The sequence below is a fragment of the Malus domestica genome, chromosome 08, assembly GCF_042453785.1.
Source record: "Malus domestica chromosome 08, GDT2T_hap1".
NCBI lineage: Eukaryota > Viridiplantae > Streptophyta > Magnoliopsida > Rosales > Rosaceae > Malus > Malus domestica.
Window position 1 is genome coordinate 14,589,338 of NC_091668.1, and position 144,179 is coordinate 14,733,516.

Genomic DNA, 144,179 nt, shown 5'->3' on the forward strand with positions numbered 1-144,179 from the left:
CCTATGTTCTTTGTTAATCCACACTATCCTTACCTAGCCTAGTTTTAGGACCATCCATACCCTTGTTCTCGAAGCATAGTAAAGCATGACTTAAAATGAACTCTTTTTTTATCAATGTATTGTAGAAAGTAAGTGTGGGGGAAGTGATACTTATGTATGTGTGTGTGTGCCAAAGTCCTTAATAAGGCACGGGTAGAAAAGAAAAAAAAAAGAGTGAAAAGAAAAAAGTTTGTTAAAAAAGGGTCCAAAACATTGAATTCAGCCCTAAGTGTTGCATGAATCTTCCCTTTGTATTTAAAAGTTGATTCTACATTCTAAAGTGAATTCCAAGTGTCTATTTCATTGCTTTACTTGTTATCGCTTTAAGAACGTTTGTTATTCCTATCCTTTCTTTATTAGCCATTACCCCCAAGCCCTGTTACAACCTGTGACTTCAATCTTGAGTGTTGTGTGTTTCAATTTGTGGAGTTCGAAATTGATATGAGCATATGGTGTCACTCGTTCTCGCATCTAAGTAGTAGCATGCCACTCATGAGATCATATCTAAACATGTTTAATAACTCCAGAAAATTGCTTTCTTTGTTATAACATATGTGAGTCCTAGTCTTTCGTGTTTACATTAATCTTCTCACATATACCAGTGTAGGGTGTGTAGTCAGAAAATGTGTGTGAAAATAAACAGTATCTTGTAAGAAATTGAGCTAATTCTCTAAGGCATGTTACTACATTCAAAACATCGTTTTAATTGGTTAATTGTGAACTAGTAAGTGGTGAATGTGATTAAGTATGTGCTCAAGTGTAAAGATGACCAAAATCTGTGGGAATGATGATTTTTAACATGTCATGTTTCATTAAAAATCCCTGAGGCAAATGTTGGAAGGTCTAGGTTGTGTTTTGTTTGTTTCGTTTGTTTTGTTTTGCTCGAGGACTAGCAAAAGCTAAGTGTGGGGGAATTTGATAGGAGCATATTTATGCGACTGAGTTAGCTTGTTCTCATGCATTTATGTTGTTATTTCTTAGTTAATTATGTATTTTAAGCTATTTTCGTGTCTTTGTAGGTCCATAGGCCTTATGAAACAATAAGATGCATTTTGGTGCATTTTGGAGCAATTTTGGGCTTGGAATGAATAGCACATGCATGGAGCAAGGTGGATGGACGAAATTGAAAACTAAAGAGGCTTGGAATGTGTTAAAGAGAAAGAAGAATTAATGTAAAAATGACAAAGAGCTCAGCCACAAAGGGGTGTCACTTCACCATTCACCTTTCCATCATTGCCGTGCACCACCATTGCACTCCCTTTGGATTCCTATGCCGTGCATCATCATCCATGTTCCCTCCATTGACTCATTTGTTGCATCATTCCACTTCATTTCCTTTGTCCACCATGTGCACAATATCCTTTCACCTCCTTGCACTCATTGATTCACCACTTACTCACCTTTCCACCCATGCCACGCATAATCACCCTTGTCCCCTCCATCATTTCAGATTTCATGCATCATTACATTGAATCATTGCATTCAATTACTACACCATTCCTTGTTCCCTCCATCATTTCAGATTTCATGCATCATTACATTGCATCATTGCACTCAATTGCTACACCACTCCATGTTCCCCTCCATTGCCATGCACTTCCTCTATAAAAGGAAGTGTGTGTAACAAAAATTTAGTTCATACTTGGCTAGATCATTCACTCCCATTTCAACACAACCTTCATCCAAACACATCCATTCATCTTCACATCCATTCCTCCATACAAACAAACCTTCAAACACTCACCAACACCTTGTGTCGTAGCAAAGGAAGGGAAGGAAAGTGCTTGGATGTGCTTGCTATCCAACTTGGATCGTTGGAGCGTTAAGGTGTTTTCTTTCTTTTGTTTCTAATGTTTAAATTTATTTCCTTTCATTTTGTTGTAAATATGAGTGGCTAAACCCCTCTTGGCTAGGGGTGATTTCAAAGCCATGATTATGTGTACAATATAATTTGATAAATTCCAGTTATGAACTCTTGAATCGTGAATGCAATTGACTTAACTATTTCATTGATAACTTATTTGTATTTGTTAATTAAGGGTCGACACTTAATTGGCATGCATAAATCTGTTGCTAGAATATAAGGAAGTTTCACATAATCGTTACAAACTTATATTCACATGTAGTGAAGGTCGCTTATAAACGATCGCGTTAAGTTCAATTCCTAGCATGAGTGACATGATGTCATAGCTGCAAGTGATTTGTCAATGCTTATGATTTTCATTAAACGTGATGATCTTTCATTGTATCTCTATTATGATGTCATGTAGGGAACTTTTGAAGAATGTTTTGGGTTGTCGAATGATGTCATCCAATCCAATAAAACAAGGAAAATCTGAGAGTTAACTAGTGATGTCACGATTAATTTGGAGCATTGTCGTTCATAATTCAATGAAATAGTAACTGGAAATCGAGTTATTTGCATACATGTCATATGTGGAGAAAAAGCCTCTAGCTATCCCATCCATCGTCTTATTTCTCAAATATGTTTTACAATCTGTCTAGTTTTTCATACTTGTTTGTTTGTTTCAACTTCGTCCAAAACTCAATCCCCCTTTACTTTAGTGTGTCTAATTAGTTAGAATCTGTTTTAATTTGTGTTTTTAAATGTTTTGATTCAAGTAAAAGTCAATTTTTGTCCAAAGTCTTTCCTAGTGTCTAGTTTAAGTTTATTTAGTTGTTTTAAGCTATTTTGAGTATTTTAAGTTTGCTTTGAGTCTTGTGAGTCTTGTTAAGTATTTTTAAGTTTAGTTTTATGTTTTTGAGTCAGTTTAGAGGTTATTAGCAAGCCCTCCTAATCCCCGGTCCAGAACGATCCCTACTTATATTTATACTACAGTTGTCAAAAAGGGGTTAAATTTGTGTGTTAAGTTAATTTTCGCATCATCAGGCGGCAGGCTAGGCAGATTTAATTAAATTTTACTATATATTATATAGATAAACATTAAACAATACTTATATTTTTTTTAAAAAGAAATAACACAATATTTATAGATAATGTGAGAGTTTACAGTGAATATGGTGGAGTCTTAAAATAGAAAGAAAAAGAAGAAAAAAAGAAAATAAAAGTTACAAGGATAAATAAAACCATCTATAAAACAAGATAAATGGATAAATAAAACAATTTTTGAAAAGGAAGAAAAATGGGTAATCAAACGACAAACGAAAGGTGGGTTTAGATAGATTTAAAAACAGTAAAATGGTGGGTCTGGACTCTGTACAGTCAGTTTAGAAAACCAAGGTATACAAACGAAGAGTTAGCAAACTAAATTGACATGTTTGCAAACGACGCTGTCTAGGTAAGGAAAATATCAAGAAGATGAAGGATTCATCTTCTTCAGCGAGTTGCTACAACGCGTAGAGAATAAGGAAAAATATTAATTAAATACATATATAAATAGACATGTGGATGAGGATTTGCCATATACTAGGGGGTGTATTCAATTGAAATTTTGAGAGAGTTTTATAGAATATAATTCCATGGAATTTGAGAGAATTTGAGAGAAAAAAAGAATCAATTTCCAAGAATTTTGAGTTAAGTTTCATAGAATTCACATGAATTATGAGAGAATTTCAAAGAGTTTGTTCATGAATATCAGGAGATTTGTTTGAATTCCTATGAAATCGCAGTGATTATTATTTCAAGAAAAGCCAAATTGATTGGTACAATTGGGTTGTCCCAGAAGGCAAAATGAAGAAGCAAAATAACAACCCAATCACAACACATAAGTACGCATCAAACGTCTGCTTAATATATTTTAACTGGGGTTATCACCAGTCACAAAAATGTTGGTGCCACTGCTGGCCTTGAATGTGAGCGCATTATAAACAAACTAACTGTTGCAGCCATTGTTTACGGGCTTGACAAAAATGTAACAAATTGACTTACATGTAAGAAATAGAGACCAACTTGCAAATTTTGCTCAACTCAATCAATTAAATCACTAGCCAAATGGAATATACCAAATAGTCTTTTGAACAAGAAAAAAAAAAAATTTCAAACTCAACATATGCCAATGGTCCTCAAACCTTTTATTCTACCACCATCCTAAAACCCGAGAGATCAAGAACAGAAATTTAAAAAAAACCCCGTAAAATCAAATAATCCCCTCTATATCTCATCTTTGAATCCTATCATTCACAGCATTTGTCCACATATTTGTAGCTATACCAGCTTTCCATGCCTTATCTGTCAATGATGCATAGGATGGTGTTTGGAATAATGGATCAAGTTGCTCGAAGCTTTCATCAGGTGGAGGGAATTTGTTTACTCTAATTGGCCTACTTTCTTCGACTCTATATGTTGTGCCATCAGTATCATTGCCCAATCCAATTGAGTTAGTTCCTTTAGTTGTTCCATCACCAAATACAGTCATCAAATCTTCATAGTCCGCAAATGTCTCTTTGCGAACACCTTGACTCTTTGGGTGGGACTAGCAAAAAAGAAAAACATATTAAAATTGTTCAAATATAAAATCTATAAAAGTGAAAGATTATCATGTAAATAATATATTCTATAAGAAAAAGAACTCACTCTAAGAAAGCCTACCCATACTTCATCACTAGTCGTGAACTTTTTTGTGATGGAGTCCCAACCAAATCCAGAACTATGCCTAAAAAGCTAACATATTGATTGATATCGACCCCTCACATTTTCACATGGTTCTTAACATGATCTTTAGTTTTTTGACACCCAAGTTTTTCATTCAGCACGAGAACAATTTTGGCTTCTATAGTCTGCTTGCTTATTATACCATTAGCATAACGTCATCCATTTTTTATGGCCTCAACAAGTAGTTGCAACAACATGTTGCTCTCTTCCACGGACCATTGATTATAGTTTCCATTTCCCTTTTCTTGTTGTGAATCTCCCATTTATAATCTTAGATGATACATTATATTCCTAGTGACTTTTAAAAAATACTTAGAATTCTCAATTGAATACACCTAAACTTTTATGAAGTCTTTTAAATTCCTAATTGAATACTCCTGAAATTATTAATTCTCGAAACTCTCTCAAAATTCAAATTGAATACACCCCCCAGGTCTATAACTTACTAGACTAATATGTTGGCTTACATAGATTTGTGCCACAACTACAACTAATCTCCAAGAGTCCACATCCAGGTCCTGTAGGGTGCTTAGTAAGCACCAGGGCCGGCCCAGGCCCTGTGCGGGCTCGGCTATCGTCCGGGACCCAAAAAAATTGGGGGCACCAAAATTACTAGGTCATATATTAATATATGTTTCATAAGAGTATAAGTTTATAAAATTTGGTTAAATGACAAAGAAATTTAACTATAATTGGTGGCTTTGTTGTTTGAAATTAATGAGGAGGTCTTGAGTTCAAAACACCATGTGTATTCATTTAATTTCCAATTTTTACAAATTTCTTTTCATAAGAGTACAAATTTATAAAATTTGGCCAAATGATCAAGAAATTTAATTAGAAGCAATGATTTTTGTTGTTTAAAATTAACGAGGGGTCCTAAGTTCAAAATGCTATGTGCATGTTTATTCTTTTCACTTTTTTAAAATTTATGTTTGGTTGTTAATTCTTTTTAATTATTGGCTAGTAGCTATGTGGGTTGTGGTTTTTAAACATTCATTCCAATTCAAAGCTAACATTCAATAAAGAGTAATGTGTATACCAAATTTGCAAATCGTATGACGTGTCATTAAAAGGTTTGATTTAGTGCTCATTCATTACTTATACATACTAATTAAAGACTCGAAAACATCATTATTTTTTCAGTCTCATATTGACAAGGTTAGTAAATAAGAAAAAACACCCCACGATTTATATAAAAATATTTTAAAAGTTCATATAAAAGGAGAATAAAACTCATCATCTATCTACTTGTAAGCTCAGAGTTTTTTGGTTTCCTTCTCTCAATACAAAATAAATTAACTTTTCCATGTTTATAAATTATTTTGAGTTTAAAGTGCTTTTCTATGTATAATTTTATTGAAGTCTTAATTACGTGTAAAAACAAATAATTTTCTTATATAAAATTAAAGTGCATTTTTTAGCATCGTCCTGGTCCCTAAAAATCTCAGGACCTGATAAGCACTTTACTCTATTGACAAATATGAAAGTAGATAAGAGCGCTCAAAAAGATGCCACCTCTTAATACTAAGACCTTTGCTCAATATGTTTAACACTTCCTGTTTGTATGCAACACCATCACCAAATAGTGATAACTAGCCAATGGATAAAGGTGTTAAAAACTAAAATCTATTTTAAAAGAGAGTTTTAACAAAACACTCCCGGTACTGTTCACTTTTAATGAAAAACCAAGGTTTTAAATATCGATATTATCGGCGATATTTCGCCGATAATATCGTTTTTGTTGGAGGACGATATTTTCCTACTCATCCACTTCATTATCGTCAATATATCGACATTTTTGTCGATATTATCGCGATAATATCGAAAAACGATATTATCAGCATTTTAATGCATTATTTGGGCAATATATCCCAATATTATCGATAATATCGCGAGATAAAACCAAAAAATACTTGAAAATGCTGAGAAGTCTCAACACATACAACACTTGATCATAGCCCAAAGGCCGAGCAAGACATGCTTTTCTCAGCTTGGGAATGTGGCTTTTATAGGCCTTCTTGCTTGCTCACTGCCCTCGCGTGGGCGATGTGGGACTCTAGCAATAACAGAAACCAAAACGTTTTGCTGCAAGGGCTGGTACATGTGAACTTGTGACTCCAACTAGGTATGAGCCAGATCTAATTTGGGGTCTTCTATCCTATATTTGTGGACAACCATCAAATGCTAAAGATTAAACAAATATAATATGTTCTACTGCTTAGCAAAAAAAGCTACAAACCCTTTGCTTATCAACAAAAAAAGACAAGTCATTGCACTAGATATACTTTCAAATTACGTTGAGTAGCAACCTGATATATGTATTCGGACGAATTATAAAACAATTGACACACTCCTGGCTTCCAAAATTCAATTCTTTTACTTTATATAAACTTGAAAAAACATAATCGGCATCCAAATTAAAGTTTAGTCTTATTCAACGTATTGATTTTCAATCGTTAATTGATATACTATAATTTGGAACTTCAACGCCTAGACGCATGCTTATGCGTAAGAAATTTAAAGTGTCAAATTCGGCACAATTTTCTTCATCATTTTATTCACTTCCTTTTTTTTTTAATATCCTAAATAAAACCTCCCAATATTATACTAATTCATTGTATATAAATGATTATGGTGTGTTTAAACTTCTTTCATTAATTACTACATATTTTCTACACTCACAATGTTTGCCAGCTCGCTATATAATCAACTTAAATCAGTTAAATCCATCATGCAATGCATTTCCTTCCAATTTTTTGTGATAAACTAATAGATAATTGACTAAATAAACATGCTGCAAAGTTTCAATAAAAATTTCCAAGTTTTTCTTACAATTTTCGCGGTTTCCATATTATTTTTATCGATATCGATAATATCCTGATATTTCCATCGATATTTCCGTGTTTCTGGACTACCGATATTTCCGATATTACCGATATTTAATACCTTGCGAAAAACCATATTTATAAATTTCTCTGGTACTATTCACTATACCTTTAAAAATGACTTTTCATTAAAAGAGAAGGTTTTTATGACTTTTCATTAGTTTTCCTATTTTAAAAAGCCCAGAATAATCCAACGGGTACAAAGTACTGACATAGCTATTACAAAAATATGAGTGGAGTACCCAAAAACCTATACATATAAGAAATATAGATATATGTATATATAAAGGAAAACCCAATAAAAGAATATATTTGGTTTTGAAAATAAATAGTATAAATCATATTTGTAAAAAAATATGGGTTCTTACAAAATTTATCCTTGGGGCAAGCTTCATTAAGGTCTGTATAGTCGGTACACTTTTTCATTTGACCGGGCGTTCAATGATCGATGTCTTTTTCTACATGCCGACGTTGGCCAATCACTTTGAGTAGTCTACTGTCCTGATGAACTCAATGTCAAGAGACTTGTCCACCTCCACTTTCATGACCTTATAAAGCTAGGCATCGTAAGATCTATGATTCTGTCTACTGTTCTAAAAACTCCAGCCTAGCGGCGTCTAGGCTCCGCATAAGCGCTAGGCAACTGGCCATTATCCCGATTAATGCCTAGGCGTTCGAAAATTAAGAAAGGGCGCCTAGACCTACTAAAGCGTTCTCCTAGCCCGCCTAGACCCACTTAGGTCACAACTCACTTGGCATAGCATGGCATTTAAATCACATTTCCTTTAAATACGTTTTCAGGGAAAAACGTCAAGTATGTGTATATATATATATATTTATACTGAAAATAACTGCCCACTCACAGATATGTCGATGTGTCGTAGCCCCCGAGCCTCGATTGATTACGCACGTCCTGAGAATAGGTCTCACCTATAGGCGTAATAACCGAATAAACGTTATTTAACGCACATAATCAACAATAGTTAATAACTTCTCATATATTGCTCAATTTGGGTATATGAATATACCACAGTGACCTACACAACCTCAGGATCATCCCCAAATTTTTAGAATATTTTTCCTAGCTCCCATGCGCCGTCACGCGCCGGCCAAGGCATGGCCAGACGCGCCCCCCATGCGCAGCCATGTGCCAGGCACACTGACGGTGTCAACTGACACCGTTAGGTATATTCCAGAATATTCCGTTTATTCCAACAAAACTTAACTGCGTGACCTAACGCCATTAGAATATTTTGTTAAACTTAACGGAATATCCTCTCGTCTTCTACCTTCAGCTCTGGCAACCGTCGCCGTTGCCGAAAAACTGGGTAATTTTCAAAACTCTATAACTCACTCGTTTTTCATCCATTTTCTACGAAATTACGACCAAAATGAAGCTTAGGACATAAGGAAGAGAAATATACCACTTTAAAACCCCAAAGTTGACTGAATCACGCTGGAGAAATTCCACAAAAACCAGCCAACCCTTGAACTCGTGATTCCGACGTCCAAAACACTCCAACGATACACCCCGAGCTTCATGACAACCTTCTAAAGCTCCATGTGAGCTTGAAATCCCCTAAAAACCTCACAATAATTAGTGCCTGAACAGTACCTCATTCGGGGTTAAGGTTTTCATGTGATTTCGAAGTATTTCTTACCTAAAAATGGTATAGATGAACTCAGGAGGTTACAAGGATTCCAAATCTCCCCTTTTTACCTTCGATCTGTGCTTGAAAGTTTGGTTTCTAGATCGTCCGTACGTTTTGTACGGAAAAGAAACAAAAATTCAAGAGGGAGGAGAGAGAGAAGACACGAGAAAGAGAAAGAGAGAGAGAGAGAGAGAGAGAGAGCTGATGTGTGTGTGTGTGGTCCAAAAGTCACTAACCAAAACTAAGAAAATCTTAGTTCTAATTGGGTCACCAATCCCAAATAATTAAACCAATACATATCACACACATATTATTCAACGTCCGAAGGTATTTCTGTCTTTTCACAATTTCAAAAATAACTTCCCGGGACGAGTTATGACAATCTACCCACCTTATACAATTTCGTCCTCAAAATTACACAATCTTAACAATCCGCTAATAATGATTTAACAACTTTAGATACATCTCTCTTATCCGATCCTCAGTCTCCCACGTAGCTTCTTCCACTTAATGGTTTTTCCACAAAACTTTTACCACGTATACTGTCTTATTCCTCCAGACTTTCTCCTTCCACTCCAAAATAATCATTGGTTCCTCATCATAAGTCAAGTCCAGATTAATCTCCAAGGTTGAACTAGAATCACAAGCGACGAATCTGCTACATAGCAACAAAGCATCGAAACATGAAATACATCATGCACTTCTGACAACTCTAAAGGAAACTCAAGCTTGTAAGCAACTTCACCGACTCTTTCGGTGTTCACATAAGGTCCGATTTACCTAGGATTTAACTTACCTTTCTTTTCGAACCGAACCACACCTTTCTAAGGTGATAACTTCAAAAACACTCAATCATCAACATTATATGCCCTGTCCGTAGCATGTCAGACACTAAGCTCTTATGTCGATCCTGGCCCACTTTCAGGTTAAACTTAAGTACTTGAATATTCTGAGTAGTCTCCTCCACTAACTCAGGGCCTTAAATTTTTAGACCTTTTGTGGTTGAACCTTTTGCTCTCCAAAATACCATATGTCCACAAGTCCAAAAATTTTGAAACATATGACACAGCTTTCCTGGGCCTTATAGCGTTACTTTCGGGAATCTGACATGACCAACATGCCTAAGAAGTTCAACAGATCCGTCAGCCCAAATCTCTTTTCCATAAAACAGATAAATAACTATTGCACTTCTGGAAAGGTTACTACTCCTTCATTGAAGAATAATGCGTTGATTTAGTAAACTTGATTCATCCAACATTGGGATATATGATACCAAGGTAGCAGCGGTGGAGGATTTGGAGCAGCCGCGTTGAGTGGAGGATTTGGAGCAACCGCGTTGAGTGGATATCATATATCCCAAAAGTCACTTGATTCATCCAACATTGGTATTTACTAAACTTGGCATACAACCGATGTTCTCTTAATTTCTTTAATACCAAGTTAAAACGTCGAACATGGTCCGCTTTTGACTTAGAATATACTCGAATATCATCAACGAAAACAATAACAACCTGTCTAGGTATTGCTGGAATACTTGATTCATTAAACCCATGAAAGCAGCAAGCACATTCGTCATTCCGAATGGCGTCACCAAAAACTCATAAAGACCACAATGAGTCCTGAAATCAATCTTAGGAACGTCCTCACAGCCAGTCTTCAACTGATAATAACCAGACCTTAAATCAATCTTTGAAAACACACAGGCACTTCTAAGCTATTCCAACAATCATCAAAGCACGACCATGGATAACAGTTCCCAATCGTTACCCGATTCAATAGCCCATTATCAATGCATAGCCTTAATGTCCCGTCTTTCTTTTTCACAACAAAGCTAGGGCTCCCCAAGATGTTGTATCAATTTAAATGGAATCTTTATCAACCAATTCCTGCAACTGAATTTTCAATTCCCTTAATTTAGCAGGAGCCATTCGATAATATAAAATTTGTACTTGGAAACAAATCAATGGTGAACTCCACATCTCTGCCTGGCAGCAACCCAGGTAACTCATCCGGAATTACAACAGGAAAATGTCTAACCAACTTTTACATTTTCCACACCACTCAGTGTAACATCATTTAGCACTATATGAGCTAAGTATCTTTGGCAGCTTTTCGATAATAATCTCTTGCTCTTACAACAGAATAATGGCATACCTCATTTCACTTTGCTCACCCACAAAAGTAATCTCTGGTGAGTCAGGACGATGGAAAGTAATTGATTTCCCGTAGCACTTTATATTGGCATGATCATAATACAGCCAATATGTGCCTAGAATAGCATCGAAATCCACCATATCTAAAGGGATAAGATTCACTGGCATAACTATATCTTCCACCATCACCAGACACCCTGAAAGCACAATACTATCATATAATGACTTACCTGCTTACTTATTTAACGAATCCAACGAATAAGTCATTAATATTACGGTCTGCAGCCCGCAATACTGATAACTCACTGTTGTCTCGATAAGTAAGTAACAATTCATGAGGGTGCAATATTATCATCTTGTTCTTCATTGGGAAATACATATGCAGCTACGCTCGTGCTCATTCACTACTTCCTTTGGTAACATCGTCCATAACCTAAGATTTCTGCATCACAACCAATGAACTCTAGCAAAGTGACCAAAATGATTAACGTATCCATAATCAAGTCCGAATGATTCTGAGCATCTTGTAGTGACATGTGATTAACACGTCCTTAGTTTGTTGTCGTCCCTTACAACCTCTATTAGCTTGATTACTTCACCCATGCACATCACAGCTTAACTGACCATAACTACTAGATCCAGGAACCTGCTAGATCAACACTAGTGATGGCAAAGAAGACTATTGGGCATCTACTGATTCTAGGGACAATTTGCAGTTCTATGTCCCATTGTTCACATGTAAAACATCCACTGCTTCTTCGTCTACACTCTCCAAAATGTCTATTATTTTACCTAAGGCACAAAGTACATTTCCTTTACCAATATATCCCTGCTTCGGGGATCTGGGACCTCCAGTGAATCTACCACCTCTTCTCAGACCAGTAGCACTAAAACTCCCACTAGAAGAACTAGAATTAGCTCCACTTCTTTTGAAGCTCTGAGTTTTACGAAGTCCTTGAGATGACTGACCTTAACTTTTATCATTTTTCCTCTGATTCCCATTCTTTTCCTCTTCTTCATCACTATTGCTGAACATATTCTCAGAGTCTTCAACAAAATCTCGTAAAACTCCGGGTAATAAACACAATGGGTAGTGGTCACCAAAGAACGCCACTTCTTTTTATTACTCAGCTTAAAATGACGTATCATCTCAACCGGATTAACAGCAACATCTGAATGGTAACAAGACAAGTCAATAAACCTTCTATAGTGCTCGCTCGTTGACATCTTTCCTTGTCTCAAATTTGTAAACTCTTGCTTCTTACCATTCATATATGCCAGAGGAATAAATCTTTTCTTAAACAATTCCTTAAACAACTCTCAATCAACAATTTCCTCTGGCGTCAATTGAAAAGCCTCCTATCTCCACCAGGATGCAGATTCAATACTCAGAAACCAAGTAGTTGCCTCGATCCACCTTTCCCAAAAGAAGATTCACTAGACTTTGCATAACGCAAAACGTCTTTTCCAAATGATTAAGCCATCGCTCTGCTCCCTCAAGTCCTTCATTTTCCATAAAGTAATTCAGCTTCAGCTTATAACAAGTCTCAAGAGGATTCCTTAATAATAGCTTCCCATAACTAAGCTATATCAGAAAAACTAGGCTCACTGAATGACGTGGCTCTCTACAAGGCGGTATAGTTCTGACACAAGACACTAGTAAAGTCTAAAGATATACAGGACTGCAACCTAGGCTCTGATATCAAACTGACACACCCCGACCAGAGTCGAGACGTGCTAGCCGTCACGTGAGAGTGACGTAGCCATGAGCGCAAAGTGGAAGCGATAAAGAGTAAGAGAAACACTAACAATTTAAAACCAAGTGATTAACAATCCCGGTTAAGAAAGGGTACAAGTTGCAGTCAAGTAGGACAATTACTAAGATACAACACCAGAGGGTGAATCCTACATTTTCGGGGTCTGTCAGAACACCATTGAATTCCTAGTGGCCACCAAACTCTGCTAACTAGAACCTGGAGAGGCGAAAAACAAAGTTGAGTGGGTCAGTAAAACACATTTACATGAAAACCTTATTTTCCCTTAAATATACTAACCCTTCGCCGTAAAACAAGTATAATTTTTCCCATAATTAATATATAAGAATATACATAAATATATATGTGTAATTATATCACTCCATTCATTCTTCACATAATCATAAACATATGTATGCCATGCCAAAATATAACAAAGTAAACAATCCAGGTAAGAATGATTTCATAAAAATATGATATGTTAGCCGGAACCCCTGTGGTAGTCTGTACGGCTGAATTCATAGCTCAAAAGTCAATATAGCCGGAGTCACTACAATGATCTATACGGCAATATAGCACACAAGTCGGAACCACTAAAAAGGGGTTTGTACAACAATAATTGGTGTAATATAATTATGCTCAATACTCCTCTCACATAATAGTCGGGCGATAAATCGCTAGTCAACTACGAGTCGGAATCATAAATAAGGTCTGTACGGAAAGATTGTGCACCTAAATTGGATCCAATGTGAGCATATGGTGCGGGAGGTGACATAATAAACAGGCCTGTATCATATCTCTGGCTAAATCACAATCACTCTAGGTGCAGTTTTATGAGCTCAACATTTTTCAATCACATATCACATATCACATCATTGACAATTCACATAATCAAAACATATCTCACCTGAGCTTACTTGGGCCTCCACAACATCATGCGACAATATGCATAATTATGATAATGCATATACTAAAATAAAATATAGGCATTGGCATAGCATGGCATTTAAATCACATTTCCTTTAAATACGTTTTCTGGGAAAAACGTCAAGTGTGTGTATATATATACTGAAAATAACTGCCCACTCACAGATATGTCGATGGGTCGTAGCCCCCTAGCCTCGATTGATTACGCACGTCCTGAGAATAGGTCTCACCTATAGGCGTAATAACCGAATAAACGTTATGTAATGCACATAATCAACAATAGTTAATAACTTCTCATATATTGCTCAATTTGGGTATATGAATATACCATAGTGACCTACACAACCTCAGGATCATCCCCAAATTTTTAGAATATTTTTCCTAGCTCCCATACGCCGTCACGCGCCAGGCAAGGCATGGCCAAACGCGCCCCCCACGCGCAGCCATGTGCCAAGCACACTGATGGTGTCAACTGACGCCGTCAGGTATATTCCGGAATATTCCGTTTATTCCTTAACAAAACTTAACGGCTTGAACTAATGCCGTTAGAATATTCCGTTAAACTTAACGGAATATCCTCTCGTTTTCTACCTTCAGCTCCGGCGACAGTCGTCGTCGTCGGAAAACTAGGTAATTTGCAAAACTCTATAACTCACTCGTTTTTCATCCATTTTCTACGAAATTACCACCAAAATGAAGCTTGGGACATAAGGAAGAGAAATATACCACTTTAAAGCCCCAAAGTCGACTGAATCACACTGGAGAAATTCCACAAAAATTGGCCAACCCTTAAACTTGTGATCTCGACGTCCAAAACACTCCAACGATACACACAGAGCTTCATGACAACCTTCTAAAGCTCCCTATGAGCTTGAAATCCCCTAAAAACCTCACAATAATTAGTGTATGAACAGTACCTCATTCGGGGTTAAGGTTTTCACGTGATTTCGAAGTATTTCTTACCTGAAAATGATATAGATGAACTCAGGAGGTTACAAGGATTCCAAATCTCCCCTTTTTACCTTCGATCCGTGCTTGAAAGTTTGGTTTCTAGATCGTCTGTACGTTTTATACGGAAAAGAAACAGAAAATCGAGAGGGATGAGAAAGAGAGAAGACACAAGGAAGAGAGAGAGCTGATGTGTGTGTGTGTGGTCCTAAAGTCACTAACCAAAACTAAGAAAATCTTAGTTCTAATTAGGTCACCAATCCCAAATAATTAAACCAATACATATCACACACACATTATTCAACGTCCAAGGGTATTTCTGTCTTTTCATAATTTCAAAAATAACTTCCCAGGACGAGTTGTGACACCTCCCCACCAGCACCTAGCGTCTTTTATAACCTTGATTCTGCTAGACAAGCCGATAATGGGGGTTGATACTTAGGCGGTGGGAGGTGATACTTGGGTTAATTCCTAGCATGTCCACGTACGACCAGATGAATACACTAGAGTAGGCTCTCGAGAAAGCTACAACTCTTCCCGAACTTTTTCCTTCAACTTGGTACCAATTTTTACAGCCCTCGTCGAGTGTTCCTCCAATAGGATAACAATTTCCAACTTTTTGATAAGTTCAGGATGTTCCCGTCTTTCATCGTCTCTAGAGTCGGGGGCCGTTGATCGACAAAGTAGAAACACGCGACCAAGTTGTATGCGTATTCCCAAAAATAATGCCAAACTGTTAATGCTAAAAAATGGTGAATCTAATAAAGATTGAATGGATCAAGTGTTGATTTTTAATGGACTTGGGCTTTGCAACTAATGAAAATGAATGCAAGGCCTAAGTGGTTCTGTCACATCCTGGCCCGGGCCCCCATCACATCCCGGGCTTGACTCCACCGTAGCACGATATTGTCCGCTTTGGGCCCCGACCACGCCCTCACAGTTTTGTTTCTCGGAACTCACATGAGCATAACTTCCCAGTGGGTCACCCATCTTGGGAATGCTCTGGCCCCTTTCTCGTTTAACTTTGAAGTTCTTACAAAACCCGAAGCCAGTGAGCTCCCAAAAGGCCTCGTGCTAGGTAGAGATGAGAATATACACATAAGGCTTATAGGATCCACTCCCCTAGGGCGATGTGGGATGTCACAATCCACCCCCTTAGGGGCCCGACGTCCTCATCGACACACTTCCGGCTAGGGATTAGCTCTGATACCAAATTGTCAGACAACCGTGTGACCACCCCAGTCGGTTGTTACAACGGTTGAGAACGATCATCTACTGCTTAAATGATCCAAGGATCACAAAGCTGTTAATCACGCTTTAATTGCACGGTCATGGTTCATCCACCAGACTGGGGTTCCTGTCTCCTTAGAAATCAAGGATACAAAGGTATAACCTATAGAACAGATCCTGTTCAAGTAAGGTCGTACGGTGGAGTCAAGCCCGGGCCCCCACAAATTGTCACATCCCAGCCCGGGCCCCCACCACATTACAGGCTCGACTTCGTCGTAATACGATATTGTCCGCTTTGGGCCCCGACCACGCCCTCACAGTTCTGTTTCTGAGAACTCACAAGCAACTTCCCAGTGGATCACCCATCATGGGAATGCTCTAGCCTCTTTCTCGCTTAACTTCGGAGTTCCTATAGAATCCAAAACCAGTGAGCTCCCAAAAATCCTCGTGCTAGGTAGAGATGAGAATATACATATAAGGCTTACAGGATCCACTCCCCTGGGCGATGTAGGATGTCACAATCCACCCTACTTAGGGGCCCGACGGTCCTCGTTAGCACACTTTCGACCAGAGATTGGCTTTGATACCAAATTGTCACATCCCGACCCAAGCCCTCATCACATCCCGAGCTCGACTCCATCGTAGCATGATATTGTCCGCTTCCACGCCCTTACGGTTTTGTTTCTGAGAACTCACGAGCAACTTCCCAGTGGGTCACCCATCCTGGGAATGCTCTAGCCCCTTTCTCGCTTAACTTTGGAGTTCCTACAGAATCCGAAGCCAGTGACCTCCCAAAAGGCCTCGTGCTAGATAGAGATGAGAATATACATATAAGGCTTACATGATCCATTCTCCTGAGCGATGTGGGATATCACAGGTTCGCCCTCAAAATTGGGTTATATCCACTGAGTTTCCTTTTATTTATGATAAATTATATTCCAAGTGGTTGTCGGCTAGAACAATATGTTTCTCCCTCAATTCGTCCGACCCTTTTCTAAAGGATTCTTGGCCTTCTTATATAGGCAATTTCTTGAGTCCATTTTCCCTATAACCTTGTCACTTTCTAGTCTTTCCTTGCATTTAATGCTCATAATGTACTAACTTTGTCACGCCCCGACCCACGAATAAAGACTATTCACAAGTTAGGGTGTGAGCCATATCTTAGCTATAGAAATAAATTCTACAACCAAGATATGGTGGAAAATAAAATTAAAATTATTTGGAACTGATTACACAATACATCATGTAACAAAATCTTACATAAAATTTATCAAATACGCAACGAAATAACTATGGTGCACAAATTAATTCACAACAAGAACTACCAATTAAATAATAATTAAATTGTAACAATTCTTTCAAATACATGAAATATACGCAAATAGATGGATTAATGTACTCACTCCCTTCTAACCCAGCTAACACACACCTAAGGCATCAAAGTCTGCAAGTCCCATATCATGCTTATACCACTTGGCTCCAAATATCTTAGAATATGAGTTAACTCCCGTTCGTCCCTTAAACCCAATTTTTGTAATTAAATTCTCAGTTTCCACTTTATTATACAGGCACTTCCCCCGATGCCCAATTGTATATTCAAGCTCTTCCCCCAGTGCCTGACATATACAAGATTTCATTATTTTATAATCAACCAATTTGTATACTCAAGCCCTTCACCCGACGCCTGACATAGACAAAGCTCATTATTTTATATTCAAGACAAACTTCAGCCATTGAATATCCTCACAACTTAAACACAATTTAACTATTTTTCTTACTTTACAAGAATGCTTATGTATATGCCATGTAACAAGGATATCAATAATCACATGCTCTATAACATCTACAACACTAATCAAACTGTTAGTAGCCAAAATTGTATTATATCTACAACACTAATCAAATTGTTAGTGCCCAAAATCGTATTATATTATCAATAATATATGGTATGGATAACACACAACAATCTAATTGAGAATTATTACTTTACCATTTTACTCCATCTCTCTCTAGGTGATGTTGATGCATAAACTCATTTAAGTTCCATAGAGCAATTCTGTTAGGTAAGTTCTCATGCATTTTATGGGATTTGTCCCCCTTATTTTATAGCATTCTCAAGGGAAGCAAATGGATATTTTTGATGGTTTGGTGCGAGTGCTCTCATAACAATGATCTCAAAATGTAAATGCATAAACAACACAAGATTTAAGTGGTTCGCCAAATCAACTACATCCACTGGGGTTTTCTTTCATTGTATTTCACTATATTTGAGGGACTTACAAAATGAAAGATGGCTTAAAGCCTTTACATAATGTAAAGTAAATGGGAAAATGAGAAAAGTGATATGGGAAGGAGATGAGGTTTTTTTATTCTTATTTCCCCGTGTGTTGTTGTTGGTGGTGAGGTGGTGTTTCCCTTAGCTCTTCTCTTTTATTTATAGAGAATGAATCATATCAAGGCTGCTACTTATGGATGTTAAAGATCTTCAAACATGTCTACACTTGCATTTCAAATCCACCCGTTCTCACCTCATTGGAAGATTTGGAACAAAATTGAATAGAGAATATTGTAACCAAATGATTAAGATTCCTCTTAGCCTTGTGAATCAACACTCTAAAACCACAAAAATTGCCAACTCATGCACTTAGGCACACGTACATAGTCTATGACCCTATATAGACTCACACCTCTCCAAGTTTGGGGGATGAATTATCAACAATCATTAACTCTTACATTCTTAATGATTATAAACTTGCCAATTCACCATTAAATAGTCTTCCACCTCGTATTCTAGGGTGGGGAATGATACCTACTCTTTACTCTCTAATGATTGTCAAAATAACACCTTACCTTCATGAGAAAAATCAAGCCAAACTCATCATAATCCCCTTCTCCAATTCAAACTAAAAATATCTCTAATTACATATGAACATGAAATAAATACTAGCTAGTTTTTTGAACTAATTTTGTAGCAAAAAGGGTTTTACATTGAGACTATTTTACATATTGAAAGTAGGTTCTTGCATAAAAGAAATCTAATAAAATCATTACGTAAAAATAATTACCCACATACACACACACACACACACATATATATATATAACTTTTTTTTTAATACGGGGTATTACAAACTTGGCCTACGAGTTGTCCTCCTCTTCTTTGGCCGACACATGGCAGCAAAATGGCTTCTGCATAGATCCACTTGCATCCCGTTTTGGAACGAGGTGAGGGAGCACCTTGCTCGGCCCAATAGTTAGTGGGAGTCCGTACATGAAAGTCAAACTTGTCAACCTTTATGTCCTTTCATAGGCTTTCTGTCTTTTGTTTAACTATCATTTGGCTCAAAGTAAACATTTAAGTAGGTTTGTCTCCTCTGCCCCTGGGTCTTATGCCTAAAAGTTGTCAGAGGCGACTTCACCCCTCAATGCTCGGAAAGGGCTTCCTGGAGGAACTCAGAGGCCTGAGCCTTTCGAAGCGCTTGGCCTCACTTTTCCCATGTTCTCTAGGCCTTGACTTTCCTTTGAGCCCGTGTTCCTTTGGCCTTATCGGGGTTGAAAAGAATCTTGCGTTATCAACCAATAAGATGAAAACTAAAAACAATTGTAATAATATTTTAATCGATAATGTAACTATAGGGCTTAAATGTTAATAAAATAAATATTTGAAACATCTATTGGAAAAAAAGAAGATTTACCATTTATATTCAATTGGCCACAAACTGCTCTAAAATTTGAATTATGTCACATAATAAACATAATAAATTAGTATTGAAATTATCATCAACAAAAATCAATTCAAAAACATCTTGTTTATAAAAGAAATATCGTTATCAAAATTACTAAATATTGACTTTTCCAGCGAGACAAACATTTTTATTATAACGACACCATGGTGAGTCTCGTGACAACTGCAAGAAACTACCCAAGATAATTGAATTATATTTAGTCGTTGTAGAAAACACCATTTGCCAAGTCAACGTCATCAAATCGGCAAAATTGACTCGTGTCCAAGCCCAATTCAGCAAATCTCACTAACTAATCTTATATAACCCAGTTGACCAGTTGGGTCGGGGCCCATTTACCTGGCCAATTCGAACCCGCCCCAGACAAGGTCGGACTCCCAATCGAACTGAATTCATTCTTCCATTCAATTCCCCAACTTTGAACTCTCTCTGAACGTATAGAGAGACTCCGAGGGAGATTAGAGATGTTGGGTTCGGGCAAGAATTCGATATTGCCGGTGTCGGATCCTCCGAGTGACCAGGAGAGAGAGAGACTCATTGGAGCTGACGACGATGAGAAGTTCTTCAGAGGATCCGCCATGACCAGACGTGGAGCCTACGCTGCAATCTCTTACATGGCTTGCGCAGGTAAATTACACGTCGCTCTAATTTTTCGTTTGCTGCAATTTTGGAAACTTTTGATTCCCAGAAATTAAAGTTTCAAACTTTAAAGAAATTGAAATTATTAAAAATCTTGAAGAAAATTAAAAGCTTAAATGGGCTTGATTGTGTTGATATGAATTTGGGTTTTTTCATTCCTAGCGCGTATTCTGGTAGCTAAAAGCGTTTATGACTAAGTTTGGTAGAAAACCTTAGAAGTGTGACTCGTAGAAGCGTTTTCTGGAGAAGCACATGTCAGATGCTTCTTCAGGAAGCACTTGGATACTTTATAAAAAATTCAATGTGTTTATAAGAAAAAACACTTTTGGCAGAAGCGCTTACGAGTAGCTGTATCCGAAAAGTTGCGAAAGGGGTAATAGGAGACTCCAAGGGTTTTGCTACACATCAAAAGGAATTTTGGTGGTGGAAAGAGGGGTACAGGATAAAGGTCAAAGCTAAGAAGGAATGTTGTAAAGCCAGAAACAAGGATAGAACCGATGAAATCTGTGAAAATTATAAAATAGTGATGAAGGAGGCGAAAAAAGCAGTGAGAGAAGCAAAGCTAGTGGCTTTTGACAATACATATAAGCGTTTAGATACCAAAGAAGGAGAGTTGGAAATCTTTAAACTAGCTAGAGCAAGGGAAAGGAAGACAAGTGACTTGAACCAAATAAAGTGCATCAGAATTGAGAATTGGAAATGTTTCTAGCTACGAAGGATGCGGTTAAAGACAGATGGAGATCTTATTTTAATAATCTTTTCAATGAAGAACACGAGGGGAGTATTTCTTTAGAGGAGTTGAGTAACTTAGGTAGAAATCAATGTTTTAAAAGACGCGCCCCGAGGCGCGCCTAGACGGCTTTGGAGGCGGGGCGGGAGTGATAACGCCTCTGCCTAGTGGGAGTTTTTTTTTTGGTTTTTTAAAGACCTAATCCAAAACGACGTCGTTTTGGCCAAGTCTTTAATTTTTTTTAAATGACTTGGCCCAAAACGACGTCGTTTTGGCCAAGTCTGTTACTCTTATATCTAAAACCATGCTGTTTCCTCTGTTTTTCTCACCTCTTTCCTCTGTTTTTCTCAGCAATTCCCTATTATTTAAGGTCCCATAAGGCTTCGCCTCACGCCTAGGCTGGGCTATCCCTCGGACGCCTCGCCCACGCCTCACGCTTTTAATACATTGGTAGAAATTACTTGTTATGCCGCCCAATCAGGAAGGAAGAAGTGGTTGTAGCTTTGAAAATGATAAAGCATAGAAAAACAATGGCCCTTGATGATGTACCGATCGAAGTGTGGAAGGTCTTGGGAGAGACGGACACGGCTCACAAACCTTTTCAATAAGATTTGGAAAACGAAGAAGATGCCAAATGAGGGGCGAAAAAGTACTTTGGTGCCTATCTACAAGAATAAAGGCGACATACAAAATTGCATGAACTGTATGGGTATTAAGTTTATGAGTCATACAATGAAGCTTTGGGAGAGAGTAATTGATTATAGACTAAGGCAAGAGTCACGGGTCTTAAACAATAAATTCGGGTTTATGCTAGGGCACTCAACCGTGGAGGCAATTTATTGCTCTCGAAGATTGATGAAACGATATAGAGATATGCAAAAGGATTTTCACATGATCTTTATAGATTTGGAAAAATCGTATGATAGGGTCGCAAGAGAAATTCTTTAGAGTATCCCAGAGAAGAAAGGAGTACGAGTAGCATATATCCAAGTACTCCTTTGTATGATGGAGCAAGAACTACTATAAAAACTCATGAACAACAGACCGAAAGCTTTCCCATATAGGATTACTCAACGCTCAAACTTAAGTCCTTACCTTTTTACATTGGTAATGGATGAGTTAATGGGACATATTCAAGATAATATCTCTTGGTGTATGCTTTTCACAGACAACATAGTGTTGATGGATGAAACTTAGGAGAGAGCAAATGCTAAGCTTAACCTTTGGTGGGAAGTGTTGGAATCTAAAAGTCTGCACCTAAGTAGGTCAAAGACAGAGTATATGAAGTGCAAGTTTAGTGTGAGGGGGGTCCAAATGAGATAGGGGTTACGATTGGAGATAAAGAAGTACCAAAGAGCGGACACTTTTGCTATCTTGGATATATCTTGCAGAAGACTGGAGAATTGGATGGAGATCTCAACTATAGAATACAAGCTGGATGGATAAAGTGGAAGAGTGCATCGAGTGTGTTGTGCAACCATCGCATTCCACTAAAGCTCAAGGGAAAACTTTATAGGATGACAATAAGGCCAACAATGCTTTATGGTGCAGAATGTTAGGCTGTCAAGCATCAACACATGCAAAACATGAGTGCAGCGGAGATGAGAATGCTTCGTTAGATGTGTGGGCACACGAGAAATGACACGATTAAGAATGAGGATATCCGAGACAAAGTAGAAGTAGTTGTCATTGAAGATAAGATGAGAGAACGGTGAAGGTGGTTTGAACATGTGAACTAAAGACCGACAGATGCTTCAGTTAGAAGATACGATTATGAGACAGAGGCTCAAGGAAAAAAAGGTAGAGAAGACCTAGGAAGACTTTGAAAGAGAATCTAAGAAAAGACATGGAGTACTTGGAGTTAACAGAAGACTTGGCGCAAACTAAGCGCAATTGCGTTCTAGGATTCATACAACCGACCACACTTAGTGGGATAAGGCTTTGTTGTTGTTGTTGCTGCTGCTGTTTACGGGTAGAAGTGCTTTCTAGAGAAGCAATCCCAAACGAGTGTGAAAATTTTGAAGACTGTTGACTTGTTAGTTAATTGTTCCCGTTTTGTTTTGTAGTGCTGTTGGTGATGTTCAACAAGGCAGCTCTGTCTTCTTATAAATTTCCAAGTGCAAACGTTATCACACTCTTTCAGGTATTTTCCCAAACGCATCTTACATTAATCTTTCGTCTTTTGGTCGGAATTTATGTCTGCTGCCAGCTTTCTTGTGCTGTTCTAGTGCAAAATTCGTTTCTTTCAGTAAAATTAAGGCACTGTCTAACCTCATATTGTTGTGGGCTTTGTTTTGAATGCTTTTCGTGCGTAACTTCATGGTTTGCCCTGCATATTGAATAGCCAATGATAAATAAATAAGACATTTTCCTTTTTTATGGTTGCTACTGCAGATGATATGTTCGTGTGGTTTTCTCTACACCTTGAGACGGTGGAACATGATTTCTTTCACATTAGGTGAATCTTCTATCATTTATGACATCAACGCCACTACACTTTTACCATTAAAGACATTGAAGAAAACCCTTCCTCTTGCAGGAGCCTATTTGATGTACATGGTATGCATCTTGTAATCTAGTATTGATGGGTAACTATTAATCAGTAGCTTTCTTGTATTTATGATTAATGTTTGCCCATTCATTTATTTCTCCTTGAAAGCTAGCCTCCATGGAGTCTGTCCGCGGGGTAAATGTTCCCATGTACACCACCCTCAGGAGGACTACTGTGGTATTTACAATGGTTATGGAGTATATTTTGGCTGGGCAGAGATATACATCTCCTATTGTTCAAAGGTAAGTAGCCCTTTGTATGTAATTTATTTTGTATATGCTGATGATAATATGTATAGATCATTTGCTCTTCTAAATATAGGTAAAGAATTGTATAGTTTCATTTTGATTCGATGAAAGTTCTGAACGTTGATCTGTTGGCACTTTTGTTTGTGCTCGTGAATTGGTCCAGTGAGAGAGTTCAATATTAACCCATGAGCGAATGTGATGAAAAATGGTTCTACATTATGTGTTTACTTTATGGCCATCTACCTGATTTTCTCATTTAACTGAATATATTAAGGTTGTTATCAGTGTCGGCGTGATTGTTCTTGGTGCATTTGTTGCCGGATCTCGGGATTTGTCATTTGATGCCTATGGCTATGGTGTAGTTTTCTTATCCAACATCACGACAGCAGTATATCTTGCAACCATCGCCCGTATTGGTAATACTTCAACATTTTATCTTCGGAGAAATCCAATGCATTCCACTTTGCTAGGTTGACAGGTTTCTATGCTATTGACTGTTAGTTTAATTTTCTCAGGGAAATCCAGTGGCCTTAATAGTTTTGGCCTCATGTGGTGTAATGGTAGTAGAAAACATCCTGACTCAACCTGTGCCCTTTTGGGTTTTTTTTAACTTTTGTGCATTATTTGAATTTCATTTAATTGAATCAAGCTGTGACACAAATGGTATTGTTTCTCTATGGTAGGATTCATATGCGGACCAGTTTTGCTGTTTTTGACTTTTATTCGTGGTGACTTGAAGGCAACAATCGACTTTCCTTATCTCCTTTCACCTGGTTTTATGGTACATTCTTTACCAATGCCAATCTTCTCTGCTAATGCATGCACACTCAATAGTTCATAATGGTATTTACTGAAAGAAAAGAAAAAAGAACTATTTGTAAGCAGCATTTTACATCTTCCCTATGGGTTTCCGGCATTTCACGAATTCAGTCGACATCAATTACTCGAGTACAACATGCTTATTCGTCTTGCAGTACTTAAATACAACTTCCAAGTAACTCCCGTGGTTTTGATTGAGGTCCACTGTTGTTTTCTGTTTTTCTCCCGCCCTTTGGCAGGCGGTCTTGCTTTGTTCCTGCATACTGGCATTCTTCTTGAACTACAGCATATTCCTTAACACAACTCTAAATTCAGCTCTTACGCAGACAATTTGCGGTAACTTGAAGGTTTTTGTAGCCTATATTCCCATCTCTTAGATATATTACAACATAACTTAGCAGCCGCTGTATGAATTTCTTCCGGTGGTGTGACCATACTTTTCTGGTCACTAAACTGTTACAGGATTTTTTTACCATTGGACTTGGTTGGATGCTATTCGGTGGCCTTCCATTTGATATCGTAAGTGCAAACTACTCTCCGCTCTAACAAAATAACTTTTTCACTATTTATTTAGAGATTTGAGTATTTTTACCGTTTCGTTTTTGGCAGTTGAATGTCATCGGTCAATTTCTCGGTTTCCTTGGCTCTGGGTTGTATGCCTACTACAAGCTCATAGGGAAGTAACATATTCAACAAATGTCTACTTCTCTCACCTGAAGACGATTAGTTGCTGCCCTTGTTTGCCCCACCAATTTTGGTTTTGCGATTGTTGGGCTCTCGGAGTGAGATGTGCAGCGTTAGGACCGGAGACATCCGCTCGGTGGTGGATTTAACTGTTAACTGGAAATGAAGCCTGCTTCTTTTCCGTGTATGTATTCTTCTATACCGATCGGTAAGTGTTAGAAACCACGGCTGCACAATTTGGCATTGCCGGCTGCTTGGCGATGTAATTTGTTTGAGCTTTGACATTGTATACGATGAATCTTCTCCGTTTTTCTCATATTTTCAGTCACATACGCTCAAATTTTGAAGCGGCGTCGCGAAAAAATTTATGAAACACAAAATGTAGTTTCGTATATACTCTTAATCATAGTTTTTTTTTTTTGGGAACTTTAACGAAAAGCTCCTGGTACTGTTTATTTTAACGAAAAATCACATTTTTACACTAAAAAGTCAATCCTAGTACTATTCATTTTATCCTTTATTTTGTCCTTATCGTTAAAACTCAAAGTTTTCAAGTTCTTTTCATTAGTTTTCCTTTTTTTTCTTGTGCATGTGCCTGCATGTTTCTGTTAAGACAACGAATTCTCTTGTCCTTTGGAGGTTGGAAAACCAAAAAAAAATAAAAAATTGGTTTTTCCATGTCCCTCTTGCATTTAACAGAAGCTGTTACAAGAACCAAACTCGTGTGCCTGAAACTTTGCTGTTGGCCTGCCATGTTTAAATCTGAAAAATATGAACGTTGAATTATTTTTTAATTTTTTTGTTATTAGAAAAATATTATTCTATACAACCTATAATTGGGACATTTTGATATAGACGCCTCGTTTTTAAATGTCACAGACTAAACATCTATTCCTTTTGCAAATTGATTCAACATTTTTCCTACAATTTTGGTGCTTCATTTTATTTTATTAGAAGTCTATTCACGTTAGCATTCCCTTTTTTCCTCCTATTTTTATGCATCTCTTATTATGATGATTTAAGATTTTTTTTATTTTTTATTAAAATATTTATTTTAGTAAATTAAATAGAATGCAACAAAACTCATTGTTAGGTAAGTTTGGTTATATCGGTAGGTTTGATTATAATGGTCCATTTGGTTACTTGGTACATTTGAATTTTTGGTACATTTAGTTTCTTGGTACATTTTTGGTATGTTTGTTTTCAAAACATAACTTTTATTACTTTTTGTCCTAATGATGAGGAATTACTTTAATTAATTTTTTTTTTTTATAGGAGTCATCAACAATGTAAAAGTTTAAATTACTTTAATTAATTTTTTTTTTATAGAAAGAGTCATTAAAAAGTAGGAGTTTAAAGGACCAGGAAAATAAAATTTTCTAAATTGTTGGCAATTAAGGTGAAGTGAAAATGCCTTTAAATAAATTATATGTAATTTAAAAAATAGAAAATGTTGATGTGGCAATTAGTCAAAGCCTCTTAATCAAATCTTAGAAATGAACCAATGTTGGATCTAAAACGTATTGAAAAATGCAGGGGATTCTAATTTATTGGTGTGATTCCATGTAAGGAGCAAGTATTTTGGGTATTTATTTTAATCGAATATAAAACTCATAATAATTTTTAAATGGTTATATCATCCTCTCTCACATCATCCTCTCGCACCACTTGAGCTGCCCCCAAGATCTTAATGGAGATAATTATTTGAAAATGTACTAATGCAACAATCTTTTTGTTAATAATATGGTTTTTTTAACAAATGATATTATCTACACTAAAGAAGCGGAGACCGTTAATAATATGCTTTTGTATCCCAACTTTCAACAAAGGAAAAAAAAACTATTTTTTGTAGAATAATTATCAATCAATTAGTTAAACTACTATCTTCTTGCCACATGTGTGAGCGTGTGTGGTGATTTGCTTTTTACATCTTAGTTCTTTTAATTTTTTTTTTTAAGGTATTTATGAATGATTCACTTTTTTTGCGTTCTAGCTTTATATATCCTGCCTTTGTGTATTTTTATTTTATTTTTTATTTGAACAAAAAAAAGTGATTTACAATTTGTTTAATTAAATAAGCCAAAAAAAAGAAACTAAGTCTGGAGTAACTGCTTCTATGTGTTGTTTCAAGGATCGAATGTGAGAATGGGCATTTTAGAAATGAGAAATTTTATTTAAACCCATATAACATCTTTTTATACCAAACTTAAACTTTAAATATGGATTGTCTTTCTTATTCTATTACATAATTACTATCAAGTACAAAATGAAATGAACAATAAAACTAAAATTTATCAATAAACTCATATATACCCAATAATCAATCTACTTCTTGCTGCCATGTGGGAACGTGTCGCGCTTTCATCGCATACCAATGGCTGAAACCTGGCATTTTAAACTGGGAGAACCTATTACGGTAGTGGAGTTGGGTGAAGATGAAAAAGTCAAGTTAACCTGCCTCCAAATGCGTGGTTAATTTGGTTCCTTTCCAACAAAGGACTACAACATTTCACTAGATGGGGCATTGCTCAAAGCTGCTCCAAGGGATGCCGAGACTCTCACTACTCACTTGTGGGATGTACTTGTGCACTTGCATTTCAGTTCCAGGACTTTGAGTTTGCAAAAACGCTCCGACCTTGTTTCTCTCTATGCTAGTTACGAGACTCTCATTACGTTGCTTATCTTCCCTGAAAATGCATAAGCTTTTAGTGCAGTAATATTATGATTGTACTAGCTCAATGTTACTTCAGAGTTTTTAGATGCTTATGTTATTGTTTATGGATTCAAAGCAACCAAGGGTTCTTCAAACTTCAGATCACATTAATGAAAAGGTGATCCAACAGACCATGTGAAACTTCTGGATTTTGTACTAAATATTGGAGGGATTTGATGATCCAATTTTGATCATTTGCAAAAAATTGCATACTGATTGAACAAAAAATAAAATAAAAACATATGGGATTTCAAATTTTAATTTTTTTTAATCATCTATATGGGATTAAGCAAAATCAACTGATGAAAGATTAATTAAAACAGATATGGGATTGAGCAAAATCAGCAAAAAAGAAGGATTAAGAATGATTTTAAAACACTGATTTTGATTTTTTGTTTTTCTAAATGGGTGTAAAGATAAATTTATATATTGAATTGTGTTTGTGAGGGTAGTTTAGGTAGTAAGTTTGGGTTTAAAGAGATATTAATAGTTTACTTAAAATAATATGGGTGTAGAGAGTAAGTTGGGTGTAAAAAGAAGTTGTATGGGTTCAAATAAAATTTCCTTTTAGAAATTTTAAAAAGCTTCACCATTTTAGGGTGTTGGCTTTATATATAGAGATATACTAACTTCTTGCCACACACTTACACGTGTGCCAATTGACTCTTTTTTATTGTTTTACATTTTTGTTTTTTGATTTTATTTTACTTATCTTAGAGATTTTTTTTTTATTACAACATATTTTGAAAAAGGTTAATTAATTGAAATGCTCCTAAAACTGCCATTTAGGCTAATTAATTGGTTTTGTCTCACTTTGCCCCCTGAAAATGACATTTTCAACTCATTTGGTCTCACTTCACCCCATTCCGTAAAAGAACTGTTAAATTCAAGGGTATTTTAGACTTTTTACACATTGTATTTAACTCTAGCCGACACACTAAACCAACCTCAATTTCATTTTTGACAACTCTAATTCAAACCCCATGAGTTAGGGCTTTTTAAAAATAAATTATTCAATCAAAAGAAAATTTTCGAATAAACTTTTGGTTGCAAATTGTGCACAATTGTTTTAGATGATTTGTTTGGGATATTGTGGATATGATAGCTTAATTGACACGCCCCGACCCAGAATGTCCACTAGGACTCCGAATCGAGCTGTGCTGGCCGACACCTGGAAGGTGACGAAGCCATAAAGTGTGATGATGTGGGAAAATGTGAATAAATTTAAACCTAAGAGTGCCTAAATACTAGATTGCGCTGGTGAGCGGGAATGAACCCCCTTCACACGTGACGTTAGAGAATATGTAAGTACAGTAGAATGAATTAAGAATCGTACCATCAAAGGTAATCTCCAATACCAAGACTTGCCATAAATCCACAATGATAAGAAAACTCAGTGAATAAAACCTGAAGGGTGAAAACCAAACAAGGGTGAGTGGCCCTGGAAGTAAAATTTTAATAGAAACGATATAAAACATTATAACCCCTCGTTGTAACACATGTATAGTTTCCAGGAAAATCATACCACGTATCAATGTGAAATTGAAAATATATCAACAGTAAGTCCATAAATATACTACAACACAGCATCTCATCAGTAATATCAATAATCATGTGCTTAATAACCCATATTAGCACGCCATTCAGAGTCACCTATGGTGACCTATGCGACTACAACCATATCTCATCAATCAATGTTAGCGCATAAGTCAAAGTCACCTCTTGTAACTTGTACGACTTATCCATATCTCATCACATATGCTAGCTCATAAGTTAGAGTCACCTCTTGTGACCTGTACGACTTATCCATATCTCATCACATAGGCTAGCTCTCATCACATATGCTAGCTCATCAGACATCTCATCACATATGCTAGCTCATCAGACATCTCATCACATATGCTAGCTCATCAGACATCTCATCACATATGCTAGCTCATCATATATCTCATCACATATGCTAGCTCATCATATATCTCATCACATATGCTAGCTCATCATTACTTACGTTTTCTTACTTCAAATTCTCGATCCTTCACACCATGATTTATGACCAACATCCAATCACTAATTCCTAAGGTTAAATCTCACATTTTCAAATCACATCTCAGAGTTCTAACCGATAAAATACATAATTTACATAAAACGCATCCTTACATAATTCAATTCGGAAGATCAGAAACTCGGATTTCTGATCCGTTGCTTCCAAAAATTCACATTATACTTCTAGAACAACATCCTAAGGTTTCATTACGATCCAACGGTAGGATCTCCGCCAATTGCCAAAACTAAATGGCGGTCAACATTTTAATTTATAAACTTACAAATCCAATTCGGGAAAATCCATACTTCAGATTTCTTATCCGTAAGTTTCTATGGTCCTCAAATATTATGTACTATAACATATTAAAGTTTGGTAACGATCCAACGGTCGGATCGTCGATTCATATCTTTACCAAGTAACGTATCCTAATGAGTTTAGGTCCAAACGATCAACCTACGATATACGATTGCCAAAAATGAACTCAAGACATCTAATTTAGCCTAAGGATAATATCGACGGTCCCCTGGCCACGTGCCGCCACAGGTGGCGGTCGGCCGCCCTACTCGCCGGAAAATCCAACTATTTCAAAAAATTATCAAAATTTACAAGAATGAAGATCTCAATGAGTAGAGTAAACTTTATACATGTGGCCAAGTCCAATTTGGACGGGAAAAGCTCCAATTTTTCTCAAACCTGCCGAAACCCTAGAAAATGGTGTGCTTCAATTCGACCTCCATACTTACTCTGACACCTCAACAACTGCCTGGGATTTGTTCTTAGGTTCTAGAGGAGTGTTCTAGTGGTGGTAATTCAAGGAGATAGTTTCACGATTAATGGATTTCGAGCATGGGTCTCACGGCACCCCCATGGTTTATTTCAATGATTTACACCCAAATCCTTTCCAAATTTGGGTGGAAATGGATGAAGGGAGGTCAATGGATGATTTCCAGGTGAAGAATGGGTGACTTTCATCGGAAAAGTGATTGAATCTAACTGGAAATAGAACCGGATCGAAACCGATTTTTGTTCTGAGTGTACGGGTCAGCTAGGTTGGGTGCTCCACACCTCCTTCATTTCCCTCCTGGTTCTTCTCTCTCGTTCATCACTCTCACTCTCCTCCTTTCTTGATTGGGCAATGCCCATCTTCTTTCTCTCCCTCTCCACTTCCCTGCCATCAGGCAGCCTTCCTCCTTATTTTTCTCTTCTTTCTTTTCCTCTTTTTCCCCTTAATTTTTCTAACCCCCTCAATTAATAAAAATAACAATAACTATAAGAAAAGAATAGAATAAATAACAACCCTTACCAACGTATTTTTTAAATACGGTAAGGTAATAGTTCATATGCGTCATGAACTAGCGATCAACAAAAGTCAATACCCTCGCCTATAGGGTATTCTCGTGAATTCACGTTTTAAAATTTATAAAATCGTAAAATTTGGGACAGGGTGTCACATTAATGTCTTTATTTTAGATTATATTTTGTACAATTGATCTGAGATTATTTTTTTGATGGGTGAAACTTGGTTAGGTCAATTTCGAATAGAAAGAAATTGTGAAATGGGTTTATCATGTTTCCTTTATGTTGTAATGAGAATTTTCAAGTGCAAAATTTCGAGCCAATACATGGATGCCTTGTGAGTGAAACGACTCTAAAACAAACATGTAACCCTTATTTTTGTTGATATAATGATTTTGTTGCTCGAAAGTTTTCTATTGATTGAATAATTTATTTTTAAAAAAAACCTCAACTGACACACCCCGACCCGGAATGTCCACTAGGACTCCGAATCGAGCTGTGTTGGCCGACACCTGGAATGTGACGAAGCCATAAAGTGTGATGATGTGGAAAAATGTGAATAAATTTAAACCTGAGAGTGCATAAATACTAGAGTGCACCGGTGAACGGGAATGACCCCACTTCACACATGACGTTAGAGCATAAGCAAGTACAGAAGTGTGAATTAAAAGTCGTACCCTCGAAATAATCTCCAATACCAAGAATCGCCACGAATCTTCGAGGATAAAATAGCTCAGCTAATAAAACCTGGAGAGTTAAGACAAGACAAAGGTGACTGCCCTGTAAATAAAATTTTAATAGAAACCATATAAAACATTATAACCCCTCACTACAACACCTGTATAATTTCCAGAAAATATCATAAATATACCACAAGACGGCATTTCGTCAGCAATATCAAATAATCATGTGATTAATAACTCATACTAGTACGCAAGTCAGAGTCACCTATGGTGACCTGTACGACTTACCCATATCCCATCACATATACTAGTTCATCACATATTTCATCGCATATGCTAGCTTATCGCATATTCATCACATATGCTAGCTTATCACATATTCATCACATATGCTAGCTTATTAGTCGGAGTCACCTCTAGTGACCTGTACGACTTATCTGTATCTCCTCATATATCTCATTAATCATTGCTAGCATATAAGTTAGAGTCACTTATAGGGACTTGTAAGACTTTATTGATATCTCCTCATAAATCTCATTCATCATTGCTAGCATATAAGTCGGAGTCACTTATAGGGACCTGTGCAACTTTATTTATATCTCCTCATATATCTCATGAATAAGTCAGAGTCACTTATAGGGACCTGTACGACTTTATTTATACCTCCTCATATATTTCATCAATATACTAACCGCAGTCACCTCACGTGACATGTATGGCTCAATCAATATCTCATCAACATGCTAGCCAATTAATATCTCATTATTCATATCTCATCATTATACTAGCCGAAGTCACCTCACGTGACCTGTACGGCTGAGTCAATATCTCATCAACATGCTAGCCAATCAATATCTCATCATCCATATCTCATCACATATCTCATCAATATACTAGCCGGAATCACCTCACGTGACCTGTACGGCTGGATCAATATCTCATCAACATGCTAGCCAATCAATATCTCATCATCCATATCTCATCACATATCTCATCAGTATACTAGCCGGAGTCACCTCACGTGACCTGTACGGCTGGATCAATATCTCATTAACATACTAGCCAATCAATATCTCATCATCCATATCTCATCACATATCTCATCAATATACTCATTACCATCACTATCATCAACATGTACTCTCCTGAAGCTTACCTGGGCATCCGCATCATCATTTATTACTTCGAAGCATTCACAATAATTAGGTTCAGGTAATACATATATAAATATGTCATGTTGCAATCTAGAACTCAACTATAACATAGTATTTTCAAATATATATATATATATATAACATGGCGTGAAATGTATAATCTGTAACGCCTTACTCCCAAACTACTTATTTTCGGAGATAATTATCAATGATAAGCCCAACTAGATACTAATTTAATTAACTATCATTACTTACGTTTCCTTACTTCAAATTCCTGATTCTTCATACATTGATTTATGACCAATATTTAACCACCAAATCATAAGGTTAAATTTTATATTTTCCACCAATGTCCCTCACATTACTCAATTCCCTAAACAAGGCTATTGTCTTAGTTATTTACTCTCATTTATTGTATGGCTGCATCTAACGTCTCATTAGACTGCCTACGTACCCTAAATAGGGATCAAACCATTCGTAGTTCACAATAATTAATTGTAGGTAACATGCATAATTCACTTTAGAAGCGTTTGTGGAACTATCAATTATATACCTATAATAAAAGGAAAAGATCCACTCACCTGGACTATACACTATGATTCTCTAGCACGTGCATCGAGGTGTCCCGAATGATTGGCGCCAGCTTAGAGTCCAAATGGTGGTCGGAGGTGGCCGGAAAATGGTCCGAAAGACGACTGTCCGCGGGAAAACTGGTAACTCGCCAGAATTTCTGGGCAACCTTTCAACGTCCATAACTTTGTCAATACTCAATGAAAACATGTGATTCAAAAACGAAAATCATAGTTCTCAATGAGACGAAGAGATTGGTACCTTACACGATGGCTATCTCAGCGTGATTTGGCCGAAAAAGTCTCAAAAGTGGTGGAGGTCGCTGGAAACTAGGCAAACTTTAAATCGTTATAACTTTCTCATTTCTCCATCAAATCACACGATCCAAACATGAAGATTCATCTACACAACATGAGGAATCGATTTATACCTGTGGCCAAGTCCAATCTAGCCAGGAAACACCTCAATTTCATGAAAATCCGCCGGAAACCTTATAAGGGTGTGCTTCAATTCTTCCTCCTCGACGTTCCGCCGCCCCTAAAACCTATTGGGCTTTGTTCAGGAGTTCAAGGGAAGTCTATTGGTAGTGATAATTGAATGAAATTGTTTCAGGTTTGGTGGATCTCGAGCAACCTTTCCTGCAGAACCCATGGTGGTTTTTCCACCAAACCTCAACCCAATTCCTTCTAATTTTGGGTGGAAATGGAAGAGGGGAGGTTATGAAAGAGGTTACATGTAATGGATGGGTGAATTTCGCCTGAAAATATGGTGGAAGTGGCCAAAATTTCACACCAGTTCGAAACCAGGTCTTGTCGTGTGTGTCCTCCACGGGAAGAGAATGCTAGGAGCTTCTCTTTTATTGGTCAAATGCTTAATTGGCCCACCAACAACAAAAAATCTAATTGGTTTCCATTCCCACATGGTGGGAGCTCTAATTAATTTAAAATTCTATAGTTTAGTAAGACGACTTCAAATGCCCGTCCGTAACTATACCGTTATAATCCGAACCCACAACCGACTTTCGCCTATGCATTCGTACCAACAAGCACTATACCAATACGCTAAAAGAATAAGTCATACGTTCCTCTAGACGATGGTCAATAGAAGTCAAAGTCCTTGCCTCCAGGACATTTTCGTCAATTCACACTTAAAATTTATAAATTGTAAAATTTGAGACGGATGGTCACATCAACACCCAGGGTTTGAATTAGATTTGTCAAAAACGGAATTGAGATTAGTTTAGTGTGTAGGCTAGACATAAATAAATGTGTAAAAAATAAAATATCTTAAATACCCTTGAATTTAACAGTTCTTTAATAGAATGGTGTTAAGTGAGGCCAAAAGAGTTAAAAATGTCAATTTCAGGGGACCAAAGTGAGATAAAACCAATTTTGAAAGTAAACTGAGATTAAATAGCAATTTCATGAAGCATTCCAAAGAATAAGCCTTTTGAAAAGTAATGAACTTACTAACCAACCTATATGATTTTTATTTTTTTTCCCTTGAAATTCTAATAGAAGAAAGACAATTCCTTTATTCGTTAAACTATAAAATAACTAGTGTGTTAATTAGAGCTGGTCCTAAAAAATCAAAGGAGCGGAAAACCGCGCGTGCGTAACGACTCAAAACGTCAAACTGCCTTCCTCTTCTTTCTCAAACCCAAAATGTAAAAAATAAAAAAAAATAAAAAAATAAAAAAATAAAAAAATAAAAAAATAAAAAAAAGAGGGAAATATCTCCCTCCGGTTCTCTCTCTTCCCTCGCCTTCTCTCTCTCTCTGGAATTGCCTCCGACAGAAGCTCTGAAACAGCTTCCCCAAAAGCCCTAATCTCACAATGCGTGTTCTTCTTCCATAAGAATCTAATCCCTCTTTATTTATCCTTTAATTTTTTGATTTTTACATTTTTTTTTTGGTGAATTTCGAGCTCCTTTTTTCGGGTATAAGGCGATGGTTGAGGGGTTTCTCTGGGAGAAATTCACAGAGCTATGTCGTATAGCACGCTGAGGATTGACGATGATGATTTTGTCCCTGTCCGGCAGCCGTCGATCGAACGGCATCGCCGCTCCAATTCTCTGCCGTTTGTGCCGTTGCTGCTCGTCGATGGCTTTTCCCGCAAGAGCTTCTCCTACTCCGCGCTTCCTCAGGAGCCACTCCGGCTCTCCGTTATGAAATTGGACGGCTCTTGCTTCGGTATACTCTCTCTTTCCTCTTGTTTCTAAATTTCGAAGGTGCATTGTTGCTGGTTGTTTGGCTGCCGAGAAAATGTTGGAAAATGGACTCAAATTTGTAATTTTTTCCTTCTTTTGAGTTACAATTTAATTTTAATCCTAATGGTGTAGAAATCTTCGGTGTTTAAATTTGTAATCGTTTTTCTTTTACGATGCCATTTCGATCTCGGGGAAGATATAGTAATTTTCATGCTGGTGTTGCGTTAGTAGTTTCTAATTTCATTTTGAAGGCATCTCTGTTATTGTCTTTCTAGGTTGTTAATCTCATTGCTGCGTGTTTGGTTGCTCAGAAAATTGTGGGAATGTTGGAGGTCAACCTTGTGTACCTTGTTAGTTAGGTTTTTTCCGTTTTGATAAACAATTTTGCGCACATTTCAGGGTTAATGTCTGACTGATTTGTTTTGATTTCCATTACCTAATTCATATCTGCAGTTGTAGACATTTTCCGCAATGAAATCTACGGTTTTTCAATTTTCTTAGGATTTGATTTAGTTGTCATGATCATATTCCCAGAAATGTATTTTGCAGTTTGCTGTCTTAATAGCCCTCCACTTTGTTTGGTGAGAATAGTTATCCAAATTAATCCTTAATACAGCTGACTTTCTCTCTTTCTCTCGGTCTTTTTTGCCCTCTTTTTGCATTTGAAGTTATTATTTTTTTAACTGAGAATTTACCCGTCTAAAAATGTTCATTTATTTATATTTTTTGTTGAGGATTGCAAGAATCAAGATGTTTATCTGATGAGCTGCATGAACTAAGATGTTCGCTTTCACAGATATTCAAGTTGCTATGACGGCCACGGTTTTAGAATTGAAGCAGGCAGTTGAGGCCGTTTTCAGTCACATGCCACAGAAGGGACCGGGAAAAATTTCATGGTATGTTCACATCATCCATTGAAATATTTTGGATTAGAAGCAAACTCATATAATCACATAAATTGAACTTCTTTGCATTCAGATATTTTTTTTCTTTAGACTGTATTAAACAGTTGTTCATTTTCCATGGAAACTTCCTTTTTATACTCTTGAGTTGGAAAGTTCATTGCACTGCCGGATTCCTATGATTAACAATGTTCCTTGTTAAATTATGGATCGTGGAGGCCACACGTGTGGGGTCATTTCTGCTTGTGCTACGGTAATCAGAAGCTACTTGTTGAAACTGATCATATCAACCATTATGGGATCAAAGATGGTGATCAGGTATGGGGCAGATCCCTTGAGTTTTTGAAATTTTTCGTTTATCCAGTTGGCTACTATAAAGCTGGTGTGGTGTCCTTCAAACTGGTGTTGTTTGGTAAGTGCAGCTGCATTTTGTCCGGCATGTTTCAATCAGCTACAGCATGACAAAGAGGCAATCGTCAAAGAAAGGGTTCCTCGCTTTAAAACAAAACACAATGTGAGGCTCTCCCTATTGCCATTTCTCTTTTATAAGAATTTTTAGCGCAAAAGCATGAAAATACCGCAGTTCCCTACTATAATAAGCCCCACTTAATCGCTTTTCTTAACTGGACTTTTATCTCTTCAGTCATGCTGTGTACTAATCAATTTGATATGTGCAGGTCAGTGTCGCGATCAATGAGCTTTCAAGAGGAAGGGCAGACTGACATACAGGAAGAAGGGAATGGCAAAGAGGTAGAACAAAACGACGAGGTATATTATGATTCTGATGACATCGAGAATCCAAAGTCCCCACTCTGTGATGACGAAGTTTCTATTGACCACAATGGGAGCAGGCTGCCTTTCTTATTAGGAGAATGGTTTCCATACTCCAAACTGTCAGCTGTAGGAACATCGTCTCCAAGAACTTGCGCGCCAAGCATAGCTAGTGGCTTACTGGTTGGGTTTAGGAAGATATTCGGGCTTTGTTTCGAAAAACGTGATAAACGGCACAGTCGAAGGGATACTTGGAGAATAGATTAGTGCATCTTCAAGAACGCTATAGTGATGGATTTCTGTTCCTTCTGGCCTAAATTGATTAGAAAATATCATAAATTTACATTTGGCCTTACACTCTACAGTCATTTGCCCACTTTTAAATCTGTTTTTCTACTTGTTCCTCCCATTCGCAACACCTGAAAATTGTAGTTGTAAAGATCTTGGTGTCTCGGTAAGTCAATGGACGTGAGGGAGGGTTTTTCTTTTCCGAGCTTCATGACGAGAGAAACTTACTTGCACTAGAGATACCACAGTGACGCAATCTAAAAACAATCACGCATTACTATGTGTTTTTATTTTTACCCACATAAATATGATATGATTTAGAATGTTGCCACCGTGATATTTCAAGTACATGTAAGTTATTCTCCACAGGGACTCCAATATTTCTTTGACTTTTTGGAATTCAAATTTTACTTGGACTAGGTTTTTTTTTTTTTTTTTTTTGTCAAATGATAAATTTCTTAAAGTTGATGTTAGATTAGGGAGCCAACATAGATCGAATCCATGTCGTGATGCAAGAACAACGCTCCTCTTCGCTACTATGGTAGAGGACCATTGGCGCTCTAGACTAGGTTTGAATACGTTTGTGTCCAAGGTGCCAAATTTGTGGGCCCTCAAGTGGGACAGCAACAGTCCCACTCATCACCCACTACAAACTCCTTCAACTCTTGAATCCATAAGGCCATTTCTAACCGAATGGTCTAGAGGGCCAAATGGCTGAAAATAACCTGAAAACCATCTCCAACCGATGGCTAGACCAAAGGGCTCGTGGGCCCCACGGGACAAAAAGGGCCAAAGGGCCAACCGGCTAGCTCAACCTAGCCAGCTAGCCAGCCTCGGGCTGAATTTTGAATGCAATGGTAACATGCTGACGTCAGCTAGCCATTATATTTGATATTTTTTTTAGGGCCAAATTTTTTTTAAAAATATTTAATTATAGGTCAAGAAAGATGATTTGTTCAATGTTGGGGTGTTCCTTTTATAGGCATGTTTGCTTGCTCATTAATCTCCCACGACTGATGTGGGAAAAATATAGTGGGTGCCCCAAGTATAAGTTTTTGCTTGCTCAATTATCTCCCACGACCAATGTGGAACAAATATAATGGGTACCCCAAATATAAGCTTTGTATAAGAGATGGTAAATGTGCATTTATATATGTAACTATACAAATAACATTGTGTCTTGACCAATTGGATTGCTGGTGCACGTCATTCTGCTTTGCAGCAACTAGTTTCATTTGCCCAATTGTAGACTAGTATTGCAAGTAGTGGATAGGTCAAGATGTTTTTCTCTATCACTCATTTCGTCAATGCGTCCCAAAAGCAAAGATGTACCGCCATAGATTTCGACATTTTCGTAGCCCAAAATGGAACAGGGTTATACAAGAGCAATATGTACCTTTGGGTTTTATCTTTGCAACTGATTTGTTGGGACTTTCTCGAGTACTTCCGGATATCGAATATTTTGGATATCTTAACTATTAGATTTTTATTTAAAAATATAAAAATTAAGATTTAACAGTTAAAACAACTAGAACACCCGGTATTCCAGAGTACTCAAGAATTTTTGGATTTGCAATTTTACAAATGCCAAAGTGTGAATTTTCTTTGCACCCGAGGTCTTAATTTCTATTCACCCTCTCTCATTACCACTTTTATCAAGGAAAAATTAATCTAATAAAAAAAATCTTATTTGTCAAATAAATAAGGTAGAGAATGAGCTTAGATATATAAATGATGTGGTGACAAGTGGATGAACTGTCTAGGTGGATTTAACCCAGTACAAACTATGAACATTCCTTCGTTATAGCTTAAAGCAGTAACATTTGTGTTAATCAAATGGCAAGGTAAATGTGAAACTCAGTTGCATCAACAACAAACCTTGATTATCCTTAGCATCATCCATGTGTAATGTGACAAATTTAGCTAACAACATACAATTGTTTTGACAACTCGCACGACTAGGGAAATACTCTAAAATGGGACATAAATAGGACGAACTGGCCATGCACACCATGCACAAAACCAAAATTACTAAAATACCCACATATAAATGTGTTATTCCTTCCATATTTTGATTTCTCTCTCTCTCTCTACTCTCTCTCCCTTCCTCTCTCTTCACTCACTTTCTCTCTCTACTCTCTCTCCCTTCCTCATATCTTTGAGCTCCAATTTTGAAAAGATAGAAGTTCAAAGAGAGGCGAGAAGAGTGAGTTGGGCTTTGGGTTCACCTCATACCTCTGATTTCGAACAAAGGGATGCAAGAGAGAGGTGAGAAGAGTGAGCTGGGTTTTGTACCATATTTTCTGTTTTGGCAGAAAAGTTCCATTTTTTCCAGCGACTGAAGCTTTGGCAAGCATAGTAAGGTAGGTGTTTGGTTCCAAGTTCCTTCATCAATGATTTATGGAATAACTAGGTTGTTTGTAAGATGAATGAATACTTAGAAGTTAAATTAGGGTTTGTGCTTCATGTTGGCGCGTATGACTTGTGGAATAAATTTCAAGTTTTGACGTGCTACAAGACTGGGATGAAACAACTTCTGGTTCAAGTTTTCAATTGCAGAATTTTTGAAAATTTGTCCGTATTGCGCATATGGTGTGCATATGGTGTGCATGACCACATCTTAATATGAGAAGCGGGAATGTTCACTAGTTATGATGCACGTATGTTGTGCCCCTAAATCTAGTGAGTATGACCACAACCTAATTGGCATCGGCGAAAAACAAAATTAAGAAAAAAAACTTAGAGGACGTTAAGGGTCATGCATGTCCATGAAATAACGATAACGAGTATCATGTTTTCCATGTGCACAATTAAGGGGTGACTGATATATGTAACAAGACTTTTCAAATTGTCACTATAACCTTATATACATAACAATTATGGTTAATTGTATCCACTATACCAATATGTTGTTGTTAAAGTTTTTCTCGTTCTGTGCATATCATGTGCATGTACTGTACATATTATGTGCATGTGGTTGCATATAGTGTATTATGTGTAGATGGTGCGTATTTACATCTTTGATACCCTTCGTATTAACGTAGTTTACTACTTTTTCCTTTAATTCAGAGGCAGGCCCTGCAAATACGAAAAAACGAACGAGGTCGTGAAACAATTTCCTTTTATTCATTTGGGTTCTTTCATGCCTATTGAAACTGCAATTTTTTCAAATCGTTGAAATATTTGAACCCAATCAAATTTGATATGAAATTCAAATTAATGAATCTTCGGTTCTTCATATAAAGTTTAGGGTCGTTTATCTGATGCGTCATTTTTCTTATTTCAAAAAGAGAGCTGTGAGCTATGAGTTTTTAGGTAAATCTCATATCTGTGAGCATGACATGTGCATGTCCTATGCATGTCGTGTACATATAGTGTATGAGCAAGCTTAATACGAAGAGAGCGTACGAGTATGCGAAACATTTTGTCCATATTATTCTCTCTTCCTTCTTTCCACTCTGATTTCTCTATTTTGCCTCAATTTTTTCCTTCTTCCTCAATTTTTTCTTCTTCTCCAAAATGCAACTGACCTTTAATATGTTTTTTCATTTAATTGCAGTAAAAGCCAAACCCTATTTTAGTGCTTGTAAATTTGGATCGAGAGAGGGAGAAGACAGAAGAAATAAAAACTCACATATAAACCATAGAAATGATAAAAAAAAAATCAAAAAATCAAAATTGAAGGATTTGGGCCTCCTTCAAGAAACACCAAATCAATCACTTCAACTACAAAAATCCATCAATCAAAAAGCAAAATTAAGCAAACCCAATTCACAAAACCTACGAATGAAAAGGTGAAAATCAAAGAAGATGAGTGGGTTAGAGAGAGAGCTCTTGTGCATATTTGAAATGTGAAGAGAGAGAGAGAGAGAGAGAGAGAGAGAGAGAAAGAGAGAGAGAGAGAGAGAGAGAGCTTGGATGAAGAATGAGAACTAGAATTTCTTGATAACCCATTTATATGGGAGGACAATTTGGTCATTTCAAGGTGTAGGAAAAATTATATTTCTGTTCGATTGTTATGCATGCTGTGTGCATATTCGAAATGTCCTATTTCTATCGCAAGATTAAGAAGTTGTTCTATTTCTGGGTATTTCCCTATATTTTATCAAGAAAGAGATTGATTAAAATTTGAAACCTCGAATAGAACTGTTTCCCATACAATCAAATTTAAAGACCTCCATAGACGAAAATGGTAAACAATACTCCAAAAAATATGGGTTCACTGTATGTCCAAAGTGATCTAAAGTGCCAGTCACAAAGTTTGCTTCCTTAAAGATATGGTTCCACCTAATGCAATGAAATTTAGAAGCCAGCCATCTAATATTATTCGCAATCGACGCAACCGACTTAAAATGCCAAGTAGTATCCCAAGCGCCTTGCACCGCTTGAATCACAAGCATGGAGTCCCCTTCCACCATTATGTTCTTGAAACCTTTGCGTATGGCGTATAAAAGCCTTCTTTTAAAGAAATGGCCTCCACAAGAGTGATAGCGGCGCCATCTAGATTAAAAGCACTTGCACTGAATGGTTGCCCCTCCTCGTTCTTTACAACAAAAGCAACAACCGCTTTTTCCAAATTGACATAACCATCAAAGTTTAATTTAATAAAAGAGGTATTCATCAATCCCCCCCTAAACTTGTGAACATTGACCAATTTCCCCCCTCAACTTTAATTTTGGCCAATTTCCCCCCTCAACTCTCATAATTAGTCAATTTGCCCCCTTCTGTTAAATTTTTTTAATTTTCCATCTATTCTTTTTTTTTTCTTTCAATCTTTCTAATAACTTCCAACAAAGTACTAAAATTAACATAAACTCACCTGCATAATATAGGGTAAAATGTACAAAAACATAATACAATTAGTATGTGATATGGGTTGATTATAAGAAAAAGTTATGAATCAGGTTTAAAGCATGTAGAAGAAGAAATAATAATCCTAAACTCATGGATCAGACCTATTTCAATAAAATTGTTATTCTTAATAAGGAGTCGAAAATTATGAATTGACTAGCCATTTTTGCACTAAAGCTCGATTCTCCGCAATTTACTTGAACTTAGCTTTCACTTTTATAAAGAAAATTGTATTCACATACAAAAATGTACACATCAATCATTTTCGTTATCAATTTTGTATAGTAAAAAATCAAATAAAATTACTCCATACTGATTTATTATGAATAATAATACTATCTATGATAAATTGTAAAATTCTAAATTTTAATCTATTTGTAATAGGATAAAGACATAGGAAAATGATTAACATACATCTTATTTAGTTTCTTACACACACTTGTTTAATTATGATCAAATTAAAAAATTAACAGTAGGGTGCAAATTGACAAATTATGAGAGTTGAGGGGGGAAATTGGCCAAATTAAAGTTGAGGGGGGAAATTGACTAATTATGAGAGTTGAGGGGGGAAATTGGCCAAAATTAATGTTGAGGGGGGGAAATTGGCCAATAGTCACAAGTTCAGGGGGGAAATTGATGAATACCTCTTAATAAAACTAGGACGAGGGGGTTGCCATCTAATGAGATGCGGGGTACAAGTTTCAACCCCGAAATTCTGTTTACAATTAACCTTGAAGTACGACAAACCTCAATTTGCTGCAATTAATAAACTTTGAGTAGGGATAGGAATTATACTCTTAAACACTTTATAATTTCTATTATTTCAAATTTGACAGCAATTAAAAAGAGCTTTACTTACGTGGCTCAAACTATTGTCCTCAAACGAGATTAAAGTTTTCATTCAATCTATAACTTTGCCAAATTGCGCTGAATTATTATTCCATGGACTCAAAGGAGAAAGATTCCGGACCATTTTTGCATAATGACATTTAAGGAACAAATGATCTTGATTCTCATCATATTGCCACATAGAGGGCAAATTTTATCAATATCCGGAACAAATTTACTCATACGACTCCTGATGTGTAACTTTTCATGTATAAGGAGCCATGCAAAAATTTTAACCTTGGGGAAATCATTAACTTCCACAATTTCTTCAGCAACTTATGTCTATATTACATCCTAATGATTAGGGCTCTGGATCCAAGTTGCCGACTTAATTGAGAACTCTCCATTAGCTGAAGGACCCCAAACAAAATAATCACTTTCTATTTTGAATAGGAATATGGATAATACCTATCTTCCTAACAATATCTAAATCCAACATTTTAGAAAGACGAGTTCTATCCCAACAATTGTTAACAATGGAATCACTAACTCTAGCTTCTCAATTCAAAGTTGCCCGTTCATTCTCTGGACAAGATGGAACAATGGGTAAGGAAAAACCCATTGATGGGTCTAGAATAGAATATCCTTACCATACTCACAATCCACCTCATACCCTTGTAAATAATATCCATACTCTTAAGAATGCCTTTCCAGGCCAGAGAATATTTTGCTTAACTTTATAACTCAGGAAATTATATTTCCATAAGTATTTTATTTTAACAATTTGAACCCACCAATTATTCTCATTAGTTAAAAATTTTCAACTTAATTTGGCTATGCACGCATTATTAAAGTGATCAAACTCTCCTAATACCAAGCCCTCCATGCTCCTTTGAAGTGCAAACTTTCTTCCAAGCAATTGGCTTTAATTTCTTATCCCTCCCCAGAAAAAGTCCATACACTTTTTATTTATCTTTTTAGTTACTTGATCAGGACATTTGAAACAAAACATTATATGATTAGGCATACCAATCAAATTTGACTTAATAAGGGTTAATCTTCTTGCCTTAAAGACGATATTAGCCTTCCATCCAACAAGCTTTTGTTTAATTCTTTTAATTAACTCACACTCATTTATGGCGTGTTTACCAATCGGGAGTGGAATGGAGAGAAACGGAATTGAATTCCTCCCCAAGCATTCTGCCATTTACTAGCAATTGGGGAATTAGATTTTATGTGGGGTCCAGCCAATTTTAGGAGTTCAATTTCGGATTTCCCCGGATTTGGATTCCCTCTGTAGAGGTGGTAATTGAATTCCAGGTAGAGAGCTCCATCACAAATCAAAGTTTTCTACCCAAAATACCCATGTATATTCCTAAAACAACTCCTACCTTCATCAATCACTCCCCTCTGTATTTGTTTCTCTCACAGCACATACCACCCCACCTTCGCAATCTGAAACGATGCAGTAGCATTGAACAACGAACGCCTGCGATTTGGAACAACGATCGACTGGGGTTTGAAACAATGGCACAACGATGAACATGATATGGAACAACGAACGCCCAAATCCTCAAGGAAATTGTGATTTGCAGATCCAAACAAAAAAGAAGGAAAGAACTTTTTTCACTTTCACCTTGAAAATTGGATATATATATATATTTTTTTTATGGGGTGGGTCGTGGCTTTGTGGTTCCTCCTGAGATTGGATGGTAGGGTGTGGATACTACGTACTGGGGAAAGAAAGGGGAAAGAAAGGGGTTGCAGACAAAGAATGGGGAATGTTACACCCACCCCTAATTTAAATTGTATTTTCACTAAGTTTGAGATTATCTTGCTTTTAAAATTGTTTTTGGGTCTTAATTGGTGTGCCCAAGGGGCCCACCCCTTGATTTTGTCCCCCGTGACCCCTTCTTCTTTCTTCTCTGTTTCTCTGCACACTCCATTCTCTCTCTCGAAGCTCACTCATCTCTCTTCCTCTCTATCACCGTGAGCACCCACCCACGCACTCCATCACACCACCTGCTCGCGGTGGACAACACCACCATCCTCAACATCGCCATCATCAGCCTTCTCTCTCTCTCTCTCCCGTCGCTACGAGGAACGGCGAAACCAAGAAAATAACCTCCGGCAAGTCCGACGGCTTTCGCACCAATTTCTGGCCAAACCACAGCAATTTGGCCAGCGTGCAATGTATTAATCTCTTCATCTCACTGAGTACTACAACTTTCCTTTTTGTTTCATCCAATTTCGTTGAGTATTGAAGAAGTTATACCCATTTGAATCTTACCCAGTTTCCGGTGACCTTTGTGGATTTCGAGGCATTTTCCAGCCAAACCATGGCGAGTTAGACATCTTATGAGGTACCATTCTCTTCGTCTCTTCGAGAAATATGATTTTCATTTTTGAATCACTCGATTTCATTGAGTATTGACAAAGTTATGGCCTTTTAACGTTGGTGTAGCTTTCCGGCCGAAATCCGGCCTTCTCCTTCCTTTGAATCCGGCAACCTAGAAATCCCAAGACCTTTGAACCTTTCATGCCGAGCCCAACCCAAAACCCATTTCAGTTTTTATTATTTATTTTATCTATTGTTTTAATGTAAAAGGCCCTCCTTGGGCCATTTTAAATCAGGGCCTTCGGCCCGTCCTCCTTAAAACCCAAAAACCCTTTACTTTAAGTTGTTTTTATTTTTATTTACTAAACTTAAGACCCTCTGACCATGTCTTTTTACCTTAGGGCCTTGGCCTTTGGGGCTGGGCCCTAAAACCAAATCCTTTAAGCCCATTTCCTTAAAACCCCTAAGCCTAACCCACCTATTTATCTAAACCCTAAAACCCAAATTCTAAACCCTTTTCCCCATTTCCTCTAAACCCATTTCCCATAAACCCTAACCCTTAAGTCCAACCCTAGACCCTAAACCCTTTAACCTTTCAAACCTTTAACCCTAACCGGTCCAAACCCTTTATGGGAAATATTCTGTTAGGGAATATTCCATTAGGGAATATTTTAAGAATATTCTATCGACTTTTACGAAATTTAACCGAGACCCTTTTTAGGGTAATTCGACGTCCTGAGCCCGTTTCCGACGTCCGTTTTCCCAGATTCAATTGTTATAATAGAGTTTTATTAATTGGACCCTTTATGTGCTTAGGGGCAATTATCTGTGGTGTTCCTTCTTCAATAGGTTGCGTGGCTCTTTGGCGGCAAAGTATTGTGAATGGACCCCTTCAAAAGCATGTTTTAATAGTAGAATTGCATACATGAAAAGCATTATTTAATGATTATGTTTTATGAAATGTTTTGTGAGATAACATGCTTACTGAAACTAGTTTGAATTATTACTATTTTTCCTATAACCCATGTTCTTATAGAATATCCGATGGATGACGATATGATATTTAGAACATATTTCGAACACCTCTTTATAGTATAGATGATGGATGACTTTATACTATGAAGTTGTTTTTCAATATATATATGTTCAATGGTTTTGCACTTACCTAGTGGTCATTTCCGCTACGGGACGTAGGGATATATTCCAGTCCTTCCCGGACGACGGTTTGGTGTTGGCATAGGGCCTGGAGTGTGTTTCCTCTGGCTATTAGCACAAGGACGGGGAGCCAACATGGGGCTTGAAGTTTATTTTCCTCTGACTGTCTGCTCAAAGACGGGGAGTCGGCATAGGGCCTAGGGGTTATTGGACAATTCACTAGTGATTATTATATATACAAGTTATGATTTGAGACATTGCACAGCATGCTAGGTTTCGGAAAACTTATGTTTATCATTATATATGTGTTTTCATAAAACCTGAGTGTTAGTACGTTGATAACTGTTTTACTATATATATATATATTATATATATATATATATATATATATATCAACTTGGTCCACTCATGTTTGTTTTGCGCCCCTTTCAGGACTTAGAATCGAGGCATACAATCCCGGCATCCAAGCATTTCTGCATAGGCATCTTCGAGTCCTCTCGGTGTAGGACCCACTCCTTTGTTCATTTAATTTTATATTATTTTCTTTAGTGTCTAGTTAGTTGTATGCTCTGAACACGTTCCTTAAATGCATATTCATTATTCTTTTATATTTATAAGTCTTATCTATCCCTTGTTTTTAGCAATTGCACTAAATAAATGGCTTTCGTCACCATCGAGTGTCAGCTATCACGTGCCTACCCTGATATTCGGGGAATATAGGGATCGGGGTGTGTCAAGGAAGGAAAGGGGGAAGAGAGAGAAGGAAATAAAATTTTATTTTGGTTTACTTTCTGTAGGTACTTCTAATAGGGTTTAGGGTGAATAAGAGTTGGAAGCAAATAAAAAATGATTCCTTCATATCAAATTTGAAGTAATCTATGCGATTAGGATTATTTAAAAGTTGGGTAAATTACATAGTAGCCCCTCAGGTTTGAGGTCTATTGCAATCTTATACAACATCTTTAAAACATTTCACTTTCATACCTCAAGTACTATTTTATTTCAATTTCATACAACCGTTGCATTTTCCATCTATGGATCTGTTAAATGCTGACGTGGCTGCCACATATATGCCACGTGGTTACCAAATGTCTGCCACGGGGCAAATAAAATAATTTTTTAATTTTTTTTACAAAACCTGTCTGCCACATATCTTTTTGTTTTTTTTTCTCTTTCTTCTTCTTCTTCTGGGTTCGGTCCCTTTTTTATTTTTTATTTTCTTCTTCTTCTTCTTCCTCCTCCTCCTCCTCCTTCTTCTCTTCTTCTTCTTCCTCCTTCTTTTGGGTTGCAGGGGGTTCGATCATTCTTTTTTTCTTCTTCTTCTTCTTCTTCTTCTTCTCCTCCTCCTCTTTCTTCTTCTCTTCTTCTTCTTCCTCCTTCTGGTTCGGTCCTTTTTTGTTTTTTTTTCTTCTTCTTCTTCTTCTTCCTCCTCCTCATCTTTCTTCTTCTCTTCCTCCTCTTTCTTCTTCTCTTCTTCTTCTTCCTCCTTCTTCTTCTGGGTTCGGTCCCTTTCTTTTTTTTTTCTTCTTCTTCTTCTTCTTCTTCTTCTTCTTCTTCTTCCTCCTCCTCTTTCTTCTTCTCTTCTTCTTCGTCCTCCTTCTTCTTATGGGTTGCAGGGGGTTCGGTCCTTTTTTTTTTCTTCTTCTTCTTCCTCCTCCTCCTCTTTCTTCTTCTCTTCTTCTTCTTCCTCCTTCTTCTTCCTCCTTCTTCTTCTGGGTTGCAGGGGGTTCGATCCTTTTTTTTTTTTTCTTCTTCTTCTTCTTCTTCCTCCTCCTTCTCTTTCTTCTTCTCTTCTTCTTCCTCCTTCTTCTTTTGGGTTGTAGGGGTTCGGTCCCTTTTTTTTTTTGTTTTTTTTTCTTCTTCTTCCAATTTCAGGTTTTTTTAAAAAAAATTAAAAAATTATTTTATTTGCCACGTGGCAAACATTTGGCAGCCACATGGCATCTATGTGGCAGTCACGTCAGCATTTAATAGATCCATGGATGGAAAATGTAACGGTTGTATGAAATTGAAATAAAATAGTACTTGAGGTATGAAAGTGAAATGTTTTAAAGATGTTGTATAAGATTGGAATAGACCTCAAACCTGAGGGGCTACTATGTAATTTACCCTTAAAAGTTTTATAAAAGATAAAAAATTATTCTCTCTTGTAAAAAATTAAAAAAAATAAAAGAATACAAGTTTTACTAAAAATAATTAGAATATAAAATAAATTAGTTAAAGTAGGGTTACTTTAGCAATCATATTAGTTATGATTCCGATTCATGTGAATTGGTAAACAATTTATATACATCAATGTTATTCTTACTCTGATTCCAGACAATTTTGGTAAATAACTTCAATAGGAATCTAATTCTAATTCTACTTCATTCCAATTCATCATCAATCCAATTCCTCCTCAATTCAATTCCTCTCACTCTGATTACGGATTAGTAAACGTGTCATTAAGGGATTTTTCCAAAACACAATATTAGAATACCTAGGTTGGTAGTTAATAGACACACACACACACACATATATATATGTATGTATGTATGTATATATTGGTTGGTAGTTAATAGACAAATGGGTAAATAGAATTAACCACAGTAAAACGTTTTCACCATCATTGTCACTTTCAAAACTTCACCGTTGTCTCAGTAGTAACTTATCCATCACCACCGTTTATAAAAAATTAAACATCCAAATGGGCCAGGTGTGTGCCAACCAGTGTTCATATACCCGCGCTGTACTGTAAATTTTAATAATTTTCGGCGAAGGTAACCGATATTCATATGTATTTTTATATTGATTTTTTATATTAGCATCCTACAAAATATTGAATGCATTCTACATTAAAATTTAATATTAAATAACTTATTTACTCCACTATGTAATGACAATTTTGATCTTATTAGGTTTTAAAAAAAATCTAAATACACCCCAAATCACTTTTAACGTATTATTTCTCTTCTTCAACTATCAAAACCCCTTTAACCCTCCATTGTTGAACGAAACCCTAACCAATGAAACAACAGACATGTTGATTGAAAAAAATTATTTTTGATTAATGGAACACGAAATCGATATACCTTCCACATGTATTGAGAGAAGGTAATTTTGAAGGTCTAATGGAATCATTTGGTGCCAATCCCCATCAAATTTGTTGGTTCTTTTATGTTATTTGTATTAGAAAGATGGAGACCTAGTTCTTTTCGACCAAAAAAAAAAAAAAGATGGAGACCTAGTTCATCAATATATGAATGACAACATATGTCTGGGAAAACCCACCTTATCATTCCCAAGAGAAAAGTTTAGCGATTAAGAAAGGCAACATTTTCTGCGGCAAACCTTGAGAAAAGGGGTAGCAACTATAGGAATCTATTTCAATTGAATGTTAGACAACCAGACGCATGAAATTAAGTTGCATTTGTTCATATAGTATTATATATCAATGGCTCTCAGATGATTTGAAATCATTCGGCAAACGAAACGTTCAAATGTTTAGATTCAGTCCATGAAAAATTAAAAATGAGTGTTATAAGATTTGAGAATTGTGGGGTGTATGTAGAAAATATAAGATGTATATAATGTAGGGTGTGAGGGTATTATGGAGAAGTATGTGGGGTGCATTAAGATAATTTTTAAGTGAAAAAACAAATGTGTGGTGTATTAAGTATGTGGAGTTTATTCAACAATTTATGGGGTGTTAATATAATAAGCCTTTTATATTTTCATAAATTTGCATATTAATATTTTAAACACTAGTGCAAACATAGTTTCTAATAAAATAATTGAAAATTTCAATGTGATTTTAAACTCCTATCCCCTTCTTTCCCACACTCAACTTTCATGGTTTATTGGAGAACAAGATTTGATTAAAACTTCCATGGCATGCACACTTTTGTAAGAGACAAGACATGAATTTGACCAACAGATGCAAAATATAATAGGCTTACTTAAAGCAACACATCTTATAATTCAATTTGAATTCTCACATAATTTTTCAAATTCAAAGTTTATGGGTAAAATTCAACGAGTGTCTCACTTTAATCGTTATTACAATTTTAAATACACCAATAAGTTTCTGGTATATAAGTGAGCCATAAGTACCATTTAAAAAGTTTTAATGAATATTAATGGTATGGTTAAAGTGGCACGAGTTGTGTTTTAGAGACTTGAGTAACAAAATTTGAGTTATAGAGGATTTAAATGATATTCGAGTTAAGTTTTAGGAATGTCGGTGTAATTAATCGAAAGGATTAAAGAAGAAGAAAAAAGAGAAAAAAAGAAAAAAAGAAAAAGAAAAATGGGTAAGTTACATAAAATTATCTTAATTATAGGTCGAACTACAATCTCATACATCATGTTTTAAATATTGTAATGTCATACATTTACTTATGAATTCGTTGCAATGTCATACCCCTGTTAAATTTTTTGTCAATTTGGTTGTTAAAACATAAGTTATGAGATTGCGGTTCTACGAGGTAATTTTGCGTAATTTCTACAGAATTTAAAGGAGGAACAGAGAGGGTCAGCAGATTCACTGATTCCAGCCCAACGAGGAGTGGAGAGGAGTTTCCATTTGCTTTATTGTATATACTATTTATTCATATGTAAATTTCACTCTAAATTCGTCGAAATTTCAAACTCATCGGAGCTCATCAGCAACTTTCGGTGAGTGTTTATTAATCTCCAATTTCATGTATTTATTGAATTTTTTAAGCTTTTCATTGTTCTATATATATCTTTTGTCTGATTAGTTTCTCAGTGAACGATCAAATTGGTGGAAGACTTTTGCGTAAATGGTTACCAAAAAATTGTGAAGAGGTTGAATCGGTTGAGTTAAATTTTCCCAGTAACCAAACAGACTCGGTCTCGTTTCTGGGAAAATTGAAGAGTCTGAAGGGAGATAAAGTTTGATGCTTTTGTTGGTCAATTGAACAGATGATGGAAGACAACTGATTAATGCTCAGTTATGAAATTTCTAAGTACAACGTCTGTGATCATATGTTTTATTGATCCCATTTCCTTTGATTTCTTTAGCGTTTGAATTGCTTTGTATGTGAAACCATTGCGTGTATGGTACACTAGCGAAACCTTGTGAATTTGTGTAAAATGTTTCGTTCGCATTCGGTAAGGTTATATGACATTTTGACATTTAGAGCATGGGTTCCCAATCGATTAAGAAAGAGAGGGAGAGAATGTGATATGACCTGAGATAATCCCAAATAATTTACGTCGCCCTTGGGTCAGTGAATCAGTGGCATAACGCTGTTTACAAAAACTCCCTGCTGTCTTGAATGGAAGAGAAGATAATTGGATTGAACCTGCAAAATTGAAACTTAGACACAGAATTGGGAGGGGACCCTTTGGTGATGTTTGTTTAGCAACCCATCATCATATAGGCAACAAGCCTACGTGAGAAGTGACCCTCAGGGCGGCTCACCCCCTAACAAAAAGTACTTTTCAAGGATATGGATAGCTAAATAAATGGTGACTCCCCATGTTCTAGAGACCATCACCAAAAGGCAAAGCTTAGACAGTCAAGCTAAAAAATCTATAAAAGTAGCAAGGGACACAAGGGACAAAGACACTCAACCAATCAATCACAAGACATCCAACTTTGCTCTCAGACAAGCAAGAAACCATAAAGCTTCATTTTGTCGAGACTCTACCCTTTTAGTCATAGATCCACCATAGAAAGCCATCTTTTGTTAAGTTTTAGAAGCTCTGCTACCTTTCCTAGTATTGTAGTATCAAATCCCTTTAGTAAACCCGATTTACATTTCATTCTCTAAAAGATTACAACCCCTGTAAAATACAAAGAGAAGTGGTTGCAAGAAGATGAACCTTGCCTGACAAGGTTATAATCTTGCTCGAGTCTCTTTTGTTTGTACTTACATAAAGTAGATCTGTTGTTTAATGTATCTTCCATTGTGTTTTAAATCATTTTCAACTGCGTTTCGTTCAAAGTTTTCATCTATGATTAATCTAGCTAAACTAATTAACCTTGCTTCTTTAGTGTTAACTGTAATCAAAGAAATAGTTGGAAGGGCCCTGAACTCCTTTTATCTGAACATATAATATTATGAGTAAAAGTCCTTGTTTACGAGGCAAGAAAAAGAATTTTATACAGACTGAACCCATAACAATCCAATAGAATCAAGAAGTCTAAGTAACTTGTGGCGCAAGTAATCAACCCAATTAAAAAAGAACGATTTATTATACAAAGATAACAATGGCACACTCAAATTTATATTAGTTTTGATTGTGAGTCTCAAAGCCTAACAAAAGGCCCCACAAAGGCACTATTGAAACTAATAGCAAACTCATATTACAGCACACCAAGCAGCAAACCTTGCCTGATAGGCAAAATCTCGGGAAGTTGTGCGAGAGACAGATTTAACCCGAATAGGTACAAGTAAATGCTTGTTCAATTAAAAACCAATTCGGCCTCAAGTATGCACGATTTACAGTAAAAATTCCCAAATGATTGTGTTATTATTGGTTAGATGAAAAATTATATACAACAATAGAATGGACAAAACCGAAATCACACAGCATGGCAAATTGGCAATAAGCAACAACTCCCTAAACGACATTAGTCTCAAGCTGCATGCAACAACACTTCAATTTCTAAACAGTTCAAACTTTATCCACATGAACTTCAATCCTTGCAATTTTATAATTTTTCCCATACCCTTGAGATTTCAAAATTTCCCCCAAATGCCCTAACCACAATCTCTGAAACAAAATAAATGCTAGATTATCTAATTAATTGAAATTATTCCCAAGTTACATAGTAGATTTCCAAATTTCATTCTTTCTTCCACTTTCTCGGAAACCAAACAAAAGATGCAGCAATTATTCAAACCGAGAGAGAGAGAGAGAGAGAGAGAGAGAGAGAGAGAGAGAGAGAGAGAGAGAGAGAGAGAGGTGTTACAGCATCCCCAATAGATTCAAGCCTCAATAAGAAATTTCATCTTCAATGAGTCAGAAAATGAGACTAGATCCACCACTAGGCTAGCAACTTCCTTTATTGGGTAGTATAAAATTGGGCTACATCTAATAAAAAAAAAAAAACAGTGGGTCCCACAAACAAAGTGACAGCCCATGTGAGCAAAATTCTATTACTTTTCCTCCACTTGCGAATACATGTATACTCTTCTTTTATTCTTTTTTAAAAAAAAAAATTCTTACATATTTTTCTTGCAATATGGCTTATTAATGATTGTTTTAAATTCCATAAGAATTAAATTTTCAAATTGATTTAACGTTCATGGGCATTGGTGAGTGCAATTTTCAAATAATTTTTTTCAAAGTTGTACGATACTAATTTACCAATTGGTGCTAGGTAAATTGTTGTGTTGTATGTGAAAATCACATTATTATCTTTCAACAGATGAGATTGAGATAATAGAATCTAATCCAACGAACGGTTCATAAATGATAAAATCTAACTTTGTCACAATTTGAACTTTTTTAAGTTGAAAGGTTCATTAAAAAAAGCTTAAGATAGCACGTCCAAAAATCAACTTAAGAAAAGTTAACACAAAAAAAAAGTTATTGCATAATCAAATTACTACATAATTAAAAGGTTCATACAAAAGTTTAAGATAACACATCCAAAAATCAACTTAAGAAAAGTTAAGACAAAAAAAAAATCATTGCATAATCAAATTACCACATAATTAAATATATATAGCCTGAAAGAAATAGCCCACCATTGGTAGAGATTTTTTTATAAAGCCCCAAAGATTCCTCGGACCTCTAAAATATGCTATATCCATCACTTTTCCAAACCCATATAAAACCCCTCACAGGGATGCTCTTAGGAACCTTGCAGCAGGGTTGAGAAGAGGAGGTCGGAAGATTGGAGCGAGTGGTGGCGGCTGAGAAGGCCATGAGGTTCAACTGCGGGGCACATCAGAGTTCTGCCATCACTGTTGGATCCATTTCTGATTTGATCAGAACTCGATAATTCATAATAGAGTCAGAAGCTTTCATGGTCCAAGCTATGCTGCGCTACTCATACATAAAAATAGAAATAAAATTAAAAATAAATAAAATAAAAACTCAATCCGAAAAATGACATATTGGATTTTGGATAGCGTAAATCCTACGTGTAAACGACGTCGTGTTGGACCCTGTGGTTACCCGCCATTTGGCAGTATGTGCAGGGTGCTATTGTTTTCGGTGTGTGGTCCCCACAAAGGACAAGTCACTGGAGAACACATAAGTCAAAAGACTTCAAATTAGAGGCATTTAGTACTAAGGCCTAGTAGTATTCCTCTTCACCTGTAAATAAGAGGTCTTAAGTGATAGGAGCATATTTATGCGACTTAGTTGGCTTGTTCTTGTGCATTTATGTCGTGTTTCCTTAGTTATTTTAATGTTTAAAGTCATTTTCATGTGTTTTCAGATTTTAAGGACAAAGTAGGCAAGAAGATGCATTTTGGAGCAAAATGGAGCTTGGAATGCATGTCACATATTTGGAACCAAGGTTTGGACGAAATTGAAGACTTAAAGAGGCTAAGAATGTGAAGAATTAGTGTACAAAGGATCATGAATTCAGCCACAAAAGGACACACATCCTTGCCATGCAATCCACATAGCATTCCCTTTGGATTCCCATGCATGCTTAATCATCCTTGTCCCCTAAAATATTTCTGATTTCATGACCCAATACACTCAATTATCACACTCAATTGCTGCATACCTCTTGTTCCCTTCACCCATCTGATTTCACACAACTTTCACAACCATTCCATGCACCAATTGATGCTCCATCATCCACATTTGGGATCCAATGCCTTGTGCAACACATGTTGCTGCACCTTTAACTAATTTCTGAAACATTTCACCTCCCCTTTTCATTTCCATGCAATGAACACAATCATTCATGCTCCCTAGCTGAAATACCACTCCATTTTACCCTCCATACTTTGCATCATTGCTCCATTTTCATCCTTGGACCATTGCACACCACAAATTCACCCTCCTTGCTGTGCATTTCCCCACTGCCTAATCTGATTCTCTAGGGTTTTTGGGACCTATATATACATGTTTACAACCCTTGGCAAAGGGTTGAACCTCCCATATTCATCATTCATGCAGAAAATTCGTCCATACTCACCCTAGGCAGCAAAACACCCCAAAAACACCATTCTAGTGCCCAGAAAACATAACAGCCACTCCACCTTATTCCACCATCTTTGCCGAGTTCTCTACCACCCTCTAACCATCAAACACTCCTCCACACTCACCCTAAACCTTTCCATACCATTCCCCATCCATTCTACACCATAAAACTACCCAAAACCTGTCCATAACCCAATTTGCCGCAAGCAAGGGAAATGAGGAGTCTTGGATGCACTTGCTGCCAAGTTGGAGCATTCTAGGTGTTTTCTTTCTTTGGATTTTAATGTCTAATTCATGTAATCTTTGTTTTGCTTTAAGTATGATTGGCTAATTTCGTTTTTGGCTAAAGGTGTATTCAAAACCATGATTATATATGTGAAATGAGTTGATTACTTCCAGTTATTGTTACATAAGTCGTGAATACAGTTTGCTTAACCATTTGATTTAGAACTTATTCTTGTATGTTGATTGAGAGTGCACGCTTAATTTGCATGCTTGAATTTGATGCTAGGATATAAATTTGTTTCACCTAATCGTTATGAATTTATATTCGTAAGTAGTGAAGGTCGCTAGTCACGATCGTGTTAAGTAGATTCCTGGCAAGAGTATCATGCTTTTCATAGTTACGAATGCCTTGTCGATGTTTATGATTTCCAAAGAACGTAATGATTCTAACTTGTGTCTTTATCATGCTGTTCATATAAAGAACTTGTTAGGAATAATTTGTTTGCAATGCATATTCATCCAATTCAATGATCCTAGGGAAATCTGAAGGTTAATTTAAGCAGACCTAATTAACTTGGAGTGTTGAGGTTCATAACTTATTGAATTGATAACTGGAAATTGATTTACGTTGCATATATTTCATGTGTGGAGAAGAACCCTTAGCCATTCCATCATCCATTGATTCTTCATAACTTTGTATTACAATCTGTTTCTCTTACAATCTGCCATTTAAGTTTATTTTCGTCCAAATCAAATCCCCAATTATTTTGAATTCCTAGATTAATTGGAAAGTGTGTTGGTTTATGTTTTTAGGTGTTTTAGGTCACTAGGAAACCAAAATTCGTCCAAGTTGAGTTAGAGTCCCAAAACTGCCCAGAAAGTGGTTTTTAGGCAGTTTTGAGTGTTTGGTTGCTGTTTTGATTCTTTTGGTTCGTTTTAGTATTTTAACGTGAGTTTTGCATTCTTTGAGTCTAATCTAGTGCTTTAAACTTTGTGTTTACATTTCTAAGTCAGTTTTCAAGTGTTTAGCAATCCCTCCTAATCCCCAGTCTAGAACGATCCCTATTTACATACTTTGCTACAATTGATAAAAAGAGGGTTTAATTTTGTGTGTTAACTTATTTTTCACATCATTAAGTTCGATTCTCACCAAAAACGAATATGAACCACATTATTGCTAGTCCATTGTGAGGTTTAGAATTACCTAGGATGATTTTGGTAGAGAAATCACTTTCAAGTGGACAACATTATTGCGAGAATCAAACCTAAGATCTCTCACTTATAAGTAAATAAGAATATCACTAAACCGGAATATATTTTTAACTAAACATGAAAACCAACATCCAATAACAAGTCTAGAATTACATAGGATGATTTTGGTAGAGAAATCACTTTCTTAATGTCTCATTGTCCATATCAACATGGCTAATAATTAATAAAGTTAAATGAAATGCACTCCTTTTCCTAAATTGTACTCAATGATGCAATGAAAATGAAAGGAAAAAAATCTATTACCAAGTGGGATTTGTTTGATGTGAGATCTAAACAAGAAATGATCATTTTTTTTGTTAGCTAGGAGTCTAGACTAGGTGTGTGATGTGACTTACTCAACTTGCTGATTATAAATTTTAGAATATGCTTGGTGGATGATCACATATTCAGTGGGCCTTGTTCGTCGAGGACTAAATTGGATTAAATAACCTACTATATTCAATGGTGTAATGAAGTTAGAAGTGAATGTTTTTGGCATACTAAGGGAATTAGGAGGGAATGAAGCACATGAATGAAATTTATCTATTTATTTTTATTTTACTTTTACCTTAAACAATTGGACAATATTTTTTAAATAATTAATTTATGTTTTATCTTATATAGTTGGACATAGTTTTTTTGTTTCTCCTTTTAAAAAAGAGAGGTGTTCTTTTAATACCCGCCTCTTAATTTTTTACTATCAAGTTGAATAAATCAAATAGAAATAATGATCAGAAATAAACAAGAGTGTCTGAAATACTAAAAAAAGAAATTGTAATTATCATTTCTCTTAAATATTCATTATAGTTCAACCATAAACTCCCCCTTAATTTCATACGAACAAACAAAGGACGTGTTTTTTTTATAGGTAAGAGTGAAATAAACAGCTGTTAAGTATCTTAATCTAGTTGATATTTTACTATAACTAAGGTTGAAGATTTGGTTGAGGTTACGTATTAACAAGATGTGACACCATAAAGATAGGAGGAGGATTCTCTCCCCTCCTAAACTCTCTCCCTTCCCTCCCATTCTATTTGAACGATTACGGTTTAGTCATGTCAACATTTTATATTGATTTGTTTATAGAGACAATAAGATAAAAAATAATATGTGAAAGGAGGGGAAGGAAGGGAATGAGAATAAAAGAAAAGAGAATCCTCCTCCTAAACAAAATCATCATCATAACCTCATGGTACCATGTCCACGAGTAGTTAGTTAATTATAAACAAAATCATGCCCTACCACTTGTAGGTCCCCAATCCCAAAAGGATTTCATTTCATGTTAAGGTTTTCAGACATCATCACCGGAGCAATTCCCTACCGATCTTAAGGTTCAACTAATCTTGACCGTTAGGGTAAGATCTTGTGGTCAAGAATCAAGTGTCAAATTTTCTTTACTTTTTCCCTGTCCCTTTTCCCTGACCGATCGCCTCTTGCTAGAATCACAACCCCTTGCGAAAAAAACCTGGTTGCTTAAAGCTTCAAACTACTGGTCATTAAGACCTTCCCCTAGAAGTACAATGGTTGGTCCCTCCAGAAACTGATAGTTTTCGTTTTTAGCATCCTTTCTAACAATTGCTGGACGAGCTTAGAGGACACAATAATAGCGCTCCACATCCTTCTTACACGCCTCTTGACATTTTGCGAAGTCCTTTTACTTTACACTTTGTGGACGCGAATATTGTTTTGACAAATGATATTCACATTGGTTTTGTTGTCTGCTAGATAGTACGCTCCCAAGTACATGGTTCCATTGATTGCATATGTGAGTTGAGGAGCTTTTCCTCGCAGCACATCGTTGGACACTGAGAATTGACCAAGGACATTGAGGCATTTTGAGTTCCTGGAATATTGAAAAAAGCATGCTAAATCTACGTATCATATATGCCACAATCCAAAATGATATTTTTGGTTTCTTTTCTGTCTCCATATTCTCCTTGCCAAGAACTTGGGACTGTTTTTCCATTATCAGTGCATAGAGTCGATGCTTCCAATCATATCCCTTCTTCAGAAGCTTTTGCAAGTTCGTGGTCGTGGGTTGCCGAAGGTACTCATTGGTGTAGATAACTTCGACTGCAAAACCTCAAAAGGAACTCTAGAACCGCTGAATTTCTCATCCTCGCTATCTCATCCACTTGGTCTGTAGATGCCCCATATGCTAGCATCTGCAGGGCAACAATAAGTTTTTGCTTAGGTAGGAGACCCTTGACAAGAAAAACATCATTCTTTTACACAAAGTATGAATCATGGTTGCAAATAGCAATCATGATTTTGTTGAAAAAATGCAATTGCATTCTAAAATGACGTCTAACATACGCATCAAGGTAGACACTATTTGGGACACAGTAATCTTCCAAGACATTCTTACCTTGTTGTTCCCTTTTTCTATTGAGGTTCATGGAACAATTGGGTTTGGAGATTACAACCCTAGCTTGCATGACACGACGGGTATATGCAGCTCTCTTCCTTCTTGCTTCATCATGTCCTCTTCTACGTTCTTCATCGTCTTGCTCTTCCATTTCAAACAACTAATTTTTTTGCTCTTTGACTTCTAATAATCTCCTTGAAGAAGACATTGTAAGAACTCAAGATAAGAAGGATTCAAACATATTTTGATTTTGGTATGTGAGTTTAGGTTGGATGTAGAGTTTATAAGGAGAAAACAAAAGAATGAGGTTGTAAATAATGTCAAGTGGCACGCCGTAATTGGTTGAAAATCTTATTGAACATCTATGCACAAGAATTCTGAACAGATAGTGATACTTGGCGCAATAGGATTGGTTAAAAAACTTATCGGAAATCTATCCACACAATTCTTACAAGATTAGGACACATGACGCTACATGATTGGTTAAAAATTTGTACCCAAAAACTATAGTTTCGAATAATAAACATAAAATATTATTTCATAAAAAATAATTTTTTAATACCAATTATCTGGATAATTCATTTAGGGGTGGGCCGAGTGGAGATACACTCTGGTTATTACTATTTACTAAGACTATCTTCTACCCTTGGGTTAAAACCTAAAATTCTTAACCCTGAAACAATTTTTCGTCTTCAATGGTTCTAGGTTAAAACTTTAGTTCAAGATTATTAAAGAATGAATTTAGGCTACATTTTTTTTCGATGACTTTTTTTTTATAATAAAATTTACGTAGATTATCATATGAACATTTCAACCTAAAACTATTTAGATTCCAATAAAAGTTGAAAATTCACTAAACATATACCATGAAACATGTATTTATAGAGTTTTTGGGTGACTTTTGATTTAAAGATTTGTTTTCAATTGTTTTAGCATTTAGATTTAATTTTGTGCTGTTAAATTTTTTTTACCGTTAGATAGATCATAATTGATCTCTGTCATTTGATTTAATGTATTTAAAAATTTAAATTTAAAATTAAATAGGTTTGAATTTGGAACGTTGAATCAACTAATTGTCCAATTATTAAAACTGTCGGATCGAAAAAGAGTCGTTTGGCTCGTTTTGGGTGGCCGACATTCTTGTCAAGGGCTGGCCCCACTTCCTGTTAGCATTTGCGGTCATAAGATGAGCTAGCCTTTTAACCTTGGCTGGAATTCTGGATTAAATTTGCCCTATCTCATGACGTGGCTTGCTTACGGGGCTAGTTGGTGCATAATTCGGCAGATAATGTCACGTGTAGGGCATAATTAGATTGGATAAAGCTTAGTAAGCATGCGTTAAAAATGATGGGGGTGCAGGACCACCTTAAGATCAAGAAAATTACACAATACCACGTGTTATTATATAAGTTGTGGAGAGTTTAATTTTTTATGTTGTTACTTTTTTAACAGAAGTATCTTACTATTCGTATAATGACACGTGATACACTACATCATGTTCAGGGCATATTGAAACATCTCTCCATAGGACCACCTCCAAAATCTGCAAAATCTCCTGCAGCTGGATTCTCTGCGTATAGATCGCCGTCAATTTATTTGGAATGACGATAATGCCCTCTACTTCGATGTTTACAAAAGTGCATGCAAGAAAAATTGGGCAAAGTAACAGGCGAGGAGGGTGGGATTTGAGGAAGATCGTGGCCGTCAGATTAAGTGTGCCTCATTAATGATTTTTTTCTTTAATGAATTTTAACGAAAAGTTTTTGGTACTGTTTATTTTAACGAAAAATCATATTTTTACATTAAAAATATAAGTAAAGAGAAATTCTCTATAATATTTACTTATATTATAACACATATGAATGATGAACATGCTTATCAATATCTACGTAATAATTTAATTATTAATTTACGTGTCATTTAATTTATAAAATTTTACATTGAAATTTAATCTTTGTAAAATTATCCTAACTCACACATAGATCAGTTGATGTTCCAAATACAGTATAAAATGGAGGCATGAAATCATTCGTTTCTTGAATTTGGAAAACGTAGGTGAAGTAGCTAGATACACTCTACAGTGAAATAACATCCATAAGTCAGACTCAGACCTCTCTCTCTCTCTCTCTCTCTCTCTCTCTCTCTCTCTCCCGTATTCCTACTTCAAATTGTGGCGCGTGATTCCCTTTTTTCCCTCGTTCTCTCTTTTTGTTTCCATCCTCACGAATTAATACACAACTTTATAAATTTATATATACTTGTTCGCCTATCAATTTTTCCTTTTTAATGTTCTAGCCAACATAATTAATTTAGAATGAAGCTCTTTGTCATTTTATCTTTTTAGCACATTATTTTATAATATTAACACGAAAATTATGCCAAATAGATGAGATGATAGAGAGTTCTACTATTAAGAAAAATCTTAATAACATTGATATCATATAGTAGCATACCAAAATTATTAGTAGTATATGTTGCAAAATTTGTTAATTGAATTGAATTTTTTTTTTCAAGAATCCATGTCATCAATAATAAACTTCAACCATAAAGAATAAAACCTCGACTCAGAGTACAATCAACTACAAACTTAAAATCACTTTCAAACAGAACCCTTCATTTGTTGTGGCAAACCAAACACATGCATGATGTTTAAATTAAATTTCTTGTGGTAAAAACATATTGAAGTTTCGACCTTGATTTTGCTTTTCTTTTTTTCCGAAGAAAAATTATGGGAAAAGGCAGGCAGCGTGGAGCACACGTGCATGAAAGCTGCGTCAGCATCAAACTTCCCCTACGTAACTTCCAAAGTGGAAGTGCTGTGGGTTGGCCATCATAATAAATGAAGAAACAAAAAACCAGTAGCCACCAATTAATCCAAACACAAACCAACACCAACACCAACACCAACAGGCTGAGAGAGACGAAACAAAGCAAATAGATTTAAGGTTTTCAGTCAGTTTTTAGGAGGGAAACTCCCAAAACCCATTGATTCTTCAACCCAAAGTTTTTCATAACCTAAAGACCAATATTCATTCCCTTCAAGCATTTGTGGAGAGAGAAAGAGAAAGAAAAACCAGAGAGAGAGAGAGAGAGAGAGAATGTTTGCAGCAGAAAATGGACTGAAAGGAGACCCAAGGCTCCAAGCCATATCAGAGGCCATCAGGGTTGTGCCTCACTTTCCAAAACCAGGTTCCATTTTTTGCTTTTCTTGTTTTGTTGGGTAATTTTAATTTTTTTTAAGTAGAATTGTCAGTGTTTTTGTGAAGTTTGATGATTTGTGTGGGTATTTGTTTACTATTTTAATGTTTTTGTGTGTTGGGTATGTATGAATGTGTTCAGGAATAATGTTTCAAGACATAACAACGTTGTTGCTTGATCACAAGACCTTCAAGCATGTTGTCGACATTTTTGTTGATCGCTACAGAGACATGGACATCTCTGTTGTTGCCGGTACTCTTTCTCTCTCTCTCTCTCTCTCTCTCTCTCTCTCTATATATATATATATATATATGTGCGTGCGTGCGTTTATATACAATCTTTTGAAGCAAGTTTTAAGGTTTGTTAATGTTGTGGATATTAAAATGTGGGCTTAATTAGTTAATATATGAGTTGCTGTCTGGCTCTTGGGTTTTACTGTTTTGTTCCCCCTTTGATTGTTTTGAGAAATATTTTTCTGGAGCTGCAATCCTTGCTGATTTCGTTGAAAATTTTCATATCTGGCAAGTCTTTTCTTTTTTCTTTTGGTATCATCATACATCATTCATCTTAGTCAAATTACGATTTTCTAATTTGGCCCCTTTTTTTAATGTGTAATAGTTTTCCCCAATGTATTTCCCTCGGTAGTTATATCAATGGCTAATGCAATGGGATCACAAGTTCAAAACAGAGCAGATTACTTCATTTTTCTTTATAATTCGGTGCATAACAGAAGTTCACGAAGAAAAAACTCAATTCTGTGTTGTGTTACGTTTTCAATAATAAGCGATTTGCGTTCTTCTACACTGCTGCATTTTTCTGGTTGATTGGACGCATAGAGGATTCGTTGACCACTTCGCAAACATTTTTGTAGTTGCATTCTTTCTGATGTTCAGGATGTTTTTTTTCATTTGCTTGAGATTCTGCTTTTTTTCTTTTTCGTCTATTTCGATCCATAAACTATTAACCTCAAATGTATCCTAAAACAATTGCGAAATTTCTGTTGCTGGTGATTGTGTGACCATCCTGTTGATTACCAAAAGGGGGTCAAATTAGAAAATCATCCTTTCAGATATCATCATTTCGGTTTGATTAATGCTGCAGTTACGACATTTGTACCACCTCTCAAATAGAGATAGGTCCCACCTGTATTGGAGAGGCGGTATTAATGTTGTATGAAAAATGTGGTAAGAGCAGCATTTTTGTATCGGTTACTACTACCAGAGTAAGTTTCCTGAGTTAAGGGTAGAGTACTAATTTCTCACAGAGATATCTTTTTGCTCCTTGTAACCTTGCATTCTTGTCGGCGCTTTACGTAAGTGAAGAAAGCTAGCTATTGATGTAGATGGTTAACTCCGAGTGGAAGTTCTTCAACATTTTGCTTCCCTCATGACAGATGAACAGGCATTGCTAAAAAAAGGTGTTTTGAATGTTGGACTGTCTCAATTGTTGGCCTTCATTCACTGTTCTTTTCAAGCTGGTGATATAGTTTACCAAATAGTGATTAGAAATTTTATTATATAATTAAACTCTTTTTTGTGGTTTGCTTTTCTTACTTCTTCTGTTTATGATTAATCTGCAGGAGTGGAAGCCAGAGGGTTCATGTTTGGTCCTTCAATTGCTTTAGCAATTGGTGCCAAGTTTGTCCCTTTACGTAAACCTAGGAAGTTGCCGGGTATGCTTAATTTTAATTAGTGTAATGCTTAGTTTGTTGATGTCCAGGAGCTAATTACTTTTTTAATCATGCCTCAGTCCTCCTTAATCAACTTTTGATGTAGTTATATAAAGTGGGTGTCCTTTGAGCCTTTGAAAGGTCTATTAGATTAGATTAGGCTGTTGTTTTCCCCCATGTGCTTTTATCTATTGTTAGTGCTTAGTTTCATTTAGGATAAGGCCCTTTTACTAGGGTGACGTTCGCATTGGCTATTTTTCTTCCCTACCACAGTATACAACCAGTGTCTATCTCTCTCATCGTGTGATATACAACCGGTTTTAGGCAAAATTTACTCCCAACATTGGGATGTTTGCGAGTGAGGTCTTGGTTGTCACTGAAGCGTCTATTTTGTACCTTTCATTTTTCATGTTCCCCGTACGCTAAACTTCACTTAACAATGCTGCTTATTTAGGAGAAGTAATTTCAGAAGCGTATGAGCTTGAGTACGGAACTGATTGCCTGGAAATGCACGTTGGTGCTGTTCAGCCCGGTGAACGTGCATTGGTAATTGATGATCTGATAGCTACCGGTGGGACCTTGTCAGCAGCAATAAGACTTTTAGGTGCGTGGTTGCTCTTGAGGCCCTTGATACTTCTTGTTCATCTTCTCCCTTAAACTGCTTGTTTACCCTACACTTGAAATTTACATCATCCCAAAACAAATTTCTGTGCTTCTAGAACGTGTTGGGGCTGAAGTGGTAGAATGTGGATGCGTTATTGGGTTGCCTGAGGTTAAGGTAATGTTTACGATTTTATTAACTTAAAAATTGCGCTAAACTACGATCCTAGTCCATGTAATTTGGCCGAAGTTCCACTTTGGTACCTCTAGTTTCAATTTTCGCGGTTGTAGGCCTATCAATGGTAATTGCTGCAGTTTTTCGACAAGTGACCTACGCGAGTGGCTAATGTTAAGGTAGATTATTGTCCTTGAGTTGCAACCATTGATAAATAGGGGACTAAAATTGCGAAAGACAAAACTACAGGTACCAAACTCTCGGGACCAACATCATAACATGACCTAAAAATTCAGGGTAGTTCAAATTCGAAAGCATCTTTGTGTATTGAGTGCATGCCACTCATAAGTCTTTTGATATCTCAAGTGCTGTGCAGTTGAGCTGCTCTTGATGAATGATGATTATGACATTTCAGGGACAGTGCAGGCTTAATGGAAAGCCACTCTACATCCTTGTGGAGCCACGCGAGTTAGATAACGAGGTAGTGCTGGTACTTCCACCATTCTCCTTAATTTCAATTCAAATTTCGTTGTCTGTGTTTTCCCTTCTGTGGCATATAATGAATCTTGCCTTCGATTGTGATCTGAAGTATGCCTTTTCACGTGGGAAATTTGACCGTACGAACATTGTCTTAACTGTTCAGACATTATTCGCTAGGTCATCAAGTGTGCTAGTCTCCTACAAGTTCTCCAAGTTAGTTTAATTTGTTTTCATTCATGCAGATCTGTTCGAGTTCTGCTTGGGCTGACTGCAGAAACAATGGCGCTTCACTTGAGCAAATGGCCGTGAATGTTTAGAGCGACCGAGTTCCGGTGCTCAATGCTCGTCATTCCCTCGTCCGCGTCTCGTGTGGATTGGTATGTAACATTAGCCATTTCGAACAAAATTCATGGACGAATGTTATTTTCGAGAGATCGATTTATTCTTAAAACAGGAAAACCTTCAACGCCGCATTATGGCAAATTATTCAATTTAAATCTCTGATGCTCATTTCTTTTGCTAAGCAAAGAGGCTCTAAACATGGACCTCAACTGATGCGTGCCATCACTATTCAGGATTCCCCCTTGAAAAACCTTCCGCACTCGCTCTCACGCATGAGAGTGAGTGCGGGAAGTGATCTTTGGAGTGTCAAAATCATCACCCATGTTCGTTCACTTATGTCGTGAATACCTAAAGTTGGATATTTTAACAAATCGATGAAGAATTTACATCGCAACCTGGAATGTCGATTTATATACAACCAAGGAAAATGAAAGAAAAGCTGCAACAACAATTGCAAAAGGCAGCAATACCACAAGACAAGCAGCAAAATCGTAGAGTTAATGTTTTAAGGTGAAAGTCCCTGCAGACTTGCATCCGAAAAGCTTGAGTACAATAACCATGGCAAAATCATGATTCGCTTATACGCGCATACAACGGAAAAGAGCAGAGCCACTTTCAAATTTCTAAGCTAAAACAAAAGAGAAACATGTTTTTCACTAATAATTTCCTTTCACATCTCTACAACATTGTGGTAAAGCAGAGAGTGCACAAACTTTCTTGAACCTTGTATATGTGTAACCACAAGCTTGAAGCGTCGTGTGTAACGAGAAATACATGAAACAACAGATGACGCGAGTGGCCAAATGATTCTTCTTTTTTTTCTTTTTAAAGGAAAAAAAAAAAATCAAAATTTACAATATTCATCCTTGCATCTTCCTACTTACTCATCAGTGAAGGTTGTCTTCAGGGACCTCTCGTCTTTTGTAGATTAGATATCCGTTTTGCGAGCACGACATATGAGACAGTTCACCTGTTTCCGTAATCTAGCATTTTCAGAAAAAAATTCTGCCAGAAACTTCCTCAACTCATTGTCTATTGTCCTCGTATCATCGTCGAGGTTGTCAACTTCACCAGTAGCTCCATTGTCTTCAGCTAAGAGTTGTGCCTAATCAATTATTGCAAAGTTACTTGTTACTTCAGACGGTTTACGAGAATGAGAACAATGCGTAAGCCAAAAATCAGTATGCTTTAAAGTTACTTCAAACTCAAATGGAATTGCACCTCCTCAAATATAGTCTTTTAGGAAAAGTAGAATTTAACGGTTAATAAATGGCGCCATCCATACGTAACAAGATGTTTACAACTGATCGTGGAAGCAAGAAACATATGAACGTGCAGCATATTATGTTTCTCGCACAAACAACTTTAATTTTAATTTCTTGAAGATGGGCCAAAATGTGGAAGGGTTGAATAATGTGACCATATGCCAGAAAATAAAAGTCGGCCAACAAAAGAAACTGGGAAATAAATAGAAAGTACCTCTGAAAGTAAGAGGCTAATACGGTTGTCTGAAGTAGCCAACAAATCTGAAGCCTCTGGTAGAATTGAAGAATCATCAACAGGAAAATTGATATTGCATTCTTGAAGCTGCTTATGAAGAACTTTGCATTCATGCAACCATTTTTTTCTAGCAGTTTCTGCAAGCTTACTCGTTTGTTTTTCCTGTTGGCGGAGCTTCTGCAAAATAGAAAAAAAAAAGAACACAAGAAAAACATCAAACCTGACTAATACATTACTCTCTGCCTAGTCAGCTACATATCAACTAAAATTTTTATTTGTTTCTGAAAGCAAGATGATAATGTGCCAAATTGTTCTATCAACGCATCTGTATTTGGACCAAAACATAGAGCTTCCAGTGTATCGCGGAATATAAGTGAAGTTATAATCAAATACAAGGAAACCAATTATCTGGATCAATAACAGAAAGCAGAACCAATTTAACCCAACACCCTAAGAAGAACTAGTTTGAGAAAGTAGAATGCAACAATACTTATAGACTAATGACAAAATACCTCAGCTTCAGATTTCTCCGTCAGCGATTTGCTAAGTTCATGTTTCAGTCCTGCTTGAGAACTGCGCAAGGATTTAACTTCTTTAACAAGAACTTTAATATCTGCTTTAGATTTTGCTTCTAGCTCTTCATATCGCTTTGACAAATTTTCAAGCTGCTCCTTGTACGGATCCAACTCCTGTGGCAATATCTCTTTCTCTTGACCAGATGAATCTTTTGTTGACTCTGCACATGACTTCTTATCCTGGCAGCATTTAATATATAGCGTATAACTATCCAGATAATAAAAAGGATGGACACAGACTGACCCCAAAAAATGAAAAGACATAAAAGTAGAAAAGACAAACTTCAAGAACAATAACCTGTTCCAACTTCAACTTCAACTCCATTTCCAATGACTTCCGCCGGAGTTCCTCCATATCCCACTGCATTTTGGTAAACCTTTCCCTCTCAATTAAAATAGCTTGCTGCAGGTTCTCTTTACTCTTTTGTCTAGTAGTTTCAAGTTCAACTTCCAAATCCTTGACCTGTAGTGATCCAATCAATTAGTCTATGAACTCCCTCTGTGAAACCAAATGGTGTGCCAATTCTTTCAGCCAACAAACTGTAACTGGCTTTTATCAACATCTATAACTTCATAAGTGTCACAACTATTGCGCTCATCATTCTTCCACCAAAATCAATTAGATTTACAATGCATAATTTATCCCAATTAATCTTTTCAAACTATTGGAGCAACAAAATTTTTTTAACAACTTATAACCGGGTTTATATAAAGTAGTTTTTATCAACAATTTCTTTATGCAACAATCCATAATTAGGTCTATGTAAAGCAAGCATAAAAACTAAGTATACAATTCAATTTCGTGAATTTTCTTCATCACTGAGTGGGAAAAACAAATATTTTTGTCAATTAAGCCTCGGAAATGCAACTGCCAGGGTTTGGGCCCTGGAGGTGAGGGCGAAGTAATCTATACATGAAGTACGTTTTCAATCATGTTACAAATAATCAAATTAGATACAATCAAATAGTTCTCCAGCCCAAACAAAAATAATTCCAGCAATTGACATCACGAAGAGCATGATTAATTTAATTTGACATACCTTTGTTGCAAGGTAATCTTTCACTGCTATTTCTTGATTTAGTCTAGATATAAGATCTTCCATGTCTGTTTTTGCTGTGACTAGTCTTCGCTGCATGGTCGAGAGAACCCTGTTTAATTTGTTTCGCTGATCTAATGGGAGAACTAGTTGAGTGCCACCTGAAGGTTGTAACTCTGTGTTGCCAAGCATTTCCATAATGCTTGAAACCTCAGCACCTCCAAGAAGGTCAAGAGAACCATCACCAGATGAGTTAGGAACACCAGAGTTGGACATTTCACTACCTCTTAGAGAACTGGCATCACTTCCCACACTTTCATTTGAGAGCTTGCGAGCATGGTTGAATACTTTACTATGCTCTGGCTCAGAGAAAAGTTCCATTCCATTACAAGCTAGAATTGAAGATTTAGAAGCATTTCCATTATATGTATTTTTCCCTACAACATTATTGACATGTCCCACATTTACTTTATGCTTAGGAAGGCCTTCCAACTGCTCTAGTATAGTTTGTCCCATAAACAGTCCCTCGTCAATATTGGTCATGCCATACTTCACAAGCTTTTCTATTGGGCTTGTTAAATCTTCATCCAATACCAGATCTTCGATACCAATTTCAGAACTGTCATCCCTTCCTAGCCTTGGGGTTCCTAGCTCAGAAGTCTCATAAGCAGTATCACTTCCATAATCTGATGTGATTGATGAACTCCCTACAATGGCAGGTAAGGTAGAATAGGAAGGTGATTGAAGTGAACTCGAGTCTGACGTGTTTTGGCTTGCATCTTGGAACGCTGAGATGTATTATGACAAGGAACTGATACATTAAAACTCTATAAAAGGAATCTGTGTAACACAAAAAAAAGGGATGTGTCACAGCACTCATGCACAAGACAGTCACGTACAAGATCTAGCTGCAGACTCTAGTTCAAGAAAGGATGCCACTGCAACGCTTCTTGATATATCAATATCCGATAGCAGCTTTGTCATCCAAGCCTCCAACGAACACCTTCTCTGCAACAAAACTGAAACTTCTTAAGAATATTAATCACCCTTTTAGATATATACACACATGTTTGAAGGTTGCAATTGAAAATTACACTTTCCAGTTAAGGGTAATCATCCCCTGTTAAGAATATGAACTACACTAGTGTAAGTTTCTTGTCCTCCATTGAACGACACTCATGTTTAAACTGATAAAGTAAAGAACACATTACCTACCTCTTCCAACAGTTCCCGGCTCTTCATCCGCAGAAGTCCCTTGGATGGAGTTGGTGGGAGATTTTTCTTGGGAAATGCCTTTTTAAGCTACAAGTAACAGCCAATAAAAAAATATTAAGAATGTCCTTTAATTAGTTTAACAAAGGGAAAAAAAATTCAACAATGCGTTTCCTCAAGTAGTGCTTAGAGAATAACCAAGTTGTCATTTCATATGAACTACCATTCTAACATAAAGTAAATACCTATTTTACAAACAATCCAAAGCCAGTACTTACATCACTAAATAACTTCAGAAAATCATTAAATCTTCTTAACACCCCACTTGTAGTTGTAATACCTTCTGGTGATTGTACACCAACCTGAACCCTGTAGAACTGTCCCTTAAAATGTTATAATAGAACCCATTCAAAAGACAGGTGGTGAACAAATGCGAAATACAATCAGCTTGAAATAACCAGCGCATGTAGGTAGTATAAATGTTTATTTTACCAAAAGCTATGATCAATCTATTATCTATAGACTAGTTACACAAATTCAACAGAGAAAAGTTGGATTTATCCAAATAGAAATCTCAATCTTGATTGCCATACAGAATATCTACACTATTATTGAAAGACATCAAGTTTGTCACAATCATAAATTACCACGTGATTACATTGCATAGTCTGAAACATTTAAATGTAATATAAGGAAGACTTGCTATGTCCCAGAAGAAACGAAAATGCACCTACAGGATCACCTTTAACATTCTATTCAACAAATTTACCATAATAGCAACCATGACAGTGCAGAACCCTAAAGACCATGACATTGCAGAACCCTAAAGACCATGACGTTCCAATAACATATTTGATTTACTTGTGGACTGACCGATCGACTGATCGACTGAGCAAGGCAACAACAGGAGATACTGAAAGATTCACACATGGAAAATTCGACCATGGATATAGATTTCCTAATTGTACTTAGTCCTAAAAGATAATATAAAACATCTAACCCTGGGAATAGATAAACACTGGAGGGTCATTCAATTTGAGTACCACTACGGGATCGGAATTTCTTGATTTTGGAAGGGCAACCCACGAAGGTATAGCGACACAATAACTCCATCCAGTGCGAGGATCATGTGGCCAGACTGTGTCCTGTCCATTCTGCAATAAGAACGTCAGCCTTTTGAATTAGACAGATACCCAGTGAGTAACTATGATTGGCAACATATAAAAAGCCACTGTGGCAGGAAAGAACAATGCAACGAGCTTATACGAAAATCGTAACTGATTAACTGAGCTAAACCCTAGGAAGTGAATGTAACCTCCATAACTGATTAACTGATGGATTATACGAAAATCGTAATCGAACTAATAATAAATACAAGCTTAAATTAGAAAGTAATTTGTTTCAATTAGACAATTTCCAAAGTTAGGAACTTGAAATAATTGGAATTGGGCAAGAGCGGAAGCAGACGAACCCATTTCCGAGGAGGAGGACTCCAATCCATCCCAAGCGGCAGCGGCGAAGTCCCATCGTGCCTGTGCTTCGGCGGACTCCGTCTCTGCATTTTCCGATCTTCCTACGATTATATATCTCTCTCTCTCTCTCTCTAAAACTCCCTATCTCTTTCTCTCCCTCTAACAATCGAAATCGATCATCGCCCACCTCTCTCAACAAATGGGGAATGGCGAGACAGAGAGAGCTAGGGTTTGGCTATCGGATCGGACGAACCAGCCGAGGAGAATCGATGCTCATTTCACCAAACACAACGGAGAGGTGGCCTCCGCAGAGCCTCCATTGCTCTGCTTCGTCGTCACTCCAGAAGCGATGGCGCAGTTAGCAGGTGAATGGGCGTTGCGTGTCACCTCTGGAACTTCGATTCGCTCTCTTGGTTTCTTGATTTCATTTTTCTGTAGCAAAAATTCCCAACTGCCAAGTCGTCTTCTCTCTCTCTCCTTTCTCCGAGTCTGTCAGTATTCGTTTCCACCGATCCCACGCACTCTCCCCTTTTTTTTATTTTAATTTTCTTTAATTCTATTTTATTTTTGGAAAATTAATAATTTTTTAATTGTTTTTTTGGGTAATATTAAACCAGTCGTACCTTCTGTCTTCATTTGCAATTGCATTGAGCCTCACGGCGGGGAGCCGGCGACAGAGAAAGCAGCGGATGCCTATTTTGGACCATTTGCTTCGGCATTAAGGATTGTCATGGGCCTCATGACCCATAATAAATACCGGCTCGATTGAATCGTTGCAATTAGAATTTGGCGAAATCGTGCACCACTTGGTAACCAAAGTTTAAAATATCGATATTATTCTGATATTTTTATTGAAATTTTCATGTTTTTGGACTACTGATATTTCCGATATCATCGATATTTTAGACCTTGATAGGAACTATATGTGGTACTAAGTCACTCATGTATCTTATCATGTAATGTATGAAGTGTAAAATATTGTACTAATTCATTATATATAAATGATTATGGTGTATTTAAACTTCTTTCATTAATTACTACATATTTTCTACACTCACAATGTTTGCTAGCTCGCTATATAATCAACTTAAATCAGTTAAATCCATCATGCAACGCATTTCCTTCCGATTTTTTTTTGTGATAAACTAATAGATAATTAACTAAATAAACATCTTGCAAAATTTCAATAAAAATTTCCAAGTTTTTCTTACAATTTCCGTGATTTTTATTCAAGTTTTATCGATATCGATAATATTCCGATATTTCTATCGAAATTTTTGTGTTTTTGGATTACCGATATTTTCGATATCATCAATATTTTATACCTTGCTGGTAACATAACAAACACACACACAATAAGTTTTGAATTTATGAATGAGCGTTAATGGTCGTGTCGATAATAGTTGGACTTGTTAATGATGCGTTTTAAAAGGATCAAGGCAAGTCGTGTTGTGTTATTAGTTAACTATACGAGTCGAGTTTGTGTTTGGAATTTTTGATACATTGACTTAATTAATTATGTTCAAATTAAGCCAATTTTTTACCTAGATGAACACGACACAACATAAATCTGTGAAAACATGACGCGTTGCAGGGTCTTGCTAAAGCCTACAATTTTGTGGAGAAATTATTTTGATTAAAAAGAGATTTTGAACTCGAAACTTCACCAGCATTAAGAATATTAATGTTACTGTAAGTCTGTAACCAACAGGAAGCTGGTATTAGGGGTGAATTGTTTTAGCTCACAAAACTACGTTTTCTAGTGCAGCAATTCGCTTATAAGCGTACAAATTGGCAAATTGTTCTTTTGTGAATCATTTAAGATTAACACCAGTCTAAACCTTTGGGTTCAAGTTCAACTCATCAACCCAACCGGCCTGAGTTGATAGTGTTTAGAACCAACCCAATCTAATATATCGTTTAGGATAATGTTATGGAGACTAAATTTGTAAATAAAATTTTGAAAACTAAAGGACATAAAAGTTGATGATTGGTTTATTACTTAAACGTTGATAAACATGTTTATTCCTATTGGTGACACATTATTTAGTTTGCAAATTTAGTCTCTCTAGCATTACCCTATAGTTTATTGTTTTTGTTGACTTGGTTAGTATTATATTGATATAGGCATAGGCTAGTTTGGTATTATTGTGTTTAAAAAAAATAAAAAAAAAATGATTCTACTATGTTATAAGAATAAATAGATGTAAAATAAAGCAGTTATTGTTTAGTAAACTTTTTTGTAAAAATACTTTTAATAATAAAAAAAGTAGTATCTAAGTATTTGGTAAACTTTTATATGAAAATGCTGTGATTATGTTAAATGACTGAAAATGATACGATGGTATATGATGTGGTATAAACTAACACACAAATTAAACCCTATTAAGATAGTTGTAGTACGCGTAAGCAGGGATCGTTCTAGGTCGGGGATTAACTAGGGATGCTAATCAACACAAATTAAACTTAAAAACTGAAACTAGACTCAAACAACTCAAAACAAGCTAAATGGACTCAAATAACACAAAACTAAGTTAAATTAACTCAAAACAAGAACTAGAATGTAATTTGGACGAAAATTGAACTAGAAAGACTTAAAACACTAAAAAGAACCCAATTTGGATAGATTCTAACCTAAAGACATGAAATATAAAGGGGAATTGGTTTTTTACGAGTTTGAATTAAAAACAAACAGATTTAAGACTCTAATAACTTTGAACGAAATTGGTGATTTAATGGGTGAATGGCTAGTTAGAGGGTCCTTCTCCACACATGACACACATGCATACAAATCGATTTCCAGTTATTCTTTCGATAAACCATGAATGACAATGCCCCAAATTAATTGTGAGAAGCACAAATTAACTTTCAGATTTTCCTAAATTCGTTGAATTGGACTCAGCGACACAACCAAATTATTCCTATCAAGTTCCCTACATCAATTGTATAATAGAAATACATATCAAAGATTATTAAGTTCTATGAAAATCATAAGTAATGACAAGGCATTCGTAACTATGAACTGCATGATACTCCTGCTAAGAATTCACTTAACACAATCATGACTAGTGACTTTTACTACTTGTGAATATAAGTTCATAACGATTATATGAAATTCCCTTGTATCCTAGCATCAAATTCATGCATGCAAACTAAGTATGCCACCTTAATCAACACACAAGAACAAGTTATCAATCAAACAAATTTAGTTCATATCACACATATGTTCATGGCTTTGAATTCACCTCTAACTAAAACGAATTTAGTTCCACATGGTTGCAATTAAACAAAAACAATCTAATTTAAACATTGAACTAAAACTAAGGATAGAATACACCTAGAAACGTTCCAGCAATCCAAAGCCTTAAATGGCAGGCACGGCTCCAAGGGTCTCCTCTCCTTCCTTCCTTGCAAAGCTGCGGCACAATTGTATTTTTATGATGCTTTGGCTCTTGTATGTGTGGTGCACGAAATTGTGGTGATAAATATGTATTTATAGGCCTAGGGTTTGCACAATTTCTGAATGAAAAATGATTGCACAATCCTATGATGAAAAGGAGTATGATACAAGGCACAAAGGTTCTAGAGAGGGATGTTCTGGCAGATTTCTATAAGAGAAGGGATTAAATTCGTCAGATTTCTAGGGGGAAAAGGGATCAGGTTATTTGCATTGTTTCAGGGCTTCTAGAATCAGATATTAGGTATTCTAAAGTGATAAGTAGTCCCCTTTGCAGCTGGAATTAGGTAGGATAAGATTAGGATATGATAGGATAAGATAAGGTTAGTTTGGATAATGTTGGATAAGATAAGGTTTTGGATAATGTTCCTTCCTTTTAGCTAATTCCTTATCTTCTTTGTCTTGACTTTATTTTCTTCATCTCTTCAGCATATTACTAGCCTCTTAAACTTCAAAAACGTCCATCCACCTTGCTTCACTCATATGCTATCCATTCTTGGCCCAAAACTGCTCCAAACTGCTCCAAATTGCACTTTCTTGCCAACTTTGTCATTTGAACCTGAAAACACATGAAAATAGCTTAAAACACTATAATAAACAGAAACTAGCTAAAAAAATGCAAGAAAACAAGCTAACTAAGTCGCATAAATATGCTCCTATCAAATTCCCCCACACTTAGCTTTTGCTAGTCCTCGAGCAAAACGAAACAAACAAAACATAACATAGACCTTCCAACATTTGCCTTAGGGATTTCCAATGAAACATGACATGTTAAAAATCACTACTCACATAGATTTTAGCTATCCTTACCCTCGAGCCCATACTCTATCGTAGTCACCACTCACTAGCTCGCATTTAATCAATTAAAACAATGTTTTGAATGTAGTAACATGCCTTAGAGAATTCCCTCAATTTCTCATTGGATATACTCTCTATTTTCACACAGATTTTCTGACTACACTCTCTATACTAGGTATATGTGAGAAAATTGATGTAAACATGTAGATATGTTATAATCAAAGAAACACTTTCTGGAATTATCAATATAACATGTATATAATCTCATGAACGGAAAGCCACTACTTAGAAGCAAGAACCAGAGATTCCATATGCTCATACCAATTTCAAACGCCACATATTGAAACACATAACAACCAAGATAAAAGTCTAAGGGTTGTAATGGGGCTAAGGTATTGACTAACAAAGAAAGGTTAAGGATAAACAAATGTTCTTAAAGCAATAGTAAGCAAAAAGAATGAAATTGACACTTAGAATTCACTTTTGAATGCAGCAACCAACTTTAAACACCCATGGGAGATTCACAAAACACTTGAGGCCGGATTCAAGCTTTTGCACCCTTTCTTCAACAACCAATACTTGTGAGTTCATTCTCACTTATTTCTCAATTCTTTTTCTTTCTTTCTCAACTTTTTCCTCTTTCCCTCTTTCCTTTTCACGTTTTTTTTTTCTTTTTCTTTCGTTGGAAATAACATTCCCCCACACTTGTTTTCTGCAAACTGTTGATCAAAAGGAATTCCCTCTAAGTCATGTTCCACTATACTTTAAGAACAAGGTTATGGATAGTCCTATTCTAGGCTAGGTAAGGATAATGTGGCTAACGAAGAAATAGGCTAATTAAGGCTCAAAGGGGTTAAACCTACAAAACATATGCAAGGGATAAGGCTTTTTTTACTCTGGTTTAACTAAACAACTTCATCTTGTTATATGTTATGCACTCAATTTTAAGCTTTGAATGAAACGGGGCATGAGTTCTAGTATTTGGAACTATAATGATGAAAACGCATTCTAAGTAGCGACCAAGCAAAGAAATAATGAGATCATGCAACGACTTTAGAAAACAAGAAATCACAGATTAATAACTCTCCAAACAAAGTATAGGCTCAAATATCTCAGGGTTGTAGCGTTAGTTTGAGTTCCTTCCTTCAAGCATGTTACAAAAACTGATTTTTCTTTTGTGATTACATGTGAATTCGTTAATGACAACTGCAACTAAGCATTAACCAAACAACATATCAAACTTCCACCCATGTTTGTAGCTTTCTTTAATAGTCATGCAATTAAAAACCAAATCCTCAACATTGTGTTAGAATGTACCCTAAGACACAAACAAACACACAAAAACGACTCTACAACGATTCTTTTTGGGTTTTTCAAAACTTTTTCTAATTTTTTTCAAATTTTCGTATTTTTCTTTCAAAACACCATAAAAGCACTTAAAAACAGTGAGAAACAACTCTATAGGTGATAGGTGATAAAATCCCACGAAAATCAATGAAAAACACTTTGGTTACCCCCCCCCACATTTAAACCAAACATTGTCCTCAATGTTTCAAACATAGACTAACATGCAAGCAAGCAAATCACACAACTAACAATCACGACAATCATAGCAAAGTAAAAGCAATAAAGAGTAGAGTTTAGGAACGCAAATCTGGTTGTGGAGCCGGAGAGTCCTAGGTATTCTTTATTTGAACGCATGAGTTGCCTCCCAAGAAGCGCTTGCTTTAACGTCTTCCAGCCGAACGATACCTCTTTTTAAGCTCCATTAGGGTCCTCGGCATGGAATTGATCTTTGAATGGAAGGTGATACATGAAATGATCCGGCAAAGGTTTAAATTCTAGAGTGGGTGCCTGAATCATCAACAACCTGTTAATAGAAAACGAAATTGAAATCCTAGGAGGTGGCTTACATGTGTGCTCCGACAAAAACTCAAGGACAAACACCACTTCTTTGAAAGTTTCTGGAACTTTGCACTCAGCCAGATTTGGTGTGAGGGTTGTGACTCCTATGTCATAAAAGCCAACTTCTTTGGGGTTGGTTTTCTCAAGTATATCCTTTTTGATGAATTCTTGATATTCCTCAGCCACTTCTTTCTCTTGAATCATTCTTCTTGTTGTACAAAGTTCTTTGAACAATTCAACACATTTTGGAACTTGATTTGTTGTACCAAGAATCGGGATATTACTTTGCACCTTTGGAAAGGCTTCCAAGATGTCTTTTTCACTTTCTTCTTCTTTGGAAATCATGAACCTGCAAGGGATAGGGACATTTGGTGGAATGGGGTTAGAAAGAATTGAATTTGGAACAACCTTACCTGAATTAGATGGTGTAGGAGCCTTAGAAGGCTACGGCAATGGGTGTTCTTCCCTTGCCGTGGCCTTGTACACCTCTTCTTCTTCTTGTAGCAGCTGTTCATCCACGTTCTGGCTGTGTTTGGACGTTTTTGGGTCAGCTCCAACCTCTATACTACTTCTCAAGATGATAGCTTCAACGATTTCAAAATCTCCCGTTGGATTGACAATGGTTGAGTTTGAGAGTTCATTTTGTTCTTGAATTTGTCCAATGAATTATGCGATATCTCCAAGTTGATTTTTCAATTCGCTCATCTCTTTAGCTTGGTTTTGTAAGCCATGCATTAAAGAAGTTAGTACATCGAGAATTTTATCAATCAAACAGATGATAAAATTCTATGGACATACTTGAATTTGATTGGAATTGTTGTGAGGGAGGCTATAGTGGCTGCATAGGTCTTGAATAGAATTTCTCAAATTGTTACCAATATCCGTCTTGTTGAAATTGTTCAAGTTCCCTCCACATAAAATTTGAAAAATCTCTCCAATCTGAATTGTAAGTGTTGGAAAACAGGTTGTTCCTTGATTGATTATGGCCTTGATAACCCCAGACATTCATAACTATGAACTGCATGATACTTCTGCCAAGAATTCACTTAACACAATCATGACTAGTGACTTTTACTACTTGTGAATATAAGTTCATAACGATTAGATGAAATTCCCTTGTATCCTAGCATCAAATTCATGCATGCAAACTAAGTATGCCTTCTTAATCAACACACACGAACAAGTTATCAATCAAACAGATAAGTGAATTGCATATGATTTATGAAATCATGACTGGATGTAATCAATTCATATCACATATATGTTCATGGCTTTGAATTCACCTCTAACTAAAACGAATTTAGTTCCACATGGTTGCAATTAAACAAAAACAATCTAATTTAAACATTGAACTAAAACTAAGGATAAAATACACCTAGAAATGTTCCAGCAATCCAAAGCCTTGAATGGCAGGCACGGCTCCAAGGATCTCCTATCCTTCCTTCCTTGCAAAGCTACGGCACAATTGTATTTTTATGATGTTTTGGCTCTTGTATGTGTGGTGCACGAAATTGTGGTGATAAATATGCATTTGTAGGCCTAGGGTTTGCACAATTTCTGAAGGAAAAAGGATTGCACAATCCTAGGATGAAATGGAGTAGGATACACGGCACAAAGCTTGTAGAGATGGATGTTTTGGCAGATTTCTAGAAGAGAATGGATTAAATTCGTCAGATTTCTAGGGCAAAAGGGATCAGGTTATTTGCATTGTTTCGGGGCTTCTAAAATCAGATATTAGGTATCTTAATGTGATAAGGAGTCCCCTTTGCAACTGGAAATAGGTAGGATAAGATTAGGATATGATAAGATAAGATAAGGTTAGTTTGGATAATGTTGGATAAGATAAGTTTTTGGATAATGTTCTTTCCTTTTAGCTGATTCCTTATCTTCTTTGTGTTGACTTTATTTTTTTCATCTCTTCAGCATATTCCTAGCCTCTTGAACATCAAAAATGTCCATCCACCTTGCTCCACTCATGTGTTATCCATTCTTGGCCCAAAACTGCTCCAAAATGCTCCAAAATACACTTTCTTGCTACTTTGTCATTTGAACCTGAAAACACATGAAAATAGCTTAAAACACTATAATAAACAGAAACTAGCTATAAAAATGCAAGAAAACAAGCAAACTAAGTCGCATAAATATGCTCCTATCAATATAGATAATACAATAAAATTATTATTTATATGTCAGTCATCCTCTCCCTCATTTCTCCGGCCTTTTTTTTTCTTGTTCTTCGTTTTCTTCTGTCGTTTTCGTGTTCTTCAACTTATCTTCTTCGTCTTCATTTGCCCAAAAAAAAAATAGCATCGTTCTTAATATCTACACCATCCCCACCTGTACCTTCTAGAAAAGCTAGCATTTCCAATACCCATTAATTTTTTCACCCATAATATTAATATTGGGTTTTAGGTATGGTTGCATTGGGGGAAAGGGGTTGGGTTTTGGGTATGGTTGCATCAGAGGGAAGGGGCTTGGGTGGGATGGGGAGTTCATGGTGAGGGAGGAAATTAGGTGAAGAGGGTAGGTCGGGGTTTGAAAAGTGGTTGGACTCTCGAATCCTTCTCTCATGCCATCTAAGCAAAGGGAATAGTTTCAGGTATGTATTCTTTCCGCCATTCTCTATCAAAGGTGTGAGAACAATTCTAAAGGATTTGTTGCCTTATGCGTTACAATATCTTAATTATTTACTTCCTTTGTGAGTGTTTGTCTTGAAATTTTAATTGATGGGTGCATAATTTAATAGATTTAGTTGGTTCTGAACAATTGCTAAAACTGGAGTTGCTGACTAGAGCAAGGAAGCTGTGTGCAATATTGCATGGCCCCAAGCAGTGATCGGGAGCTTGGTACATATGATCAATGATTGAGTAATCATTTGTAAACGCTTAATGAAAGCCTCTGCCAGGCCGTTATGGGTGTAAACATAGGGTACATGATGTTCAACTTCAACCCCAACCAACATGCAATAGTCATCAAAAGTTTTAGATGCGAATTCTCCAACATTATTCAATCAAATAGATTTGATCAGATAATCTGGGTGGTAAGCCTTGAGCTTGATAACCTGAGCTAATAGTTTAAAGAATGCAGCGTTCCTTTTGGACAACAAGAACACGTGTGGAAGGGTCAACCAAAACCTTAAAGTATCTAAATGGTCCGCATGAAGGGTGAATCGGTCCACAAATGTCTCCCTGAATCTGTTGTAGAAAAATGGGAGGATTTGAACGAATCTTGTCATAAGAAGGCTTAGTGATAAGCTTTCCCATGGAACATGTTTGACATGCGATTCCTTGGATCGAACCTAAACTTTGGGTTAGTGGATACCCGTGTGATGATTTGAGGATATAGCACATCGCTATTCATCCAGGATGTCCCAAACGATCATGCCAAAGTGTAATTTTGTGTGCGGTCCCAGTAGTAGGGTCGGCCACATAATGGCTTTCTATGGGGCGTATGGTCGTAGTATACAGACCACTCAGAATACGTTTCATCTTCTCTAGAATACGTTTTTGGTCATATTCGTAGGAAGTTATGCACATAAATTCAACTCTGTTTTCTAAGTGGGTTTCAGCATGGTAATTGTTATATCTAATGTCCTTGAAACTCAACAACATTCTTCCAGAACGTGGAGAATAGAGTGCCTCAGAAATGTCAAGACTGTACTATTGGAAAACATTATACCTGCCTTACCGTATCCTTCTATCAGTTTGGATGGGCCTGAGAAGGTTGTCAGAGGTGCATTCTTAGGTATGAAGTTAGTGAAATAAACGCGTTCACGTAAAACTGTGTGCGTGGTTGCACTATCTGCCAGACAACTAACTTCCCCACTAGTCATACCTAGAATGAAAAATGAATTTGAATTGGTCACACGTATAAAAGTTCTAAAACCAAATATCAATTCAAAATAATTTCATTTATTCAAGGATGATAATTAATTAAAACTTAATATCCAAAAACAAATCACCAACAAATAATCCAAACATAAAGGAAAATTGTTCAAAAATCAACCAAAAACAAATGAGGGGTTTAGCCACTTGGTAGAATTCAGTCCCATTGTCTTATTTCAACTAAAAAAAAAAAAAGTCTATGTCTAAGATTCTAATCTTCCATAGGGGTGGTATCCTTTTGAAAGTCAGAAACCTCTATCTTTGTAGTCTCCGGTTCATCCACTTGCATGAAGTTTGATTCAAACTTCTTACGATGAGAATGATATTCATCTACAACCTTCTTGGGAGCTCGACAAACACGGGACCAATGGTTCTTTAACCACAGCGATAGCACATATCCGCATCCATGGTTTCAGGTGCTTTGCCTTTATTCTTGAAGTTTGGGCCCTTGGGAGCGAGGTTTGAGCTGGGCTTTGTTTCCTCCCTTGGATGGGCTTGACTCTGTTGACCTTGGTGGGATGACTTTTGGCCCCCCTACCAAGGATTTTTTGACATTTTGGGCGTTAGTTTGTGCTATAATGTGATTCAGGCACATCAGTCGCCCCAATAGGTCAAGCTTGATGATTCTTCATCAACAACTGGTTTTGCTTTTCAGCGAGAAGTAAAACAAAGATCAAATCCGAGAACTTAGTGAACTTATAAGCTCTATATTGTTGCTATATGACAATATTAGAAGCAGAGAAGGTCAAATAGGTCTTTTCCAGGAGATCCTCTTTGGTCAAAGTTTCGTTACAAAACTTGAAAAGTGATCGGATTCGACAAACTTCAGAATTATATTCATTTATACACTTAAAGTCTTGGAAGCACAAATGTTGCTAGTCATGTCTTGCTTCAGGCAAGAATATGTTCTTTTGGTGATCAAAACGATCAGCCAAAGCGACCCATAGTGCACGTGGATCCTCCTTAGCAAGATACTCAGTTTGCAATATGTCTTCGGATGAAGATCATAGCAGTGGCTTTTTCAGCTTCACCAACAGGGTTCGTCTCTTATTCAATAGTGGGACGCAAGTTCTTTCTAGTGAGGTGGAGCTTCACATCTTAGACCTACTTAAGGTAGTTCCTTCCAGAGACCTCTAAAGCGCTGAAGTCGAGTTTGTTCAAATTCGACATGTTTCTATCACAAAATAGATGGACAAGATGTAGTTAGTGTAATGGAGAAAAAATCAATCCATTCACATAGGAGTAGAATATACAGGTTCTAATAGACATGTATTGGTTTAATTTTGAATGAAAAAACTTCGTGTCTTCATGGGTGATATTTTTAAATGAAAACTTCAGGTTTTCAAACCAGGCATGTTTATAAGAAACTTCAGGTTTCAAAATAATTATGAACTTCATGTTCATATATTCCTGCAGGCAAACACAAATATATGCAACAAAAATATGCAAAATAGAACTTTAGGTCTATAATTATAATTGAATTAACTATTTGGACTTTGGGGCAAATTAAAGTGTGGGTGAAAAATATAAAACCCATTGGGCCTAAAATAATTAGGCAAATAAAACTTGGGGCCCAAAGGAAAAACCTAAGCTCATGGGTGGCTTAAGAAAATGTGGTTTGTGTGGGGTTTCTCGGGTGCAGGCTTCAGGCCTACGGGAAGGAAAGGAATGAAACGGGCCAAGCGAGCCCCCAAAAAAAAATCCACAAAGGCTAGGGAGATGGGCTGCTGCAGGCAAGCCCAAAACAAAAGTAAAAAACAATTCATATAGGCTACTTCAGGCAAGCCCAAAAACTAAAATTTGTTTTTTTTTCTTTGCAGGCCGGGGAAACAGTTGGGCCCAGGGGAGGACGCGATCCAGTGTGTCGTATCGTTTGGGGACACCATAGCCCTTGGGCTGGTGTCTCGCGTAGGCCAAGCCAAAGGGTTTTGCGTCACTACAAATGAGCCCAAAGAGAGAAAAAAAGTTTTTTTTTTCGGTTTAATGGTCGGATTTGGCTTGGAAAAACAAGCCCAAGAGAAAAAAAAAAATCTTGCCCGAGATTATACCTGGCCCAGATTGGGGTTGGGTTTTGGACCAAGAAACCTAGCAAAGCTAGGGAATGTCGTTAGGGAAGAACACCAGGGCCGCCACTGTGGGTGGCCAAGTCTTGGACAGGGGGAACTCGGGACACCTGTGTTGGGTGTTATTGACGATAATTACGATTTGGAGATTGGAAATCTCAACGATTCAACCAAAATCTTGAAAATTAGAATCGGAATTTCGAAAAATTCGATGGGAGTCAAAGGAATCTTCAACCAAGGTGGCTGGGCATGGCTGTAGGCCATGCAGCACAGTGGCTGAAGGGTGGCAACACCATATGGGTGTTGGGTTCGAGGTTTTGGACTAGGAGCAGAAGCTTTTGCTAGGTTCTTGGGGCTGAGGCCCATCTTCATGGATGGTGGAGGTCACGGGTTCGAAAGAACCTTGGGTTTCCCGATTTTTATTTTTTTATTTCTATTTCAATTTAATTCATATATGATTTAATTTGATGCATATGCAATTCATTAATTTGATGCATGTACATATATTTGATGCAATTCATGGCAAATATCAAATTCACATAATTCAACAATTATGAATATAATGCATACACAATTTATGTAGAATCTAAAATTCGAAAAACGTAAAGTTGGGTCATGCATTATGATGAGTGTTCATGCTATCAGGGCTGCAAAAATATCGAGATAAAAACCCTTGTTTGAAATAACCTGATTGCATGATGATATGGATGAACTGGTTTGATGCAGAAAAACTCTTCAACGTCAGATTCCTAAGCGCAATGGTAGGAGCGTGCTGATAACGTGTTGTAGTCTATTTTATCTGACAAAAAGAACAAGGCCGATGGCAAAGGTAGAGAAATAGAGAGAGATGTGTTTGTAGAATTGTAGGGGAATGTGTGTGTTATCTCTCCTACATTATGCCTTTATTTATAGTAGAAAAAGGGGAGAAGATATTCCTTCATCCCCTAGGAATACAAGATGTAATAGGAAATGATAACTAGAATCCAATCTAATCTAGGATTTACACAATCACACTTAAACCAGGAAAGTTTACAACACATTCAAAATTCTTTACCCATCCATAACAAATGTATTTTTTTGTGCTCCAATCATATTAATGGATCAAAATTTAGTAAAAATTCAAATTCTTATTATTAAAAAAATTCAATAACAAAACAAAAATAATTTATACATAACTTTCGGTACCTTATTTTATTCATAGGTATGGAAGTATCAGTACATAAGTTTCGGTACGAATGTATCAATTTATAACTTTAGGTACTTTATTTTACTCATAGGTATAGAAGTATTGGTACGTAAGTTTCGGTACAAATGTATCAATACATAACTTTCGGTACGAATGTATCGATACAAATGTGTCTGTACAAATGTATCGATATGTAATTATAGTATCTAAACATACATATGTATGTAATATGCATATACATAAGTATGGAGAAATTTACGCACAATAAAAAATATATGATAAATAACATTTTTATTATTTATGGGAAATCAATGTATAACCTACAAACAAAAAACTCAATAATTATTACAACGTATTTAATATTCAAAAGTTACAATTAAATGCCAAGGATTAGAATTAGTTTTTAATCTTAGACAAGGTTTTATTCAAAAAGTAATCTTAGACAAGGATTAAAATAGAATTTTCCATTTGATTTTTTATAGAAAGACGTAGCTCCTCAAATCATTGAGGAGGAACTTCTCCTAAAAGACCTTGTGGTCTATTTACAGAATTTCGTGCTTATAATTAGAATCGTTCAAATTATAAATCACTTTGCAAAGATCGTCTCTACAAAAATTTAATGAAAACTAAGTTCGTATTCATCGAAGTGTATAAGAACAAATTGACAAATTTGGTAAAAACATATTAATTGACACACCCCAACCTGGGATGTCCATTAGGACTCCGAATCTAGCTGTGCTGGTTGACACCTGAAAGGTGACGAAGCCATAGAGTTTGATAATGTATAAAACGTGAATAAATTAAAATTTAAAAGTCCCTAAGTACAAGAGTGTGCAGTGAGCGGATCTGGACCCATTTCACTTGTGATACAGAGCATAGGTATAGTGTAGTAAGGTGAGATAATGATCATACCTTCACAAGAAAACATCCGTACCGAAAAGTGTCATGAATCCTCCTCGATACAGAACTCTGCTGCTAGAACCTGGAGGGGTACAAAAATAGAAAATGTGAGTGAGTGAAACAAAACTTTTCAAACTAATTCCAACTACCAAAGGCAGTAGCCCCTCACCGTAATACCTGTATAATTTCCTAGAAAATAACAAGCGTGACTATAAATCAATACTATAACCAAAATAATAGTCTCACAGTTATACTGTGTCAAATATCTCAATAAGAATAAGTACTCAGGTGAAATAAATCAATATGAAATGGCATATTAACCGGATCCACCTATAGTGGCCTGTATGGCTGAATCAATAGCTCATCAACATGCTAACCGGAGTCACCTCACGTGACCTGTATGACTTATCCATATCTTATCAATCAAGGCTAGCTCATAAGTCAGAGTCACCTATAGTGACATGTACGACTTATCCATATCACATAAATCAAGGCTAGCTCATAAGTCTGAGTCACCTATAGCGACATGTACGACTTATCCATATCTCATCACATATGCTAACTCATCAGATATCTCATCACATATCCCTGCACACGAGTTGAAACCACCTATAGTGGTCTGTACGATAGGACTAGATGTAAATAAGTACGCTCAAGTGCTACGATCACGTGAAGATTGTGCGAATAAACGCGGGTTACCTACGAGTCGGAACCACCTATAGTGGTATGTACGATAGGACTGTGCACCTACCTTGGATCCAAGGTGAGCGTAAGGTATGGGAGGTGAACATCATGTGAAGGACTGTGCCTTGGCCAAGGGCGGGAGCACTAACACTGGGGTGCAGGTTTATGAGCTCTAACTGCATCTGTTATAACATATACAACTCATGGGCAATCTGTACGACAGTGTCAGAGTTGCCTATTATTGCAACCTATACGACAAGGTCGGAGTTGCCTAAACATACATGTAGTCATACCGTAACTCCATCATTTCAACTAAAACCATAAACTCACCTGAACTTACTCGTGCATCCTGCGTTCACTTTTGCACTTCAAAGAGTTCACAGTAATTATGTGCAAATAATATACATATGGATGTGCCATGATGCAATCTAAAACTCATTCATGTCATAGTATTTTCAATTATATATAAATATATATAATATGGCGTAAAATTCACAATCTATAACGCCCTACTCCCGAACTATTTATTTTCGGAAATAATTATCGGTGATAAGCCCAACTAAACCTTAATTTAATTAACCATCATTACTTACGTTTCCTTACTTCAATTCCTTGATTCCTCACATATTGATTTATGACCAACATTTAACCACCAACTCGCAAGGTTAGAACTCACATTTTCCACTAATATCCTTTGCATTGTTCAATTCCCTAAACAAGGCTATTGTCTCAATTATTTAGTCTCATTTATTATATGGTTGCATCTAACGTCTCGTTAGACTGCCTACGTACTCTAAACAGGGATCAAGCCATTCATAGTTCGCACTAGTCTTCCAAAGCATTCACATAAATTATATGAATATATAATTTATAAACATATGTGGAGATGTCAAGCTTATATATATATGGTTCGCACTAGTCTTCTGAAGCATTCACAGAAATTATATGAATATTTAATTTATAAACGTTTGTGGAGATGTCAAGCTTATATATATATGATAGAAGGGAAAAGACCTACTCACCTTAGGTCCACGCTACTACTCCTTCGCACGAATATGTAGACATCACGAACTATCGTCGCCTGTGACCAATTATCAAATCACATCTCAAAGTTCTTACCGATAGAATACATAATTTACATAAAACATATCCTTAAGGACCTTCTAGAATAATTTGAGACTCATTGACCAAAAGTCAACCGTCTTCAATCGACAGTTAGGTCCACTACCTTGCAAAACTCGATCCGGAAGATCTGCATCTCAGATTTCCAATCCGTAACTTCTCATGATACAAAATATGCTTCTAGAACAACATACTTAATTTTCATTATGATCCAACGGTTGGATCTCCACCAATTTCCAAAACTGATTAGCGGTTAACGTTTTATTTTATGAACTTACAAATCCAATTCGGGAAGATCCGTACGTCGGATTCCCAATCTATAAGTTCCTACATTCTTCAAATATTACGTACTACAATGCAACAACGTTTGGTGACTATCCAACGGTCGGATCGTCGATTCACCTGAATACGTAATAACGTATCGTAGAGAATTTAGGTTGTAACGATCAACCTACGTCATTCAAATATCAAAACTGAATTCAAGACGTTTAACATAGCCTAAAAATATCATTGGCGGTCCACTGGCCAAGCGTCACCGCACACACCGCCGTGGGTGGCGGTCGGCCGCCCCGACTCACCGGAAAATTTAACTATTTCTAAAAATTACCAAATTTTGTAAAATGAAGATCTCAGTGAGTGGAATAACTTTTATACCTGTGACCAAGGTCAATTTGGTCGGGAAAAGCCCCAATCCCATGAAAATCCGCTGGAAACCCTATAAAGGGTGTGCTTCGATTCTTCCTCCTCAATGTTCCACCGCCCCTAAAACCTATTGGGCTTTGATCAGGAGTTCAAAGGGAGTCTATTGGTAGTGTTCAGGTTTGGTGGATCTCGGCCAAGGATCCTCACGGCACCCATGGTTCCGTCAGGATGGTTTCCTCCAAATACAACCAAATTCATTATGATCTTAAATGGAAAAGAAAGAGGAAAGGTAGTGGAATGTTTTCCAGGTGATGAGTGGCGGCGATTCGTCGGAAAAGTCGCTTGCAAAGGGAGGAACCGGGTTGGGCACGGGTCAAGGAGAACCCGACGAGTTCCCTTGTTTTTCCCCTCTCTCCTTTCCCTCATTCTCTCATTTCTGGTTGGTCAGTCTCTTCTCTCTGCTCTTTCTGATTAGCCAGCAACCCTCTCATTCGATTGGGTAGCAGCCCCTTCTTCCTTCTCTTCTCTTCCATTTCTACTTCTCCTTGAATCCTTTTCTTTTCTTTTTTTTCTAACCACAACAATTAAGATAATAACAATAATAATTTATACGCATCATGAACTAGTGATCAACAAAAATCAATACCCTCGCCTCTCAGGTACTCTCGTAAATTCACATTTTAAAATTGATAAAATAGTAAAATTTGGGACGGGTTGTCACATTGATTGACGAAACGATTTTAGTTTTAATTTTTTTTTTTTGTAGAAGTGATTTTTACAAGTAATTTATAATATGATTGGTTCCGATCATATGCATGAAGTTTTGTAAATAAGCCGATAAGTATTTTGAGGACGAACTCCTCCTTAACCCTAAAAAGCCAATCTCTTCTCTCTTTTTTTTTTTCAACACAAACTTTTCCGTATTGTTTACTCATTCGGCCTAATTCTCATAGATTTTCGATTTTGTTACATCACGTGTTATGATATAAGACGACGAGATTAATTTGTCAACTTTTAGAGTAATTTCTTAATGTTCATCCCTTTATATTTTGACATATAGTGTACCAATTTTTGTCCTGAGGAATACACTGAAAAACCTCTAACTTTTTGATGTTGCCTTTGAGCTTGATATGAAAGGGGTGGTGGACATGATCAACTCACTTGAGCAATAGTTAAGGAACGTTCTTATATACCTTTATACATGCATTTCTCCCACCTCCCTCCAACTACACGCCTCTACGCTAAAAAATCTTACTTAAATAAAAAAAAATTCTTTTTAGAATTTTAAACATGAAATTTAAAATTGAAAGTTATGTGGCACTTTGATTTTTTTTTTAAATTTTGTTCTCCATTCGATATGTCAAATTTAAATGATTCTTTATTAATTATTTACTTTACATAATTTTTATTTTTTGATAAAGAAAAGCTTCAGTAAATAGAAAAATCTCTAATACACATGTTTCCCATAAATTCGAAATAAAAAGCTTCTATGGCTAAAGCTGGTAAATCATAATCCGAGTAATAAGGATTAGCCACCGAAAGGCTCACACGAGCTAACTTATCCACTACAAAGTTTGCCTCCCTGAAAATATGATACCAACTAATAAACTCAAAGCCAGACGCCAACCAATAAATATCCTTAATGATTGGTGTAAGATGCCACAGGGGCTTCCATACACCATGCACCACTTGGATGATCAACAAAGAATCTCCTTCCTATTAAACTAAACATGGTGAATACCAAAAATATATATGACAATATTAGGGAATTTCTTATATATTCATTAATCTCCAAAGTGGAGTATATATAGGAGTTACAATTGGTATTACATATGTACTTCACCAATGTGGGACAATAAACTATTATTTACACTTTAACTAATATATAACTCGCAACACTCCCCCTCAAGTTGGTGCAAAGATGTCACTCATGCCCAACTTGTCAAGCGAGTTGGAAAACCCACTATTAGACACAACCTTAGTAAGAACATCAGCAAGTTGATCTTCGGATCTCACAAACGGAAACATAGTAATTCCAACATCCAATTTTTCCTTAATGAAATGTCGATCAATCTCCACATGTTTTGTTCGATCATGTTGCACTGGATTATGAGCAATCTCAATAGCAGCCTTGTTATCACAATGAAGTTTCATAGCACCCTTAGGTTTAAACCCAAGATCTCTCAACAATTTTTTTCAACCACAACAACTCACATACACCATGAGACATACCACAAAACTCAGCTTCTGCACTTGACCTAGCCACCACTTTTTGTTTCTTGCTTCTCCAAGCAACTAAATTACCACCCATAAACGTAAAGTATCCAAATGTAGATCGTCGATCAGTGATAGAACCTGCCCAATCTGCATCTGTATACCCTTCGACATTCAAATGACCATTCTTGGAGAAAATCAAGCCTCTACCAGGAGCCATCTTCAAGTACCTCAAAATACGGGTTATTGCATCCATATGAGCTTCACTAGGTGAGTGCATAAACTGACTTACCACACTAACTACATAAGCAATGTCAGGCCGAGTGTGAGACAAATAAATTAATCTCCCCACAAGCCTCTGATACCGTTCCTTGTGAGTAAGAACTTGATCTGGAAATAAGCCCTGACGAAGATTTTGCTCAATTGGAGTATCAACAGGTTTACAATCTAACATACCTGTTTCAGCTAACAAATCAAGAACATACTTCCATTGAGATAGAAAAATACCATGCTTGGATCATGCAACCTCGATTCCAAGAAAATACTTAAATTCACCCAATTCCTTCATCTCAAATTTAGTAGCTAGATACTTTTGAAGGCGTTATATCTCCTTCTGATCATCACCAGTCACTATCATGTCATCAACACAAATAATCAATGCAGTTAGCTTACCATTTTGTCGCTTTAGAAACAAATTATGATCTGAATGACTCTGGATATGCCCAAACTTCTTCATTGAACTTGTAAACCTCCCAAACCACGCTTTAGGAGATTGTTTCAAACCATACAAAGCCCTTCGTAACCTGCATACAACAACTTTTCCAGAAGTTGTTCCAATACTAGGTGGGAGATCCATATAAACTTCCTCCTTAAGATCACCATGAAGGAAAGCATTCTTAACATCAAACTGCAACAGAGGCCAATCCTGGTTTGCTGCTAAGGACAGAAGAACACGCACAATATTAAGTTTGGCAACAGGAGCAAAAGTCTCCTAATAATCCACCCCATAGGTTTGTGTATAACCCTTAGCAACTAATCTGGCTTTATATCGGTCAATAGAACCATCTGCTTTATGCTTAATAGTAAACACTCATCTACATCCAACGGCTTTCTTCCCGTTTGGTAAAGGAACCAAATCCCAAGTAGAATTCTTTTCCAAAACTTCCATCTTAACTTTCATGGCATTAACCCACTTAGGATCAGCAAAGCATTTTACAATTTTGTTGGAATTGATACACTAGATAGCTAACATATGTAAGATGCATACGGTTTGGATAAACGATGAGTAGACACATAATTGTTAATAGGATATTTGGCTTTGGCATGCATATCAAGCTCATATTGTACTTTAGGTTTTCCACGATTAGCTCGTGGATGTAACTGATAAGTAGAAGAATCGTCAGAATTTACCTCATGTATGCCACCATCTTGTACCAAACTGTTAGAAGAATCATCATTGGACAAACAATCATCAGGCAACTCGTTAGACATATCAGCAACAGACAACCGATCATCAGAAGGTAATTCGTCTAACATACTAATAGGCAACTCGATGGGCACATCTGATCTATCGTCAGTAGAAATAGTTCCGCGAATGACAGGTGACTGATTAGTATCACACAACATAATAGGTTTTGTTTCCAACTCTGCCTGTAAAAGTTCACAAAATACGAAACTTCCTCGTGGAATGTGACATCCATGGTAATATAAGTTTTTTGAGTCGGAGGATGATAACACTTATAACATTTTTTATTGTTAGCATACCCAATAAAGACACATCGGAGAGCACATGCATCAAGTTTACTCCGCTGATGAGAGTAGATATGCACATACGCAATACACCCAAACACTTTCGGAGGAAGCTTTGATATAGAAACAAGAGAAACATGTTTTTGTAGCACATCATGAAGGATTATTTTGTGAAAACATGTTCATTTGAGCAACATCATATAGCATGCAATTAACAATTAAAGGCGGAATCATGCTTGCATGCACTCAAAAACAAAACATTACCCATGAAATTCAAAGCCTAGTAGATTGGAGAACTAAGACTCAACTCAAATCAAAGTGAGTTGAGAAATATATACCTTTGTAGATTCCTCTTTGCATAAGCAAAGGCTAATCACCCAAAGAGAGGGCCTTCATTCCTTGCTTCTTAGATCCATGGATTTGGATGGAAGAATATGGTTCTCCAAGTTCCCAAAATTGAGAATCTCTAAGTGTCTACACCAAGGTTGGATTGGAGAAGAAATGAGTGACCTTGGAGTGGTAGGATTGCTAGATAATCCCTCCAAGGGGCCGGCCTCTTTAGAGAGAAAAGGAGAGACAAGTTCTCACCAATTTTCTCCAAAAGAAACCCTTAATGAATTTAGGCTATAAAGTCCTTTATATAGTCACTTCAAATAAGTGACCTAAAGAACCAAAAGGCCATTCTCTCTAACATGGCCGGCCATAAGGGTTTTATTGGGCTTTTGGGCCTTTGTGAATTAAGTTGTCATACAACTTAAGTCAATGGTCTTGACGTTCGAAGCCCATTGGGCCTTGAGGCCCAAAACTAACCCGTGGTCTTTTAATGAACTTTATTCGTTTGATTAATTAACATATTAATTAATCCTTGCCATAAATAATTAAACCATTTAATTATTCTTACTCATCTCCATTGTTTCTTCAATCTCCACCTTACACGGTGTACGATCCATTAGGTTCCTTTTAGCGAGGTAGTGGGCGATTAAAACTCTTTAAAATCGATTGTGAATTGAAACTTACTTTCAATTCTCCCTTTAGTGTTTATACACGTTTAGGGCTTCCACAAACCAAGAGTGACACCTAGCAGCATATCATGGTTACCCAAGCTAATCAGAAGAGGTAGAGAACCTATTCAGTTTAGGATTACAAATGCAATACGGTCTTTCTCTAATACAATACTCTTGACCACATTGTTTGGTTTGATAGTTTATTCATGTCTACTATCCAATGTGATTTGTGTGCTTATATGATTACCTTGAATGTGATTTAGAACGACTTTTCTAAATCTCATTCATACTCTGGCCAGAGATTCTTAATCATATCATAGAGTATTCTCCCTCAAACGGTTTGAAGGTTAGAGATCCCTTGTTGCGCATTCACTTGCCTCCATAGCTAAGTGGCTTAACCCCAACTATGCCGTGGACACCCTCCTTTTGGAGTGACTTTTGACATAATCAAAGATCAAGGACTTAACCACAAGACAACTATGATGCCTCAGGTCAAAGGACTACTTTGCATTATCCCAACCATGAGTTCTCATGTGACATGAATATGAGAACTCTTCGTTGATCGTGTTCAGTGAACTCATTCTCTATTGAGCACCTACGTACTTGTCTTGATGTCACACACACCAATGATTCGAGACTAGTCACTCTCCCTGAGAGAAGACACAGCACGTACTGATCTTAACGGACTGTCAATGCCCAATTGGCAATCCTATGATCAGGAACATTTAGGATGTGTCTACGAAAAAATGGTCTCATGAATCTAACTTCTTTAGATTGCATTCTCCCAATCACATATTCCTTGGACTTATCGTTTAAGCATATAACATTTATATGAGACGGCTAAAACAATAATGTTTGCCCTTGATATTAAACTAGATTAGTTTAACATGTGAAATGTCCGTAAAGTATCATCATATGATTGGTTTTAGGGCACATTTCCAACACATCAAACGGTGTCTGAAAATCAAGAACTCTACTTGGAACACGATTGATCAAATACACAGCAGCCAAAACAACATGACCCCACAAATGATTAGGAACACATTTATCCAACATCAAGGAGTGAGCAACCTCCATTATTTGATGATTCTTCCGTTCGGACACACCATTTTGTTAGGGTGTAAACAGAATAGTCGTTTAGTGAATAATACCATGATCACGAAAAAAACATGCCAAAGTGTGATTCACATATTCTCCTCCGTTATCAGACCTGAAGACCTTAACCTTGGTCTGAAACTAAGTAGACACCATTGTACAAAATTCTTGAAGAAGTAATAGAACATCACTCTTATTATTCATCAAGAACACCCAAGTTAACCGAGTACAATCATCAATAAAAGTAACAAACCAATGGAATCCATTAGAAGTAACTTTCGTCAGACTCCACACTTCAGAATGTATCAAATCAAGTGGCAAAGTAGCTTTAGAATCACTTACGGGAAAGGAAGCACGATGACTCTTAGCCATGACACATGTTTCACACTTGAACTCTGAATCACTACAAGTGCGAAACAAAGAAGGAAATAGATGCTTCATATAACTGAATGATGGATGTCTCAATCGTCGATGCCACAACCAAATTTGATGTCTGTCATCCACTTTAGCACTTAAAACTTTATGATTATTTGAACTGGAAACAACAGTATCCTCCATAATCAAGATGTACAAACCCCCTATTCTTTTACCACGACCAATTATCTTTTGAGTTTGAATGTCTTGAAAATAACAATACGTAGGGTAGAAGTGAGCAAAACAATATAAGGTATCAAGAAGTTTTCTTATCGACAAAAGATTGCACTTAACATCAGGAATAAGTAAAGCACAGATTAGTGATAAGGTTGAAGTCAGAGAGATAGTGCATTCACCCTTCACAGGGGAAGATGCTCCATTTGCACTAGTAATATACGGATCACGAACATAATCACATAACTCATCAAACACTCTAGGGTCACTAGTCACATGATCAGTGGCCCCAATATCAATTATTCATTTATTTGTTCCAACAATATGCATAATAACACTCTGAATATATTGAGCCATTGAACAAAATCCCGAATAATAAAGGCACAAAAGATACGCAGCGGAATGAAAACAATTTACCAGAATACTGTAGTAACCACTGTTCACGGCACTGTAGCAGAGCACTATTTCATGGCATTGTAGCAATATGTTCACAAAGCAGATCACTGTTCATGCAATGTAGCGCGACATTATACACTTTTTTTTTCAACGAAGGAAATCACGAAAAATGTGAGCACAAAATTAAAGCGCACAGGTCACCAAGAGTGAACTGCTCTGATGCCATGTTAAACTAAACATGGTAAATACCAAAAATATATATGACAATATTTGGGAATTTCTCATATATTCATTAATCTCTAAAGCGGAGTATATATAGGAGTTACAATTGGTATTACATATGTACTTCACCAATGTGGGACAGTAAACTACTATTTACACTTTAACTAATATATAATTCGCAACACTTCCACCATAGGTTCTCCACACCTTTGCTCCTAGCAAGTGAAAGCCTTCCTTTAACGCAGTGGCCTCCGCAACCCAAACAGGTGCCATTAAAATTGAAAGCACCAGCTCCAACAGGTTGCCCCTCTTCATTCCTAAGGACGAAAGCAGCAACAGCTCTCTCCTGACAAACTGACCGGTCAAAATTTAGTTTCACAAAACCTTGAGGATGGGGACGCCAACAAATGTTATGTCTGTGACACTGGCTACTCATGTAGGTCTTCTCACAATTAGTCTTAATATAGGATAAACCAACTCTTGTAGCTGGAAATACTCCTAGTAAGATAAGGAATTTATACTTCTAAATATTGTTATTTCTATTGTTACAAATTTTCCAACAATTTAGAAGAGCTTTACTGAGCTCACTCAAACCATTGCACTAAGCATTGTTAATTAATTCCAACTAATCAAAGACATCATTAATTTGAGCAGCATTATTCAACCATGGATTCACCGGCGAACGGTTCCACATTTCTTTCGCAAACTCACAATTAAAGAATAGATAATTTTGAGTCTCTTCCTCCTTGCCACATAGAGGGCACGATTTGTCCAAATTTTGAATGAATTTACTCAATCTCACCCTAGTATGAAGTTTCTCATGAATAAGAATGCAAGAAATTTTTTTTACCTTGGGCGGGATAATTAAATTCCACATCCTCTTAAGCAGTTTTTGCCTTTTCACTTTTTGGTTTCTATTGCTCTAGATCCAAATAGCCGACTTTTTTGAAAAATCACCAGAAGAGGAATTGTCCCAGACAAAGTAATCATCCTTATTTTGCAAGGGAATCAGCACTAAACATATCTTTCTCACAACATCCAAATCCAGGACTTGGGGGAGTCAGTTTCAATCCCAACTCCCATTATCAATAAAATCACTAACTTTAGTTTCCCAATTAATGTTTTGTTTGATCTTACAACTTAGGAAATCTCACATTTTTAAGTATTTCATTTTCACCACTTGCACCCACCAATTATTCTCATCCTTTAAAACTTTCCATCCTAACTTAGCAAGACAAGCATTATTGAAATGATGACTCTTCTAATACCTAATCCCCTCTGGTCCTTAGAAGTAAAAACTTTATTCCAAGCTATAGCGAAACTTTCCCATCTCTCCCCTATAAGAAGTCCTTACATTCCTTGTTTAAATGCTTTGTTACTCGAGGGGGTCAGTGAAAGCACGACATAACATGATTCAGCCTAATAGTTAAGTTAGACTTCATGAGAGTTAACCTTCCTGCTTTTGAGAGAGTATTAGCCTTCCACCCAGCCAGCTTTCGCTTAACTTTTCTTCATAATTATTGTTCATTCATTGGATCTTTCAAAACCCAGTATTATGAATGTCTGGTACTTACCAATTATTGTTTTATGTTGGATATGTAAAATGTTCACAATAGAATTTATAGTTTGAGCATTAGTATTGTCCGAAAAATAAAGCGAGAATTTGTGAAAATTTACCTGCTGACCTGACGCCTTGACAAAACATATTCAAAATTTGAAGGATATTCCTAGCACATTTAGTAGTTGCCTTGGCAAACAACAAACAATCATCTGCAAATATTAGGTAAGAAATTCTAAAACCACCAAAGGAGGACAAAATACCAATGTGTGATATAGGATTAGAAGCTAATTTATTGAAATGTCTAATCAACGATTCCATGCACAAAATGAAAATATAGGGTGATAAAGGATCTCTTTGCCTAATTCCTTTGTTAGGGTAGAAGTAGGCTTGGTAAACAGGTCGTGTTTGCCATGTTTTGTGTCGTTTTCTTGTAACACTTGTTATCTTAACGAGTCGTGTCGTGTCGTGGTGTGTCACACCCATTATATTAACGGGTTCTTAACAGGTTGAGTCACTTTACCCATTAGGTAAAATAACCTGATTCATTATGACCCGTTAAGAAAAAAGAAATTCTTAAATTTGCACATACCACATTGCCACATTAATATTATTTCAAAACATAAAAACACATTTGTCATTAAGTACTACATCTACACTCCAAAATAAGAGCCTAATAAAAAAATAGGGAAAATTAGAATCCCCCATTCTTTTTTTACATAATTTTTATTAAACATTTGTTTCTTTTAAAATTTTGATTAAGACGCTTTAACTAGTGTCCACCTAATCATTTTTAAATTTATTTTATTTACATGTCATTAGTTTATTTTTTAAAATAAAAATGTTATAGGTTGATTTCCCACTTTATCCTTTTAGTTGATAAGGGGAATTTTTTTGGCTTGTCAGGATTTATACCTTTTTTTTAGGGATATTATTAATGGCTATTAACTAAATCACCAATATTATCTATAAACTTTGAATTTGGAATTTTTTTTTGGCATCAGGGTTTATACCCCTTTTGTTGGCTCGTTCACATCATAAAATTATTATTGAAATATAAAAGTTGTTGATAAAAAGGATGAGTTTGGAGTCTTTGAATTGAGATTAGTGCTATTCGGCGGCATTGAGATATATAAATGTGAATCTTAAATTGAAATCCATTTGAAACATATTCAGGTTAATTTGAAACATACCAATAACAACTTGAAACGTACCCATTTCACCTTGAAACGTTCAATAACAACTCGAAACGTACCAATGCTAAATTGAAACATACTCATATTTAAATGTGAATTTTAAATTGAAATCAATTTGAAACATATTTAGGTCAATTTAAAACGTACCAATAACAACTTGAAACGTACCAATGCTAAATTAAAACGTACCCATTTCACCTTGAAACATTCAATAACAACTTGAAACGTACCGATGCTAAATTGAAACGTACCCATTCTAACTTAAAACGTACCAATATATCGGTTTGAAACATACCAAATTATCCTTTAAAAGAAAATGTACCACTAAATTCTATTTCCCAAATGTACCATGTTACGTGAAAAAGATGGAAATATGGGTAAAAAGTGTGCAAAAACAAAAAGCATACCCTTTGATATAGATACTTAGATTAAGAGGTGTACATTAAATGAAATATGAAGGAAATGAATATGACCAACAAGGGAGAACGAAAGAGGGTTTGATCGGCCAATCGAGGAAAGCAGTGACCTGAAAAAAAAATTGCTAATGGTTGTAGAAGAAGATAGAACGTTAGTTACTTGTATGGTATGGAGTTAGGAATAAAATGCACGTTAGAAGCATAATTAGATCAGGTTTGATGTGTTAAGATTTTTAAAACTAATCTACTACATTTTAGGAGATTTGGGATATTAACATGATAATTATTAATTAATTAAAGGTACATCATAATGGCAAATCTTGTAATATGGCATTAAAAGGATGTTACTTATAAAATAAGTGACACCTTAATTGTAGGAAGAATGTTTAATTAAATTATTAAAAGGAGCAGATGTTTAATCCAAGAAATTAAAAAAAGAGGCGCCTATATCAAAACTACCCAAAAAAATATCAATACACTACTAGTCTACTACAAAATATCAAATGTGCAAGGATGTGCAAAATGAAGGAGTTTTTCTTTTCAAGGTTGTAAAGCCTTTATCAGAAGTTAAAACTTTGCCAATAAAACTCAAATCATGCAAGTTATTCCTTTCACATAATCCTTCAATTTTCATCGATCATCATGGGGAAATTATACTGGAGCTTTGGCTTGAACTATTGCTTGCAAGAGTTATGTTGGTGATGTTTCCAATAAGGTTTTCCACATCAGAACTCTCTTCCGTATAAACTAAGTATAAAAAAAAAAATCAAACATTATAAACCATTCAAATTATTAGAAATTTACCAAAATAATTATGAAAAGAAATAAAACAATAGTACTATACCATATAAAAATATATTACCTCATTTTCCAAAGAGCCAATCTCGAATACACAACAAAACTTGGATTGAGAGTGGTGCCGAGTGTTAAATATGGAGAGATAAAGAGTGAATGAGAGAGGAGGATAGTATGGGCTCCAACCTAATGTACAATGGAAGGTTGAGATTAAATCTCAGCCAATCCAGTGGTCATCAATTTTCTAAATTTGATTTAATATATATATATATATATATATATAATTATTATAGTATTTTTTAGGGTTATAAAATTATAAAATTAATATTTTGCTTATTGTGTATCAGGCTACCCATGTGTATACCCAAACCAACCCGTTATCTTAACAGTTATTTATCGGGTTACCCAATAACGACCCGATTTGTTATCGTGTCAACCCGATAACTTATTAATTTCGTGTTGTTTCGTGTCGGATTAACAAGTCGTGTCAGGAATTGCCAGACCTAGGTAGAAGTAACCATGAGTGGAACCATCAATCAAAACTGAAAAAGAAGTAGACTTAATGCATTCCATTCCATAACTTAGTTCACCCATCTTTTGGCAAAACCAAATCTAAGAAGTACATACCTGATATAATCCCAATTAAGGAAATCATAAGCTTCTTCATGGTCCAGCTTGATTCTCATTGCTCTAGTCCACCCTTTTTTTTTAACCCTTAAAACAAGAGAACATCTTATGATCAATTAAAATGTTATCGTGAATAGAGCGCTCGGGAGCAAAGGCTCATTGACACTCTGGATACCCCCTATTTAAAAATAATGAGTATATAAATGTGTGTAGATACTTATATCTATTTCAATTTATTGGGTTTCTTTTATATACTATATGTACAAGAACTTGTATTTTAACATGTAAGTTAGTAGGGATTCTTTCACTACAAAAATATATTTTTAAGCATAGCTAGTGCTGTTATACGTCAATTTTTCCAACTAGAGATGCTTGTACTAATTGACATCTCACTATAGATTGTAATGCAATATGCATTAAGTTTGTAGTTTCACATATTGGATTGTTTTGTTAGGCTTTCCATGGGTTGAAGCTTTTAATGCACCACCATTTGGCTAGCCTATTACTTTGTAGACTTACCAATGTGTTTTGATCTAGGAAGAAAACTTAAGGTAAAGCTCAACATGGCCTTAGATGCTTATATCCACCTTGCATGATATCGGTTAACTTAACACATGTCTCTTTGCTATTTGAACACATACCATTGTCAAGATGTCATGCATTCTCTATCAAAGAAGGGCAAGAACCAACGGAACGGATAAGAAAGAAAAGAGAGAGGAAGAATAAAAAAAAGAGAAAGAACAACTCCAACAAGAAAGTCATTCTCACTTTCATATTACCTTGTTTCTTTTACATGTTGTTAAGGCTTTAAGTCATATTTCATTGTATTTGTAAGCTTCTCATAAATAGTGAAATACAATGAAAGCAAACCCCAGTAGATGTAGTCGATTTGGCGAACCACTTAAATCTTGTGTTGTTTATGCATTTACATTTTGAGATCATTGCCATGAAAAGCACTCTTACTCAACCATCAAAAACTTTTATTTACTTCCCCTGATAATGCTGTAAAATAAGTGAGACAAATCCCAAAAAATCCATGAGACCTTACCCAACAAATCTCTCCACCAAACTCACCATCAGTTTCCACTATCAAAAGAAAGATATCCAAAAACTGGAAATGCACTCTAACTATTTAACCAACCAAAATACCATCATTTGTAGCTTAGATTCAAATATTTCTTAATGAACAACCAACCAAAATACCATCATACGTAGCTCAGATTCAAATATTTCTTAATGAAAGTTGTTCATTTTCCCAATACCTAAAACATATCCAAATTTCAGAAGAACCCAATGGTGCGATCGTTCCAAATGTGTGAAATACCAACCCAGTCTCCAATCCTGCAGAAAACTGGACAGCCATGTTATAAGTACCAAAACCCCATATCCCGTAGCTCAAATCGAAACACTTCCTTCACAAAAATTGTTCATTGTCATCTCTTCTATAACATATCCAAAAATCACGACAATCCAATCTAAGTGCTGACTTGTACGCGAGTTTGAACAGCCAATGTTTGGTGGAGCTAGCTTTCTCGGCCAACCTCTTTGCACGGTCAACATCTTTAGTTTCTGTCGCTTACTTTCATGGAAGTTTCTCAGCAGTTCTAGTCTTATTACATATGCAAAATTTTAGCTGTATTAAAGAGGAGGAGTTGAAGAAAAGCATAAAAGAAAGAAAGAGAAAGGAGAGAGAGATGAAGAGGGAGTTGTGAGTAAGAAAAGTGAGAAAAGAAAGAAAATAATGAGGGGCAACATGTGAGTGAAAAAGGAAAAGAATTCGAACGAAAGAAAGAAAGAGAGGGATGACGGTTGTAAAAAAATAAAGAGGTTTTGGAAGGTTTGGAGAAAGTTGAAAATAAAGTGTGGTGAGAGGGAGTCACTTAGGAAAAAAGAAAAAAGAGTTGGTATGCGTAAAATAAATTTTATCCACACTAAAAATGATTAAAGAATAGGAATATTAATGAAAGAAAACAAATATAAGAAAGAGTTAAAATTAAAATAATAAAATTGTCATCCGAAGGACGATCGTCTAAAGGAGACAATGCTAAAGTGATACTTTCTCATTTATATTGTTGTTGGCTATGAATACTTTATTATTGATAGTTTAATATTATTTTGATTACTAACTATTTCGATTTATGTTGCAAATTGTATGGTTATTATGGATCATGAGATGATTAACATCAATGTTGCCCACATATGCATATGCATTGCAAATGAATGAAAAAGAGTTGAGTTGTGTAAAGTGTTTCACTTGTGAAGATATTCAGGGATTGAAGAATGTTTTGAATATAAAATAATAAACCTTGTATATGTTAGACGTTGAGGGAAAAGCTTGAGTATATAATTGATTGATTATAAAATAATGAAATCTTATATATGTCAAGCGTCGGGGAAAGGGCTTGAGTATACAATTGGGCGTCGGGGGAAGTGCTTATATAACAAAGTGAAATTGAGAATTTAATTCTAAAAATTGGTCTTAAGGGTTGAACGGGTGTTAACTCATATTCTATAGTATTCAGAGCCAAGTTCTATAAGCATGGTATGGGACGTGCAGCCTTGGATGCCTTAGGTATGTGTTAACGAGATTAGAAGGGAGTGAGTACATTCATCCATCCCATATGCATACATTTTATGCATTGAAAGAATTGTTACATTCTAACTATTATTTAGTTGGTACTTTTTGTTATGAATTAATTTGTGCACTAATTTTATTCTGCTGCGTATTCAATAAACTTTATGTAAAATTTTGTTATAAGATGTATTGTGTTTCAGTTACAAATAAATTTTAGGGTTAATCTCAATATATTACTCTGAAGTTTTTTGGTGTTCAACATTTGGTACACGAAGTTTTTTTCATCCCTACCTAAAGTTATAATTTAGGAACACTTTCATACATCCATTAAGGTTGCTGATATATTAGCTGTTAACTGGTGACTTGACACCCCCTGTCCGTGAATAATGACTGAGCGTTACATGTCAATATTGGCCCACCTAAATATTAAATAAATTAATAAAATTAATAAAATTTAAAAAATAAAATAAAAACTAAAAGAATCTGGGCGTCGTCTTCTACCTCACCTCACCCGCCGCTCCCGCCCAAACCTATCTCCATTCTCTCCTCTGCGCCCACCCAATTCCGACTCATCCCCCACAACTCCACCTTTAGAGAGGTACTGGGCGGGGATGCATGGAGAGATCGACTGCAGGAACTGCTCGAGATTACTCAAAGGCTTCAAAACGGGCTCAAAAGCAAGTACGTCGACGACCTTAGGTGGCTCATCGGACCTGGTCCAGTTCTCCAGCTCGCGGTTGGGTTACCCTTCAAGGAAGAGGATGGGTTGGGCGTGACGTCGCTCTGAGCTCTGTGAAGTTGCTCCGCCTTCCGCCTTCTGGTTACGAGCTCTCGCGCCAGGTTGTAAAATCGATCCTCTCCGCGATGGTATTTAGGGGATCGGCGCCTTTAGGGTTTGCCAAAATTGTTGGAAATTTGAGTAGTTTGAGTAGAAATTTCTTTGTCCCACATTGGCCATTCCCAAAAGATTTTATCACTTTCCTTTATAGAAAGTGATTGGAGTAATAGGTTTGGAGACTAAAATTGGGCTCACCTTTGGGGTTGGGCTTTGGGGTTTACTAATTAATTGGTAATTAATATATATAATTAATTATAATTAATATATAATTAATATATATTTAATTGTCAAAAGATGGGCCTTAGACCTTGGGGCTCTTGGGCTCTAATAATTAAATTAATTAATTACTTTCGGAATTAATTAATTATTTTTAATTTCGAATTTAAATTAATTAATTAATTATTTTTACCAACATACTCATCTTTTTAGATGAAGTCTGAAGTGTGAAAACGCAGAAACAAAAACACCCTTTTCAGCAGATGTGTCCCAACAGATGCATCCCTTCCTCATACCTGTTGCGAACAGGTATAATCACATTATATATACATCCATCTGCATGGCATTTAGAATACAAAAAAATCATAAATCTTCTCTTGCAATCATAAACATCCTTTCTGAGAGAACCACATTAATATTCGCCAGAAGTCAATTTTTCCGGTGCTGGAATTTCTGACTTAGATCGTTGAATCCTGGTGAAACAGACGTTCGTAGAACTACAAGCACTGAGTAGGGACGAAATTTCTGTTTCAAGGACATTGCGGTACACAAGTCTCGATCTTCAAGTTGTCTGTTTTTATAATTCGTATTCTAGTTTATATTCTGTTAATTCCTATTGCATTTATTGTTTATTAGCATATATATTTAAATCACAGATTGTTGACTTATATCCAACAAAAATTAGGGTTAATCGAGAACAATTTGGAGAATCGGATCGGGAACAATTGAAGTTTCAGGGGATGAGTCGGAATTAGGTGGGTCCATAAGAAATAATGGGGGGGGGGTTGGGTAGGAGCGGCAGGTGAGGTGAGGTGGATGACGACGCCTAGATTATTATTATTTTTTTTAATTTATTAATTTTTAGATGGGCCCATTTTGATACGTGACATCCAGTTATTGTCCACGTGGGTGCCACGTCACCAATTAACGGCCGATTTAATAACAATCTTAACGGATATAAAAAAATGTCCCAAAATTATAACTTTAGGAACCACTTTGGGATGAAAAAAACTTTATGTACCAAATGTTAAAAACCAAGAAATTTCATGGTAGTAAAATGAGATTAACCCTAAATTTTATTTTTATTTTTCCTCACCAAATAATTTATTTCTATAGCTAAATATGGCTCACACCCTAACTTGTGAACAGACTATTCACGGGTTGGAGTGTGACACACTAAAAAATACAAGAATCAAGAAGGGGCCTTAACCAATTAATAATAATTTTCTTCATTATTTTATAGCTTACATTACCAAGGCTAGTCGGTCCATAATTGCTTACCATCTCAGGATTCTCGCGTTAGGAATAAGAGCTATATTGGTATGATTAATAAGTCTTAAGCTAGTACTATTTTTAAAGAAATCCTTTACCATTGCATTTACCGATCTTTGATGGTATACATTCATGATAAAAACTTGCACTGATTCCCTCTGGCCCTGGTGCCTTCAACGCCCCAATGCTCTTGACTGCCTCCCAAATCTCAATATCCTCCACATGCTTAAGTAACATGTCATTATGTTGGTTGTCAATGCAAAGGTTGATGATATTAGCTATATAGAGGAAATATCAGTGAGTGAAGGAAGGCAATCACAAGAGAACCGCAATTTAAAATCCTGCACACAAACCTATTCAAGCCCCTCACCCACATTCCACCAAAACCTACTGCTATCCTTTATCCTCTTAATTTAGTTTCTCCTTTTTCCGAATGGTTGCAACAGTTTGAAAATATCTCATAGTTTTATCACCTAATTGCAGAGAATTGAGGTAGCTTTTTGAGCCTATATAACCTCCTCTTGCCTTGGAATTGCAAGAATAATAAAAGATATTAAAACACATTTATTCTCACTACAAATAGATTTGAAGTTGTTGTCAAATTTATTAGCAACCACTGTTGATGTCAATTCACATCATGCTACATAGGAATTATCATTTGAGTTGGGCAAAAAAAATGTTGTCTTATTTTATAGTTATTGCTAATGTAGATTTTTTGACTCATTCTTTAGAGATGCTCTTAGTTCTACTTTATTTGAAACCCAAAACAAACGTCACTTGGCCTATACGGAACAAGGGTTGGACAAGAGCTTGCCTCACAAACATTAGACTGGGCTATAAAAACTTAATCCTCGTTAAATTCATGCAAGTTACATACAAAACCCTCCTTAATTCCCAAACGCATTTCAACTTTTACCACCTTTGCTGAAACTCAAGTCCGGATTACTTGCCGCAGGGCAAAAAGTGATGTTCAATTCGCCTATTTTTTTTTGCAATAAAAACTCAAAGCAGTAGTCCGCAGCATCCGACAATTTTATCCAATTTCATGTGGACCAAACAGTAACTAGACCACATTACTTTCAATTTTTTGCATAAGAATATCCAATCCCAAACAAAATTACAAGGAAATCAAACACCAAATTTAAAGGGTCCTGTTTGGGTTAATATTTAAACTTTGGGCCAAATGAACAAAAGCCCAACAAGAACCAAGCCCAGCATCAAAACCATTCGCCCAGCCCAAGGCAAAATGATGATTCCACATTTAATGCAAAGGCTAATGGCTTGAAAGAAGTGACATTTGATAGAAATCAACCTACTCTCAGCCCAAAAGCATTTTCTGAATGGCAGAGTACGTAAATTATTGATGAGTCACTACCCCTCAGCTACTTTTGGCCAGGAACCAAGCTGCAAGCAGTTAGGCTAATTTGCCTATAAAAGGAAGAAGAGGGCCCAGAGACAAGGACACTCAACCAATCAAACAAACAAATACACAAACTCTGCTTAAGCCAGATTTGCATACGAAGCTGTAGTCAGCCCCCAACCTCAATCCTTTTCAGGATCAGCTCTCACAAAAGCCATCTTTTGTCTAGTTTAATAGCTCTGCTGCTCACCAAGTAGTATCGATTTCTTTTGTAACTTTATTTGTCATCCATTCTCCCTTGAAACCCTCAGACCCCTGTAGTGGCAAAGAAAAGAAACAGTGAAAGGTCCAGCCTTGCCCGACAAGGTTCAATCTTGCCCAATTCCCTTTATTTTGTCTTTTACTTAATAGATCTAGTGTTGTAATGAATTCCCTAGTATGTATTCAAATCATTTTAGGTCTTTTAATGATCCAAAGTTCAGCTTACTCTCGGATCTGGTTTTAATTTAAAGGGTTTCACTATCTTAAAAGTGGATCCACTTAATGCTCTGATTAGACCTGGACCTCTGCCCTTTTACCATACAAGATATACAAAAGTCCTTGATCTCAAGGCATAGAAAAGAATCTAATGTGGACTTAACCCATCCACGACAATCCTTTGATAATGAGAAGTTAGAGTAACTTGGGGCGCAAGTAATCGACTTAAATCCACTCATTTCACATCTGCCATATTGAGATGGTAGTGGCACGTCTCAACACTTAAGTTAGTTTTCACTGCGAGCCTCACGGCCTATACTTAAGGCCCGACAAAGGCACCTTTCAAAATTAACCATGTCCTCTTCTTGCAGCCCGACAAACAAAGTAAGAACCCGACAGTCAACCAAAGTGTCAACTCTGCGAGGAGCTGTGTGCTCGAGTCAGGAACGCCCACAAGCAATATTCTTGCCCGAACAGGTCCCTTCCTATATCTTTGTCACAACCCACAACTCCACAAGCTGGAACCCATTTCATTGATGACGTTGATGTATCCCACTCCAATTGCTTTCAGTTACCATAACTTGTAGTAATGTTTCTGCAGCACCCCAAAATGGTTCTTGCTTATGCTTATTTGATAACCCGAAAGCTTTTGCTCGTATTCTCTTGTTCAAGGATCTGTATCAGGTCTTGAGATCCATATTAGTGCGATTGTCTTGTTGTTTTTTCGTTTAGGCCGGTTCGGCCTTGTTTTCGTTGCCAAACTGATTTTGGGTTAGATGCTCTAATTCTAGCATAATATCAGAGTTAACTATTCACGTGTTAGGCCAAGTGGTCACATTCGTTCCGACGTGACTCAATGTATACCGTACGCGTATTGGTTTCCGACACCAACACGTTATAGCACGTTGACATAGCCAAAATGGAGCTTATGGAGTACTTTGTTGAGCTCCGAACCTTTAAAATATACCTTTTCCGTGGAAGTTACACTTGATGATGCAGATTTTGCAGAGGTCATATGATTTGTTACCAGAAAAGCATTGTACATGTAGCATGCATCACTGTTTCATATAATGTCGTTTGCGTGAAAAATCATCATGTTAAAAGTAATTCCGGTTAAAATAGGCACAAGAAATCTGAAAATTAAAGAAGTTAATTATCGGCCTTGGCATTCCCGTTTCATGCAAATCAATTTTCATAGAGACGTTACAAGTGGACTACCAAAGAAATAAATTATGACTTCTCATCCCCCCACCCCCACCAACATACAAAATCTTCGCTGTACTTTATCATCCATTTTCACTTCTCTTCCACTTAATCGGATTCTCAAACAGCAACCTCACCTCACAATCTGCCTTTAAAATAGAGGGCACCCCCTCCCTTCAATGAGGCACCCCAAATTCCCATAACTCTAAAAAAACCACTCCATCCATGGCTTCTACCAAGCAGCTCTCAGCAACCCTTCTCATCTTCTCAATCATTTTCTACTCATCCACATTCTCCATTGCTTGCGGCACATGCAAGCCCAGCCCCAAGCCTGCTCCAACCCCAGTGGCGCCCGCACCTAAGGCGGCAACCTGCCCTAAGGACACATTGAAGCTAGGGGCTTGTGTGGACCTTCTAGGACTTGTCAACCTCAAAATTGGAACACCGCCAACGAGCGGTTGTTGCGCGTTGCTTGAAGGGTTGGCTGATTTGGAGGCTGCCATTTGCCTCTGCACTGTGACTAAGGCCAATGCCCAAGGGCTTGTCAACTTGGAAGTGCCAGTTGCTTTGAGCTTGCTTGTTAGTGCATGCCAGAAAACAGTCCCTCCTGGCTTCGAATGTGAATAAGATTTGGGGGCTAATTACAAGCTCTTTATAGTACTAATTAAGTACGAATAAACATTGTTATATGATTAAATTTGTTAGGATGTGTGGAGTATAATGTTGTTCTTGTGTGGTGGTAATGTTGCTATTGTTGGTTTTCTATGCTCTTTCTTTTCCCTTGTTTGTTCTTAGTTTTGGAACAATTGGATTAATGGCCATTTACTTAAATAAACAGGCAAGGCTGTTTGCCTTTTTAAATTATGAATTATTCTTATCTCTTTGTACAGCGGAATGCTTTTTTATTTTTCAAATTAATTAGTTTTACTTTTTACAATTTAGATTAATTAGTTCATTTGATGAATGTTGATCTAATTTTATTGTCAATTTTGGAGCATTACTTCCTGCCACGTTTATCAGAAAACTAATTTTGTTGTGGATGCCTAATTTCTCTGGGTCATTAATTCATCTTTCCATCGGTGAGTTTGGATACATACTTTTCCTCCAAAAAATCGATTAGCTTGGCTTTGGGATTTTTTATTAATTTTTTTATTTTTAAGATATGGATGCATCAAAGGCTTCTCTTTGTACTTTCTGTTTTCTTATAAGAACGAAACTAACTATTGTAATTTACACGGAGACAGACTTGAATTACAATGCACAGAGAAGAATACGTACTCTATTATGATTAACTAATTTAATTCATATATGCAAGAACTAAGAATTTGGATTTGGATCCTCTCCTGAGCTAATGGAGAGGATCCTCCTGACCAATCATCTTGAGCCGTTAGATTTTTATCCAACAATTACAAATAAGGGGGTCTCTTTAAAGTTATAATAATTATAACCGTTGGATAAAAATCCAATGGCCCACGATGATTGGTCAGGAGGATCCACTCTATTAGCTCAGGAGAGGATCCAAATCCTAAGAATTTGACCAGAAAAAGAAATCTCAACACAATATTTTATCTATACTAAAACTCGGTTTCCCCGGTACTATTTTTCATTGTTTGTGATCAGTGTTTGGTCGGAAATGCCCTCTGTTTTTTCATGGCTCAAAGCATTGATTCCTTTTTTGTGCAGTGGAAAGTCTCTTTTACCCATGTTGGCCACGCGTCTTTCATCGTTGATCTATTCGCTTCAAGAGTATTCTACTCAGCTTCCGCCTTTTTTTTCTTTGTGGTGGTTTTCTGATCTGGGCATTTCCCTTTCCTCTTCTTTTCTCCTCTCTCTCCGTCTGTGTTTGCCTTTGTTTAGATCTCTCTATCTCTTTCGTTTCGATTCCGATCCGATCGTTTGCAGATGGGTTTTGTGCTTATGTTTGTTTTTTGTGATTCTATTTGTAGGCTTGGATCCTCCTCTTCTTCTTCACCCAAACCAGCTGCCCCACCTTCGATTGTTATCGACGGAAACACCACGAATTGAGGCGCCACACCAATACTATAATATTTATAAGAAAAGAGCTCCAAACCCGCAAAGGTACTGTTTTTTTTTTTTTTGTTCTCGGCTTTTAGCTATTTGGGTACTGAAAGCTTTTCATTTTTTTAAGTGAATGTCCCGCGCATGCTTTTGCTTCAAGGAATACTTTGTAAACATTCTGATTTTTTGGTTTCATGATTTCGGCTGACTCTTTTTTTCAGGATTCGTCAGATATCAAATGGTTCGAGACGCATATGATGGTAAGATTTGCCACAAATAACTTTATGTTGTTGTGCCATTAGATACAGTTTTCATTCCCCCCTTGCAACTGTTGGATGACTTCATATGTTATCTAGGTTAAGTTGGTTGGAGTATAAAGTGTTTTCATTCCGTGGTATACATGCAGAGTTTTTGGAAGGTGATGTGTTAAAGTGTTGCTGATTGGGATAAACTCACTAAAGAGTTGACAACTAGGCAGTGATTTCAATTGAGCATCACTTATTTGCACCCCCTTTCCCTTCTTACATAATTGAAGTGCTTTTGACTCTCTGTGGTTATGAGTTACAAGTTCAAATTGTGGAATTTTTTCTTGCATTTGTGTTTTCTTTTTCAAAAATAAAGATAGAAAGGGAATGCTATGATAATTGGAGGTTTTTGTTTTGATATTCATATGTGTACTTTAGTAGGTACATAAAAAAGGAGATTCAGCGTTGAATGGTCAAAATTTGGTAATTATACTGAAATTATTCAACTATTTTATTTGTTGTAGGCGTGTGAAATTAACTAGACAAAGAATGGGAAACTTACTACTCGAGAAACCAAGTGTTAAATAGACTATGAAGTCCTAATAAAAATATAGCATTTGAACATTTTGACTCTTTGAATCCCACTTTTGAGCTTTTGGTACATAGTTTTGGAAATTTTTATTTAGCTAGAGAAAGGGGAAGAATATAGGAAGAGGAGAATTACATGCTTTAATAGAAATGCTGCATTCTTATTTGTGTAACTGGTTACAGGGTTGCAAAAACAGTTGAGTGTTGTTGTTTGTCTCTTCATGGTTTTGTCAAGCTCTAAAAAACACTGAAAAGAAATCAAACTTATGGAGGTAAAGAAAATACAATTTTGACAAAAAATGCGACTGTTTATAAACGTTGGGTTTTAGACTGTATATGCTTTGAAAAAAAAAGTTTAATCTTTTTTACAATTATGCTTTTTTCAGTTATGCATTGCTTTGAATGGAAAGAAAAATACTTTACTTTTACTGTTTTGTGTGTGTTTAATTTGTAATTTCACTTTTTGCTGCAAATTGGTATGGAAGCACTTTATATGAGCTGCAAAGTGCTCTTGGTCAAATTGAGAAAAAAAGGGGAAAGGTGAGTCGGGCTGTTAAATAGTGCAAAATTTTTAATTTACAAATGTTTGTTAGTTGTGTTAATAATTGCTTTTACATGTGTATGCTGGTATTTGTATCATTCTTTTTCCATATATATGTTGGGATGCTTCATGAGTTGATATGCTTAAAAGTTAAAACTTAATGTTCTTTGCTATACATGTGTCAATTTCAATCCGAAAAATTTGTTTCTACCCTTTTTCAATTCTATTTGAATCCATTTTTATCCACGTAACCTAATGTCTTCTGGTTAGCATTTCAGCTATGTCAATATACTTGGCTTTTTTTAGTGGTTTATGCATGGCTACAATTGGAAAAACTTTTGTTATATTTCTCTGCTTCAAAGATTTCTCTGACTTATCTTTGAAATTTTATTTGTTTGCAATTAATTGTTTTAAATATTCTTACTTTATATGAAAATATTTACATAATACACTCTATATATACTTTTTCTGGCCTAGATTAACATTTTTACTGTGTTTTTTTAGCTTTGTACACAATGAACAACATGTCATTTACAAAGGCCAAAAGGAGATCCAGTATCTTCCATATACCAAACACAGGTTAGCTTGATTTCTATTACTTTTTTTAGTTTATTTCAATAAAAATTTTATAAATTTGAATCCACTTTGATAATTTCTTGGAGATTCTTCAATGACTAATTTTCTTAATCCAGATGATACCTATCACTGCTATTTAATTGTCAAATAACATAACTATTTTAACTATAGTGAGGACTAAAACCTGTTTGTTTTGTCCCTCCACTTTTTTAATGTTTGGTTGAGAGTGTGATATTGACCTCTGTCAATTTTTTTGGTAAAAAATTACAATTCATGGAATTTCAGAAAGATCAGTCATATTCTAATGAATGAAGTTTGCATGATTGGTGTCTAGGTATGGAATAAGATGTTACAAGCTTTGTCTAACAATTACACACTAAAAAAAGAGAGAAGAAATCACAAAGTCAACATCCAAGCTACAACTTCAACAAATAGGTTTCGCAAGGATCCAATGGTATGTAAAATTTTTTAGATTTTCTTGGTTTTCTTTCGTTGGCATTTTGCGTTTAAATTCAATGTTTGCTATTGTTTCTCTTTGGGGGAGTTAACTACTACCAATATATGTACACACACACACACATACATACTATCCTATTTTCACCGGGTCTCAATACATGGCTAATTGCTTGCCTGCACACTAAGGGGTTAAGTTGGACATCCAAAAGTATGACTATAGATGTCCCCACCAGAGATATACCCTCTCCACAAGCTTTAATTAAGCCAAAGAACACCTTAGTAATGGTGGAATTGTTAAATCTATCCATAAACCATTCCCATCACTCATTAATTAGATTTAATGGTACCCCCACTCCTAACGTGTTATTTGGCTAAAGCATGTGGAGAGGGTGCATCTTTGGTGGTAGCATCTCTGTTTATACTTTTGGATGTCCATCTTAAACCACTCAGTGTATAGTCAAGTGATTAATCATGCATTTAGAATAGGTCAAAAGAATAAAGTCTCTGTATAAATTAGTAACAGTTGAAAGATGGAAGTGATGTTATTCCTCCAAATGATGAAGACTAAAATAACTTGGAAAATTACCAAACCAACTAAATCTGATCCATCTTTTTACACCCTTATATTTAATTTTTACAATGAAAATGCTAAGAAGTTAACTACTAATCAGTAATGTTAATTGTTTAGATTACTTTTCCATGCTCCTTACAATCTCACGGTAATTTTCCTTGCATGATCATTAAGTTATAAGATAGTATATTCAATTTCTAATCCCACACAATTGTACTACACATAAATACAGACTTAATACTTATTTAAAGCATATTCTCATCTTTTTAATCCACTTTGAATGTTAGTATTCAATTTGCTCCAGTTGGGCTCATCAAATTTGATTATAATGTTAACTCTCTATCATACTTATTTAAAATGAGCGTACAATTTAGGTTGCTGATAGGTTTCCTCATTTCTTCATTGGTAATCTGTATTTTTGCTTATTTTTCATTCTTGGGAGTTTTGTGAAGACTTAATGTGTTCAACTTCTTTTTTTTCAATTTCTATTCTCTGTGGTTTTCTATCATGTGATTCGAGTGTCATGTAATTACAGGTTCTAATATAATTATTCCAATGCCTTAACAACAAATTATGTCACTGTTGATATTGCAGATGATCAACTTGCACAAATTACAAGGTTTGCCACCACTTCCCTTAATCTGCATATGTAAAATGTAGGTAATTTTAACCCATGTTGTGCTAAAAAATTAACCTGTTTTGTTTCATCATTCTGTTACAGTATTATATGTCATCGCACATTTTAAAAAAACAAAATATGTCTATTGTCTGCTAAAAAAAAGGAAAAATGTGGGCAGACAGATCACTTACATAAACAAATTAGCATAGTTAATCCTAAAGCTATATAAGTGAGGTTATTGATTTGTTACCACATTTCATCGTTGATTCTTGGCTAATACATGTTTGTGAACAGTAGTTGTGTTTTGTGTCATGTGATTGAAGAGTCGTGTGATTACAAGTTTTAACTTAGTTTTTCCAATGTCTTAAGAAAAAATTATGTCACTATTGATATTCCATGTGTCCAGCTTGCACAAATTCTTTGTACATCTCATTCAAATTGGTAACAGTTGTAAATAGATTTGAACATCTACAATTTTAAACCCACAACATCGCGCGGGCACCGTTGCTAAGTCCTATATACTAAAATTCAGTTTTGGGGTACTGTTGATGACTAGTGGCCGGACGCTTTTGCCCTTGGCTTTTCCTCTGTTTCTCTTGCTGTTTCTTCGATCCATGCGTCGATCATCCCGTGCATCAGTTGTTTCTCGACTTTTCCTTCCATTTCTGCTTTTCTTTCTCACAATTCTCTGCTTCTTTCGCTCTCAAACGCCGCCTTCTCTCGCTCCACGACCTTGCGATCTCTCTCACAAACTTTCTTGCGGAAAAGACCACCCAACTAGTACAAGTTTCTTCGGTTTTTCAGTTGGATTCGGAGTAATTTTTTACCTAGAAAAACTGGGGTTTCCTGGTGGGTTTTATGACTTTCTCAATATAGGTGTTTCAATTGTTTTTTTTGTGATTTTGGATTTGCATATGGGTTTTCTGTTCAAATTCCTCTTCTGTGATTTTGTGGGTTTTGTTTGTACCGTCGGATCCTGCATGTGGGTGTTCAATTCAGCTACATATGGCTGTTTAATTTGGTTTTGTTTTCAATTTCAGGTTTTACTCTTCCGTGGTATGCATTATTCCTACCTCTCTCTCTTAATTATTTTTACGTTTAATTATTTATAGGATGTTGGAAGTTGAATTTCCATAATCATAGTGATGGTGCAACCTTAATTTGGGATGTATGTAAACTGAAAGTCTTATATATTTGGATGATTTTCTTCTTTTTCATTTCTTTGATATGCATGATCGGGGCAAAGTTGGAAGGACCTACTGACATAGATGACATCAACACCGTCCTTAAGCACCCTGGTTAGAATGGTTATTCATCGCTCCAATTGATTCTTTTTTATTCTCTCCAACCTTTTGTTAATTTTTTTTTCATTTTTTTTTCTGTGACTTACTGCAGAAATTAGAATGAGCTTTTCATATAATGTGGATGATGAGTACAACTCATCCAGAGAATGAATCCACCAAGATGCAAAAGTCGTACATTGGGTTCATATAGAAGTATGAATTTTCTTTTAGGATACAACTTTGATGCAATAATTTAGATCATAGTTTGCAAGATATCGCGTGGATTTTACCTACCTGGCAGTCAACGACTGATGTCACTTCAACTTACGGCATGTCACATCAGTATATTTTCACAAGCAAATGTTGAAACTGTACACATCACATTAGGCAAGTTTCAATCTTTTTTGCTTCCATTCCAGGGCTTTTCTAATTTAATATTTCATGCTGAAATTTGATTGAACTTTATTTGGGTGTTGATTATAGGATTTCTCAAGTTGGATTGCCACTTGGGTAATCAGGAAAAAATGGATTTGGTCTCTGGCAGTGGCGGATCCAGGAAATAATGTTTGGGGGGTCAATAAGGATAGCGCGCGCAGCGCGGAATTTTTTTTTAACATAAACGACATGCATATCGTCATTTCATCGGGTCTTGGTAGGATAGCGCGACCAGCTACTCCAAAATCCTTGTTCAAAGGTCCTGAACGTTCAAACATGGAGGAAGAGATTGCTTCAACTTGTCGGCCTTCTCGGAATCAAACACACAAAGTGTGTAAAGGTACTTGGAGCACCGAACCTTGAACTTGACAGCATCCTTGGTCCTCTTGATTTTGACATTGCGGGCATCCTTCCTTCTTGCAGTTAGAAGGAAATCCTTGTCCTCTATTTTATGAGAGTAAAATCTCACACAACGATTGTGCAAAACAATCCAACGTTACCTTTACTGTGTCCAAGAATTGCCCTGGGTGCACGTTTCGCCCTAGAGAAGTATTCGACCACAGAGTGCAAGTCATCAGCCTCTCGCCGATAGTTACCATACTGAAAGGTGCCTTCACTTTCCCTGACAACCAAAAATACCATAACTAATCAGCATCAATGTAATCTTAGATCTCAAATTGAAAAAAAATGCAAACTTTGCAAGTACAAACAGTATGATAAGGAAAGAGCCAGGCTTACAACTATGAAACTAACGAGGTGCACACAACGAAACTCTACACAGACCCTGCAACCGAAGTCTTTTTCTTCTCGCGCGCGCGCCCTTCCTTCTTCTTCAACCTGCAACCGAAGTCTTTTTCTTCTTTCCGACATTTCATCGAACACGTGGTGTGCAGCTCCAAGAGGTCGCACCAGCAACTCCAAGGGGTCGCACCAGCAGCTCCAAGGGACCTCTAAGGTTATTTCCATGGCTTCCAGGGGGTCGTGCGACCCCATTGACCCCACTGTGGCTCCGCCTCTGGTCTCTGGTCACAAGGTGACTTCACCTCTCTCTCTCTCTCTCTCCAAAACTCAGTTTTGAAGTTATCGTGCATATTTAATTTTTACGATGCAATTTATTGCAAAATAATGTCAATTTTTCCTTTTTTAGAAACAGCTCGAGCTAGGAACAAGTCTGGTGAATACCTAAGAGCAAGACTCACTATAAACTTCTTCTCTTCAGGTTACTATTACATCTTTTTCTTATAAGTCTAATAATGTTGAGAAGAATGTTTAATTTAGTTTATCTTTCATGTAATTACAAATTTGATATATCCTTTTTTTCTGCTTTTTTAATCTCATTTTTTTCTTTTGTCTCACAAGATTATTCACAGTCGTCATAGTCCAAATGAACACCTAAGAGCAAGTCTCACGATAAACTTTTTCTTACCATTACTTCTTTTTCCTACAAGTCTAATAATGTTGAGAACAATGTTTATTTAGTTTAAATCTTCTTATTTTGATAATTCACTTTTCCACTACTTTCTCAAAGTTAGAGTTGGTTTGATAGCATTTGGGCTTTAAACATTCTTATAAATGTATCTCATTCCACTCATCGAGTCATTAATCTATTAATTATTTTGTTAAGAGTTTAATACTAAAAGCTAGGAGTTACAAGTATCTTATTCTATTGATCAAGTCATTCATATACTAACTCTTATTCTCTAGAGGATTGGCATTTTAACTCTTCTCATCTTTGGTGCGATTATCCACTTACAAGAATAAACATTTTCCAATACTCGCCCTACTTCTACGAACAAATTGAAACCCACGACATTAACAAATCATTGCTGCGATTTACTTTTGAGTTTCATTCTTCACTGATTTATTTCTGAGTTTATGCCTAAGTTATAATATATTCCAAATACAGGCTGAGCAAAAGGAGGAAAGGTTTAAGGAGGTATGTGTACTTAGACTTGTAAACGGGTCGGGTTTATTGGGTTTGGGTCGGGTTGAACCCGACCCGTTAAATTAACGGGTCATCCGAACCTAACCCGTTAAGCTAACGGGTCATCCGAACCCGACCCGTTAAGCTAACGGGTCACCTGTTTCACCAGTTAACATCCGTTAACAATTATTATTATTTTTATTTTTTGCATAAAGTTTATTTTTTGTCATTAAGATTTTACTAAAATTACTAAAATATCATCAACTAACGGGTGCTAACGGATGTTAACGGATCTAACGGATTGACCCAAAGTGATCCGTTATTTAACGGGTTGTTAACGGGTTCAACCGTTAACGACCCGACCCGTTAAGCATCTACTTAAATACAAATATTAACGGGTTTGGTCGGATCGGGTTAACGGGTTGGGTTCAAAATGCCAAGCCTATGTGTACTATGTGCTTTCATCAGTACTTTCTCAGAATGCGCCTTCATTGTTGGTTTCTGTTTGGCTTTAGAGAAACTGTACGAAAACGAGTAGAATTTTTTTTAGGAATCTTTTAATAGCCATTTTGTTTTCCATGTATAATTGTGCAGTATCGAAAACCCACAAACGTGAAATGGGTTTTAAATACGAGGCCAAACAAGTTTCATCATTCACTTTTCTCTCTTTTGTGAGAGCCCTTCTCTCTGCTTGAGAGTTTTCCTCAGTGTTTGTCTGAGGGCCTTATTTCAGTGCAAATCAGGGGGCGCCGACCCTAGCTTCGGCTGGGGTTGGTTAGCCCATCTTTCCATCCTTTCATTGTCCCTTCTTCCTTCCTTCGGCAGAGTTTTCCCCCTGCTTTCTATTTCGTTCTTTTGCAGCAAAAAAAAACATTGATTTTGTTGGCACTGCTTATTTAGTGAAGCAACGGTTTCATATTGTGAACTTTATCACTTTATTCTTTATGGTTTTCAATTTCTTAAATGAAGTTTGATATGTATGGAATTTGACAATTTATACCCATAAGCTTCATTCCGCCCATGGACACCCATTTTGTTCCTTATTGTTGATAGAGTTGTAAATAAATTTGCACATGTACGTAAACAATGTTGTCTACTGTATATACATATATATAATTGTTTTAGAACTTCTACATCCGTTGTACAATTTTCAATCCCGCAGCAAAGTGCGGGCACCCTTGCTAGTCTTTCCTAAATCCCAATAAATAATTGGACGTAAAGATTGATTCCAATACATTGAAACCAATAAAAGAAAATTCAATTTAGCTATAAACGGCACTAACTTCCATGGCTGTCAAGCCACAAAAGAACCATCGACAATTTATATCTGAAAAAAGAGCAAAACATAAGAAAAGCAAATCTGTGAAGCTTTTCTTCTGTGCCTTCTTTTTTGGTAAAATTTTCTCTTTGGGATTTTAAATTACTCCCTTCAGCTTATTAAAGAATAAAAACATTCAAAATGTTAATCACATTCCACAGCCACAAATCATGTTAGATATATAATCATGCATTTTTGCATTATAAAGGAATATTAGTACATAAATGCATGAATAACATGTTTATATATCTAACACGGTTAAATCGGTGATGATTTTGGCACTCCAAAATCACATTCAATAGCCTCATGGTATCTCATGTACACGGGTGAATTTCGGATTGCCAAAATCATCCTCAGTCATAGTTCCTCTTCAAGGGGGTTTTTGGCTTTGCCAATCTAGAGAGATACTCACCCACCGAGGACTTTATCGCATCCTTATGTCTCCATCTCTCGAGTCAAGCCTTTAATTTTTTTTTTAAAAAACTTTTGGGTTTTATAAAAAACACGTAATACATGAGACCCACATGAGAAGCATTCTTGAAATGACCCTATAAATATCGTGATCCACGTTGAACGCATGATCGAACCACTTATCTATGTCTCAATAAATTTATGCACTAATCGATGTGAATAACGAGTTTGTTATCAAATTGATCAAGCAAAAGCAAAATCCACCTTTTGTGGAAATTTTGCATGAAACGGGGGGAAAAAAGGATATTGCATTTAGTGCTAAAGTTTTAGGTATGCCACTTTCATGCATCCTTTTTAGCTGATAGCACATAGAAAGAGATCTGGTACTAGAAACTCAACCTGCAAAAGTGATCAAATTTCACCCTAAACCCTGCTTTTGATTCAGCAATGGCCAAAATGGCAATGCCAAGTGGTGGGTCCAAATTGTGTGCTGGTGCTGATGCACTGAAATTTGATTGGTTGATCATCAGAAAATGCTGACCATCTTGTTCTATAAATAACATCTCAATTCATCAAATCTCCTACACGCCTCATCAGTTTCTTTCCCTTACAAAAAAATCAGTACACATAGAGATGATCCTCCTTGTGATTTTCCACGGCTTTCTTGAACTGTGCAGTGTGCAGAAGAGTTAAACTGGCAGAAATTTTTCATGCAGTTACATAAACAGTTCAAGAAAGCTGTGAAAAACCACAGGCAGGATTTGAATTGTTCATAAAAAAGATTCTGATCGTCTCCTTCAAACTTCTACGCCCTCCAATGGCTACTGGTTTTCTTCAGCAGTCTTTCTGCAGTAATATCCTCACTGCAGCTCTATACACATATGCTTTGTGTTTATTATGTGTTTTAGCCTATTGTTCTTTATCTTTGTAGGGTTGTGATTTTCGCATTTTTCTATGTTTTTATAGTGTTTGGATTGAATAAGTCCACGGAGAATGGACGCGTGCAGAAGGAGAAAACGTGAATGTGAAAATTAATGACCACCTTTTTCTTCTTTTCATGCAGGTGGGCTAAATTGCAAGGTCTTCAGAAGTTGGCCGCATAGTTATATAAGTGATCAGGCTTTCTGTACAAAGTTTATGTATTTTTTTCTTCTTAAGGTTGGTAAATTTCACGAAGATGCATGACTAAAGGCTTGCAATTCTTGTATTATTCCTACTGATTAAATCACAACTCGATGCAGTCTGCACAATTATTCACAAGAAGTCTTGAATTCGACTGGCACCCGAATTAAACTGGGTATATTAATTACTGGAATAGAGGTCGCACTTGGTGCGATGGCAAGTGCCTTCGCCCATGAACGGTAGGTCTCGGGTTCGAGACTTGGGAGCAGCCTCTCCATAAATAGGGGTAAGGCTAGCCGACATTCACCTCTCCCAGACCCTGCGTAAAGCGGGAGCCTTGTGCACTGGGTACGACCTTTATATTAATTACTGGAATAGGCGGTTGGGTCATGAGCAAAGTTCTTTTCCCTATCTGCAGATTAATCAGTAACTTTTTCTAAACAATATTAGGATGTAGCGGTTGAAATTCATGACCATAAGTAACCGTACTGCAAAAGAAAAAATACGTGGAAAGAAAAAAGAAAAATTAAGGAAAAATGGCTTGAAAACTTTGAGATTTAACGATAAGGACAAAATAAAGAGTAAAGTGAATAAGTACTAGGATTGATTTTTTAGTGTAAAAATATGGTTTTTCGTTAAAGTGAACAGTACCGGGAGCTCTTCGTTAAAATTCCTAAAGAAAAATTTACCTTTTTACATGTTTATTGGTAGTAACTTATTACTTTTGTTTTCTTTTCGGAGCGTGAGTTCATGCTCTTCACGCACTATTGCATGTCATGTACGCTTTGTAAGTGCGAAAGTTAAAGTACAGAAGTGGAGATGACATTTTCCTTTTTATCCAGATAATTACTTACGTGAATAACACTTTATTTTCAAACTATCCTAAACCTTAACGTCCGAGAGTGAAGTTTGCAAGTCGTAACTTGATTATAGATTCATATGGCCACAGTGAAGTGTTATTCACACTCCTCCCAAAAGCACATTTGTTTCAGAGTGCAAGGAATGCGTGTGAGTTAGGTTGTAGACAACTGAACACACCACAGAAGGGTGTGAAGTCCTTTTTCTGAAGCTCATGAGACATGGGGTCTTTTCTTGCCTCCTCTCTCTTTTTCAGAGATTAGTGATGAGTCCATCATGACTCAGAGGCACCTCACATTGCTTTTGATTAACATGAACATGAAAAAGTTTGCATGATCAGTGCTTCTTGTGACACTTAACCAATCTCCACTTAGTTGAAAAATGTCTCATATTCGACAATTACTATTGCTTAATAATGAGTATGAAATGACATGTCCATCTAGTGACATCAATCTCTACTTGTTTGACCAATGTCGCAGATTCGACTCACATGATAATGAAAACGATGTGAAAAATTCAAACTTTCCATCAAAACCACTCAAATTCATCCACCCAAAAAAGCCAAGCCTCTGAGATTGTTTTTTGGATCTTTGGTTTATAAATCTCATTTAAGGAAAGAAAGGTGAGTCACATAATAATGAAAGGGCGGTCACTTTTTGCCATATATAGTTAACAAGAAAAGAGGAAAGTATATACAATCTTTTGGGATTTTGATTTGTCTCTTTGACAAAGTTATTTTAATTTGCATTATTGTTGTACTTTTCAATTTTGTTATTTATGAAAAATGGAAAATTTCATTAGGGCATTAATATTAATAATCTCACAATTATTTGCATAAACAAATGTCCAAACCAAAACAACTCTTACCTTTCCTTGCTAGCATGACAAACAAGCGATAGGTTCAATGATTTAGAGCGCCCACTTAATTATTTAGAAAACTTAGTAGCTCACAACAAACTTAATGAGAATTGGAAATGCAACAATCATAATGAGTGGTTTCACTTTTTCATCGTTTAGCTCTTATTGTAGATTGGATAAGAAGAGACAAGTTTTCTTCATGTACCTTCTAATCTTCTAAAAATAAAAATAAATAAAAAAAACAATAAAAAACAAAAAATAAAAATAAAAATAAAAATTCATTCATCTTTACCTTCACACATACTTTGAGGACATGTGGCTACACTAGGATTTTTATTGTCAAAAGGTAAACTTTATTAAATTCTAATAGAAACGGTTACAACTTTTGTAAGAATATTAAATAAAAATTCAGGACTATAAACATTCCATAAGAAAAAGCCACCACGCGAGATAACATATGAAGTCACGACATGGGCACCGAGATTACCACGCCGCTGAACAAACGTGAACTTCACTTCCCTAATCTGAAATGCCAAGGCTTTAATATCAAATAGCAAACACTCCAAACTTACATCAATAGAGCATTCTCCATTCAACATTTGGATAATAGAAAGGGCATCAGACTCTACTTCCACCTTGTCGCTACCCAGGTCCTTACACTTCACCAACGCCCCACGAATAGCCCCCGCCTCCGCCATTCCAGCTCCGTGAAACACTTCTCCCCCCATCCCACAGCCATCTTTAATAATCCTGCAACGTCACGCATTACCCATCCATACCCACCCAACATAGATTTCTCACTCCACGACCCATCACAATTCACTTTTAAAGTTCCAAAACATGGACGTCTCCAGCGCACCGGTTTCCCAGCAAATACTGCAGTCGCAGGTCTCCCGCATTGCGCCTTCTTCTCCAGTTTTTCGGGTTAAGCTTCCCTAAACTCTTGAACGTGTCGTCGCAATAAATTAATAGATTCCATCGGAGATTTCATTAACCCTTGGAAAATCAATTCATTTCGACATTTCCATATCCTGCCCAAATACTACTTCCTGAAGAAGTTCCGCTCCCTCGAACGCATTCACATCTAGTTGTAAGGGGCTGCAATACCAAAATACCCGACTAAACTCACACCCAAAAACCAGATGCTTCTCAATTTATCCTCCTCCTTGCTAAGTCCATCCGTACCGCCTGCGAATTGTTACAACACCTCTAGATAAAAAACTTCAGTTTATATGGCACCTTTAACCTCCACCCCTCCTGCCATACATGGTCAGCCCCCATATTGCCACTGTTCATTCCTGTGCCCTTCCGTCCCAATTCCCCATTTGCTTGAAGCTCCATCGCCACCCCATACCCACTTAACCGTATAATCACCATTTCTAGAATAGTGCCAAATAATCCTATCCTGGCATCCGTACGTATAGACTAATTGGCAACCACCAGATGAGTTTCGCTTCCTCAAGTAGTTTCGCACCAAATTCCTCTTCCAAGAGCCCATAGAGTGATGGAAGGTGCGTAGTTTTGGGACCCAAGGCTCGTTTCTAATCCTAATGTTTCGTCCATCTCCGACCCTCCATCTCAATCCACTCTCAAGAACTTTCCGTCCCTGGAGTATACCTTTCCAACCCCACAATGATCGCCATCCTTTTTTTTGCCTCCAGAAAGGAGCGCTCCGGATAGTATTTTTCCTTGAGAACTCTAGCCAGTAGGGAGTCCGAGTTCCTCATCACCCTTCATCCAATTTTAGCTAAGAATGCCAGATTGAAACATATAATATCCCGAAACCCCGAGCCATTCACTTTTGCATCCTTTTCATTTTCTACCATGAAATCCAATGCATGCCTTGATTGCCCTTGTTCCGCCGCCACCAGTAGCTTGCAACCACACTCTCTAGTTCTTTGCACAACCTCACCCGTAATTTAAAACAAGACATTGCATAGTTAGGTAGAGCCATAGCCACTGCCTTAATTCAAACCTCCTTTCCCGCCAAAGAAAGAAATTGTTCAGCCCATCCATTGATTCGCCCATTTAAAACCTCGCGCACCTCCTAAAAAACTGCAGTTTTAGAATGACCAAAATCAACTGTTAAGCCCAAGCATTTACCGAAGTCATCACTGCCTCTAATATTAGTACATCCCATAATCTTCTTTTTCCTCTTCTTGGGGTAATGAGCACTGAAAAATAGTGAATTTTTCTCTCTATTGAGGATTTGCCGGGAACCTTCAGCGTAACATTGTAGCACACTCGTAACCTCCCTAGCTTCATCTTCCGTAGCCTTACAAAAGATTACAACGTCATCCGCAAAAAAAAAAAAAGGAGAGATAAGCAGCTCCCCTCAGACAAGCTAATGCCTTGAAGGGCACCCACCTCCTCCCTCCTCCGTAATAAAGCCAAAAGGCTCTCCGCACAAATCAGAAATAAAAATGGTGACATAGGATCTCCTTGTTGCAGCTTCCGTTGTGGTTGTATAAATCCAGTAGACGACCCATTAATCAAGATACTGTACGAAACCGTAGAAATACATTCCTCAATTCGTCAACATAGAAACTCCGAGAATCCAAATGCTCACATCATGGCTAAGAGGAAGGGCCATTCAACACAGTCATACGCCTTAGCCATGTCCAATTTCATCGCCATGTAGGACTAATCGCTATCTTCTTGCTGCTTAAGCGAATGTAAAATCTCATGCACCACTAGTATATTACCCTGAATTTGTCTTCCCGCAACGAAAGCCGATTGATTCACACTAGTAATGTGGGCCATAACCTTCTTCAATCGATTGTTATTAGCTTCGCAATCACTTTGTAGATTACATTACATAAGAATATAGGTCGCAACTGAGTCATCTTTCTAGGACTAACCACCTTTGGAATAAGTACAAGATGAGTGTGGTTCACTTTCTTCAGTAATTTGCCCAAATATCAGAAAGATTTAACCATATCAACAATATCATTACCCACAACATCCCAATGTTCCTGGAAAAAACTTCCCGAAAAACCTTCCAAACTCCGCTGCTTAGAGCCGGAATTTGAAACATGTTTTCCAAATCTCCTCAACGGAAAGTCGGTTTTGTTGGAGTTGGTATGAAATCAGGTTTGTATTCCTAACTAAGATAGGAATTCGAGTTATAATGTGTGTAGGAGGCTTGGACGCAAGCTTAAAATTGTTTTTGGATTTTGACTTAGTTTAGGATTAGGTTTGTGGCTAGGTTATCTAGTATATATATAGGTAAGCCTTAGCGTTAGTGTGTGTGAATTTTGAGAGACTTGTACGGCAGAAGAACTATTGAGAGAGAGTTTGTGAGTTCTTTTGCAATTCTTTATTGATTAATAAAGCAAGCTTCCGTTGTTCATATCTGTGTGATTGTTCTTGGTTTAATCATCTTGGCTGTGTTCTAACAAGTGGTATCAAGAGAAAGGTTTGGTGATTAAGCCAAAACAATGACAAAGCTTGAAGACTTCAGCAAGAGTGGAGATGATGGGGGCACTGAGGTAACCAAAACCTCAGTGAAAAGTGCTAGGTTCGAGATTGAGAAGTTCATTGGGACCAATAACTTCGTTATGTGGTAGTGGGAAGTTAATGATGTGCTAATACAACAATGACTACTTGTTGTGCTTGGAGATATGCCTATGTCGATGAAGAAGGAGGAATGGTAGCGGCTGAATTATAAAACATCATGATGGTGTAATTCGAGAGCTACACCATATACTTTAGGCATATCTTCAAATACTTGTTGTTTTTGGATTTTGACTTAGTTAAGGATTTTGACTTTTGTTTTTCAAAAGTCTCACTGGAATTGTGTATATGGGTGATGATAATCCATGTTCAACGCAAGGAATTGGCAACGTTATGATAAAGCATCATGATGGTGTAATTCGAGAGCTACAAGGAGTAAGGTATGTCCTAAGCCTCAAGAAGAATTTAATTTCTTTAGGCACCCTTGAATCTCTAGGTTGCAAATTTTATTCTGAGAATAATATACTTAAGGTAGCTAGAGAGGCATTAATGATGATGAAGGCTCCTAGAAAAGGTTTGCTCTATTTGTTGGAGGGCAATACCTTGGAAAAATAGGTGGCTATGGTGGCAGATGGTGATCAAGCTAATTCATCTTCTCTATGGCATATGAGATTGGGGCATGTGGGAAACAAAGCGCTGCAAGGGTTGATTAAACAAGGGGTTCTAAAGGGAGCCAAAAGTGGGAAAATAGATATTTGTGAACACTGCGTTCTAGGCAACAAACAAAGGTAAAATTTGGCACTGCAATACATCAAACCGAGGGGATATTGGATTATGTACACTCGGATGTCTAGGGACCTGCAAAGAATGAATCTCTAGGAAGGAGAGATGGTTTGTGTCATTCATTGATGATTATTCACGTAGATCATGGATTTATATGATGAAGCACAAACATGAGGTGTTGAATATTTTCTTGGAATGGAAAAATATGGTTGAAAAGAAGACTAGCAAGAAGTTGAAAGTCCTAAGAAGTGATAATGGCGGGAAATATACTTCTGATGCTTTCTTTGAGATATGCAAAAAGAAAGGTATTACTCTTCACTTTAGTGTTAAAGAAACCCCACAACAAAATGGTATTGCAAAATGGTTAAATCGAACATTGTTGGAAAAGGTGACATGTATGCTTTCACAAGCAAAATTGCATAAAATATTTTGGGCGGAGGCATTGAATTATGTATGCCATATTTTGAATCGTCTACCTTCTGCAACTCTAAGTGGTAAGACTCCAATGGAATTATGGTCAGGAAAAATAGCTCAAGATTATGAAAGATTAAGGTTTTTGGGTGCGATGCTTACTACCATGTGAAAGAAAACAAACTGGATCCAAGAGCAAGGAAAGCTATCTTTTTGGGTCAATAATGGTGTCAAGGGATTCAAGTTGTGGAGCACAGAACTTAAGAAGGTAGTAGTGAGTAGATACGTGACATTCAATGAATCTCATATGAAACTTAGAGAAGATAGGAATGATGTCCATGAGGTGGAGCTATCAACAAATAATTTTGAAATTTCAAGCACCAAGAATGATGTTCACAGTGAAGAACAAGATTTTGCTGACCAAGAAGAAAGACAAGATAAAGAAGCTGTGAATGATGATGTTCAAACACAAGATGAGTGCATTGCCAAGATGAAAGGAAAAAGAGTGAGTGTTCTTCCTGCCAGATTCAAAGATTGCATTACATGTATGGCATACACGTTACCAGTGATCAAAGTTGATATTCCTACAAGTTTTACTAAAGCAGCAAGTAGTGGAGAAGCCAAGTAATGGCATGAAGCTATGGATGACGAGATGTTGTCACTCAAGAAGAATAAAACCTGGATATTAGTGGAGTTGCCTAAGGGAAGAAAGGCTATTGGATGCAAATGGATGATGCAAGTCCAGTGAGGTTCAAAGCCAGACTAGTGGCCAAAGGATATGCTCAGAAAGAAGGAATATATTATAACGAAATCTTTTCTCAGTAGTGAAACACTCATTTGTTCGAATTTTACTCGCGCTAGTGGCACAGTTTGATATGGAGTTAGTTTAGTCGGACGTAAAAACTACATTCCTACATGAAAATTTGTCTAAAGAGATTTACATAAGGCAACTTGAAGGGTATGAAGAAAAAGAAAAAAAGGGTTTTGTCTGCTAGCTCAACAAGTCACTATATGTTTAAAACAATCACCTAGGGAATGATATTTAAGGTTTGATAAGTTTATGAAGGATCAAGACTAACCATTGTGTGTACCACAAGAAATTAAGTGGAGGTACATATGTCTACTTATTAATTTATGTAGATGATATGCTTATTGCCTTTAGTGACATCACCGAAATTACAAAGCTTAAAGCTCATATGCAGAAAGAGTTTGAGATGAAAGATCTTGGTGAAGCAAGGAAGATTTTGGGGATGAAGATCACAAGAAACAGGAATGAGGGACGAGTGCATTTATCGCAGAAACAATACTTGGAAAAACTGATGCATTAGTTTGGCATTAATGGGGAAACCAAACCTGTAAGTACACCTCTTACTCCTCATTTTAAATTGAGCACTCAACTATGCCCTAAAAATGATGAAGAAAAAGCCAAGATGAAAGATGTTCCTTACTCTAGTTTGGTTGGAGGGTTAATGTATGCTATGGTATGCACTCGCCCCGATATTGCTTATGCAGTTGGAATTGTTAGTAAGTTTATGCATAATCCTGGAAAAATGCATTAAGATGCTACTAAATGGATACTGAGATATCCTCATGGAACAAGAAATACATGGATTTTTTTTAAAAGGAATGATGGAGAAATTGATAAGTTCTCATTTAGTTATGTGGACTCTAATTTTGCTAGTGATTTAGACAATAGAAGGTCTACAACAAGGTATGTATTTACTATGGCAAAAGGTCCTATATGTTGGAGATCAATATTACAACCAACCGTTGCTTTATCAACCACATAAGTTGAATATATGGCAATCGCTAAGGCTATTAAGGAAGCTATTTGGACACTTGGATTGATAGAAGATTTTGGTGTAAATCAACACAAGTTGGATGTGTATTGTGATAGTCAAAGTGTCATTTACTTGGCGAAGTATCAGGTACATCATGCAAGGACCAAGCATATAGATGTGAGATATCATTTTGTTTAAGAGGTTATAACTGAAGGTGAAATTCTAGTTAAGAAGATTGCTACGGCTGACAATCCTACTGATTTGTTAACAAAGATAGTTGGTGTATCAAAGTTCAAGCATTGCTTGGATTTGGTGCACGTTATACAAGTTTGAAAACTTGACAATGGTGGAGCAATGGAAGCAAATGAAGGTCTCTGATGTGGATTTCTTACCAAGGTGGAGATTGTTGGAGTTGGTATGAAATCAGGTTTGTATTCCTAACTAAGATAGAAATCCGAGTTGTAATGTGTGTAGGAGGCTTGGACGCAAGATTCAAATTTTTTTTTGGATTCTGAATTAGTTTAGGATTAGGTTTGTGGCTAGGTTATCTAGTATATATATAGGTAAGCCTTAATGTTAGTGTGTGAATCTTGGAGAGACTTGTAAGGTAGAAGAACAATTGAGAGAGAGTTTGTGAGTTCTTTTGTAATTCTTTATTGATTAATAAAGCAAGCTTCCATTGTTCATATCTGTGTGATTGTTCTTGGTTTAATCATCTTGGTTGTGTTCTAATGGTTTTGTCATCTTCCCATTGTCCTATTTTGTAACCATACCATCCACGCAACCTGTAATCTCCGAAATACGTTGAGGAGAACTAGAAAGAAATAACTCCTCAAATTATTGTACAACAATCCTATCCACTTGTTCCACTTCTTCATGCCACACTCCCTGGTTGTCCTCCAAACCCAGAATTTTATTACATAGCCTCCGATTTGCGGTTTGGGCATGAAAATATTTCATGTTTTTGTTACCCTCTTGTATCCATTGAGTTCTAGATTTCAATCTCCAATATGCCTCCTCTCTAACAGCCATTTTTAGTTCTCTTTCATTTTGTCTAACCCCTTCACTGGCAAATATAGGTGATTTTTAGGCTGCACATATATCATTTTTAAGGGCTTAAATTTTCCTCTTAGAATTCTGGCCATGATCCTGCCCCCACTGCTTCAAACCTTTCCACACCCATTTTAGCTTTTCCACTACCTGGAATGCACGAGATCCAACAAAACCCCTTCTCCAATTTGACTCCAAAATTCTCCGACACTTCTCCTTTCCCCATCTCGGATCACACATAAAGTGCCTATTCAGTTGTGGTGTTGGAGCATCCGTATTCAAATTAAGCATAGCGTGATTCAATCCCTCCAAAACCTCATGCATAACCTTTAATTTCCGGATACACCTTAATCCACCTCTTCGTTGCAAGACCTTTATCTAGTCGTTGTTGTATTGGTCATTCATCCCGTCGATTCCTCCATGTGTACAGGTAACCTACATAACCTAAATCAAGCAGGCCACAATTCATTATAAATTCATTGAAATCCCTCGTGCTCACAATCGATCGGTAATCCCCATATTCATTTTCCGAGTCATGTACAATATCATTAAAATCTCCAATAACAAAACTTTTATCCCCCGCCGCCTCAATACGATTCAATAAAATCCTCCATTGTTCCTTTCATTTCTTATCGTCCGTGCTAGCATACACTAGGGGTGGGCACTTGGAACCGAAAACCGAAACCGAAACACGAATCGAATCAAACCGCACCAAACGGTTTGGTTTTGCGGTTTTGAAACGGTTTCGGTTTCAAAACTGAACTGCGGCACACAAAACGGTTTGGTTTCGGTTTTGGGTTTTCAAAACCGCACCGAAGCCAAAACCGCACCATATAATAAATAAATGTTATATAACTTATATTTTAAACTTTTCAACTAGGGTATAACTTATAGGTTTGTATTATGGCAAACTTAACCTTTTAATTGGGGTTGTAAAGTATTGTGATTGGTGATCAAGTTCAATTTTAGTAGATGTGATGCATAAGGATTTAAAGTTTAAATCCTTTGATGCATTGGATGTTGTCTCAATTTTAGTAGTTGTCATTTGTTGCAGTTTTGGTATAAGTTTGGTACAAGTTAGCTGCACTTTTGGTGCAGATTTTTGGTTCTGTTTTGTGCAGTTTTTTGGTGCAGTTTTGGGGCTGTTTTGGTGTAGTTTTTGGTGCTGTTTTTTTATGCAGTTTTGCTGCATTATTTTTGGGTGCAATTTTGTGCAGTTTTGGTGCAGTTTTGTGCAGTTTTTGCTGCTGTTTTTTATGCAGTTTTGCTGCAATTTTACTGCATATTCATTAATTAATATACAAGGAAAATAAGACCATCTTATGCATAAATAGGTGTATATTTTAAATTGTACATTTTTTTTCTCAAAAACCAAACCAAAACCGTTTGAAACCGCACCGCACCGAACCGAACGGTTTGGTTTCATTTCGGTTTTGGCTTCAAAACCGCACCTCAAAATGTTTCGGTTTCGGTTGTGGTTTCATTCGAAACTGCACCGCGCCCACCCCTAGCATACACAATAAACAATCTCTAATTAGTATCCACATTATTGTCTCATACACCAATTTCAATAAAAAAAACTTCGCATATTTGACTAGCATCACAAGATTATAATCCCTTCAGAAAATACAAATCCCACCACCAATACCCCTAGGTTCCACCACGTGCCTAAAATCCATCCCGAGTCGTCTCTTTAAATAGGCATAGATATTACTCCAATTTTTCGTTTCTAGAAGAATCACTATGTGTGGGGTGTGAAGCCTATTTTCCTCCAACAAATCGTCAACTATCAGGTTATCCCCGATCCCTTGACAGTTCCAGTATATTAGCTTCATGGTGCCCTGAGAGGCCCCTCAAGGCTAGTCTCATTTGTCTATGAAAATACTGGTATTTTCTGCAAACGAGTACATCTAACATCCACAAGCACCTCCCATGGCTTAATCTCTACCTCCTGAATCGATCTTTTTTTCCCTTTATGCTCCCTAGTCAACGCCTCAATAATCGAATCCATATCAAACGGATCATCATCCATAATGACGATCAATTCCGTTCCACTACCCCATCCACCAGAGAAACCAAATGCCATTTTTCTAACCCTAAATTAACATGTTCCTTTTCATTGGCTTGAACCGCCACATTCAGAGAAGTTCTCACTCTATTAGTTGCTTCATCCATTTCATAGGTTTTTAGCACTACATTTTCCACCTCCAACTCAACCACTCCGTCCGGCCCAATTAAACCTGCATCAAAAGCCTTATCCTTTACTCTATAAGCCTTCTCCTCCTCATTCCTTTGCCTCTAGATTCTATTTGTAAGGCTACGATTGTGGTCGGTAGTACCCTGTAATATCATTCAAGGCTTACTAGGTGACACGGCAGTATCTTCTAATTCTTTGTCATACATCTTCTTATTCCCCTTCCCATTGCCCTGCTCATCTATTCTCTCGTTCATCAAGTGCTTCCTCCAACTAGAACTCGATGACTTTCCCTCTTCTTTAGACTACTTTCTCCCTCTGGACCATTCACTCCTCGACTTTCTCGAACTTAAACGCCCCCACACGAACCACCCGAGCCTAACTTCCAAAATCCAAGATCAAGTAAGTTTCCTCTAAGATCAACCTTAGCAACCAAACCCTTGAAAGGATAAAACTCCTCTGGCTCTTCCCCCATCTCCACCTTAAGTTCCTTGCCCTGGTGACATGTCCCAATTCTCCACATATTAAACAATATTTAGGTAACAATTCATATTTCAAATCTACCCATAATGTGCCTTCATCAAGAAAACTCACAACAGTTCCCGCATCAGTGGTTCTAAAGAGGATTTTCACCCTCAGAATATGCCCAATACAATCCTTACTGACTGTAGTATCCACCTTCATAACCGTCCCATTAACCCCCTAATAAATTGTGATATCGTTGCTATCATGCTCAATGGAGAAACATTATGAATATGTACCTAGAACACTCTAAGTGAAAGAGAATCCCATCGGCTGTTCCCTCGCATTGTATTGTCTACAACCAATACCTAATCGTCTTTAAATAACCATGGTTGATCTACATCCAAGACACGTTGCATATCTCTTTGTCTTACAAACCTCACTAGGAAACGTCGATCCCTCATTTCCCTAATAGATACCTCTTCCCTTCCTCTCTAGAGAGACGTGAAACAGTTAATAAAGACCTCACCGTTAACCTCTTTGTGAACACTTCCGTGACTAAACTGAATTGGAAGCTCAACAGCAGTCTTTCCACAACCTCTCTCTCTCATTCTCCGAGAATTTCAAATTATCCTTAAACCTCGATCCTAAATCATTCAAGTCTAGACCTTTCTCCCCTGCCATAACAACTCCACTACCACACTACTAATTATGTGCACTTCAAGTCAAGCAAAACCCTAATCACGTGCCACGTGAAAAGCCCCAAGTTCATTCCAAAACCACAAAGCCACCCCAAACCAATCACCCACTCGAACAACGGTACATACCGAAGAGCAAAATATTGAATCAGTAGTTAAGGGTGGCTTCAAAAAATCAAAAACCGAAAGAAAAAAAACAGACCGAACACCAAACCGAAATCAAAAAAATGAAAACTGAAAAAAAATCGAATCGAAAAAGAAAAAACCAAACCAAATCTTATTGGTTTAATTTCAGTTTTGGAGGTTCGGAAACCAAGCCAAACCGAATCGAACCAAATCCCTTTACACTTTACGAATGTATGCCCATGATGTTTCTTTTGTGAAACTTTGTTGCCAATTTTGAAACTAACCTAGGGCTTTTTCAAGGAGCATACTTGGTTCAATTAGGGAATATATTTCATTGGTTATAGAGGAGAGTTTTGGAAGGTTTTGGACCTTGGAAGAGCTTCTCTATTTGTTTTTTTTTTTTTTTTTTTTGAATTGATACGCTGATCATTTTTCTTTGCAATTGAGGTTGTTGATAGAATATGATTGGTTTATATGACCTTGGAAGAGCTTCCCACTTTCCACTTTCCCCATTTTCTTATTATTAGTATACCAATGCAAGCCTCTTTTCTAAATTTCATATTAAAAAAAGATCAAGTTTTATAAAATAAAAAAACCAAAATCGTATTGAAACCGAACCGAACAAAACCAAACCAAAAAAAAGCCAAAAGAAAATTGAACCAAACCAAACCGAAACTTCGGTTCAATTTCAGTTTTGGCAAAAAATCGAACCGAATGAAACCGAGCCCACCCCTATCACTAGTCACTCGTAACTAGGGAGCCGTCATTCCACAAACCCTAACCTTGGTGAGCCGTCATATCCTCATTTCGAGGAACTTTTTCTTTATTTGTTTGGATAATACTTGGGTACTCCCTGACTACTTTTGAATTTGGATGCATTCTTTAAATCCTGTTAAATCTTACTTTGATTGCAACATGATTTCAAAGACTTTTAAATAAAATCTTAATTGACTACATCTTGATTTGAAAATCATTTAAAATCCTTTCAAATCTTAATTTGACTATACCCTCCTAAGAGGATTTTAAAGAATATATTAAAATCCATGAGTAGTCAATTGCGGGGTGTAGTCAATTTGAATTTTGGCGGATTTTAATAGACTTTTTTATGTGACAGATTTCAAAGGATTTTAATAGATTCTACAATTTCATATAAATTTTGACAGATTTCAAAGGATTTTGACAGTTTATTATGGGTTTCTATTATAGATTTCTATGAATTTGTAAGGATTTCTTAGAATTTCATTTTTTATTCCTAAAACATAAATTTCTTTCTCAGTACACATATATATATTGATATGTGTTGTAGGCATAATTTACTGAACAAATATGGAGGCCATAGAGAGAGAGGGGGCGGCACATAGAGAGAAGAGAGAGACGTGTAATTGTGAGGTGTGTGTTGTTTCACCCCATTGTGTCTTTATTTATAGTAGTAGGGAAGGTTAAATACTTACCCTAATAGGATTACAACTCTTATAGGATAATATCAAACCCTAGAGAATATTCCAAAATATCCCTAGATACACTAGGATTTACATAATCACATTCCTAATCTAATAGGACTGCAACACTCCCCCTTGAGTGTGTAAATACTCAAACAAATAGCGCATCAAGTCTTGAGCAATGAGGTAAGTACAGTTGATGAAGTCATCAGCATAATGAGCCAACGCAAGTCTCAGATCAACAAAAGAATGCATAAAAGGTAAAACTCACAAAACCTCACTATGGTAAAATCCAAAGTGCAAAAAAAAACCACAGACTAAGGAGAAAAGTGAGAAGTTGCATTAGGTCAAAACTATACGTCTTCTAGATGCAAGTATAAGAGCTAATAGGGGTATGACGAGCCCATGATGGGTGCCTCGTCAAAACCTAGTTAGGTAGAAAAAATCCAGTGGAAAAAATGCTCCTAATCGTAGGGAAAAAGAGTACATTAAGATCAAGTGAGTATACTTCTGGATACTCCCTCTGAGTTTAACAAAACTTCCAAATAATAACTACAAGCATTGCATACGAATAGTTAGCATGCAAATTCCTTAAACAAGCTTCTAGAAGGTTGACTTCAGCAGTGATGTCGTGTAAAGGTCGACAAGGTTGTCTGGGATCAGCTTGCATGACTTCAATCTCCTGATGCTTTACTAATGTGATGTAGACGCAATATGTCTTGGCGTTGACTTTGATGATGTACCATGTCTTGGTCAAGTTGATACATGCAGCATAGTCTTTATGGATCGTCGTAGAGACTCAACGATGGATAAAACATCAAGTAGTTCAAATATACTCAACAAGAACTCCTAACCATGTCTCACTTGTGGCATAGTGAAGTGAGGTGAGTCTTGGAATGATTCAAAGATTTCACAACTAAGGTCATCATGGAGCTCCAAGATATTGCAATATCTCTGTGTCAGCATAACAAACAAGGCAAGCATCATTCCAAGGATCAAGAGGGTTAGATCTATTTGGGATGCGTTAGAATTTGCCCAAATCTGTAGTACTTTCAGGGTGGTGAAAAACGTCTTTAATACCAATTCAGTGGTTGCATGTAAGCGCGGTACGGTATCTTTACCAACATATCAATAGCGAAGGAGATGTCATATATAATACAATGAGCTAAGTACAACGAATCGTAAAGTTGAACTTTTGATATGGAATTTCAGATTCCATGACCTCTTCAAGGGTCTCATTTGCATATAGCGTATGGAAGATCATACGTAAATACTTAAAGGTAACATCTTCAGGGTGTAGTTCGACTGGTATACCAAAGTACCATCAAAACAATGCTTCAAATGTCAAGAAATAAACGAGTTTTTCCAAGATCCTTCATCTTAAATTTTGTCTTCAGGTGCGAGGCTGTTTTCTCAAGCTCTTCTAGAGTCTTAGCAAGATTCATGTCATTGACATAAATTGTAACTCTAGCAATTCGGAATAAGACTTCATAGTTTAACATGCAAGGGCATAATTCATATCCTTGACTGATCAAATAATCACTTAGATGGGTATACCACATCCGCCGAATTGCTTCAATCCATAAGTGAGCGTCTTAAACAAGTAGAAAGGGTGTTTCGTGGTTTGGAACTATTTGAACCAGTCCATGTAATTCTTCGAGAACTTACATGTAAATCTCCGTATCTATATCCCTAAGGAGAAACACTAACCACATTCGTAATGCTACAATCAATCATAGGGTGTTTAAGAGAAACCTTGCATCGTAAGACGTGCATCATATCGCACTATTTCATTCATCTCATTACCTTTACTTTCCCACTTATAACACAACATTGTTACCTTGGGCAGTAGGAACAATAGATTCAAAACACACTTTGGTAAGGAATTTAACCTGGATTATAGTTTTGGTTGTCCAATAAGTTCTACATTGTCACTAATCAACGGAACACGTTTCGATATCGTCGTTTTTCATTTATGTCGGTAGCTACCATATAAGTGAAAACATCATCGATGATAATCTCATTCCAATTCCCTTATCTCATCCAAACTAGTATACTGGACCAAGAACTTCAAGTCTCAGGAGTAATCTGGATTAATTTCATGAGATGGAAATGATTTAAAACAGTGATCAAGTATGGATTCATTTTATGATGTGACCTTTCTTTTCTAGGGAAGTGAATCTTATGAACTGAGTGACCTGTTATGCCTCAGGACAAGACAGATTGATTGGTTATCCGCCAATGTACCGTACTGATGTGAAAATTATGTTGACACACAAATTAAACCCTATTTGTGACAATTGTAGTAATGATGTAAGTAGGGATCGTTCTAACCGGGGATTAACTAGGGGTGCTAATCTAATATAAATTGATTTAAAAACACAAAAACTAAACTTAAAGACTCTAACAAGACTACTATGACCCAAAACAGATTTGAAACATTCAAAACTGCCTAAAACAATCAAATTGACTCAAAAAGAAACTAGAACTTGATTTGGACGAATTTGAAAGTGTTTATGACTCCAAATGCTTAAAAACACAAAATAAAACAGATTTGAATGACTAAGACTCAACAAAATATGGGGGGATTGTGTTTGGACGAAATTAAATTAAATGGGCAGATTGTAAAGAAAACAGATTGTAAGACAAAATTGTGATGAATCAATGGATGATGGAATAGCTAAGGGGTTCTTCTCCACACATGAAATATATGCAACGTAAATCGATTTCCAGTTATCAATTTAATAAGTTATGAACCTCGATACTCCAAGTTAATTAGGTCTGCTTAAATTAACCTTCAGATTTCCCTAGAATCATTGAATTGGATGAATATGCATCGCAAACAAATTATTCCTAACAAGTTCTCTATATGAACAGCATGATAAAGATACAAGTTAGAATCATTACGTTCTTTGGAAATCATAAGCATCGACAAGGCATTTGTAACTATGAAAAGCATGATACTCTTGCCAGGAATCTACTTAACACGATCGTGACTAGCGACCTTCACTACTTGCGAATATAAATTCATAACGAATTAGGTGAAACAAACTTATATCCTAGCACCAAATTCAAGCATGCAAATTAAGCATGCACTCTCAATCAACATACAAGAATAAGTTCTAAATCAAACGGTTAAGCAAATTGTATTCACGACTTATGCAACGATAACTGGAAGTAATTAACTTATTTCACATATATAATCATGGTTTTGAATACACCCTTAGCCAAAACGAATTTAGCCAATCATACTTAAAGCAAAACAAAGATTACATGAATTAGACATTGAAATATAAGATAGAATACACTTAAAATTGTTCAACAACTCAGAATGAAGAGCCAAACAATTAAGTGAATCTGTCCCTTTTCCTTGCTTGCGGCAGATTGGTTGTTGAAGGTTTATGGGCTGTTTTGATGATGTAGAATGGATTTTGGGGGGTGTAGAGGCACGGCAAAGGGTGTAGGGTGAGTGTGGAAGAGTGTTTGATGGTTGGAAGGTGGTGGAGAACTCGGCAAAGAGGGTGGGAGAAGGTGAAGCGGCTGTTGTGATTTTCTGGGCGTTAGAATGGTGTTTTGGGGTGTTTTGCTGCCTAAGGTGTGTATGGACGAATTTCTGTGATGAATGATGAATATGGGAGGTGGTACCTTCGGCCAAAAGGTTTAATGAGTATATATAGGCACTTAAAAACCCTAGCAAATCAGATTAGGGTTTCTAGAAGCCCAAATCCATCAGAAACTAGGTTAAAACAATCAGATTTTTAATGGGAAAAGGCCTAGGGTGCGGCTGGATGGATAGGGTAAAGGATGGGCCTTCTAGAATGCCTTGCAAGGCAAGGCAAAGGGTTTCTAGAAAGGGGAAAGGTGCGGCCCAAGTCTAAGAGGATGAGGATAGATCATCTAAAAGCCCAAAGCCAAGAATAGAAACTCTCAAAAAATGGAAACCTCCAAGAATAGAAACTTCCAACTTTAGAAACTTTGGTTTCCACTTCTGCATTCTTTGTTCTTCACTTTCATTTCTTCATCTCTTAGGCTCCTTTGACCTTCAAACTCGTCCATTCCTTGTGCTCCATATGCATACACTCCATTCCAGCTCAATTTTGCTCTAAAATGCTCCAATTTGCATCATTTTATGTAATATGCCCTTAAAACCTGAAAACACATGAAACTAGCTTAAAAGACTACTTTAAACTCAGAAAACATAATGAAAATGCATAAGAACTAGCTAACTAAGGCGCATAAATATGCTCCTATCACTTACCATCCAACAGAGGCGGTCAAACCGTCCAACAGGGGTGGCACACCCTTCAGGGATGTTGACTTGACGTCCTTTAAGTACGTCTATCCTTACAGGTATGTTTGCAGCTGGTATATGATATCGTCACTTTAGCTAGATCAGAGGAATGCATCTGGAGCAACATTCTGAAAGCTAGAATTCATCGTACTTGCTTATCACACTTGTGCGGTATAAGGATCGAGATGAGACATAGTGGGTAACCTCTACACAAATTCGGGTCATTCTACAAGAACATTGACATTCTTATCTCCCCATAACGGCGGGAAAACTGTCTCATTGAAGTGACAATCTGCAAATGAGCAGTAAAGAGATTGCATGCACTAAGAGAGCTAGTGTGAAGGAGAATCATAATCGACAAAGATTCACATCCTTCTTTAAGGGCCCATATTGGTATGTTGCGGCGGTGCAACTTGGCATATGGAATGCACACCCAAATGTGTAAGTATGAAATATCAGGTTCATACCCAATAACCAACTGTAACGTCGAATAGGTTGGATGGCAATGGGTTTCAAGGCGGACCAACATAGCTGCGTACAAGATTGCATAGCCGTAGGTAAAAACCAAAAACTTGGTACGTTCACCAAGGTTCGGGCGATCATGTAAATTGTGCTTTATGATCACTAGGCGAGGCTATTTGGGGTGAACATGGGAATTCGATGTTCAATTATAAACCTAAAAGACATGCAATACTTATCGAAAATCGTCAATATAAACTCTCAGGCATTATCCAGTCTTCCACACTTTATGGGATAAGTAGGATGGTGAACCCTTAAAATCTGCCAGGAGGTTTAGCAGTAATGTGTGTGGACAAACATGTGACCAGTTTGTCGATTCATCAACCAAAACCATACCTATTTATATGGTCTACATTTTGGTTGGATTAGTCCACATATATTCCCTTGAATCCACTGTGAAAAAAGAGTCATTTCATATCTTTGCTAGGGATGATTTAGAAAATTAATTTTCTCAACGAGCATGCTTGGCAAATTGTGTTTGTAAGCACATGATCCTTACTTCAGGTACGAAGATGAGTCGTGGCATCATTGTTCGACCTAAGTGTCCCAAATGGTTATGCCAAAGCAAGTAAATTGCTCAAATTAGCCGACTCTAGGCTGGCCACATGATGCGTGGTCCTAGTTGGGAAGCAGCCCATTGGCCCCAATGCAAAGCTTCAGGCTCATTTTTGGAGATGGTGCAAAGATATTCTGCTATATTTTTCATCAGTGGTTTCATTTATGATTATTGTCATTTTGAATACCATTAAAACTCAACGACATTCTTCCAAAATGGGAAGAATATAAGGTCTCTTAAATGGTAATTTAGTACCATTCATACAACGAGGAGCGTGCCAGTGCTCTTAATCAGGTTGGATGGACCTGAAGTCATTGATAGACATGTTATTTAGGTATAAAGTTAGTGTGCGTAGTATCACATTCATCCAGAGAACTAACTTTCCACATTCCTACCTATTCACATGTTTAACTGAATTTCGTCACATGTATTAAGAAACATGATTCAATTAACTTATATTTGAGGACAATATCGATAAGATTATGCATAACTAAAACAAACACCAAATTTGAATCCAAGAACATAAAAAATTGTTCACAAAGTAAATGGTTTACTAAGGGGATTTGGAACAAGGCCATCCGTGCCAAATTCTGCTCTTCCAACGATGTTTGGTAGAGCAAAATTAGTCTCACATATTGACTACGAGAATGGTACTCCTCAATGACATTGGTAGGGGCATGAATATGTGCATAACCAATGATCTATTCCATCAAGACGGGAGTAGATTCTGCAGGGTTAAGGTTTGGAAATATTATCCTTTATTCTTGAAGTTTTAGGTCTTAGGTCCAAAGATCACAGTTTGGGCATGATGCCACACCTTGGCAAGCCCTGATTCTACCATATATTGTAAAAATAAACTCAAAATTTGATTGTGAAAGACAAACACAGACTTGGGTTCGGTAGGCTTTAGCAGAAGCTGGAGGAGTTTGTTCAGTTTGCATCTGTCAAAGCAGAGCAATATCATTCGGTGCACCTCTGCCAAATTAAGCAGTGCACCACCGTTCAGTAGACTCTAGTCGAAGCTAAGTCGATACCATTTTCTCACATTTATGGTAGTAATCAGATCCAAGAATTTAGTAAACTTCCGTTTTCTACACTACTACTTCAAGAGCGAGTTAGAAACATTGAAGGATGAGAAAAGTATTCTTTAATCAAAATTCGATCAGATTTATAAACTTTATAATCGTACTTATTCATGGACGTAATCATGGTGTGCTTCAGGCAATATCTCGAATGATCAGACGATTTGTAGGAGCGAGCCAACGAGCCATAAAATCCTAGTTTGGGAGGTACTTCCGTTTGTAATGCTTTGGGAATAAGTCTTCGAATGAAGAGCATGGTGGAGGCTTATCCAGCTCTAACATGCCATTGTTGGCTTCAATGGTTTCTCAACTACTTGATAGTCAAGTGGAGATTCACATTTTGTACCCACATAAAGTGATTTCTAATAGAAACGTCCAAATAAAGGAAATCGAACTTGTGACGATTCGAAAATCCACTGAATTGGATGGAACAAGATCGTGATTGGTGCTATGTGAATGAATCATCCATAAGCATCAAAGTTAGAACATTCGAGTTCTAAGATATGGTTTTCTTGAAAAACGTCGGGTTTTCATGGGTGTATTGTTTTATGAAAACTTCGAGTTTCAAAGGCACTAAATTCAAAACTACAGGTTCAATTTTGTTTATGAACGGTTAGTTCAAAAAACAGAGGTTCACGAACACATAATACAATATGCTAATTTAAGTGTAGTGGATTTTGAGTTGCTTCAGGAACTCAAGTGTGAGCGCTTCGAGACTACGAAAAGATGTCAACGGTTCAAAGAAGAAATATAATTATTGAATCGTTAATGTCCAAAAGTGATATTCGGGCCAATAATTTTGGATGTCTTGTCAGATTAATAGATTGTTGGTCACTTTTAATTAATTCAATAGATCAGGATCATTCAGGGTCGATTGTGGAAGCAAAATAATGACATGCGGGTCTTATTAGCTTCAATTGGCGGTGAGCCAAGTGACAAGTGAATTATAGCTTAATTAGCTTTAACAAAAAAACATCCCAAAAATATTTGGGTATGGTTAAGAAGTAGGGGATGCCAAATATGGCAATGGATCGAAAAAAGAATACAACCTAGCATGTGTGGGTTGGCTGCAACACATGGCCCTGCAACAAATAAAATATTGCAGGCCATTGGGCTTGGGGACATGGCTGCAAGGCAGCCCAGATGGCTACAGTTGGTAGCGGGCTGAGGTAAACTGCTCATCAAAGCAAAAACAAAAAACCAAAAAAAAAGTTACTAATGGACTTGGAAAGGCTGCTATGTAGCCCAGCATATGGGATGCGAGGCAAGCCCAGCAAGTTATGCTTGCTAGATGGCGGGCTGAAGGCGCTAAGCAAGCCCATCACATGTTGGCGAGCTGGAGTGAGGAAGAGGCCTAACAAACAAGTTACTAGTATGCGGCTTGGAGGGCTGCGGGCCCAGCAAATTTCAAAACCAAGGTGGAGGGCTTGGTTTATGTACGCAGAAAAGGCCTAAGGGTTGCTGCCTCACAGGGACATCGGTAAAACGTCGTTCCAACACCCAAACCTTGAGCTGCAGGCTTAGCATTGGCGTCAGGTCTGCGTGGTGGCACAGCTCTAGGCCGCTGATCAGCCGTTGATTTCCCAAATTAAATTTCCTTTTTTATTTTCGAAATTCCTAAGGGTTTGAAAATCCTAATTGTTTCTAATTTATTTCGATACTTTGACTCACAAATTTCACATAGCAAAAATTGCATAATGTAAGAAACGTATATATATATATTGACAAATATATGAAACATATGCAATATATATATCGGAAGGTAAATGTAAATGTAGGGGGTTCATGCATCATGCGGAATGCTTTCATGCTTCATGGTCGTTTCAAATATTTTACTTTATTCGAAAACAATTAAGCCTTTGAATTTGTAGAAGATTCTTCTCGGAAAACCAGAATTGCATCTCCAATGCGTTATATCACGTTCAACACAGAAAAATTAAATTAAATCAATAACATGTAGATCAATTCAATAAAATAATAAATTAATCATAAAATGAATGATTAAAATGTAATACCCCATGATTGAAGGTCAAACTCTCTTTAGCGCATCATTAAGAGTGTGCTGATAACGTGTTGTAGACATAATTTACTGAACAATTATGGAGGCCATAGAGAGAGGGGGCACATAGAGAAGAGAGAGATGTGTAATTGTGAGGTGTATGTTGTATCACTCATTTGTGCCTTTATTTATAGTATCCTTACTCCAATAAGATTACAACTCTAATAGGATAATATCTAACCCTAGAGAATATTCCAAGATATCCCTAAAGACACTAGAATTTATACAATCACATTCCTAATCTAATAAGATTGCAACAATATGGAGTTTTTATTTTTATTTTTTTTATTTTATTGATATGGAAATATAAACCAATCAACTTTCTCATTTGACGTGTGATGTCTTTCCTTTTCCCATCAAAACAT

The 144,179-nt window shown here is 36.6% G+C and overlaps 5 protein-coding genes, 4 long non-coding RNA genes and 1 other non-coding gene across 19 annotated transcripts; 7 read left to right on the forward strand and 3 right to left on the reverse strand.

Annotated features, from left to right (window-relative positions):
- Positions 1–16,181: 16,181 nt before the first annotated feature.
- LOC114826712 (small nucleolar RNA U3) lies at positions 16,182–16,395 on the reverse strand. Its single transcript, XR_003775768.1, has one exon. It is a non-coding gene; the product is annotated as a small nucleolar RNA U3 (small nucleolar RNA).
- Positions 16,396–20,236: 3,841 nt separating this feature from the next.
- LOC103441473 (UDP-N-acetylglucosamine transporter UGNT1-like) lies at positions 20,237–25,922 on the forward strand. 2 transcript variants are annotated; one of them, XM_008380162.4, is made up of 10 exons: positions 20,237–20,569; positions 23,378–23,454; positions 23,706–23,870; positions 23,971–24,104; positions 24,396–24,526; positions 24,626–24,670; positions 24,794–24,891; positions 25,169–25,276; positions 25,392–25,448; positions 25,539–25,922. In XM_008380162.4, exons 1-10 carry the CDS (start codon positions 20,407–20,409, stop codon positions 25,611–25,613), a joined length of 1,053 nt encoding a protein of 350 aa, XP_008378384.1. In that variant the 5' UTR covers positions 20,237–20,406; the 3' UTR covers positions 25,614–25,922. The 2 variants fall into 2 exon arrangements, with proteins under 2 accessions (XP_008378384.1, XP_028962920.1); XM_029107087.2 differs by having other exon boundaries at positions 20,303–20,569; positions 25,169–25,265.
- Positions 25,923–27,765: 1,843 nt separating this feature from the next.
- Positions 27,766–29,728, reverse strand: LOC139198269 (uncharacterized). The gene is made up of 2 exons (XR_011583636.1): positions 29,663–29,728; positions 27,766–28,300 (listed from the first exon to the last, which is right to left on the reverse strand). It is a non-coding gene; the product is annotated as an uncharacterized lncRNA (long non-coding RNA).
- A 5,935-nt stretch (positions 29,729–35,663) lies between these two features.
- Positions 35,664–38,316, forward strand: LOC103441472 (uncharacterized). The gene is made up of 5 exons (XM_008380161.4): positions 35,664–36,264; positions 37,078–37,177; positions 37,402–37,501; positions 37,606–37,697; positions 37,861–38,316. Exons 1-5 carry the CDS (start codon positions 36,060–36,062, stop codon positions 38,219–38,221), a joined length of 858 nt encoding a protein of 285 aa, XP_008378383.1. The 5' UTR covers positions 35,664–36,059; the 3' UTR covers positions 38,222–38,316.
- Positions 38,317–51,945: 13,629 nt separating this feature from the next.
- Positions 51,946–52,512, forward strand: LOC139198446 (uncharacterized). The gene is made up of 2 exons (XR_011583972.1): positions 51,946–52,070; positions 52,157–52,512. It is a non-coding gene; the product is annotated as an uncharacterized lncRNA (long non-coding RNA).
- Positions 52,513–63,206: 10,694 nt separating this feature from the next.
- LOC103441475 (adenine phosphoribosyltransferase 5-like) lies at positions 63,207–67,013 on the forward strand. 4 transcript variants are annotated; one of them, XM_008380164.4, is made up of 7 exons: positions 63,207–63,570; positions 63,721–63,831; positions 65,159–65,251; positions 65,703–65,852; positions 65,968–66,026; positions 66,439–66,504; positions 66,746–67,013. In XM_008380164.4, the coding sequence occupies exons 1-7, from the start codon at positions 63,480–63,482 to the stop codon at positions 66,818–66,820; spliced, it is 645 nt and encodes a 214-aa protein (XP_008378386.1). In that variant the 5' UTR covers positions 63,207–63,479; the 3' UTR covers positions 66,821–67,013. The 4 variants fall into 4 exon arrangements, 3 of the variants coding, with proteins under 3 accessions (XP_008378386.1, XP_008378385.1, XP_070683083.1); XM_008380163.4 differs by having other exon boundaries at positions 63,249–63,570; positions 66,439–66,513; XR_011583774.1 differs by lacking the exons at positions 65,703–65,852; positions 65,968–66,026 and having other exon boundaries at positions 63,267–63,570; positions 66,439–66,513; positions 66,746–66,909.
- Positions 67,014–67,474: 461 nt separating this feature from the next.
- Positions 67,475–73,176, reverse strand: LOC103441474 (PX domain-containing protein EREL1-like). Of its 6 annotated transcripts, none has more exons than XM_017333923.3 (10): positions 72,641–73,176; positions 72,213–72,323; positions 71,448–71,546; positions 71,173–71,259; positions 70,857–70,965; positions 69,961–70,745; positions 69,219–69,383; positions 68,858–69,100; positions 68,325–68,522; positions 67,475–67,950 (listed from the first exon to the last, which is right to left on the reverse strand). In XM_017333923.3, the coding sequence occupies exons 1-10, from the start codon at positions 72,728–72,730 to the stop codon at positions 67,774–67,776; spliced, it is 2,064 nt and encodes a 687-aa protein (XP_017189412.2). In that variant the 5' UTR covers positions 72,731–73,176; the 3' UTR covers positions 67,475–67,773. The 6 variants fall into 6 exon arrangements, with proteins under 6 accessions (XP_017189412.2, XP_070683082.1, XP_017189415.2 ...); XM_070826981.1 differs by having other exon boundaries at positions 70,857–70,960; positions 72,641–73,170; XM_017333926.3 differs by having other exon boundaries at positions 71,448–71,538; positions 72,641–73,167.
- A 36,132-nt stretch (positions 73,177–109,308) lies between these two features.
- Positions 109,309–113,444, forward strand: LOC103456214 (uncharacterized). The gene is made up of 7 exons (XM_070826300.1): positions 109,309–109,662; positions 110,829–110,918; positions 111,030–111,162; positions 111,324–111,362; positions 112,421–112,475; positions 112,981–113,055; positions 113,338–113,444. Exons 1-7 carry the CDS (start codon positions 109,309–109,311, stop codon positions 113,384–113,386), a joined length of 795 nt encoding a protein of 264 aa, XP_070682401.1. The 3' UTR covers positions 113,387–113,444.
- Positions 113,445–115,864: 2,420 nt separating this feature from the next.
- On the forward strand, positions 115,865–117,774 carry LOC139187742 (uncharacterized). The gene is made up of 6 exons (XR_011583775.1): positions 115,865–116,005; positions 116,094–116,368; positions 116,465–116,756; positions 116,840–117,023; positions 117,198–117,449; positions 117,564–117,774. It is a non-coding gene; the product is annotated as an uncharacterized lncRNA (long non-coding RNA).
- A 2,880-nt stretch (positions 117,775–120,654) lies between these two features.
- LOC139198351 (uncharacterized) lies at positions 120,655–121,332 on the forward strand. Its single transcript, XR_011583776.1, has 2 exons — positions 120,655–120,920; positions 121,133–121,332. It is a non-coding gene; the product is annotated as an uncharacterized lncRNA (long non-coding RNA).
- The last annotated feature ends 22,847 nt before the right edge of the window (positions 121,333–144,179 follow it).

Bases quoted from the DNA above. Each gene is read 5' to 3' on its own strand.
- LOC103441474 (XM_017333923.3), bottom strand. From the start codon at position 72,730: ATGCAGAGACGGAGTCCGCCGAAGCACAGGCACGATGGGACTTCGCCG. The intron at 70,966-71,172 runs GTAGGTAATGTG...GTTTTGTTGCAG, and splicing joins GCCGGGAACTGTTGGAAGAG to AGAAGGTGTTCGTTGGAGGC. The intron at 69,384-69,960 runs GTATGTCAAATT...GGATCACTACAG, and splicing joins AAGATTACCTTGCAACAAAG to GTCAAGGATTTGGAAGTTGA.
- LOC103456214 (XM_070826300.1), top strand. From the start codon at position 109,309: ATGGCTTCTACCAAGCAGCTCTCAGCAACCCTTCTCATCTTCTCAATC. The intron at 109,663-110,828 runs GTTAGTGCATGC...ATTCGCTTCAAG, and splicing joins CAGTTGCTTTGAGCTTGCTT to AGTATTCTACTCAGCTTCCG. The intron at 110,919-111,029 runs GTCTGTGTTTGC...TTCTATTTGTAG, and splicing joins TTCTTTTCTCCTCTCTCTCC to GCTTGGATCCTCCTCTTCTT.
- LOC103441475 (XM_008380163.4), top strand. From the start codon at position 63,480: ATGTTTGCAGCAGAAAATGGACTGAAAGGAGACCCAAGGCTCCAAGCC. The intron at 66,027-66,438 runs GTAATGTTTACG...ATGACATTTCAG, and splicing joins TTGGGTTGCCTGAGGTTAAG to GGACAGTGCAGGCTTAATGG. The intron at 66,514-66,745 runs GTACTTCCACCA...TCATTCATGCAG, and splicing joins TAGATAACGAGGTAGTGCTG to ATCTGTTCGAGTTCTGCTTG.
- LOC103441473 (XM_008380162.4), top strand. From the start codon at position 20,407: ATGTTGGGTTCGGGCAAGAATTCGATATTGCCGGTGTCGGATCCTCCG. The intron at 23,871-23,970 runs GTATGCATCTTG...TCTCCTTGAAAG, and splicing joins GAGCCTATTTGATGTACATG to CTAGCCTCCATGGAGTCTGT. The intron at 25,449-25,538 runs GTAAGTGCAAAC...CGTTTTTGGCAG, and splicing joins GTGGCCTTCCATTTGATATC to TTGAATGTCATCGGTCAATT.
- LOC103441472 (XM_008380161.4), top strand. From the start codon at position 36,060: ATGTCGTATAGCACGCTGAGGATTGACGATGATGATTTTGTCCCTGTC. The intron at 37,178-37,401 runs GTATGTTCACAT...TGGATCGTGGAG, and splicing joins GGACCGGGAAAAATTTCATG to GCCACACGTGTGGGGTCATT. The intron at 37,698-37,860 runs GTGAGGCTCTCC...TGATATGTGCAG, and splicing joins GCTTTAAAACAAAACACAAT to GTCAGTGTCGCGATCAATGA.